General features: G+C 32.3%; 9 protein-coding genes and 1 pseudogene across 11 annotated transcripts; 4 read left to right on the plus strand and 6 right to left on the minus strand.

Moving 5' to 3' along the window:
• Positions 1 to 4,139: 4,139 nt before the first annotated feature.
• LOC137826755 (uncharacterized) lies at positions 4,140 to 10,106 on the minus strand. Its single transcript, XM_068632895.1, has 8 exons — positions 9,555 to 10,106; positions 7,888 to 8,022; positions 7,501 to 7,692; positions 7,034 to 7,098; positions 6,722 to 6,891; positions 5,600 to 5,748; positions 5,376 to 5,519; positions 4,140 to 4,788 (listed from the first exon to the last, which is right to left on the minus strand). The coding sequence occupies exons 1-8, from the start codon at positions 9,903 to 9,905 to the stop codon at positions 4,606 to 4,608; spliced, it is 1,389 nt and encodes a 462-aa protein (XP_068488996.1). The 5' UTR covers positions 9,906 to 10,106; the 3' UTR covers positions 4,140 to 4,605.
• A 3,292-nt stretch (positions 10,107 to 13,398) lies between these two features.
• On the plus strand, positions 13,399 to 13,926 carry LOC137808720 (uncharacterized). Its single transcript, XM_068609986.1, has one exon. It carries the CDS (start codon positions 13,399 to 13,401, stop codon positions 13,924 to 13,926), a length of 528 nt encoding a protein of 175 aa, XP_068466087.1.
• Positions 13,927 to 21,737: 7,811 nt separating this feature from the next.
• LOC137827547 (polynucleotide 3'-phosphatase ZDP) lies at positions 21,738 to 28,754 on the minus strand. Its single transcript, XM_068633736.1, has 11 exons — positions 28,269 to 28,754; positions 26,851 to 26,910; positions 26,615 to 26,686; positions 25,374 to 25,445; positions 25,170 to 25,226; positions 24,999 to 25,075; positions 24,725 to 24,806; positions 24,493 to 24,609; positions 22,525 to 22,661; positions 22,328 to 22,397; positions 21,738 to 21,978 (listed from the first exon to the last, which is right to left on the minus strand). The coding sequence occupies exons 1-11, from the start codon at positions 28,611 to 28,613 to the stop codon at positions 21,934 to 21,936; spliced, it is 1,134 nt and encodes a 377-aa protein (XP_068489837.1). The 5' UTR covers positions 28,614 to 28,754; the 3' UTR covers positions 21,738 to 21,933.
• Positions 28,755 to 42,879: 14,125 nt separating this feature from the next.
• Positions 42,880 to 54,445, minus strand: LOC137821332 (uncharacterized). The gene is made up of 5 exons (XM_068625882.1): positions 54,013 to 54,445; positions 43,939 to 44,055; positions 43,725 to 43,853; positions 43,536 to 43,639; positions 42,880 to 43,281 (listed from the first exon to the last, which is right to left on the minus strand). Exons 2-5 carry the CDS (start codon positions 44,035 to 44,037, stop codon positions 43,251 to 43,253), a joined length of 363 nt encoding a protein of 120 aa, XP_068481983.1. The 5' UTR covers positions 44,038 to 44,055; positions 54,013 to 54,445; the 3' UTR covers positions 42,880 to 43,250.
• Positions 54,406 to 56,763, plus strand: LOC137821318 (uncharacterized). Its single transcript, XM_068625842.1, has 3 exons — positions 54,406 to 55,335; positions 55,918 to 56,067; positions 56,374 to 56,763. Exons 1-3 carry the CDS (start codon positions 54,496 to 54,498, stop codon positions 56,446 to 56,448), a joined length of 1,065 nt encoding a protein of 354 aa, XP_068481943.1. The 5' UTR covers positions 54,406 to 54,495; the 3' UTR covers positions 56,449 to 56,763.
• A 927-nt stretch (positions 56,764 to 57,690) lies between these two features.
• On the minus strand, positions 57,691 to 66,699 carry LOC137821321 (GEM-like protein 1). Of its 3 annotated transcripts, XR_011082783.1 has the most exons (5): positions 66,390 to 66,574; positions 66,202 to 66,309; positions 65,154 to 65,431; positions 64,313 to 64,565; positions 57,691 to 60,617 (listed from the first exon to the last, which is right to left on the minus strand). XR_011082783.1 is itself a non-coding variant. In XM_068625858.1 (4 exons), exons 1-4 carry the CDS (start codon positions 66,454 to 66,456, stop codon positions 64,371 to 64,373), a joined length of 648 nt encoding a protein of 215 aa, XP_068481959.1. In that variant the 5' UTR covers positions 66,457 to 66,699; the 3' UTR covers positions 64,241 to 64,370. The 3 variants fall into 3 exon arrangements, 2 of the variants coding, with proteins under 2 accessions (XP_068481959.1, XP_068481972.1); XM_068625858.1 differs by lacking the exon at positions 57,691 to 60,617 and having other exon boundaries at positions 64,241 to 64,565; positions 66,390 to 66,699; XM_068625871.1 differs by lacking the exon at positions 57,691 to 60,617 and having other exon boundaries at positions 64,241 to 64,565; positions 66,202 to 66,317; positions 66,390 to 66,577.
• A 4,076-nt stretch (positions 66,700 to 70,775) lies between these two features.
• Positions 70,776 to 71,954, minus strand: LOC137808731 (putative DNA (cytosine-5)-methyltransferase CMT1; annotated as a pseudogene).
• A 12,720-nt stretch (positions 71,955 to 84,674) lies between these two features.
• Positions 84,675 to 87,276, minus strand: LOC137830268 (protein LIGHT-DEPENDENT SHORT HYPOCOTYLS 7-like). The gene is made up of 2 exons (XM_068637477.1): positions 86,467 to 87,276; positions 84,675 to 85,010 (listed from the first exon to the last, which is right to left on the minus strand). Exon 1 carries the CDS (start codon positions 87,083 to 87,085, stop codon positions 86,522 to 86,524), a length of 564 nt encoding a protein of 187 aa, XP_068493578.1. The 5' UTR covers positions 87,086 to 87,276; the 3' UTR covers positions 84,675 to 85,010; positions 86,467 to 86,521.
• Positions 87,277 to 101,371: 14,095 nt separating this feature from the next.
• On the plus strand, positions 101,372 to 104,326 carry LOC137813944 (small ribosomal subunit protein bS20c). The gene is made up of 3 exons (XM_068616471.1): positions 101,372 to 101,633; positions 101,765 to 101,928; positions 103,844 to 104,326. The coding sequence occupies exons 1-3, from the start codon at positions 101,378 to 101,380 to the stop codon at positions 104,072 to 104,074; spliced, it is 651 nt and encodes a 216-aa protein (XP_068472572.1). The 5' UTR covers positions 101,372 to 101,377; the 3' UTR covers positions 104,075 to 104,326.
• A 23,213-nt stretch (positions 104,327 to 127,539) lies between these two features.
• Positions 127,540 to 128,575, plus strand: LOC137828961 (ethylene-responsive transcription factor 4). The gene has a single exon (XM_068635747.1). It carries the CDS (start codon positions 127,760 to 127,762, stop codon positions 128,333 to 128,335), a length of 576 nt encoding a protein of 191 aa, XP_068491848.1. The 5' UTR covers positions 127,540 to 127,759; the 3' UTR covers positions 128,336 to 128,575.
• Positions 128,576 to 141,893: the final 13,318 nt, after the last annotated feature.

Here is a 141,893-nt window from a genome sequence, read left to right on the forward strand (position 1 = left end):
TTTTCAAAAAAACAGAGCACGCATATTCATTGAATTAAAAGGTTTTTTGAAAAATATTGTAAGGAATTAAATCCAAGTTAAAACCTAAGTATTCTTCAACGTTTAAATCTTGTGTTAACTTAGAAATATTTGAATTTGAAAGTGCATTTACTATTAAAATCATGAAATAGAAGGATTAGATAATTCAAAAAAATATATAAGATATTTTTTCAGTGATTTTCATGTGTTTAAATGATGATTGACTTTAACATTCAATGGATTTTGAAAATATGCTTTGATATATTTAATGCTATTTAAGTTTGATTACTATCAATGATTAAAACTTATATATATTTAGAAAGTTTTTGAAAATGCATTCAAAATAGAAATTATGAAATAAGAAGGTCTAGATAATAAAGAAATATCATGTGCTTTAAATGCTTGAAGGAAAAAATACCTTAATAATTATAATTTAGTTTTGAATACGGTTATGCTTTATTGATCTTATTCCGTATCTGTATAGAAAAAATTTCAAAAAGTAGAGTATATGATTGATAATGTATTAACCATATATAAATCAAACTAAATATGTCTACACATAAATGTTTAATTTAAGTTAATCTAGAAAGTCTTGATAATTCAGAGATATTAGAAGATATTACTTTCAGCGATGCCCATGCTTTAATTTAACGATTATATTAATTTATGATATTCACAAAGAGTTTCTAAATGTACTTTAGGAACATAAAGACACATAGAAGTCAATATCCAGAATTTCCATACTCAACGCCTAATTAAGGAATCCATACAGCTGATGAACGAAATTGGTGCAATCAAGCATTAAAGTGTCATTTAGTCTTTCCTTAGAAGAAGCACACACAATGTATTTATTCCAAAAGCAATCATGCGTCAATGACGTATTCAGAGCTTATATCAGAACATTCCTAATTCAATGTCTAATACAAGGATAGAATAAATTCAATATGAAGAAGTGAACAACATGATTCAAGCTTCTCATATATATATATATATATATATATATAAGAATCACAAGTATAAAAAGAACTCAAGAGTGCATTGACGCAAATATCAAATGAAGATGACACAAAGATTACTTCAAAGGAAACATTTCATGACTCAGCGTCTACTACATTAAAGGAGACAATGTGATAGATTGAATTGATAGTAACAAAGCTATAATGGTTTGATGTTCACATCAGAGATAGAAAGGAAAAAATTCAAATTGTTTCACATACTCAAAGACGCACAAAATCTAATCAAAGTAGAATTTGCCTTATTTAGCCTCTGATGAGAAGAAGACAATGATAAATACACAATTATGAAGGATAATATTAAAGATATTTGAGATCACAATATTGAAGTATTAATGCTCACATTCGGGACAAAAGAAGAAACAATTAAAACTACACTCAAAGTTCAAGACGTAGAAGAATCAATCAAAGCAAATATCAAACGATCATGTGAACAAAGAAAAAAAATCAAAGCTTCAATTGTCACATTCTGAAGACTATATATAGATCTTGAAGATGAACAAGACAACACACAATTGCAAGAGACAAGATACAAAGGTTACATAGTGCATTCTTATTCTTAGTATGTATAGTCTTTCTTAGAGAATTTCTATATTTGTTGTTTAGAGCACTTATTGTTTGGGAAGTGAGTCTTATATTGTAAATTATTCACTCTGTGGAAATAACCTTGTGAGCTTTCACTATTGCTCAAATGTTTCTCACTTATTTAGAGGTTTTGATCTCATGGGGAGATTAAGACTGGTTTCCTAAAAAGGTGTTTAATACTTATTACCTGGAGACATGTCTAATGCTCGTTACCTGGAGAGGTGTATAATACTTGCATTTGAAGAGGTGTATAATACTTGCATTTGAAGAGGTGTATAATACTTGCATTTGAAGATGTGTATAATACTTGCACCTGGAGATGCGCATAATACTTGCACCTAGAGAAGTTTATAATACTTGTGTTAATAAAGGCTCTTAAGTGAGTTACTTAAGGGGACTGGATGTAGCCCTAGTGTTTGAAGGTGAACCAGTATAAAACTTTGTGCATACTTCTTTCTATCACTTGCCTATTTTAATTTGTGATGAATTGGTGTTTTCGATTAACGAATTGAGTTCAGACTCCATTAAGGCCCCCTCTTCGGGAGTCAATTGTACCTAAAGATTTTATTTTTCTATTTATAATTATTATCTTGCATTGTACAAATATTCTGTTGATAGTGAAACCAATTTTTCAAGGGAGAAAACTATTAATTGGATGTAGGATTGATTGAATCTAAACTAGTATAAATCCTCATGTGTTCTTTATCTTTCTATATCTCTCTCCCTTTCATTGATTTTCAATCTCTTGTTTCAATAAGATTCTCAAACTGATTGCATTCTAATTTTCAGATTGAAAAAAGTTTAAAGAAAGGAATTTTTTAAGAAAAAGTTTTTAAAATCAATTCAACCCCTCTTTAATATCTCACAGTTTCATTGACTCTATGAGTTGAAAAATGTTATTCTCTCAAAAAAATACATCTTCTTATGAGTATTTTGATTGTTTTGGTAGAGTTTCTTTTGATTCTTAGACGTTTGATGTTTTCCGTTCCTATTAGGTAAGAGAAGGTATTCAAATTTAATTATTAATGATAGAGGGTTATTAATTGAATAGTTGAAAATTATGATGGGAAATGTTTGAGTTGAATTGGATGTGATGATGCTTTCATTGGTTTGGAATATGAATTTTGGTTTGGGATAGTAAAAATGAAATATGAATTTTGGTTTGGGATAGTGAAATTGAGTTATATAAGCAACAACATGCAACTTGTACATTAGATGAGTGTATCGAGATCTTCTAAATTTGTTTTGAGTTTATCAAACACCAAATTCTAGATTGCAATTTGTTCCTTAAATTTTGTAGATTTGTTGTTTCTACATATCTGGCCTCAACATAAAGTTTTTACTCAAATATTGTTCAAGTGAGGATCATTAGTGTGGATACATTGGACTATCACTTGAGAAACTAAAATAGATGTTGAAGTGATAACATTTTTCACTCAAACGTCTTGTATGGAATTCAAATAAAAAAAATGAAACAAATTAATTTTCTCTCCTATAGCGTGTAGTCAAATTAGTATGGAATTTACCAAAAATCTCATTAATAATGCACATGTTGATCTATATACTTACACTTCAAAATTTTAGAAACACAGTCTCGTAGATATTAAGTATCAACTTTTATGTTAAAGCAAATTACATCTATCTCCGAATTGCTTTTAAGATTGCATATATCTTTACCATTTTAATCCCTATACAGATATTACTTAATTCTTTGAAATACATTGCACTAATTTGTGTCACCTAAAAATATGTATTACATTGTATACCCTTGTAAAAATAGCTATTATAAGCATAAAAGACAAAATCACAACTCGTGAGGCTTACACTTGTTTGCACAATTAGCGTAACCAAAATACCGTTGCCACAGTTTGATATCAGTTGCTTTCTGAATTGTTTATTTCATTATTATTTTACTTTTCGATGGAAAAAGAAAATAATAATGGAAAATATATTTGGTTAGGTTTTAGAGCTCGTTTATACTTAACAATATTATTTTTTTAAATAAGTCCAAATAGAAGACAAGAAATAAAAAAAGGGCGTTTTCAATGAATTAAATGGTCTAATATGTTACTAGCAACGTCTCAATGTTTTATTTTCTTATCAGAAATCATAATTGAACGTCCCACATTTGCATTTTTTACACACCAATGGCACAAACATGAAAATTTTACACTCTGGTTCATGTCCACTGCACAACGCATCATAATGGGAAGCACGTGGTGAAGACGGAACAACGTTGGAAGAGTTAATTAAGGTAAACTAATCAGAAATTGAAGTTTGAAGTTTAATGTTTGGTTTGAAAAACAAATTTCACCTTATGGGATTATTTGGTCTTATAATTGCTTATGAGACAAAAATGATGGGAAAACGAATGAGGGGAAATAAGAATAAGAATGCATGCAACTTTCCTCATTTCGAAAGTTTTTTCCTCCAACCCCACAGATTTGTTGGACCATCTCCTCCCATAATATATGAAGCGCAGAAACTTAGACCCTTGTTTGAAATCATTCCAAACAAACAATCAAATCAAACAATCCAAAATATGTTTTTTTTTTTTACCTTAGATTATAATTCAAGAAATTTTTTGCCGGATCTCTACACCTCAATTTAGGTCTACACAGCTTTTAGTGTGTAATCATAATCTAGCTCACAAGATATTCTACATACATATATATATATACCGTAATTCTGCATCCCATATCATCCATTCTAAAATTAAAAATGTTTCATTCCTCCTTCTTGACCAATTGTCTTGCAAGACTTTCACCAGAGGAAGCTTCCGGAAATGCAGGCTCTCCAAGATAAAATAATCAATTTAAATGCAAGGTAAAGTTGCCTACTATAGACCCATACAGAGAGGATCAACCATTCCTAAGATAACACACATAACAGGGGCTTTATAACACCAGGCTGTCTTTCTTTGTTTTGTTTTTTACAAATGTAATTTTCGATTTGGCTGAGAAAGAAAAAAAAATTTAACATAAGCTTGTCAAGAATCCAAGGTTCGATTTAAGATTGATATCTGACCTGAGTCCCCATTGAACAAGAAAACTTCTAGAGGGACATAAGGCGAAGACATTGATGCTCCAAACCTGTAGCTAGGTTGTAACATTTTGCTACCTTTTGCGCATGAAATCGTTCTAAGACGTGGCCCAGTTCTCATTTGCCAGATCTGCACGATATTATCAATCAAGAAAACGAATTAAATTTCCATCAAGTAAATAACACTACAGGTAATGTTCAGTAGGAAAATGTTAAAATTTAAAAAGGTATGATGCTCTCTTTCCCTCACAGTGCTTCTCTTCACGGCAGAGAACACATACCCTAACTCACTCTACACTCTGAAATCACTTACAACCGAACACCACACCCACATTCACTCACAACTTCAAAAGAAGATTGTAGAGGATACAGAAAGCTAGAGAACCTTTTCATTATTCTCCAAGAACATACAACAAGACCTATATATAATTCTGGTTTTAACACAAAACCAGAATTAACTAAACAACAGAATTATTAAATTTGTTTAAAAAATTGTTATTACAATAGGTATTACAGAAAACTTGTTCAGTAATTTATGCACAACAACGGAATGAAGGGGGTCAGTGTTACACTGACAGTAAACAAGAGAAGAAACTGTTATGTTATAGCAATATGATTTTTAATGGCACAATTGCAGCAAACACTTACCCTTCCAATAGTTTTTATAAAAGAGATGAAAATATATAGTCCACTTATAATGCAAGGTAAAAAACTAACCTCAATTATTCCTTTTCTAGGTGCATGAATAGCTAAACACAAGGAATAATCACTCTTTGATGGTTCAGAGTAAGAAGAGCTTGATGATCCAATATCTTTGTTCACCAACATCTCCATGAATAGACAGCTGGCATCCCTATATCCCTGCAAAAATACTAATTTTCATTTCGGTATTTCTTTTGGGAACAGTGAGGTGGTAAGGGTAAAAAAGTTCAAGAGCAAACCTTCCATAAGCGCACCACCACAAGTGCTTGAGTATCAAGCAGCAATATGCGACCAAGTGAATCTGTTATAGCAGCTAATGTACCACTGGGTGATAAGGTAAGCTTCTCACCTTTCCTAGGGTGATCTATTAAACTTGTCAGAGATGAAGCTGCATTAAACCATGAAGGAAAAAGTCAGATAATAGGATTTGAATTTAGAAATGGTGCCACAATAATGGAGAATATTAGCTCTACATTTTCTCTTTGATAGGGTCCAGTAGGTTCAGCTATATCTGTTTCTAACAGAATGTGCAAAGGAATTTAGCTAAGTATTCATTAATTTTTTATGACACTTATAACGAGCTTCTCAATATTGCAATACATCAATTCCACACCAATGTTGATAATATACCGAAATGGAAAAGAGAGGTGTGCTGTAAATTGGTTATTCTGCAGAACTTTCTTGTAACAATCATATAAGTTTCTAACCATTTATTAATTTTTAAGACATTTATAACAAGCTTCTTAGCATTGCAGAACATCTACTCCACCAAAGCAGCAGCAATAAGATGCCAAAAGAGAAACGAGACGTGATCTAAAATAAAATGGTTATTTCTGCAGAAATTTACTTAACATTCATTTAAGTTTCTAATTGTAGAACACACTCCCCTGCCTACAACCCGCTCCCAAAAAAAGACAATAACTACAGAAGAACATGACATAAAAATGAAATATAAAAGGCTGAAAAGAGGTATGCAATATGAAGGCAATGAGATATGAACCCATTCCAGAAGCATTCCTTTCCATGTTAAGATAATAAAATGTAACCTATCCACTCATGAGGTTTTCAGCAGAAGAAGCCACTAGAGAGGGTGCATCCTTTTGCTTTTGTCTCAAACTCACTAGTAGTGTAACGTTCTTAAAGTCTAAATTTCCTAGTGGGAGTCCCTTTCTTCAAGTTATAGTTATAAAATCATTGCACCACTTTTCTACTGTCTGAAACAACCCATTTTAGCATGATAATACATAATTTTTTTTTCCTTTTACAAGGACTCACCATCCTCTCTATTATACAGATAATAATTTGCAGGAGCCTGTTTTTTAATCACAGAAGACAAGCACTAAAATGGGTGTTACTCCTACCTCGGGCAAAAGGCTGAGGCTTCTGATCTGATTTCCTTGGAGGATTCTTTGGAGAGGACGGTTCAGTCCGCCATATCAACTTCGAAAAAGAACTTAATGTGGAGAATGTCGCTGGTACAACTTTAGACAGGATTGCTCCCACTAAAGACCTGCCTTTGCTCTCAGAAAGTCTTCCCAAAGGATAAAAAAATAACAGGGTCAATATAATACTTATTACTATGACTACAAAAAGGATTTCATAGAGCAAATCAAATCAGAGTACATATTGTTATAGAAGTAGCATAAAATTATACCAAATAATCCACCAAGTACCTGTATGCTGAAATCACAGCATCCTCTCCTACAGCCACTGCACAATAATAACGTTGACTTGATGACTGCCCAACAATAAAAGCAGCTGAATTCAAATACAAGAAATAATTTCAGAAAGCTCCCATTATCTACGGTTCAAACAAAACCACAATCATGCTGTCACACGATAAAAAGAAATGAAAGATAATCACGATATTGCCAAAAGTGATACTATGAGTGAGAGATATTGCCAGAGGGAAAAAGAAATTTCTAAAACCCTACCAACACCTGAACATGTATACCACAAATAAAAGACACAAAAAATGCGGTTTCACTAATCTTACATGATGCTAAGAGATACTAAATGATTTGATGATAGTTTCCTCCAATCACTCTTGTGTACCTCTATTGTCTGGATTTCATGAAAATAAATTCAAATGATCACCATTACCATGGCAGACAAAAAGCAATCAGTTAAGAGAATTTACCTGTTGTTCCATAAGTGGAGGTGGCATTATGCCAGTAATTGCTGCATCAGAACAGGTACCATTCTTACCAATATTCCACAACTGATAAGGTATTTTTACATCAGTATTTCCAAAGTCCTCTGAATCTTGGCTCTTTGGTTTTTGGTCCCAAAATCGAGAGTGTGCTTCTTCAAACCATTGCTGCAGCATATTCTGCATTTCAAAATAGCAAAGCCTACAATTAGACCCATAATCAGCTACCACAATCCAAAAATTCAGACAGCAATATTGACATCCAAATAAAATGGACTATTCCAATACCCAGAAAGGAAGAAACAAAACTTTTCCAACAGACTATATTTCAGGGAAGTTGTAATAGGCAAGATACAGAAACCAACCAGTGTTTACCTGAACATCAGAACCATCAAAACGGGCAATTACACCTGGCATAATGAGACAAAACTCTTCTGAAGAGGTATCTTGAATCAAATCTTTCTTTGTTCCACGAACTCTTAACTTTAAAACTCGTCCAGGATAAATCATCTACAGGGAAGAAAATTGATATAAAACCTATGATTAACATAATGCCAAAAAGGGGACAAATATGCATGCAGACTTTCATATTACCTGTTTTTTATACCTTACCTATTTGCAAAATCTTAAATTTGTACCACAAATTTCTATTTTAAACAGTTTTTTTTGGTATTTTTCCCATACGTTATTGGTCAATGAAACTCTTATGTTTCAAGCGGTAAATATTTTGGAAAATGCTAGAAGGTAAAGAACAGAAATGGAAAATGATAGAAGGTAAAAAACAGAATTTCTGAAACACACAAAAGTATAAATTTTTTCTCTATCTTAGAGCAACTATTTCTCTCTTCACTCACTTGTGACTCACCAACTCCTGTCATAAATGGTTAACAAGTCATTCTTAAAATACCATTATTAAAATACTTTTTACTTCTATACAGAGGAGGATGGATGAAGGCAGACTGATCCGGCGTCCTAGTAAGGCAGAGTAACCAGCACATTAGTTATTGAAAAATTAACAGTCAAAATTGTAAATAACTTTAGAGTTTGTCATACATACACGTGTATGATTTTATCACACTTAAAGCACTAATTTTCTAATAAATGGTTGTCCTTACACTTTATCTCGTGAAATGCATCTCTTCACTTTAGAGAAGCCAAATTTGGTCCTCTGTCTGAACTAAGGATTTGACTCCGTTGAGGTTAGGAAATGTACTTTAGAGAATAAAGTACATTAATTAGAAAGTAGAAACGGTTGATATTGTAATTAACTACAAATTTATCATATATAAACTTGATTCCATCACAACTCACAACCACCGATTTTGTAATCAACCATTGTGAGTGCACTCCTCTAAAGTGAACCTCCTCACTTTAGAGGGAGGCTCTGAAGCATGGGAAACTTCAAAGAATAAAGGATATATAACTCTAGCTTAAGACCTAAATCAATCCCACAAAACTAATTTGTAAAAGCCAACTTATAAGGTGAGGATTATCCTCACTACATACTTCAATTCGACCACATGAGTAGTCAATGTGAATCTACAACACACTACTACTGCACATCTCAAACGTGAAATTTTCAAGACTTTGACATTTGTGGATGGTCCGATAAAGTGACCCACTAGACCCAGTACCAATAACTACGTTAAACTCTGATTTGATCCTAGTATTTGTGCTTAGGACATAACTCTATTACTTTAATTTGAGCATAGGACAGACACGGGGTGTGAGGTGGAAATTACCTCTACTTGTATGCTTTAATTTAGTGATATCATATTACTAATCAATATGGATCTCAAAAAATATCCATTGATAAGAAAATCAATTATTGAGATTCGTGCAAATTACAAACACATGCATAACAAACTACGACATAAATCTCAACGATTACAACTGCAATTCATCACGCCTCGTTGTATTCAAACAATCACATCGTTCCAACTGAACAACACACAGACGTCTTCCAGTTCTCAAATAGAAAAATTCTCCCTAAAAATCATCACACAGTGAACAAGACGCCGAAATGGCAGCAAAAACATTACCTGGCGATGAATCAAATCTCCCCGCAGGGAATAGAGCAGGAGGTAGCCGGAGGAGGTGCCGGCGACGATGACGCGGTGGTCTCGGAAGGCGAGCCACTCGAGGGCGGTGATTGACTCGGCGTCGATGGGGGAGAGGTCAGGTCGGATCTTGAGGGGAGGGGCGACGGCGGAGTTGGAGGACCAGGAGAGGAGGAGGATGGTGGAGCGGTTGGCGAGGAGGATGGAGTGGTTGTCGATGGCGCAGAGGACGTGAGGGGTTTCGACCAGCCAGTGAGGTTTTCCCGCTCCGAGCTCGCCCAGTTCATCGCATGCTATGCACCCCAACTCCGTCTTGTACGATCGCTTCGCCATCGCTTCTGAGATTCTTCTTCTCGCCCACGAATTGTTTCTTCTACACAAACCCAAACGAATAATGGATTTTAACAGACTCAGTTATACAAGGCACAACTTACGTAAAGCTCAAACAATTATTCGGGTCGGGTTCTCTAAGAAGGTGAGACTTCGTATATCTTTTGGTTTTATCGATTTTGGGAAAATTCACGCTCTCATATTATTTGGCAAATTCTACCTTCACCTCAATAATAAAATAATATGAATTTTTTTTTCTCTTTCTTAAAAATTTAAATATCTTAATTTTCTCCTAACCTCATACCACATCCTTTCATTTTTTTTATTCTTGTTGTTCTCGTTTGCTGGTCTTAGTCAGACTAGGAAGTGAGCTCCAGGTTCAAGCGACTTTACTTGGTTGTTGAACCGAGATGAAAACGTCTTGTGATGAAGGGGTTCCACCTATTGATCACACCCAACGATCAAGTCAGTGAGGGCATTTAAACTATAAATTGATATCAATGTAAGGTTCAGAAAGTTTACCTTTACTTGAGGTCTTAAACCCCTTTTACAGACATTCCTTCAACGATTTTCATCAACAAGAATATTATTTCAACAACAAAAATATAATTTCAACAGTAAAAACATTATGTTAATGTGTACCTTTATTTTTCAGGTACAATGTCACATCATTCCTAACGAATTTTATTTGTATTTAAAATATATATACACTTCAATTAATTCAGTTATTTCCGTATGATTTTACTTTTAATTATCTTTTCCATATGGATTACCAAATATCTAGGCCAACCTCGTGACACGTCATTGGGCACATACTTGCCCCAGGTCGAGTTGGATATTTATCACATGGCCTGTCTAACTGAGCTACTACACTCAAGTGCTTGAGCTGAGGATCCGAGCACTTTCGACCAGTACACTTGTAGTCGGCATACCCCCTTTATTTCTTCAAAGTGACAACACCTTCATTGGTTTCCAAAACTTTTGTCATTGCAATTGTTTGAGAAATGAGTGGTTGAAGCGGATAGAAGGACTTCCATTGTTGTAAAGGTAAGTTTAATTTTTTTTGTTTTGTGAATCATCACACCATTTTTGCATATTTTATTTTTCCTCTTTTGCATTTATTATACAGTCTAGTTTTCATTTTTTTAATAGCATGTCGGATTGGACAATCCGGTATGCATAACTTGATTTGGATATACATACTGAATTGTACAATCCGGTATGTATCATCGGATCCGGAGAATGCATACTGGATTGTACAATTCGACTCCATTAAACCCCTTTCTAGATTCAATTGAACCTTCGGAGTTCTCTTGGATACTTGGGGAAGTCACTTCTTATGCCTTTGAGTTTACTTATAGGGATAAGGTGGAGGAGTTTATATCCTCCTTTAGTGTATGTTATGACAAGAATGGTTGAGTTCATTGCGGCCAAACCTTTCACTAAGGGTGACCGAGTATTCATGAAGCTCCAGCCTGATGTTGGGGACTTCACCTATGTCAACAAGTACTTTCTCATAGAACTTAATATTATGTTTCCCTTCTCACCTTTTGAGTATCGTATGTTGATCGCCATGAATGTGGCACTGAGTTAGTTACATCCCAATAATAGGGCCTTCTTCAAGGCTTTCTAGGTACTTTGAACCTACCTTCAAATACGTCTCACTATAAATGCTTTTATGTATTTTTACCAACTAAAACATGGTGCAAAGGTTGGTTAGGTTTTTCTAAATCGAGTCCAATATAGTCCTCTTTTTACAGTTTACTATTCTTCTTTTAAGAACTTTAAAAATAAATTCTTCAAACTGAAATGTGTGTCATACGAAAAATAGAAACGCCTTTTCTTTTATCCAAATTTCACCCATAGATTTCCTTTAGATTGGCAAGGGGTGGATAATTTTAAGTCTAAGGTCGAGTATTTGCTCCCTCCCATTGAGAGAGTAGATATTGAGATCATAAAAAATCTTTCTTGTTCGATTAATAGTGTTGACCAAGAAGATCTTGCTTTGATGAATCCAATTTGTCATGAAGATTTGAAGTTGTATGTGTCTAGGTAGATTTTGATGTATCTCTTTGCAATACATTATGGTCCAAGTCATTTCAAAAGCTATCTCCTTGAAAAAAGTTTTATTTCTAAATCTGCTATATTTTTTAATCAGTTGATTCAAGATTTAAATTTGTTAAAATTAATTCTATTAAAGTCTTCTGACTATAGTAAGTATTTTTAACAAATTGATTTATTGTATCAACAGGTTGAAAATACTTAAATTTTTTAAAGATTTGAAAACTTCTTTATTTCTATTTTGTCTTTTCTGTTTAGTCAAATCAACAAGATATTTCGATAAAAGAACCGATTTAAATCTGTTGATTTCTTTTGTTAAAAGAAAACAATTAGTTATTTAAAAAATTCAATTAAATGTTTTTAACATATTTCTGTTACTTTAACTAAAAAGATTTCATTTGATACATTTATTCTCATTAAATGGTCAAACCGTATTTGCAAACATTAATATCATATATATGGAGATATATGATCATTTAAAACCTAAGAATTTCGTAAGAGAGAAAAACTTCATTTTTGAAATCACTCTTGGAGATTATTTTTTGCTTCTTCGATCATTCTTGTGTTGTAAAGAAGGTTTTATAGGTTTGCATTATTTTCTCTACTTCATCTGTAAAAATTCAGGTGTTCTCAAACCTTTATTCTTTCTTTGTATTCATTCTTGTATTGTAAAGAAGGTTTTATAGGTTTGCATTTTTTTCTCTGCTTCATCTGTAAAAATCCAAGTGTTCTCAAATCTTTATTCTTTCTTTGTATTCTGTCGTAGCAGATTCAGAAAGGGTTTCAGAATTTATGTTGAGTGGTTAAGAGTGTGCGTTCTTGTAGGGTTCAAGATCAATACTCTTGGTTGTATCTTTTGAAAACTTTGTGTTTGGTTTAGTGAATTCTCAATGATTTTGCTAAAAACTGGATGTAGTTCCTTATGTAAGAGTGGACCAGTATAAATCATTTGTGCAAATCTTTCTCTCTCATAATTGCTTTATCTGTTGTTTTCCAGTTTTCTACCTTTAGTTCAATGAGTTAAATAAACATAAAAATTGGTTTATAGTTTGTGTATATGCTTGTTGTTCTTTTATATGTGATTGAATGGAGAAATCAATCTGTTGATTTTATTAAGTTTTCAATTTGACTCCATCTTTTGCGAAAATCTTTTGAAAATAATTAACCCCTTCTTGTTTTGGCCAAAAATTCTAACAATTGGCATCAGAGTTAAGTTCTTATGTGTTATTCAAGATTCGATCCTAAACTGTATTTTTAAATGGCTGAAAAACTTCCTTTTGGTTGTGGGGTTTCCATAAAAAAACTGCCAATGCTTTATGGAGTAAACTACCAGTTCTAGAAAGTCATACTGAAATTTTTTGTTGCATCAATTGATAGAGGGATCTGGGATGTTATTATAAATGGGCCCTTTATACTGAAACATGAAATTGGTAAAATGTTTGTTGAAAAACCTTGGTCACAGTGGACTGAGACTGAAGGAAAGAAAGTTCAATATGACTGCATAGCTGGAAACATTATAACCTTTGCATTAAGTTCTGATGAGTTTTATAGAGTTTCTCAATGTTCTTCAACAAAGGAAATGTGGGACATCCTGGAGGTAACCCATGAAGGAACAATTGACGTAAAGAGAGCAAAGAAGCATGTCTTGATTCAAGAATACAAGTTGTTCAAAATGCTAAAAGGGGAAACAATAGCATATGTGCATAAAATATTTACTCACATAGTAAATCACCTCATAGGTCTTGGCAAAATCTTTGATAAAAAGGAGTTGAACACCAAGATTCTCAAATACTTGGACAGGTCATGGCAACCAAAGGTCATTGCCATCTCTCACTCAAAGGATCTAACCACCTTGACCACTACCTCCTTGTTTGGAAAACTCAGAGAACATGAGCAAGAAATGAACAGGGTGAATGAGGAAGAAACTGGAGAAAACAAGTCAAAGGGATTGCCTTCAAATTAGTTGTCCAACAAACAAATCTGGAATCTAGTGACTGCAGTGATACTGAGACACTCAACCCGCTCACAAGAAATTTTGGTAAGTTCTTGAAAAAGAATAACAAGGACAAATCACAATCATCAAACAAGTATAATCCAAAGAAATCAACTGATTTTAATTCTTCTAATTACACTTGTTTTGGCTATGGGAAGCAAGGACATATCAAAATTGAATGTCCAAATGTTGTAAACAAAGAAAAAGCTTTTGAAAGATAAAAGGAGAAAAAAAGGGAAAGCAAGAAGAAGATACATTGCATGGCTAAACAATGATGACTCTTCCTCTAACTCAACATCAAGGGATGAGGAAGAGGAAAATCTGCGTTTGATGGTGAAGGATGATTTTGACACAAGTAGTGTAAGCTCTAACTCCTATAAAAACTTTGAAAATTATAGTTAATTGCTTGATGCTTTTAAGGAAACACATGAGGAAGCTAACAAGTTGGCTTTGTTAAACAATCGGTTTAAAGGTTTAAACAACTGGTTAGAAAATAAAGTCAAGTCTTTAGAAGAAAAGTTAAACAACTTTAAAATTAATTTTGAAAATCTAAAAATCATTTATAAAAACTCTTCTTGTAAATGTGCTGACAGAAAAGGTTGCGAAAACTATGACTCCCTCTAAAAGAAGGTCTAATATCTTATAAAAACCATGGACAAGTTTTCAAGTGGGCAGTCAAATCTGGAAGCAGTTCTTGGATATCAGAACTGTTTTTTGGGAAAGTTGGTTTGGGCTATAATCCAAACACCATAAACAAATCTTTCATAAGCTTTTTTGGAAAAGAAGAACCATTGTCTAAACCTGTAGTAAACTATTTTTATTGTTTAAAAAGAGGATGTACTATTAGATCTTGTAGAGTTAGAAAATATGATTTACCAAAGGGTCTTGTAAAGTTAATGCTTAAAAGTTTAATTAATAGTACTGGACCCAAATTAATAAGGGACCAAAACTTGTTCCTTAAATTGTTTTGCAAGAATCTTTGATAGTCAGAAAACATCTCTGGTATTTTCACAATGGTTGCTCAAAGCACATTATTGGGGACAAGAATAAATTTGTGGATTTACACCTCAAGCATAAAGACTATGTTACATATGGTGACAATAACCGAGGGAGAATCCTTGGCAGAGGCACAATAAATCATTAGAACATGTTTTTTTCAAAGAAGTGTTGTATGTGGAAGGGCTAAAAGACAATCTTCTAAGCATAAGCCAATTGTGTGACAAGGATTATCACGTTACATTTAAATCAAATTGTTCTGTGATATGCATGCCAAATTCACATAATGTTAAGTAGGTTGGTAAAAGGTTTAACAGTGTTTATTTGCTTAATATATTTGATTTTGCATTTAATATTGGTTTTCTTTTAACCAAACATGAGGAATCTTGGTTATGGCATAGAAGGATAACTCATATTCACATGCATCATTTAAATAAGGTAATTTCAAAAATCTTGTTGATGGTCTACCACAAATCAAGTTTGAAAAGGATCATATATGTGAAGCATGCCAAAAGGGAAAACAAGTTAAAAATTCTTTCAACATCAAGACCTCTTGAGCTGCTTCACATGGATTTATTTGGTCCTTCAAGAATTATGAACATTGGTGAAAATTATAAATAATTCAAATGGGTAGAGCAAAAAGAGTAATTCACCATAAAGAAAGTTCATCTTCGGTTAGGGAAGGTTTGGAGCCAACTTGAACCAAAAGAGCGAGGTTTGAGATTCGCTTAGGCTTGGCTTAAAGCCAATCTTAAGCCCAAGAAGACTTCAAGGAAGAAAGGATTGCACTGGACTCAACTTGAAGTGAATCCCTACCTAATCTCTGGACATCTAAGTCTAAGGAAGCCCAAAAAAGAGCTTGAAGCCAAAAAAAAAATCTTCAACATGAAGAAAGCCAATATACTGAGATCGGCTTGCACAAAACAGAAGTGGAATCTACTAAAACCCTTCACTAAAATATATAAATAGAGGGCCTTTGTGCCTCATTCTAAAGCATCAAGGGTTAAAGAGAATAAAAGGCTCAAAGCTCATATCAAGGGTTCAAAGTACCTAGGCTTAGAAGAGGTTGAATCATAGAGTCAATTAAGGTCATAAGACCAAGCCTCAAGGCTGAAACAAATATAAACTCTGAAGGAGAGGATAAAAATCCTAAGTTGACCAACAACATCCAGGAATCCATGTTTGTTGTTCTTAAATTCTCATTCTTGTGCCTCATTGTAAGTTATGAGTTGCTAAACTTATCCTGTTGGGATTGAAAAGCAATGTGATATTTCTAAAGTTATTTTTGTTTATGGATGATGTTTTTATTTGAGTTTCAAGTTCTATTAGTTTGATAGTATGCTTAATGCTTAATGGTGAGGAACGATTGTTGATTCCTTTGGACCATGAATGAGACCGAAAGGCAATTTAATGTATCTAAATCCTATCAAATCAACCATATATGTCAATTGTCAGGAATGGAGTTGAGCATATGGCTTGAACTATTCCATCTTAATGCAACAATAAGTTATTATGATGCAAGAAATTTATTATGATAGTTTATGGTTCTAGATAACCCCGTGCAAGGAATTGAATTAGTTTGGCCATATGAAACAATGAACTTGAACAAACATACCATTTCTAAGTAACAATAATAAAAAAAGATTCACAAAGTTCTTTTAGTCCTAACACTTGTGTCATATTGCCATCCTTCTACTTCATTCATTTGTCAAAGTTTCGCTTTCACTAAATATTATATTAAGATTGGTGTATTTATTTACAAAAATATGAAACCAACTTTTATCTTTATTTTGAAAGTTATTACTGCTTTGGTAAACTTTAATTCCTTATGGATACGACAACTCTAATATATACTATAGTTGACTTAGTTCATTTGCCGAGAAAATAATTTTAAATTTGTCCCCATTAGCAAGATGTGTTCTTTGGAGAAAAAAATGGAAAGATGGTAGAGATGTCAACAAGGGCAATTACTAATGGTTGTCTACTAAAAATGAATAAATTTCGCAAGTTCTTAGGATGATAACTTGTTCTTGTACAAGTTTATGTAAATGACATAATGTTCAGTGCAACCAATGGTTGCTTGTGTGAAGAATTTGTATCAAATATGTAGGGAGAATTTGAGATGCTCGTGATGGACGAGTTGACTTAATTTTTATGAATTCAACTCAAGCATATGAATTTGTGCTAAGTACTACACAAACTTGTTGAAAAAGTTTAAAATGGATATTGCAAAGAAGTTGCTACAACTATGTCTAGAAACTGCTATTTAGACTTTGATGAAAGAAGGATAGTTGTTGACACAACTAAATTCAAAGGGTTGATTGGGTCAATGCTATACCTGACAACCAATAGACCTCATATCATGTTTAGTGTTTTCATGTGTGTAAGATATCAATCCAACTTCAAGAGTCACACAACAGTGCTGCAAAAAGAATTACAGAATTCCTAAAAGGAAATATCAATGTTGGATTGTGGTATCTAGGTGATGTTCCTTTAACTTTAGTTGGTTTGACTTTGTAAGTTGTAAGCTTGACAAGAAAAGTAAAGTGGTACTTGTGACAATCTTGAAGGTATTTTGGTCTTTTAGCACAATAAGAAGCAATTATGTGTTGCTTTTTCAATAGTTGAAACTAAATATATTATTGTTGGGAGTTATTGTGCGCAAATTCTCTGACTGAAACAAGGTACCTCTAATGTGTGATAATATTGGTGTTATAAATTTGACAAAAAAATCAAATTGAACACTAACAAACCAAACATATTTATTTTTCAGTTTCATTAAAGATTATCTAAATATGGTAGATTTTACATATGCTAATTGATTAGACGATGTGATCGTTTGTGTAGTACTAATATTTCTATTGAGTCTCTACAAGTGAGACTATCATTTAATAGTCGTCCGACGCACTTATTGTGTCATTTGTGTCAAACCTAAGAGAGTCGCATCTATGCACTACTTTGGTGGAAAAGTAGAACAAGTGATCCTCTGTTGGACTAAGGTAATTTTAAAGAAGTTGGAGGAATGAAGAATGAGGATAAAAGGAAGATAAAGCTTAAGGGGATAAAGCTTAAAAGTAGTTATATGGGAAAGAAAAATATAAGGAGATAAAACTAAAAAGGAAATGAAAGAAGTATCAAGCTAAGGGGGAGCTTAGATAGAGAAGTTAGAGCTCAAAAGACGATGTTTGTTAAAGAGTGAGTCGAGCTTTGAAGATGAAGATGAAGAAATAAGATTTTTTCTTTTTATTTTGTTTCCTATTCATTCTTTTCACTCCAATAAAGTGTAACAAACTAAATTATAAAGTCGAATTTTATTCATTCTTTGATTCTTTATTCAATCTAATTTGTAATCATACAAAAGACTTTTAATTCCCATCAAACTTGTGCTAACATGTTTATTATTGTGAAACTTTATTCTTTTTCAAAATATGCATGTTTAAATTGTATTATTTTAAGCACCATGAAAAAAGGGAGGAGATTGTTAGAGTAAAGTGAAACAAATCTCATTTGATTTTGATTAAGTGCTTTGTAACAAAGTATAAAACAAGACTTTATAGAACATCATCAGATCTTGACATATGCAAGTGTTTCAAATAGATATAGCGCACCTTGCACACATATCTTCGTTTAATAAACCAATGTTTGGGAAGATGATTAAGATACATAGTCTGAAACATTTCATGATAGATGTCAATATTATAAACATTTATTCTATGTATGCAAAGAATGTTTGTTTCTTCTTTCTTACAAGAGGATCTCACAAAGATATGTCTACATTAAAGACCTCTTGAAAAACACGCTAAAGTTTCTCCACATCAACAACATTTTAGAAAAGGTGAAATGTTAGCTTTGTGAAGACCATCAACCTTGTAAGGTCCTATACTTTACTCCAGTTTGGGGAAAAAGATATATCACCTAGGTTTGATAAGTTATGTCACTTATCAGAATGTTGTTTGAAGAATAGATATGTAAGTAATGCTTCATGAAGAACACTTAATGCATCTCTATGTTTGTACATGAACAAACACAACTTGGAGAGGAAGAACTTCTCTATCTCTCACAATGGCTAGAAAAGGATTCTCAAGCACTTTCTCTAAAAATTCTAAATATAAAAAAATCTCTTGTAGAAGAAAGGTTAACAACCATAATGTTTTAATATGCTTGAAATCCTTAAAATTCTTGTTCCCTAACAATAAAAAGATCAATGTTGTGTTCACTAGCAACCTAAATGAGTATTCTTGATTTTGTATTCGTGACGTTACCCCTCTTTTAGAGAGTGAACTTGTGATCTTTTATATCATTTTCTTTATAACCTATGGTCTTAGCCGAGAGTGGTTGTATTATAAACAAAACTCAATCTTGCATTCCAAGCAATACTCGATCTTAGTCAAAAGTGACTACATTCTAAATAATACTTCGTCTTAGACAGGAATGACTACAGTCTAAATAATACTCATTTATTATCCAAAAGTGACCAAGCCCAAATAATACTTGTCTTGTACATTGTAGTTATAGTTTGGTAGTAGAACTTGACTGTGTTGATCAAGAATTAGACATAGTTTGAATTTTAAAAAATCTAGTATAAAGACAACAAATGTAAATCTCTCTTTACCTTAATCTCTTTCTATTAGATATTATTGATTTGTAACTAAGAGAATTTTTTTCTAAATCATGTTATACAACTTTTTTATAATGCGTATGTTAGCTTAAAATTGCATATGCATCTTCATCAAACGATTTTCTTATAAAACTCCTTGACAACATGTCTTTCAAATTAAAACTTCGTCTAACCACTTTTACCATACACAAGTTTTTCAAAAAATTCAAAATGTTATTGTATTCCTGTCTTTCCACACCAGTGTACATAAATTTTTATTTTCTAAAACACTTTATCACTCAACTCTTGTCAAGCTTAAGAGTTAGTGATGCACAATCACCTAAGATGATTTCACTCACTTACATATAACAACTTTTATGTTAAGTGCACATTTAGATAAGTAATCAAGCAATGAAACACTAATTAAGGTCATATTTTAAACAGTCACACAAATAAACAAATCTCATCAAAGTAGTATAAATATCTTCATACATACATTATTCATTAATTATACATTTATTACCTCATTTATATATCATCTAACTTCAGCATAAAGTATATTTCAAGATACCTTCACTCATTGGTCAAGTTCCCATAAAAGAACTTCAACATAATAGGAAAGAGATATTCCAACATATAAAGAGTACATTGATACATGCTTATCAAAATCTAGGGTTAACCCGTAAATCTGCATGCGTTCAAGAATCTATTGATGGGTCACAAGTTAACTTGTGTATATTCGTTTTTTAGCAAAATCAAACAAATTCAATAGAATCGGTAAAACTCGAGAGTCACCTCACCTTGTTGTCACCTAGCCTCGCCCTGCCTTGCCGTCACGTTCTACTCTACTTTCATTTTTAGGTAGGTTTTGCAATTGGAATGGGTTGAATCTAAAATTTTAAAAAATATATATTTAGGATTAGCTCGAATTTGTAATTAAAAAAGCCATTGAGATTTTAAGATTATGTTAATTTTATTTGGTGTTTTCTTTTTTTTTATTTGGAGTCTGGTGTAGTTGAAATATTTTTTTTTTATTGTTTGCATGTGTTCAACAAATTAAGATGTGAAGGCAGTGTTGGTACTCTACATCACTATAACATTTGTGTTATTTTAATTATTTAATTATAATAACTAATTTATTTTAATATTTTGGAATTGGTATATATATTTTTTTGAATTTTTATATAAAATAGACTTACAAGTCTACTAGTTGAATTTAGATTCGAGTTTACACACCTCTCACGAATCTACATAGACTGCCCTTGCAATCCGAAACTTGTAGAGTTACAAGAACAAAAGAGAACTAGGAAAAAATACATATTATACTGCAGTAAGCCATTTGCTTACAATGATAAAATGCTATATTTTATTTACCAAAGACCAATAAAGAGTACCTGAGTACCGCTGAGTCACAAAAAACTGTAGAATGGAGAAGCATTGGTTCGTTTGCAACATGCACGATGGGTGGAAGAAAGGTTATGAAGTGGGAAGAAAGTCAAAAATTAAACATACACTTTAGGTATTTGAACCATGGTAGTAGAATCGAGATACAAGTAGTATATTGGAGAGCTGATATTATGAATCGTAAATCGTTTCGTATCGTGAATCATAAGATTCATAAACATTAAAACATTTAATATATACTTAAATATATAAGATATGTATATATATATATATATCACACAATTTCACCAAAACAACCTCTATAGTGCATACATGTTATTAAACAAATTATGTCTATCTTTTTTTATTTACTCATTTTTTAAAATCTACACTGATTCACACAATACGGAATCGTTTCGTTTCGGGATTCAGCGATTCTTTGTGCGAATCGCATGATACAACTAAGATTCAGGGACGAAAAAGATTCTTCACACGATTCGTATCGTTGGAGAGTGAAACCGTATCGTTTCGTAAGATACATATCGTGAATCGTAAGATACTAACTACTATGATTTGAACATGTTTACTTTTGAATATCATTCCAATAAAAAAAAAACTTTGATTTTGACGAATTAAGATTCACATTCATATTAAAACATAAAAGGATTACAATACACGGATTGAATCACAATAATTTACCCTATCCTTGTTTACTTTAATTCTTCTTATACTTCTTTTTATCCCCCAAAATAAAGTTATATCTATTTTAAAATGAATAAAGGTACTCAATCATAAAATAGTGAAATTGAAGCAACAAAAAGATGCGATTGCCCACAAATTAGTCCATGATCCTTAAAGCTTCAGGGTCTAGGATTGGCAAAAATCCATTTACATCCTTTCTATTGCACACACTTCCAGTTGGTAATGTAACTTTCATACAAAAAGGACCTTAAGTCTACAATACCTTAACCTTCAGATGAACCAATGACAAAATTAGATACTCAAGCGAAGTACTCTTCGGGGAGATAAAATTTTAAACCAATGGCCTGAAATCAGTGAAAATGAATAAATAGATTAGACAAAGAACATGCAAAGTTTGAAAAGCAATTTCTAAATCAAACAGTAAAATAAGGAGTAAGTACAAACTCAGACGTAAAATACTATTCAGAGTGGACATGATGCTTAAGGTAATAAATAATATTCACAATTGGATGCAGTAACCACCCATAAATTTTAAAACTATTCATTGAGAGAAATGCGCTCACATAAGATTTACTCATAAAAACCGATCATTTTCTAAATGGTGCATGAATCAGTCAAGAAAAAGGGTGCTTAAGCGTCGGGCAAATAAAAAAGTGAGATAGTTGACTTTGTTGGCTAAGATAGTTGGACTACCTCTGCAAATTTAATATCTGCATCACTGTGATCTGATCGTCTCCCGGCTGCATCACCAACATAAAAGGATCTACAACATTGAAAATCCATCTTTAAGATTTTCATCACTTCATGGATAAAATATGGTAATATTCGAAACAAAAGGAATAAAAAAAAGCATAGCATCAATTGAACTATTGAATGGAAGAAAAACTAACTGATCCATATCAATGACAATGCCAGAGTTGAAGTGTTGCTCCATAAGATGCCACATCCCTGGTTTGGGTTTGCGAAAAGCATCATCATTCGTTTTGACTGCTCCTGATTTAAGACCAACCCCACAAGCTATAAAAACCTGTACAGATAAAATACAAATACTGAATCGGCTTGTTGTGCATTGCCTAAATATTATTGAAAACGAATGGGCTACAAAGTCTTTATTTTACCCCTTGATTATGTGTTACATAGAAGAACTCCAAAATACATCATGCACCTTACATGATCTGGACTATAAATGATGTGTATCTATTTGTTCTGATCCAATGATAACTTGTACAAGGTTTATGGATACACCTAGCTTAAAAGAGTTACATGCCATAATTACTCCTGTTAAATAAGAAATGAAACCTGCAATTTGCAACCGCCCAACCACGACCACCCAATGACAGTGAGACCTTTGACTTAAATTTTCATAGGTCAAAAAAGTCATTGTGCAGTAGTAATGCAAAGATGCAAAAGGTTCAAATTTCAATTTTAATATCTCTGACTATGAATAGAACTAGTACTGAATATGTTTGTTCCCGAATCGGGACAAAAGGAAATGCAAATTACTAACAGAAAGACTGCATTCAGCATGAACATGATTGGGACTTATTTAAAATGATTGATAAAGAAATCTCTTGAATGGCAAACAGTAAAAGGCAGTAAAAATGTCAAAGATACCAGTTTAACTTCTTTATGGATAACCACTTTAATTTAAAAGTATATCACCTTAAAAGTGGAAGTAGAATTTTCTTTACTTGACTGTTGGAGGAAGAAACGAAAAACAAGGTCACTAGGAAGATATTGGTACTGACAGAAAGTATGATTTACATAGTACAAATGTTTCACTTTAAATAACACGAAACCAACTAAGTTAGAATAAAATTTCCCAAAAGAGGATCGTAATACTGGTGTAAGAGTTGATAAAATCATCAAATCTGATTACTATTTAACCTGAAAAATTAAAATATGATGATAGAATACTCAAAAAATAATTTTCAAATTCCACTAAACAATACAATTTAAGAGAAATTTCTCTGTTTCCAATGATAAAGATATTTTACTGTTTAAAGATAAGAAAAGATGTCACAAGACAGATTGAATATTTCAAAGTTTGAAGAACTGTAAACTTTAAGGATGCTTTTGATGTATAGTGAGGGAGACAAAACACAAAAGTAGCACAATCAAGTATGAATAATTGTTGTGTCATTATTTGTTTAATACCCATGCACACAGGACTACACAACTGTATATATGCCATTATGTTTAGATAAGTAGAAGTAAAGATAAAACAACGCACAATTTATTGTAATACCCCTTATGCTGTGCATTGTTGCAAATGCACTAGCGCAGGGGAAATGAAGTGACGGAGGTTATTGGTCTTTTTCTCTTTTGCTTTGCTGACATAATTTTCTCACCAGGATTAGTGCATGAAAATATTCACCGGTTTATTCCCTTGACCTGTGTTTTGTCCTCTACTTTAGAGTATTTTTAAAACTAAAAGGTTACATTTTTTTGTGCTCAGTGTGCTGCTTCTTATTTTTCAGAAAAATACATTCATACTATAATAAACCTGATTGCCTATTCCTACCAGGTGGAAAAAGAAAAACAATATTTACCTATTATGCAAAAGATAGCATCTCTAATTTTAAAATCACCTCGCTTCTATTTCACTGGTAAAATCAATCTCAATCACGCAATCCTAAGTCCTCATATGGAAAACACTGTAATTTTAACATCAACTCGCTTTTGTTTCACTAGTAAGAACATTCTCAATCAAGTAATCCTAAGTCTAGAAAAGAAAACACTGTAAATGAAGAAGAGTATGGCAGTTGCATTGTGAGGCATCAAGCAGAACAAATAATTCATAATTGAATTGTTGATACCAGCAGATACATGATACATCTGTCGTGCCAAAAACTCACCTGAACTGGAACCTTCACTTTCTCAATAAAATTATTCAGACGTCCAACTTTTGAGTCCACAGCCACTTGCCTCTTATTCTTCCAACGTTCAATATTGGATTCATTGGTGAAAATTACCTACAGTAAACAAAAACAAAAGAGCATGCAACATGTAAGGTTTCATAGAGAAGCTCTAAAGTCCGCAGATATTGACAGTAAATATCAACTGTCTTCACCAAAATAGGGGACACACCAATTTGTAGCCATCATTGTATAGGCTTTGAAGTTTATCAGGAATTGACGGATGCATGAGGGTCCATTCATTTGCACCCACTCTAAAAGAAAAGGATAAATTTCTTAATAATCAGAAACACATTATGTATGTCAAGTGACAACATCAACAACCACAACAACAACAATAATATCATTTTGAAAGAATAGTTCTGGTAAAATATATCAAATCCATAGAACCACAAAAGCCAACAGCATTATTAATCACGACGTCATGACTTCATATGAAAAAATACCTCTTCACGTCAGTTTTTGCAAGACATCCATCAAAATCAAATGCAGCAATTTTACTTGAATCACGCAGACCATCATCCTGTAAATTATCATACATTGAACATAGGAAACATGTAAACTAAGCATATCAGAATGGATTTGTGTGTATGTTCTGAATGAATTTCTAATCCCACCCGTTCCAGAAATATGACTGTTTGGAATGCCTTCCATTTTGGTAAAAGGGTAGCATCCTGAATCAGAAAATAATTTGATCAATCACAAGATGAGAAAAAGACATTAAAATAGATATAAATAGTAAAGAAAACTGTAAGCATAACACTGATAATCCAATATTAGAGCCATCACGAAAAAAAAGACAGAAAAGGGTACAATCTAACCTTGTATTTGCTGTTGACATCGGAAACTGAAAATTTAATGCTCACAACAGCTTTAACATCAGGTGTCCACAACTGCAAGCAATAAACATTAAGAACAAAGAGAATTAACAATACGATCTTAGCAGAGATAAGGCATTTGAAGGAGAAAATAGAAATTGGAAAACAGGATCATAAGGCAGTGATCCCAGTGAATTTATGATCACAGGTGAGATACTTGTATTAACCAGATGTAGCAGGTAACATTATTATTTTAATATTTAAATATTTATTAAGAATGCTTTAACGTTACAAATTAGTCCTTGATTAGTTATTCTACAGAATCTAGAAGAAACCCTATAAGCTTCTCTTGCACCATGAGTTTGTGCTCTTTCCTAAATGACAGTAGTGAAGACAATCACATCAAACATGCCAGCAACAATTCCAAAAACTTGTAAACCCCAGATCTTTTTCAGCACTTATAAAATCCCAATTAATTGCTTTTAAGATAGACTAGACACAGAAAAGTGTTTTAGGAGAATTCTTACTTCTTTTTATTCATAATACTACTACTACTACTGTAGACAAGTTAAAACACATGGAAAAAGTTCTTAAGAGAGATTATTTCATCTCTTAACTACTTCATTCATTTATAGGAACTCTTACATCAAAGTTAAGCAGAAAAGTAACGATCAACCTACACATAGGTCAAATAGGTAATACAATGCATAAGTAACCTATTCTAACAAGTTAACCTATTCAACTAAGTTAAACAATTCTGACAATATATCAGTAAATTAAGCCATTCTTTCAAGCTACAAGTTCCACATCCCAGCTATCCATTAAACTAATTAAACTAATAATATACATCTAACAACTTGGGTCACCGGTTCATTTTTCCTTCATGGAGAACCATAAATAAATCCCGTAAAATAACCTAAATATACACTGAATGCTTTTAAGTTCAACTGCATACATTCTTGACAGGCACAATTAAGAATATCAAGAAACACTCATTTTTGTATAATTACAAAAAAGAAATCTGCAACATATTTCTTCATCAAATCCTCAATTCTAATATTTGTTATAGTATGTTTATCCAAGATCAAGAGATCGAGAATGGCACAAAAAAGACACAAAGATACATATGTTAGGCTAAATTTTGAAATCCTTCTTAACAGGAAGTATGAAAACCACCCTCCACTATTTTTATCTAACATTTAGCATTTTATACTCCACAATTTTTTCATGATGTGTGTGCTTACCTTTGTTCTCTTTGAATCATGTTCCTCAGTCTCTTGAAGTTCATTTTCTATATCTTCTGTTGCTTTATGAACCTATTAAAAAAGCAAAAACACAACCAGAGAGTGTAATTAAATTAGGTCAAATTCAGAAGATTTTTTTTATTCATAAAACTACTACTACTACAGACTAGTTAAAACAATACAGAACCAAAATTCAAAATTAAAAGAGAAACACTTCAATCAAATTGAGTTATCACCTTCTCTTCAGACTTTCCATTTTCAGAAAATAATTTTTTCAGAGCTTCTTGGTCACTACTCTGCATAGATAAAATAAGAGAAACAAATAAGCATAACTTTTAAAAAAGGAAGTCATGAAAAACTCCGCCAAAGCTACAACATGCAGTGAAAACATTAAACAGATTACAAGTCCACTGGTTATACTACCATCTATTTCCCTAATCTAAAATGTCAAAATTTCTTCAAAAGATAAAAATCATCAACCCCAACAAAGGGTGTCTTTTAATAGCCTTTAACAAAGGATGTCTTTTAATAGCCAATAACAAAGGGTGTCTTTTAATAACCAATAACAAAGGGTGTCTTTTAATAGCCAATAACAAAGGGTGTCTCTTCAGTAGAGCCTTTCTCATTTTTCTTACAAAAACAATACATATTTGAAAATGTATAATTAACATTTTTTATGAGATCACCCACATCTCTCGTAGTAATAATCATGCTAGGACCCAATACAACTACTATTAAAAAGGAAACTTATCCCTCCAATATGTGGAATTAACATTTATCATAACAATCTTCATTCTTTTCTTATTATTTAAAGAAAAAGAGTAAACTACAATAACGTCACTAAAGTTTCACAGGATTACACAAACTCGGCATCTTCTCTTACAAGAGAAATGGGGTAATAGTTTTCAAAAATTAAGGAAATTAGTATAGTGTAACATTTTCAAACAATCAAGACTATGTTTGGTTTTCAGTTCGGGATAATACGAACTCATTTTGAAAAGTAACCTCAATCTCAAGACATGTTTGGTTTATTCCCAAAAGTGTGTTTGGTTATTCTCAAAAGTACATTTGCACCCTAAGTTTTGGACATGCAAGAATTGAATTGCATTTGCTTTAACAAACTTAAATTTGCAAATTCTAATAAAAAAGAGTTAGGTTAGGATTAAAAAATACAAGAAGTTTGTTCATTGTCATGAAATGTGAGGGGTGTTGTTACGATTTAACTACAGAAAAGAGTATAACCCAAAAGATTAGTATATTACTTGGGAGAGTACTACATCAAGTAGTACATTATACTCAATGTAGGACTCCTAACATTGTTACTCCCTTTTAAAGAAGGAACTCCACACTCACCCAGTTATAGTCTTTGTTTCTTTGACGGCTTCACTTACCTATGTGTATACTGTTTCCCCCTTAATCAGTTTTGTTGTCAACAAAATCTCAATGAAAACAACAATTATTAGGCCTTATATACAAGAGGAGAGTGCAACCCAAAAATCCAAATCCATTAAGTGGAAGAGTATCTCGTGAAGTAGTTCATTGTACTCATCATGGGACTCCTAAAAGGTGTTTATGTAACTTAATTACTAAACAAAGAAAAGGAAAGTAGAGGGCAGTGTTTGAAAGTGGAAAAGCGAGAGAAGAGATGGGAAACCTCCAAGGAGGAAAAGCCTTTTATTGCCTGAGGAGAGGGAGGAGAATGAGAGGAGAGAGGGAAGCAATTGAGGTGGTGCCATTTGACGGCGTCGAATGGACCACTGCCCTTGGAGACCAAAGCCAACCTCAGGGTCTTGGCTTCAATGGCTTTGGAGCACGCCCTGCACGACGACCGGTTCGATTTGGCGTACTCCGCCATCATCCAATCGCGCGGCGCCATCTGGAGCGGCGGCGGGTTTCTGTTCCTCAACGGAGACGCGACGGCTGAAACGGTTAGAAGAAGTGGAGGGAGGTTAGGGCGACCGACGTTGACGGCGAAGAAGAAATTAGGGAATCGCAGCATGGAATGGTTCCATTGCAGTTACGACGCTGACGGAGCAGAGTTTGAGTGAGAAATTGGGAGAAAACATGAACAGCAAAGGGTAACAAGTTTCGCGCCACATTAGGTTCACGTTATTGTTTGCAATTAGGGTAATTAATACCCAATTAAAAAAAAATCCTCTTAATTTATACTAAAACAATCCTCTTAAATGACGTGATAGTGATGATACTCATATGGGATACTACACTCGTATGACACGGATAAGTATTTATTGAATTTCTGATAATTCTAGTACGGTTCTAATTGAAAAAGAAAAAATACATTAATTTTATAAAATCTCAAACTTATTGTATAACACAATCTCAAAAAGAAAAAATACATTAATTCTCTAAAATCTCAAACTTATTGTATAAATTTTTATTATAATTATAAAAACAATAAAGAAATCATTTTGAACCAGTCATGAAAAACACTTTTCTCCTCCAAAAAAATAATTTGAATCATATTTGTGAACATAAATATTTATTGTCAATTTATATAATTTATAATTATATAATATATAGATTTGTGTCCCATGTCCTACATTTTAGAGATTATAGACCTTTCTGTATCAGTGTTTGTATCAGTGTTTGTGTTAAGTAGCTTAATTTTCATTTTTATTTTCTCAAAAGCTTAATAATTGAAGAATGTCGCAAAGAGGAACGGAAATAATTCTTTTCCGAATTAGAAGTAACATCTAAATTAGGATAAACATATTCGAAATATCATTTCTATTATAAACTAGCATAGCTTCACCTCTATATTGCGTGCGTCTACCTTATTACGAACAAACAAAAATTTATAGTAATTATTAAAATAAATAATTTATTAAATTTATTTAAAGAATATGTTCATAAAAATTGTTCTGACCTTAAGTCGGAGAGATAACATCGCTAAGATCAATCATTGCATTTGAGGTATTGACTAGTTTGGAGATAAGTGTTCCGTCACAGATTTGTTCTTAAAAGACACTTCGGTGGGTTGGAGGGGAGGGAGTATATAAACTGTCATTAACCTCCACTCCTGAACAATGTGAAACTATATTAACGTACCAGAACAAAAATAATTATAAAATAAATAATTTTAATAATTTTATGATAGGTAACATTTTATTTGTAAATAATTAATAGAATTAAAAAAACAATTATAAAATGTAAAGGATAAAATAATAAAATAAATTATACTAATCAGACTATAATTCGAAACAAAATGTATACATAAAAAAAGAGAGCAATTATAAAAAAATCTTCTCTATAATTATAAAATATATTTTATTTTAATAAGTTAAAAACTTAATATTTATATTAATTTATAAATTTATTTAAATATAATATTTATAATTGTACTACCAATTTGAGATAATAGGTATATATCTATATACATGAACAACTCGAACAACATTAAAAATTAATTTTAGATACCATATGACAATTGATTATTTAATTGTTACCTAATTGAATATTTCATTATATCCAAAAATATATGAATATAACTTCATTTTTCATGGAATACTTACTTATTACTTTCTTATTTACTAAATTACTATCATATTTCTAAGTTATGAATGGCGGAGAATTTTTTTTCAGGTGGATCACTACTCGATCTTTATTATCAAAACTCAACAATTCCTCAACGAAGAGATCATTCAGCTTGAACATCCACCTTGGACTCCAAATCATCTTTGTTAAGAACATTTGTCACCCATTGTGGGAGTTCCGCTAAAACCAAAAATCTTATGATACTCACCAGAAGTCAAATAGTTACGTCAACATACTCTAAGATGGATTCCTCTACCCTAGAAGCACTTAAGGCACACATAGACATTGTCCTCCAAAGCAATGGAATAGTCTACAACATGTAATCACTAGAATGCAACACAAATTTGATCAGGACATGGAGTAATTACGAAACAACATCAAGATGAGATGTAAACCTTACAAAAACAACATCACAATGAGATATTAACCCTCCATCAACAAATAGCCATACTCTAGCAGGATTAGGCGACCCACCAATCCGAGCAACATATATAGCAACATACAAAATAAGAAGTTGAATCTCACCCTCCAATTCCTCCCAAACCAATTGATGATGTCTGCAAAGCGTTGCACACTATGTGAGAAAGATCAGATGCGAACATTCAACAAATGTCAAATTATAGCTAGTCTTGAAGACCTAACAAGGATGGTTGAGGCAGTTCATCCGACAAGTTGGTCACAAACCCTATAAGCTCAACCATGCCCATAACAATTACCCTTTAAAGCACTATCGCCTCCCCCTGAGGATAAGGAAATGAAATCGTTAGCCTCATTCCATTCTTTCATCTCTAAGTTCGTGCAAGCCTAATTACAAGAAACATTGAGGTGGTCGAACTTTGAGAAGTATAATTGTTCCTCAGGGTCACACATGTCAAGGCTTACCTCACCCAGGCTAATCTATTTTCAAGAGATATTTGGATACATTGTCAATTGTTCTAACCACCTTGAAAGGACTAACTCTCGACTGGTATTATTCGTTACCTCGACACTTAATTGGTTCCTTTGAAACCTTATGGGTCAGGTTAACTACTCGGTTTGCAGACGACATACCCATTGTCATAGACTCAACTTCTCTTAAAAGTGTTATTCAGGGAGATGTCAAGCCACACGAATATATATGACTTGATTTGCCAAGGAATCCATGAGTATCTACGAGTTGCATCTTGTCATGTCCATGCATTCAATGAAGTTAGGACTCTGACCAGGTTCTTTCCTAACTCTTTATATGTCCTCCGGTCAATATGGACATTCTCTGAGCATGGACAACTAGATACATTAGTGTTGAATAAAGCTCAGAGGCGAAAAAGTGAGTTAAAGCTCCAACTAGTGCTCCACCCTCTCATACTCAAACCTTTAAGAAAAGGTGTATCAACAAGTTTAAAACATACACGCCTCTTAATGCTAAACGAGATACAATGTTACAGGAAGCCTTCAATCTTGAGCTAGTCCGAGTTCCCTAATTGATGACATCTTATACCTTTGCTAATCCAACCAAAAGGTGCAACTACCATTAGAATCAATGGTACACTACAAAAGAATGCCACAAAGTGCGCGACCTAATCGATGAGCTTATATGGTTTGGGAATTGGGGCATTTTGTTCAAAATGGTCAACCCGGTTGTGATCGAGGACGTAGGGGATGGCGAGGTAGATCAACTTCAGAGGAAGATATCAAGATCGAGGTCGAGGACATTCTCAAGTAGAGGTAGCTACCCCTCCTCAACTTGAATAAGAGCAGAGGGAATAACCTCAATAGAATCCCAATGAAGTTTAAGGGACCATTAACACCATTGCAGAGGGATTCGCTAGGGAGAAAGCTTGAAATCGTCACAAAAAAAAGCATGTTCGGAGTATTAACTCAGTTAGCTCCTTACCTCCCCGATCACTGCCTACAATTACATTTACAAACTACAAGTTTTGCATCAACGACCCCGATCATGATGACCTAGTAACTGTCATTGTCGCTTATTGCCAATTGCCAAGTATGAAAACTCCTAATCGAGCAAGGAAGCTCAATCGATATCCTGTACTGGTTGACTTTCCTGAAACTCGACATTATCGTATCATTAGTTAAGTCCTATCCATCTCCATTAATCAAATCCCAAGTAATCTCATTACAATGTTGCAAAAATAATTCTTAAATAGTTGGAGGGAACAATCAATGTTGGATTTGGTATCCTAGTTGTGTTATTTTAAGTTTAGTAGGTTTTTTTTAATATAATTTTGCAGGATGCAAGTTAGATAGGAAAAGTACAAGTGGTACTTTTCATCTTCTTGGATCGAGCTTGGTACCTTGGCATACCAAAAAGCAGGCTTGTGTAGCACTTTCAATAATTGAAGTAAAGTAGTAAAGTACATTGTTGTAGGGAACTGTTGTGCTCAAGTTCTGTGGTTAAAACAACAATTGCAAAACTATGGTCTTCTACGAGGCAAGGTACCTTTTATGTGTGATAATACTAGTGTTATAAATCTTACTAAAAATTCCATCCTTAAATCATGAGCTAAACAATTGAAATAAGACATCATTTCGTTAGGGATCATATCACTAAGGTAGATTTTGAAATTAATTTCATAAAAACAGTGAATCAATTAGCTTATCTGTTTACAAAACCTTTAGCAAGAGATAGATTTAATTTCTTAAGAACTGGATAGGGAATTTTGGACTATTCAAGTATCATATTACACTCTCAGATTTAGTAAAGTTTCTATTTAGTTGGTTAATGTGTTAAACAATCAATTTAAATTGGTTTCTTTTCAAAACATTTTTTAATTGATTAATTTATCGAATCAATTGATTAAACACTATTGCATGACTTTACCAATATACATGATCAATTGTTTTATTTATTAATCAATTTTTAATCTATTGATTAGTCAATTTAATCACTACAAGAAAATTATTAAATAGAAATCAATTTTAGAAACAAAAAATAATTAGTCACTATATTGATTAGATTAGATACTATTTTAGAGATTTAAAAAATTATTAGTATCTAAAGTAGTTTCTATTATTAATAAAAATTTCTTTGAGTGTGTGAACAATTTGATCTTTTTAACTTTTGATGTGAATGTAATCCTTTAATCCTTCGATTATATCGCCATCATGTTGTGTTTCCTTAAATGCAGTTTGATAAAGGAACTTTAGCTTTGTGGATATTTTCACGTCTTTACCCTTTGGATTTCTTTTTATACTTGTGGTTGTGCGAATGTTGAAGATATATCTGACGAGGCTTGAATCACGTTCTCCACCTCTTCATCAGGTACTTGTTCTTTTGAAAGGTTTCCTTAACCAACTGAATAAGAACGTGGTACTAAATCTTCATTGTATCATATGCTAAATTAGGAGTGTCCTAATAGGAGTTATGAATACTTCTTTGTCATATGGTTACTCTTGGAATTAATTTGTTGCACATGCTTTCTCTAAGCAATGAATGGATGACTCTTTAATACCTAATTTGCACAATTCTCGTTCATCAGTCTTCTTGATTTCTTTAGTCAGATGCTGAGTATGGAAACTTTCGATATTGATTTGTGTGTGTCTTGATGTTTCTAAAGCACATATAGAAACCTTTTGCTAAACTCAACAATCTATAATCTCAATATTAAAGCATGGTGTTGCTAGAAATAATATCTTACAATATTTTTTAATTATCAAGTCTTTCTATTTTCATATATTAAAAAGTTAGATCATAATTGGATTTAATCTGGTTTTATATTCTTGTGGAATATATTTCAAAAAAAATCTTTATTAATCTCATACTTTGTTTTTCGAAATCTTTCTCATCAAGACTTCAAATTAATCAATAGGTGTACCCGAAATCAATTTGTAATCACTTGGGAAAATATATATTTCTTTCTGAAACATTTAAGCACAATATATTCATGAAAATAGTTGTCTGGGTATCATTTTTGTAAACACATTCTATTCTCAGTTTCAGCTATTCATTTTGATTTAATTTTTTTTCAATAATATCAAAAAGAGTATGGAAAACATATAAAAATCATTTGAATACATATAAAATATAAATATCAAGTTTGGAAACTTTCTTGTCAAATCGTGCATCATCGTTTCTCATATGTATGCTTGATCATTATTTGTCATATGTATGACTTGATCATCGTCTGACTTATTAATGATGTTTTCATCATCTATCAGATGTAACACTTATTATCTTGGTCCATTGAATTCTTTTGTAGACAACGTCTAACGTTAGTATTGATGGCCAAGAGTAGGAGCCATTGTTTGGTGTTTCCAGCTAGTACTTGTTCATCTTGTTAACGCTTGTTACAGTAGTGTTTGACATTGTCTGATACTTTGTGTAACATTATCTTTCACTTTTTGTTGAGTTAATTGTCTAGTATATGTATTGATTACATCGTTTAACGTGTGTCAGTAACTTCTACATTGTATCATTATAGATTTATGTTATCATCAAAACATGCTTGGAGTCTTTTATCATGAGATCTTCTAAGACTCATTGAATCATTTTGAGTCTTAACAAAATGTTTTTATATGAAGTCCTTAAAGACTGTAGTGGATATTTTAATCAATTACATTATTGATTTAATCAATTAATATTACTTAAATCTATAAGTAGTTATGGAATGATATTTAATGTGTTAAAACAAGTTTTTAATAGATTGAAATTTCCCCAAGTCTTTAGAAGGGTCTTTATCAATCTATTTTAACCTATTGAAATAATGATTTAATTCATTATTTTTACTAGAAAGTGAAATCAACAAATTAAAACTAAAGTTTCAATACATTAAAACTAACAAGATAAATTCTATATCTTTCTTTTATAGATCTTTATAAACACGTTTTTTTTGAAGTCTACGAATTAAAAACACATTGCATTTGAGAGAGTTATTCTTCTAAGTCAAAATAGTGTTTTCTTGGAGCATTTTTTATGTGTTTTTTATATCAATATTTTTCGGTTAAGAGGATTTTCACTTGAGTTTTTTAGATTCAGTATGATCTTTCTATAATCATGTGATATTGTTCTTTTGTTTAGTTTTACTTTGTGGTGTTTGATCTTGACTATATAGGTTTGTTGTGGTTCTGTAAGAGAGTGTTACAGGGATTAAAGAACACTCTTGTAGGGTTCAAGAAATGTGTTCTTGGTATATCTTGCTCTTGTAAACAATTGTTACAGTGTTAAGCTTGACTTGTTTAGCTGAGTGTCTGGATGTAATTCTTGTTTAATAGTGAACCAGTATAAAAATTATTGTGTAATCTTCTTTTCCTATTTCTTTATTTCTAAGTTTGAATGTAAATTGTTCTTGTTGCAACTGAGTTTTTTAATCTATTAAATTTTGTATCAAATTCACTTTAATCAATTAATTCTATAACTGATTCAATCTCATTCTTCTTAAGTTCTAAAAAATGTTTTAAAAGTTCAATTCACCCCCTCTTAAACTCAATATGTTTTTCTAAACGAACAAACATTTCCCACAATATAAAAAAACATACAAATATGCACGTAGTACCACATTAAATTAAGATTATGCGTGTATCGTTTGATCATATCAATTTTTATCATATGTAAAAACAAAAGTACACAATACTATATTGTTTAACAAACGAAACACTTGTACCTTACATGATTTGTTGTTAAACAAAGACTACCATCTTACCAACAAAACATGATCATATTTTTCCTAACAAGAACATCTCAAGAGTCACAACGAGTAATTTGCAATGACACTATCTTCCAAGATCTCAATAAATAAAAGTAACATTTGGAAGAAGAAATAACCTTTGCTAAAAATTAATCTAACAACAATACAGAAATAAAAAAGTTCTTTAAGTAAAAAAGATTGCAATCTAACCTAATTGATAACACACTTCAAAGTTTATCAACAATGTAAAAGAGTGAATCTAAACATCATATTTATCTATGCTAACTTTCTTGTAGTTATATTTTGATCACTTTCTCTTATAATTAAGTGTTTTTAACTTGATTTAAAATTTTATTTTAAAGCATTACTTCTATGGATTATTTTGAAAAAAATTAATACATAATTTAACTCTTTTTATAATATTTGACTTTTTTTTTCTTCATAAATGATATTGTAGATGCAGAAAATAAAGAAAATTTTAAGTGGTTTACATGAAAATAATAGAAATAGTAGATTTGAATATATGTAACAACAAATTGACTAAAACATAAATAATTAATTTACCCAATAGAAAAAATATTTAAAAACTAACGTGAAAAAATAAAATTAGGAACCCATAAGTCAAAGTCCCTTAGGTAGTTCAATTAAATAAAACGGAAAAATTTAAGTTAATGAACATTTTGAATTTTCCGATAAAAAATAAGAGTTATTAAGAAACAATTTTGTAACATTGCCACGTAATAGGAAGTGACATCATCATCATGTCTAGAAGAACTGAAACACTGTGGCATCATAAACACCATCATCATCACCAAGTTTCTCAAGAAAAAAAAATTCAAAAAGAGTCCCGATTTTTGGACAACCCTAAATTTGTTGCTCCACCATACAACTGCCAACGTGGCACAAGAAAATATTATTTTATTTGAATTGTGGGGTTCAGGCAAAATCTGAAATTGAGTGTTTAGGGTGCAGTAGAATGTGAAATTAGGTTTTTAGAAAGGGGTTGAATTAGGTTTCTTCTCCACGAACTCGTCTTCTCCACCACATCGTCTTCTCCACCAACATCGCCTTCTTTGCAAGGTATTTGTTTGGAGTTCTCTGCAACCTTTATGTGCAACGACGTTCATGGTCATCGTAGGTGCATCTATTTTCAGGGTGGTTTGGCGGTGGTGTCGTCTTCGACATCCTCCTTTGACGGTGGTTGGGTGGCGGTGTCGTCTTGGACATCCTATTTTCATGGTGGTTGGGTGGCGTTCTCCTCTTGGACATCCTGTTTTCAAAGGTAATACATTTATTTTTTTCATTTGTTTATTAAGTGAAACCTTGATGTTGTGTGATTTTTGTTGTTGGGCCATTCTTGTTATTTGTCCTGTGGTGATGCTTGTATGAGCCAAAGCTGATTTTTCACACAGACTGTTAAGATAAATGTATATTTGCATTTGATGTTGGGTTTACTTTGTGGGTCTTTGTGGGTCTGTATTTCACTATTATTGTAGTTTGATTTCATAGTAGCATGTTAGGGTACACAAAGAAAAGGGATTGGTGGAGCAACTCATTTAGAGTTGTCCAAAAATCGAGACCCATTTTTGTGGAGTATGACTTGATGTTTTGTGGAAAATATTGTTGTTGGAAATATGTGTGTTGGTATATAATTAGTGCAGAGTGTTTGTTTAGAATGTTAGGTTGATGATGTACCAAAATTTTTAAGGAAATTTTGTAATGTTGACGTGGATAAGAAAGTTAAAAAGAGAGTGTTAGTGTTTGTGGTAGTGTTAGTGTTGATGTTGGTTGGGGAGGGACACTAGGTGGGGAGAAAGTGGGTTAAATCAGTTTTTTATATAGGCCATCAAAGTATGATAGTGTCAAGTAACCACAATGTTCACTGAATTTAGAGGGTTGTAGTGTGTGGTGACCCTAGTAGGAGTATGTGGTGACCCACATGAGACTTCCTGCACAGACTTAACAAGGGAAGTTTTTCTTGAAATGTGAATTGTGTTCGTGTTGGTTAGGGAGTGACAGGAGGTGGGGAGAAAGTGGATTAAATGAGTTATTTAGAGGCTCTGAGAGTAGGACCCTGTGAATTAATCCCAAAATTTAGTAAAGTTAGAGACTGATAGTATGTGGTGACCCTTTAGGGAATATGTGGTGACCCACTTCTTACTTCCTGCACAAACCCAGTGAAACTTGTTATGGAAATATGAAGTGAATGTTCATGTTTGTTGGGATGGGCATGATGTGGGGAGAAAGTGTGTTAGATCAAGACTTTAGAGGGCATGAGTGTAAGGCAGTGGCAAGTGAGCAGAAATCAAGTCAACTTAGACGGTTGCAGTATGTGGTGATCCACATTACAGTTCCTGCACAAACCTAACAGGGGAACTTTTTCTTGAAATCTCAATTGTGTTCGTGTTGGTTAGGGAGGGACACGAGGTGGGGAGAAAGTGGATTAAATGAGTTATTTAGAGGGTTTAAGGTTTAGGGTTTAGGGTTTAGAGGGTGTGAGAGTAGGACCCTGTGAATTAACCCCAAAATTTAGTAAAGTTAGAGACTGACAGTATGTGGTGACCCTTCAGGGAATATGTGGTGACCCACCTCTTACTTCCTGCACAAACCCAGTGAAACTTGTTATGGAAATATGAAGTGAGTGTTCATGTTTGTTGGGATGAGCATGATGTGGGGAAACTTTTTCTGAAAATGGGAAGTGAGTGTTCATGTTGGTTATAGTGGGGCATGAGCTGGGGACAAAGTAGTTTAATTGAAGTGTTTAGAGGCCATGAGTGTAGAGTAGTGTGAAGTGGGCACAAAATTCACTTAACTAAGAGAATATAATGAAATGGTGACCCTATAGGGAATATGTGGTGATCCACACTTTAGTTCCTGCACATACCCAGGGAAACTTTTTCTGGAAATGGGAAGTGAGTGTTCGTGTTGGTTGTAATGGGGTATGAGCTGGGGACAAAGCGGTTTAATTGAGGTATTTAGAGGCCATGAGTTTAGAGCACTATGAAGTGGGCACAAAATTCACTCAACTAAGAATATCATCAAATGGTGACCCTATAGGGAATATGTGGTGACCCACATTACACTTTGTGCACAACCCCAGTGAAAATTTTTCCTAGATATGGGAAGTGAGTGTCCGTGTTGGTGAAGGGTGGGCCATGAGGTGGAGAGAAAGTGGGTTAAATGGGTTCTTTAGAACCCATGAGTGTAGGAAAGTGCAAACTAACCACAAAATTCACTCAACTTAGACAGTTGTAGAATGTGGTGACCCTAGAGGGAATATGTGGTGACCCACATTATAGTTCTATGACAGAGGCAGGGTAATTTCATCTTAAAATGTTAGGTTTTTTGTGTTATTAGTTAGTGTGGGGTGGGGAATAATGTAAGGTTTTTGCCCTTCATATGTTCCTTGTGTTGACCCAAAGTCAGTTTATTGCAAAAGCACATTTACAGAATACATTAACTATGGATTATTTGATTTTTTAAAAATTGATGTTCTTTGATTATTGTTTGGTTTTGAATAACGTATTCAATGTTGCTTTTTTTTTATGTTTTGTAGGATATAATGACAAGTGAAGAAAGTAGTCATGCAAAATCTTTTGTGGATGATAAAGTTTGATTTCAAATATGCTTAATTTTGTTGGGCATATGATGACTTCACATTCTTAGTAAAGTGTACACACTTTTATAAATGCAGGTCTTTAGGCATTATTGCAGGCCTAAATTTTTGGGAAGTTTGAACAAAACCTTAAGTGATAAAGAAAAGTTTATTATTCAGTCAACCCCCTTTGGTTGGCTAATTGTGTTGGATGGGAACCTGAAATTGAGTCGCTGCCTTTTAAGGGAGTTATGTACTAGGTGGGTGGAGAGAAGTCATGGTTTTGTAGTCAGCTCTAGAGCTGTCTCATTTACTTTGTTAGATGTTTGTTTAGGTATAGGTCTTAGAGTTGTGGGAGACAAATTTGACTTACAAAAAACAATTGTAAGAGTATGAGTTTTTTTCAAAAGTAGTCATGTATCTATCAAAATGATTTATGATGAAATTGTTAAACGTCGCAACGAATGTTCCATACATGACTTTTGCAGGCTGTATATCTTGTTACGAATGTCAGAGTTTTTATTTCCAAGTAGAATGGGTTTAGTTTCTGGTGGGTTGTTTAGGGTTGTGGATGATCTAGGCGAATTGGGTAGGTTTAATTGGGGAGGTTTAGTTTATGACTTTTTGGTTCAGAGTTTGTGTTCAACTTCAATGTGTATAAGGAGGAAAACTAATGCTACATATATCCATGTTCGTGGTTGTGTGTACTTGATGCAGGTAATTTAAAATATTTACTTCGTATGTGTTTTGACTTCCCATACAAATTGTGGTTACTGGCATTAATTTGACATTAATTGTGTAGATATGGGCTCTTGAACATTTGTTCTTTTATAAGCGACAAATGCCGAGGATTGGAAATAGATATCCTTGTATCACACATTGGATGGATGTTAGGCTGGGTGACATTGAAATTGCATCTGGACTGCAACAGAATGTGGTGTGTAGAGTACATTAAATTTTTTTATTTAATGTACAATACTTAGTTTTATTTATTTATTTATTTATTTATGTTGGTATTTGTTGTCTGCCTGAACAGGTTATTGTGGACTTATCTGCGTCCAATGAAGAGTTGCAAAAAGAATTCTTTGTACAAGCATTTGAGATAGTTCGACGTGGATTTACAAGTGACATGTAAAAAAAAAAAGGACTATGGTAAAATGAAGGTGAAAGTAGTTGATATGCTTCGCCAAGCAAAGGAACAACAAGTTGTCATCAGCAATTTGGAGAAGGAGTTGAAAGAGTTACAAGAATTTGTAAGTGCACGTGCAAAATCTTTTGTGCGTGATAGTCCTTCTGTAGATGATGACGAACATCTGCAGATGTCTTGCATTGATGATAAAGACGAACTCGATGAGCAAGGCATACTTGAACGGCAAGGCTTACCAGAAGAGCAAGGTCTGCCCGATGAGCAAGGCTTACCCGAAGAGCAACATGTACCTGAACAACAAGACGTACTCGAAGACCAAGATGTACCCCAAGAGCAAGACGTACCCGAAGACCAAGATGGGGGAGAAGAAAAAAGTAACATATTCACCCGAGTGAAGCATAGAGCAAGGAAACGTGTGAAGTCGGTTGTGATGAAATCACCATTGACTAGGTATGGAAGGGGAAAAAATGATTTTGTTAGTCATAATTGAAAGGGATCGTACATGACGAGTTTAGTACTTAAGTATGTTTATTACGAAGTAGTTGTTAGAAATGATACATGTTTATTTCATTGGGTGTAATGTGGTTAGAGAATTTAAGACATGTATTTAGCAACTGCGTTGTAATTTTAGTAACTCTAATTTGGTTGGACTTTTTGAAGTTTTATTTAATTTTAATTGTCTTCCATTTATGTGATTGAAGTGAACATATTTTTTAAATTTGAATGTATGGCAGTGTTAACACACATAAACTAAGTTCATAGAAGCTAAGAAGGACGAGTAACCAAAAAATTCACTTAACACATGTAATAAGCATTGTTCAAACATGTGCTTATAAATTATAAATACAATTTTGTATCCTCAACTATACAATAATAGTCTTCATTGTGCATGTAGCCATGTTTGTAAGATGTGGAAGTTTAAACCATCCTTGAACGTCGGATTCTATCTTCCTTCATCTTATTCAATAACTCCAATTGCTTTGCATCTGAATATATTTTGGATATTGAAATGTGAATTAGAATATTGGATATAGGACATTTTTTTTAAGTATAGACAATTTTTGAAACTGTACCTAGAGTCGGTGGATCGCGTATTACTGGATGAGAACAACGAACTTCCTCATCAGATGGTGGACATATGTCAAATTTGAAAGCCTATAGGCATGAATCAGATGGTGTACATGTGTTAAATTTTAAAACCTATAGGCATGAATATTGTAACAAAAGGCACAATTGTTTGTACTATAGTTATAATGAAAGCCACATACCTTAACAATGTTGTTTATGGTTATATTAAGGTAGAAAGCCATTTTAGCTTGTACGAAAATTTTTGGATTGAGCGAAAACGGGGCAGTGCTGAAGGGGTCCATTTTAGCTTGCACGAAAATAATTTGGATTGATCGAAAATAGGGCAGTGCTGAAGGGGTTCATTTTAGTTTGCACGAAATTTTTTTGGATTGAGCCAAAACGGGGCAGTGCTAAAGGGGTCCATTTTAGCTTGCGCGAAAATAATCTGGATTGAGCGAAAATAGGGCAGTGCTGAAGGGGACCATTTTAGCTTACACAATTTTTTTTGGATTGAGTGAAAATAGTCCAGTGCTGAAGGGGTCCATTTTAGCTTACACGAAATATTTTGGATTGAGCGAAAATAGGTCAGTGCTGAAGGGGCCCATTTTAGCTTGCACGAAAATTTTTGGATTGAGCGAAAACGGGGCAGTGCTGAAGGGGTCCATTTTAGCTTGCACGAAATTTTTTGGTTTAAGCGAAAATAGTCCAATGCTGAAGGAGTCCATTTTAGCTTGCACGAAAATTTTTGGATTGAGCGAAAACGAGCAGTGGTTAAGGGGTCCATTTTAGCTTGCGCAAAAATAATTTGGATTGAGCGAAAATAGGACAGTGCTAAAGGGGTCCATTTTAGCTTGCACGAAATTTTTTGGATTGAGCGAAAATAGTTCAGTGATGAAGGGGTCCATTTTAGCTTACACGAAATTTTTTTGGATTGAGCGAAAATAGGCCAGTGCTGAAGGGGGGTCCATTTGAGCTTGCACGAAAATTTTTGGATGGAATGTTGCTTAAGCATAGTATCATGAAATTTTGTCTTCCTCGCTTTGATCGTAGTTGTTTATGATTTACCCAAAGACTTGGTAAAAAGGTTGCCAAATTTTGAACTTTAACTTAATATTGTTAACTTTAAACTTATTTTAGTGTAGCAAAATGGACAAATGTAAATATTTATAACTTTTTTTTGATTGAGTCCAACGAACTAAGAACGAAGTCATACTTAACCACGAACGACCGTTAAATTAACCTTGCACAGTATGTGACACCTGCTAATGGATCCTTTGGGTTTGAATACAAATAAAATCATTTCTGGAAAAACTTGTCATCATAATTACAAATGATGGAAACTAATTTTAAGTGTAATTAGAAGGTTTGTTGCATCATATGGTACAACAATATTCGTCTTCAATTCTTAGCATTAAAAAGTTCACACATTGTTCAACTCAATGGAAGTGTATGTAATCCATTATGTTTCTACAGTTATGAATGCTCCTAGGATACACTAAAACATGTAATGAATAACTACACAATTGCAGAACATGCAGATTCACATGCAACGCACTCTCAACCACCATCATTCTGAAGTTCCACGAAAGTTGAACTCCCTCAACAAATTTTCTCGTTTTGCATTACGTGCATCAAGGACCCAATTACAAATCATTTCCTGACGGAATGCTTGAAGCTCGTCCTGAAATTAATTTTGAAAATCAATTTTCAGTGCAGAATAAAACTTATAACTTGTACTCTACTAGTGAAGGGAACAAATACATATGTTGTTGTATTCATGCATCGTCTTCCCGTCATAGTCAATCATACCATTCCACGGCTCAATATATTTCAAAACCAATACTCCACAATCATAACTACATACAAGAAAGCACATAAAAATATTTACATATGAATATGCATAAAAATAACAAAAGTTTTCATTTCAATACTAACCCGTTTGGCTGTATAGGAAATTTTTTATTGACTACTTTGATGGGGGGACTATTCACTCCACTGAACTTGTCAAGAATTTTGTACACATGGTCAACTTGCACAGCCTGCACCGTACAATACAAGAAATCAGAAATCAAATACCAAATTCATCGCTTCATTCTTTACTAAACATCATCTTTTACTCTTTACCATGGCTTTATCAATTTTGTTGCATTTTCCCCTTCTATGGCCGAGGGGGTCCAAGACATGCAATTCCCTACTATGAAAATTAAACGCGTAGACCCACCAATGATCATTGTGCACCGTTGGGATGAATACCTAAAAGTGAATAATGTAACTTAATTAAACACATAAAAAATTATGCTCCAAAATCATTATAGAAAATTATATAATACAAACTTACAAAATTGCAATATGATAGTGATTCAAATGGAATCAAATCTTTTGCAAACGAACAGTAATCCTTCGTGTCCCACTCTTTCTTTTCCAAAGTTGTTTTCATTTCTTCAATAACACGATCCTTTATGCAACAAAAAATGTAGTGTTATTAATAGAAAGTATACATATGAAAACAAAAACTTAAATTCCACAATCCACTCACAGCAAAAAAAGGGTTAAATGAAAAACGTTAGACCCTTCCATTCTTTTGAAGTTGATCAACCATGAACAACCCCGTTGCAAAGAACATCACCTAAAAACAGATTCCCACGAATTAAGTTTTCACTGGGTGTGTACAAGAAGTCTAATGCGGGTCACCACATGTTCGTACTGGGGTCACCACATACTGCAATCCTCTAAGTTGAGTGAATTTATGATCACTGGACACTGCCCTACACTCATGGACTCTCAAAACCTGATATAACACACTTTCTGCCCACATCATGCCCAACTCAACCAACACTAACATGCTCTTCACATTTACATAATAAGTTTGCGCAGGGACTGTGCATGAACTATAATGTGGTCACCACATATTCTTACTAAGGTCATCACATACAACAATGCCCTAAGTTGAGTGAATTTGTGATCATTCGACACTGCCTTACACTCATGGACTCTAAAATAAGATCTAACGCATTTTCTGCCAACATCATGCCCACCCAAACCAACACCAACATGCACTTCACATTTCCAGAATAAGTTTGCAAAGGGACTGTGCAGGAAGTCTAATGTGGTCACCACATATTCCTACTAGGGTCACCACATACAACAAACCTCTAAATTGAGTGAATTTGTGATCACTGGACACTGCCCTACACTCATGCTGGATACTGTGATTTCGGTATATAGATGAATAACAACAGCTCAATAGAAAGGATATGGTGCAAACTATGTTTCTTCATATTTATTAGGTTTATTGAATGGATATCCAACTATATATAACCAGGGCCAAAATCACAGGAAAAAAAGTATTGTTGGAAATCATTAACCGTAAAATTGGAAACAAAAAGATCTTATTGTAATATGACATTTTACCCCATAGTCATGTTTGGTTGCATTCTGCTGTCCTGCTTCACAGAAATAACATGTTTTATACATATAGATATGCAAAGTCACACATTCATATTTTTACAATCATGCTATACAAAATTAAGATCATCTCATGGTAATTTCTTAAATATAGATTACAAATTCAGATTCTCATTCCCTTTTGTCAACCACACTTTGTTTTTGAGCATTTTATAACAGTGATTGGTTAAAAAGTATTTGTTGCTTAGAACAGTCTATGTCACATCTAGGTAACAAACAATTACAATGACACTGGACTCAAGCTTCAAAGCTTAATGTAATGTTTATTTTGCATCAGGGTATTGACAGCATGGCGCTAGCTTCCACAGATTTTGGAGTTGCAATCGCTTAATGACTTGGGTTTTTCTGAAACATATGTGAGATGTTTGCAGGTATGGTATTAAATTCTACCTGAAAGTGTATGTCAAATGTTGAGTACTATAAAGAAAACCTTTGATTTGCTATGCTTTGTATTTTCTCAACCAATATATTACATGCTACAATGCTTGACAAATTTCGGAGGTTGTCAACAGCATGAAAGACCTAATACATATTTGTGCACAACACAGAGTTGGGGTAATAAGTAATTTGCGTGTAGTTTTTATGATGAGGTTACCCTATCGTGTTCTATTTTCAATTAATGTAGTTGTACGAAGCTGTTTTAATTTGGGCTTTTGGAATTATATTCTTACATTGGACATTGGCCGTGCCTGCAAAGTGTTTCAAACAATTATCCTATACTAACAACAGCCTCAAAGCTTAACAGGCAATAGATGCAGGAAATAGAGCACATGCCAAATGTTCATGGTCTTCCAACTTATACAATCACACTCAATAAGCTTATGGACTCTAAAAATCTTATCTAACGCACTTTCTGCCCACTTCATGCCCACCCCAACCACATATTCCTACTAAACCCTAAACCAACAATTACCAAACATGTTTGTTCAACGATTATACCATACAATTTATATGCTCTAACTTCGTCACTGATGGAGATCAAGCAAAAGAGGACATGGAGGTCAATCAACAAGATCAAGAAGAGGTAGAGGCACAAATGGAGGACACCCATGGAGGTCAAAGCCCACCTCAAAGGCTTACAAGAAGCATGTTCAAAGCTTTAGGAGCTAGGGGACATTTATTTTCTCTTTTTGTAATTTCTTTGGTTGAAGGTGCTTAGAGGGAAACATTAGAAACCTCTTTTGTTATAGCATCTTTTAGGCTTTAGTTAGGAGCTTTAGGAAGGGGGGTGTATTAGTAGATAGGTGTAGGAGTAGAATAGGAGGTGCCAAAGTGAAGGAAGAGGTCACACCTTCCTCATGCCTTGTAAATAGGCGCCGATTCTAGATTGTTTTAGGGGGGAAATTTGAAATTGTTTAGCTTGCATTTTCAGCACCTTAGGCTATAAATAGAGGTGCTTCCTTTGTAAATTTCAGATTTGAATTTTAGAGAAAAGAAACTATACTCAAATTTTGAGTGATCATTGGAGAGCTTTTGAGCCTTCTTCTCTAGTCTCATATTGAAGGATCCATGGTGTCCTCAAGTGGTGGCAGCACACTCATCTAGGAGCAACCATCCTTCTAGTGGCGTGATCATCCAACCATTCTTCCATCTTCATGAGCACTCTCTTCTCCTTCCTTTCTTCTTTTGTTATTTCCTTGTCTTAGCTTGTTTCCTTGTTGATTTTTGGTTCGGCAGTTTCAGCTTATTTTGTGTTGCTTCGGTTCTTTCATTATGCTTTGCTGTTCTTCATCTTTCTTCTTCATTTTCCAGCTTTTTGTTCGGTTCAATTTAATTTCCAGCATTCAAATTCAGTTTGCTTAGCTTTTGTGCCTTTTTGTTCGGTTCAATTTGACAATAATTGGATCTTCTATATGAGTTTGTGTTTTGGCACTAGTTTTGGTGAGTTCTTGTTCATAGAACCTTGATCCATTTCTATGAAAAAGTGCCTAGCTCTTAACCAACTCAAGATGATTCCTAAGAATGTCAAGAATCATTCTAATTGTGCTAGTGGAATCACATCATGTGGTATCATGAGTTTAGGTGTGTTCTTGTTTAATTGTTGAGTTGTGTAGCACTTTATTTTCAAGAGCTCTTTTAATTTCTTGCAATTTAAGTTTCTGTTTTAGGCTTATTTTGAGTTTACTTGCTGTTTTAATTCTTTTGCCTATCATATGTTTGAGTATTTTCCTTTTTGAATCATGTCAAGTTTTGTCTTAGTCATGTTATTCCATAATTGTCATTACTTCTAGTAGTACTTTTATTGTTTTTTATTGTTTCTTGCTTTATTGTCATATATTTTTCTGAATTGATATTGATCCTTTGTGCATTTTTCTTTTTAGAATTGAGTTCATACTTGTATTCTAGACCTATACAAGTTCCAATACATCATTTTCCATTATGTCTTTGCTAGTTCATAATTCTGTTTTTTATTCCTATTAGGATTCCTCTGTTTCTGAAAAAAAGTGCTTACTGTTTTTCCTTATTGCAATTGATTTACTCACTGGAAAATTCTGAAATTCTGGATTTGTGATATTCAAAGTGTTAGAAAATAGTAGAAAAAAGAATCATTCAAAAATTAAAAGTACACAAAAAATGATAAATAAAATAAAAAAAGTGTACAATTCTGCCGAAAAGAATACCGTAATCTGGCAGCGATTTTAAAAAATTTATCTCAATTAATTGGCTTACTTTTTTTAATTGATTCCAGTGCCATTATTGAGTTAACATCTTGAAGTTTCTGTGGTTTAAATTTCATAATCCAGTTCGCTCTACATCATTCCAGTTAAATCAGTGAATATCAAGCACAGTTTGCATTAAAAAAAATAAAATAAAATTTCCAGTAGCTAAATTTTTGTTTTCTTCATCTACTCTAGTGCTTTTCCTTAAGTTTTCTCTTGTGTGCCTACTTTCTCATTGAGTTCTTTATTTTCTTGATTGTCTTTCATTCTTTACTCTTTGAGTTTGTCTTACATATAGTTTTCCTTTTGCAATTACCTTTCCTTGCTTATACCTTTTCTTGTTTGTCTTTATTGTTTCATTGGTTTTGTGGTGGTTGCCTTTGAGATTGGTGTGCTTGCTTTGACATCTTTCATTTGAGGATCCTAAGGCCTAAGATCAGATTGGTGCAAGGACATTATTTCTTTGAGAGTGACCTATTTTTCTGCCTCAATTCACTTCGGCATTTTTGCTTCAAACACTCACTGTTTTTGCTAATTTTTGTTTCTTAACTTGTTTGCTGTTTTTGTGTGTTTGCTGTTTTTTATTTCCAAAATGGCTGGATTTTCAAGTGATGCATCATACAAGCAGAATTCTCCTTCCAAAGCTTCAATCCTTGGTGAATTACATGAAGCTCAAAGAACCATTAGACGCTTGGAGGAGAAATTGCAAAAGATGGAGGTGCAACAAGCTAGACCATCTCCTTCAATTCATGATGAGCATCATAGACCTTCAACAAGAGCTTCTTCCAATGATTTTGGCCGTGAAGATGAGCATAGGAGAAGGAGAACTCCACCCCAAGTCCATGGACAAAGACATCATCACCAAGGGGAAAGAACTCACTACGGCAATGGCTTCTATCATGATGCAAAGTCTAGGCTTCCTTCGGTCAAGCTTCCTTGTTTTAATGGCTCTAGTGGTCCTAATGTATATTTAGATTGGGAGGCTAAGTGTGAACAAATATTTGAAATCCATGAGATCCAAGATGAGCATAAGCTTAAGCTAGCCACCCTAGAGTTTAGTGATTATGCCATGAAATGGTGGCATGGAATTGTAAAGGGCATTATCTATCACAAGGGTCCTCCCGTGGACTCTTGGAACTCTTTAAAGGATCATATGCGCGCTAGGTTTGTGCCCCCACATTTTAGGAAAGACCTCATGTTGAGACTCCAACGGTTTCAACAAGGCACGCTAAATGTGGATGAATATTATAAGGAGCTTGAGACGCTTGTGCTTAAAATTGAATTAGAAGAAAGTGAGGAAGCTATGATTGCTAGGTTTGTGAGTGGTCTTAGGAAGGATATTCAAGACATTGTTGAGTTACAAGAGTATTCATCATTGGGCTCTTTAGTTCATCTTGCAATGAAGGTGGAAGCCCAACTTGCTAAGAAAAACTCTTTCAAAAATGCTTCCAATGATGGATACTACTCCAAGTCTTGGAGAAACAAAAATTCCTTTTCTAAACATCCTTCCAAAGATTCTTCTTTCAAACCCAAGGAAACTAAGCCATCTACTTCTAGACCTAAGTCTCCCACTAGAACATCCAATACTAAATGCTTTAAATGTATGGGTTATGGTCATATAGCTGCAAATTGTCCTTCCAAACGAAGTATGTACATGCATGAGGGCATTGTAGTTAGTGAGCATGATTCGGATTCTCCTAAGCATTCATTGCATTCTCATGCATCTAGTGAGGAAGAGAGCGAATGTCCACTTGAAGGGGACTTGTTAGTTGTGAGAAGACTTCTTGGACAAGTTTCACAACCTTTTGATGAAAGTCAAAGGGAAAATATTTTCCATACAAGATGTCTTATTCAAAACAACATTTGTTCCTTGATAATGGATGGGGGTAATTATGCAAATGTGGCTATTACAAGAGTAGTAGATAAGCTTGGATTGCCTACTATCTCTCATACAAAGCCCTACAAATTACAATGGCTTAGTGAAGTAGGAGAAATAATTGTCAATAAACAAGTCCTCATCCATTTCTCCATTGGAAAATACAAAGATGAGGTATTATGTGATGTTGTGCCCATGGAAGCCACTTATGTTCTTTTGGGAAGGCCTTGACAATTTGATAGAAAAGTTTTACATGATGGCTTTACCAACAAACTATCTTTTGAATTCCATGGTCTCAAGGTTACTTTAAAATCTCTCTCTCCAAGAGAAGTCCATGAGGACCAAGTTATCATGAAGAAAAAGAGGGAGAGTGAAAAAGATAAAAAAGATAAAAAAAGATAAGAGTTCTAAGCCTACACTCCTTGTGTCTAGGCGTGACATTGAAAGGGAAATAGTGGCTCATCATCCTCTTTTCTTAGCCATCCCTAGAACTCTTAGAGTAGAATCACTTGTTGATAGTCCTCATTGCGTGGAAAATTTGGTAGAAGAGTTCCAAGATGTGTTTCAAGATCCTCCAAATGGACTTCCACCTTTGAGAGGGATTGAGCACCAAATTGATTTGATACCGGGCTCTTCTTTACCAAACCGTCCAGCATATACGACCAATCCAAGTGAAACCAAGGAAATTCGCCAACAAGTTGAGGCTTTGATTGAGAAAGGGTGGGTGCAAGATAGCATGAGTCCTTGTGCTATGCCTATCATCTTAGTGCCAAAAAAGGATGGCACATGGCGAATGTGTTCGGATTGTAGGGCCATCAATAACATTACCATTAAGTATAGGCATCCCATCCCTGGACTAGATGATTTGTTGGATGAATTACATGGTTCAAAAATCTTTTCAAAGATTGATCTTAAAAGCGGCTACAATCAAATCCGTATCAAACCGGGTGATGAATGGAAGACGGCTTTTAAGACCAACTTTGGTTTATATGAGTGGTTAGTTATGCCTTTTGGTCTAACTAATGCACCAAGTACTTTCATGCGCCTCATGCATCATGTTCTTAGACCTTTCATTGGTAAGTTTGTTGTTGTTTACTTTGATGACATTCTCATTTATAGCTTATCTTTGAATGACCATAGATTGCATGTTAGGCAAGTTTTAGAAACCCTTAGGAAGGAACATTTGTATGCTAACCTTGCTAAATGTATGTTTGCTCTTGATCATATAGAATTCCTAGGGTTTGTTGTGAGTTGTAAAGGGGTCCATGTGGACAAAACAAAGGTGGTGGCCATTCAAAATTGGCCTACACCGAAATCTTTAAATGAGGTCCGAAGTTTTCATGGACTTGCTTCTTTCTATAGAAGATTTGTCCCAAACTTTGGTACCATTGCCGCACCACTCAATGACATAGTGAAAAAGGATGTGGTCTTTCATTGGGGAGAAGCACAACAAAATGCTTTTGACACTTTGAAAGAAAAATTGACTAATGCTCCCATCTTGGCCCTTCCTAATTTCACTAAGACATTTGAGATTGAGTGTGATGCTTCAAGCATAGGTATTGGGGCTGTTCTCCTTCAAGAGGGCCACCCCATAGCCTATTTTAGTGAGAAATTGAAGGGAAGTCATCTCAATTATTCCACCTATGATAAGGAATTATATGCACTTGTTAGGGCTTTGTTTACTTGGCAACACTATCTTTTTCCCAAAGAGTTTGTGATACATAGTGATCATGAATCTCTTAAATATTTGAAAAGCCAAAACAAACTTAACAAGAGGCATGCTAAGTGGGTGGAATTCATTGAGCAATTTCCTTATGTGATCAAACACAAGCAAGGCAAAGAAAATATTGTGGCGGATGCTCTTTCTAGAAGATACACTTTGCTAAATCTTTTAACCTCTCAATATCTTGGTTTTGATCACATTAAGGAACTTTATCATGATGACCTTGATTTTTCTCTCATCTATCAAGAGTGTCTTAAGGGAGGACACAAAGACTTTTTTATTCAAGATGGCTTTCTTTTTAAAGGAAAACGTCTTTGTGTTCCTCAATGCTCTATTAGATTATCTTTTGTTAGAGAAGCTCATGAGGGGGGTTTAATGGGACATTTTGGGGTTGCTAAAACTTTGGATGTGTTGCATGAACATTTCTTTTGGCCTCATATGCATAAACATGTTCATAGTTTGTGTGATAAATGCATAGCTTGCCGCAAAGCTAAGTCTAAAATGCATCCCCATGGTCTATATACTCCTCTTCCTATCCCTTCAATGCCTTGGGTAGATATATCTATGGATTTCATCTTAGGCTTACCCAAGACATCAAAGGGAAAGGACTCCATTTTTGTGGTAGTGGATCGTTTTTCAAAGATGGCTCACTTTATTCCTTGCCACAAAGTGGATGATGCATGCCACATTGCAAACCTCTTCTTCCAAGAAGTGGTTCGCCTACATGGGATTCCTAGGTCTATAGTGTCCGATAGAGATCCCAAGTTCTTGAGTCACTTTTGGAAGACCTTGTGGGGCAAGCTTGGGACTAAGCTTTTATTTTCTACCACTTGCCACCCACAAACTGATGGTCAAACCGAGGTGGTGAATAGAACTTTGGGACAACTATTGAGATGTTTTATTTCGGGGAATCCTAGAGTGTGGGAGAATTTACTACCCCATGTTGAGTTTGCATATAATCGTGTAGTAAATTCTACCACCTCACATTCTCCTTTTGAGGTGGTCTATGGGTTTAATCCCCTAACACCTCTTTATCTTCTTCCTATTCCCCTTCTTGAAGATGTCTTGTGCAAAGATGGGGATGAAAAGGCTAAACTTTGCATAAAGACATCAAGAAGAGAATTGAGAAGAAGGTTGGCAAGTATGCTGAACTTGCCAATAAGAGGAGAAAAGCATTGTTGTTTGATGAGGGCGATTGGGTTTGGCTTCACTTGAGGAAGGATCGCTTTCCTACTCAAAGGAAGTCCAAACTAATGCCTCGAGGGGATGGACCTTTCCAAATCCTCAAGAGGATTAATGACAATGCTTATGAGTTAGATATGCCTGATACATTCTTAGGTAGTCATACTTTTAATGTCAGCGATCTAACTCCTTTTTCTGTAGGTCTCCAGAATTCGTGGTCGAATTCTCTCCAACTCGGGGAGTATGATGGAGATCAAGCTCAAGAGGACATGGAGGCCAATCAACAAGATCAAGAAGAGGTAGAGGCACAAATGGAGGACGCCCATGGAGGTCAAAGCCCACCTCAAAGGCTTACAAGAAGCATGTTCAAAGCTTTAGGAGCTAGGGGACATTTATTTTCTCTTTTTGTAATTTCTTTGGTTGAAGGTGCTTAGAGGGAAACATTAGAAACCTCTTTTGTTATAGCATCTTTTAGGCTTTAGTTAGGAGCTTTAGGAAGGGGGGTGTATTAGTAGATAGGTGTAGGAGTAGAATAGGAGGTGCCAAAGTGAAGGAAGAGGTCACACCTTCCTCATGCCTTGTAAATAGGCGCCGGTTCTAGATTGTTTTAGGGGGGAAATTTGAAATTGTTTAGCTTGCATTTTCAGCACCTTAGGCTATAAATAGAGGTGCTTCCTTTGTAAATTTCAGATTTGAATTTTAGAGAAAAGAAACTATACTCAAATTTTGAGTGATCATTGGAGAGCTTTTGAGCCTTCTTCTCTAGTCTCATCTTGAAGGATCCATGGTGCCCTCAAGTGGTGGCAGCACACTCATCTAGGAGCAACCATCCTTCTAGTGGCGTGATCATCCAACCATTCTTCCATCTTCATGAGCACTCTCTTCTCCTTCCTTTCTTCTTTTGTTATTTCCTTGTATTAGCTTGTTTCCTTGTTGATTTTTGGTTCGACAGTTTCAGCTTATTTTGTGTTGCTTCGGTTCTTTCATTATGCTTTGCTGTTCTTCATCTTTCTTCTTCATTTTCCAGCTTTTTGTTCGGTTCAATTTAATTTCCAGCATTCAAATTCAGTTTGCTTAGCTTTTGTGCCTTTTTGTTCGGTTCAATTTGACAATAATTGGATCTTCTATATGAGTTTGTGTTTTGGCACTAGTTTTGGTGAGTTCTTGTTCATAGAACCTTGATCCATTTTTATGATAAAGTGCTTATCTCTTAACCAACTCAAGATGATTCCTAAGAATGTCAAGAATCATTCTAATTGTGCTAGTGGAATCACATCAATCACTGTGAAAAAAATTATCAATTTTATATCAATGTGTCTAGTAATAACAACAATACCAACAGTTCAACATTCAAGGAAGAAAAGCTTCAAACTTCCTTCAACACGAAACTCAAACTAAAATTGAATCAAAATAGGCTCTACAACAACATCAAAATCACACAACATCATCAAAATCACACAACAACAATGTTTCACTTCATAATCCATTGAATAAAAAATATATTACCTTTATCACCTAACCACCGTGAAAAGAGATGGAGGGCGTCAACCGAGCAAACACTGGCCGACGACGACGATGAAGAACAAGACCATGGAACCACGACACAGGAAACCAATACAACAACAAACTGCAAGAGGGAACGGTGCACTGGAGAACCACGAGACCTTTGCGAAGAAGAAATTCAAAGAGGGAACGGTGCACTGGTGAACCACGAGACCAAATGAAGAAGAAATTGAAAGAGGGAGAGTTCAGCCACCAAAAGAAAAAGAAATTGAAAGAGGGAGAGTTTCGTAACCCTAATGAAAATTTAAACCAAATATTAAACCTTTTCAAAAAAAATTGTGGGTCCCGCAACAACAATAATTTAATATTTGTTTTCTTCCACCTGGACACACTGGAGCTTGTAGCAATGAGATAAGCGATTGTTCAACCAACATTTTTCTTTCAAAAATTCTGAATCCGCAAATAGTTCCAAACCAAAAGAACACGATGAATCCTTATTACGACGTAGAGAGGCTAAGAGACGAAGTGATCTACCTCCACTCTCTCTGGCACCAAGGTCCTCCACAAACCACCACCACCGCCACCACCACCACCACTCACCTTCCCCAACCCCAACACACGTGCCACGTTCTCCGTCGTCACTATCTTGCACCTGGCCGCACCATATCATCCCTCCGGGTCCCATCCACCTCCTTCAAGAAGAAGAAGAAGAAGAAGCAAAAGCGTCGTGATAGGGAGAACTCCGCACGACCCGACCTGGAATGGCCGTGTCCTGTTCAACACGACCCGGTTCCATCCGTCGGTTGGGCCAAGCAAAAGATCGATCCTGCCCCTCCCTCTGCTGTGTCTCGGCAAGAAAAGGAGAGGCTTGCGGCAGTGCAAATGCAGAAGAAAGCGTGCAAAGCTCTGAAGGAGTTTCTTTCTAACCGTGGTGATGGTGATGATGGTGATGGTGATGGTGACGGTGATGATGATGGTGATGACGATGACGATGGGGAATGGGAAGAGATTCAGGAGTTCTTTGTGGGATTGTTCTTGGAGGACGATGAACTCAGAGGCTACTACCAGAGGTGTTTCGAAAGTGGAGAGTTTTGCTGCTTGGTGTGTGGGGCAATTGGGAAGAAGAATCAAGGGAAGAGGTTTAAGGAATGTCTTGCGCTTCTTCAGCATTCCATGTCGATTTTGAGGACGTTGAAGAGAAGGGTGCACAGGGGCTTTGGTATGGCCCTGTGTAAGGTTTTGGGTTGGGATGCTGATCGGCTTCCTACAATTGTGATGAAAGGGAAGCCTCTTGGGCTGGAGATGATGACGCCTGCTGAGGCAGAGGTAATAGTTTGGTCAAGATTTTGTTTAGGGCAAAACATAGAAGCAGTTTTGAAGGTGTTTTCTTCATTGATGTTGTGTTCTCCCAAGACCTATCAGTGTTTTAGTCAAGATTTTGTAGTGAATTTGGGGTGTTTTATTTAGGACTAAACGTATAGAGTTTTAATCAAGATTTGAGATGAATTTGGGGTGTTTTTGATGATGTTCTATGAATAGAGTTTTTGTGAAGTTTGAGGTGAATTTGGAGTGTTTTTTTTGACAAAGCTTAGATGTACTTATTAAGGTGTTTTACTGTTGATTTGATAACTTATGTTGAGATTTAATGCAGACCTTTGTTATAAGGATAACTAAAGTGAAACAATTATATGATTTTGTTGAATTAGGATCCCTTTTTGTTTGTTTTGTCCTAATGAGAGAGAGCAACAAAACAATTATATCATGACATGGCATTATTTGTGGGTTTAATTAATTTTCCTTTTTGTATCTTCTCTGTTAACTTCACACTGTCATGTTATTTACCAACATGAGAGAATTCTCAAATTCATGACTTTTTAATTGGGTTGGTGTGGAGTTGCAACATTGCAGGGTGAGCCTAATTTGAATAATGCTGTTAATGATGGTGATGGAAAAGATGGTTCACAGGGCTACGAATCAGATGATAAAGCTGTGACTTTGGAGCATGGTGATGTTCGAGTTGAGGAGCCAACACAAGGGGTTGATCAGAGTACTGATAATGTTAGTTAATTTTAAGTATGAGCTTTTGTCTTTTCAAGGGAAAAAAGAAAAGGGATCAACACATTGTTTGTAAACTCTCTTTTGACTGTTCTGTTTTATGTGCAATGTTCTTCCAAGGAAAAGGGATCAGGATGAACATAAATTGGATAGTGGAGTGCATGCTGTCATTTGAGTATGCATGTTAAGAATTTAAATCTGCATCATATGAGAGTTCATGAAAAAACTACTGTCTACCATCAAGTCTACAAATTGTCAATAAACTAGTGAATAGAAATGGTTGAAGCTCGAAAGTGTTACATGATGCAGGTGGAACCTAAGGATAAAGTTGAAGATAATGGAAAGGATGGTGTCAGTAAATCAAGTGATAAAGCTGTATCCTAGAGGCTCTGTGATGAACAAGTTGAGGCTCATGTGCAAGGAGTTTGATCAGACTGTTTGTGAATAGTGAGGTTAAGGGTGTATAATCGGTTTTTACCTTTTGAGGAAACAAAAATGACAATTGAAAAGGTTTATCTCGGCAAGAAGACCAAATCAATTGTAATATAGTTGATAAAAGGTTTGTCGTATATATATGGACCAGAGATAATCAAGGTAGAAATATCGTTTAAAGTGAAGTAAGAATATGATGATTTTTTTGGTCCATGTAAGATATATAATAGATATAAGAAATATAAATCTCTTTTGTCTTTAGTTAAAGATGGTTTGTTCTTTTAAGTTTATTTTTTTTTATGGCAAAACCAAGTTAATATCTTATGGTTCTCTAGAACATCAAACTATCATAATCAATTTCTTGACTTACAATTAGTCCATTTTTACATTAAGATAGAACAATTCAAGTCAAATACTCAATTCCGTTCTAGACATTGACATACATTGTTGATTTGAAAAAGTTTTGAAAAGGAATGTGTTTCCCAACATCATTCAAATTCTAAATGCATGAATGGTGATTTCTCACATATCAAGTATTAAACATTCAATCAAATCATATGAATTGAATTCAAACAAGCGTTCATAAATAACAACTTAAGACATATTACATTTTTCTCAAATCTCAACAAGATAAATTTAGCTACTCATGATAAAACTTACACAAAAACTCATGTATGAGCAACTTGCAACAAAGTACATGGAGTCTTGAGTGTTGCTTGCCAACTCAGGTTATTCTCTTCTGCCTTGAATCCACCTACATTTGAACATGTTAATTATGAACTAGGACTTTTCTCTTTATATATTTTAGTAAGGAATTCCTTCATAGTTTTCATTCGCTCAAAGTCAATCTGTTAGTGAATTGGTTTTCTTCACCTTAAAGAAACCTATTTGGCTCAAAGACCATGCTAGACTTAGTGAAATCTTAGGTTTCTTAACCTTGAAGTATTCTTCTTGGCTTTCCTTCAAGCCTGACTCAAACGAAATCATCTTTCTTAAGCATTAATAATTTTTTTGGCTTTTGAATCCATTCCAAGTGAAACTCAAGTGATTTGAACCTTTTCTACTTTTGAAGAAACCTTTTTCGCTTTGGATTAGATCTAAGCTATGACTAAGAAAGTTTAGACTTTCTTGTACTTGAATGACTCTCGCTTGGACTATCTAATAGAAAATTTAAAAGATTCTCTAGCAAGCATATTTTGTTCACTCCAAACACAATGCTATGTCCAGTTGTCCCTTAAGCAACTGCATAAGAGGTTATATTAATCAAATCACTTCACTAGAACAAGTTAACAAACCTCTATAGGTTACACGTTTTTAATCTCCCCTTAAGATTAAGAACTCTAAAAAAATAAAAAACAATCTCTAAGAGAACACATACAAAGCTCACAAGAATATAACTTCATAAAGTGAAAAATTACAAGGTTTAACACTCGACCCAAAACACATTAGATACTCAAAAGCTTGATAACATTTTAGCACTTGTATTTGCAACAAGCTTTCTTGTATTGCTTGTATTACTTGTCTTTCCTTGTATTTTTATCTTCAACTTCAGCCTTTCATATAGCTTCTTGAATATGACCTTTAAGGATCGAAAAAGGTAAGCTTGGATTTTTCATATTTCTAATAACATATCTTCATTTTTTATGATAGATATTTATAATAAAGATTTTGAATTTCAATCTTTCAAAGCATTCTTGGTTTGAATCTATTTAAGAAAACAATTCAAAAAACATTCATAATATATAACTGTTGAAACAATCATAACAATTACAATAAAATCAATAAATATTTTGTTTCCACACAACTTAAATAATTATAATAGAATAATATAAAATTATTTTGTTTTCATATATGTAAAACAATTATAATATAAAAATAAAATTATTTTTTTTATATAATGATATCTAGATTAATTATAAAAGAATCAAATAAAATTATTTTATTTTCATGTAATGATAACAAAATTACACACAGACACACACCTTTATTGTCTTGTGATTTAGCAATGAATTTTGAGGTTTTGTTTCAATACAATTTTGTTCTTAAATTCTCTATAAGAGTTTGTGTTAGAAGGTCTAATCTTTTTAAGTTTTGGTTTTTGTTGAGGAATTTTTTTTGAACACTTGTCGAGAATTCAGTTCTTTTCTTTAATTGGAGTTCTTGGTTAGTTCACTTAGTTCTAATCAATCTCTTATTCATTTAGTTCAAGAGTTAAAAGATAATCATTTCACGAGTAGACCACTTGGAGACGAGTGAGATACTGAATATGAAAGCAAAGACAATGATTTGAACTAGGAGAGAAAACTTAAACCTTGAACCCGTCGAAAGACACAATCTTCCTTAGTAGTCAGCCCTAATGTTGCGTTTATCATTAAAAGCCTCAACCTTCCTACCTTAGCCAGAAGTGGCTAATTGGAAAACAATATCCATTAAGGTACGATTGACTTGGTAAAGAATACTTAAGAGAGTAGCCAAGAGTGGCTAGGTGCCTAAAGAATAATTGGTTAAGCTAGAAGTGACTTGGTAAAGAATACTCGTTGAGTGAGGAGTGACTTGGGAAGGAATACTTCTTGACGGGGTCATCATGAATGGTTGCAATCCAAAAGAATACTCGTTGAGTCAAGAGTGGCTTGGAAAAGAATACTTAATATAAATTATTGTGTGCATTTCTTTCTTTCTTATTCTCTTTACATTATATGTTATTATCGTCCACACTTACAAAGAAAGGATAATTTATTATGAATACATTTATTTTAAAATTACCTTTATTTGAGGGTTTTTTACTAAGGTTTTATACTTCATCTTTTATAGATGCAAGAAATGTTGTTTAATGATTTGATAAAACAAACTTTAAAATAAGTCAAGTGATTTAGTTAAGTTGGTGAGTTTCGTTTGATAAGATCTATCATACAAAAGAGTAGCAATCTAATTACTTGATGAACTAAACCATTGTTTGAGTATTTTCAATAAGACGATATTTGCAAATTTTTTTTGATTAAAAACACAATTCAACCATCTCTTCTTGTGTTTTTTTCTCTATTTTCACAATAACATACCAATTTCTAATTAGGTCTCTAAAACAAATTTGGGTCCTCTATAGTTAGTGTCAAACCTTCTACCTTTGGGAATTAATGTATATTTTCCCTTATCTACTTCAACTTTTATGAAATGACATTTCTATTCCATATGATGACTTTTCATACAATACAAACAACTTACTTAAGATGTGTTTGATGGTTTTCTAAATTTTTTGAAATCTTTATTTTCTCTAGTTGGAAATAAAGCCATGACCAAATTGTTGCAAGATTCACAGTCAGAAAATTTCTCTTTCAAACACGTTTCACAATTAAGGGAGGATTTACAAATCATTTTTAAACCTTCTAAATCAGTTTTAAAATATGTATTCTCCTTTTCTAATTGTTTGACTCTATTTTACATCCATCTATTCTCTCCATTAATTTTATTGTTTGAAAAAGACAGTCTCTTGACTTCTTCATGCATTTCATTGAAAGCATCAAGAAGTTGATCTCTACTTATATTTTCATAAAGGTTAGAACCACTTACACTATTTTCCTTAGAAATTCGACCAGACGGCAAACATAAGTTTGCTTCTTCAATTCTTTTCCATTACTACTAGATTCACTTAAAGAAAATTCATTATCTTCAAATGCAATTTATGCCTTTTTCTTAAAACCCTTTATACTTCTTTCTTCTTCTTCTTTTTTCCAAATGCCTATATCAACTAATTTAAAGAATATTTGCATTTTTATCTTCCAAAGGGGATAGTTTTCACCACACAAAAAAGTGAAGGTTTATTGGTAGCAACACCTTATGTAAATGTTTGATTTTTCAAGAGGGATAGGTTTCACAAAACAATTAAGAAGATAAGAAAAGAAAGATTGCACAAGATAGTTTATATTGGTAAAAATAAACAAAATCCTACATTTAGTCTCAAATATTAAACCTTAGAATAGTTGGTTCCACTATCTTCAAAGAGTTTGTACAAAGCTCTCACAAGTTATTACAAACCTTAAGATAACTAGCAAACAAACTAATCAACTTTTGAACACACTCAAAAGGATATAATCCTAATTGACTCTTGACAATCAAGAGGATGTACACTGGTACACAAAAAAAAACACAAAAATAATTTATTAACTTGTAATAGTAGAAGCAATCAACAAGGTTTAAATCTCAACATAAGACAATCTTGTATTTGAAATCTTGTATAGTTAAGAGAATGAAAGTTGCTTAGAAAATATTGATTTAAGTTTCTTTTGATTGTAGTCATAATTGATTGAAAAGATTAAGTCATAAGCTTTATTTATAGAATTCAGAAAATGTTGATTTAAAATTGATACTGACACATTTAATCGGTTATTTAAGGTGTTAATCAATTATTCTTAGTTAGATTTTGAAAAATAGTTACAACGCTTTTTGTTTTAGTGGATTATGGAATGTGTTAATCGATTATTTTCTCTTTGAAATAAATGCAGAAAAGATACTTAATCGATTATGAAATATGTTAATCAATTAAAATCTTGAGACTTGGTTTTCGAACTTTCTAGTTTACTCGATTAAAAAAGATATTTTATTATTCTATTATGAACCTCATTAAAGAACAATTTAATCAATTATTTAAAAATGTAATTGATTAACATGGTCATAAAACCTTTTAAAACAATTTTTCACTTTTGAAAACTTAGTTTTTTTAACTCATTTTAATATGGTTGTGTGCTGACTATAACCTTGTGAATATATTGTGTGAAATACTCAATAACATATAATGAAATCTAAAATTTTCTAAACATCTTCAATCATTATCATCATCAAAACACCTTTACGTGAGGCTTGGTGTACTCTTCAAGTCCAACAGATTGGTCTCTAAATTTGTCATAAATTTTTCATTTGGTAATGTTCACTAATTGTCTTTATTTTCTTTTCTTAAGTGATTTTGATTAGAATTTTTACCATTTCTTAGTTGAGTAATCTTCTTAATTCTTTGGTACTTTTCCTTTTGTCTCACTTCTTAGTATTTGTCTTACATTTTGTTACTCTTCTGCTATAATTATTCTTATTTTACCATTTTTAGTTTGTCCTTCTTAAGTTCTCTTACTTTTTCCTTGAAGTTGTCACAATATTCTTAGACGTGCATTTAGGAAAACATTTTGTCTTTCACTTGAATTAATTACTTAGATTACTGATTCTTTGACATGTTGAATTAGCTTTAAAAAATTGAATGATCCCTACAAATTTTAATCACTTTGGCTAAGAGGATTTATGAGAGATAGTAATTAGTTTGTTTCTATAAGCCAAGACCATTTGTTTTTTTTTTTTTTAATTTTCTACTAACCTTTCTCTTATAAAGTGTTTGTGTTGTGCTAACATCTTGTGTAAGAACATGTTTAGCCAAGATAATTCTCCTCTTATTTATTCTAGACAAGATAAACTGTATACGAAGGTGAAAGAGCTCTTAAAACAACTAAACCTAACACAAACCACCTTACAAAGATATGAAGGGAGACAACATAAAAGAAGAACTCCTTATAAAGATAGCGATGAATCTTATTAAATGCATAAACCAATGAGTGGAGGGCATGACTTGTATTAAGAGACAAACTGTAAAAGTCATGTAATTCTCAACGTTTTTAGGAGAGTGATCTTGGACTATATTTTGAGTGGGAACCAAAGTAGAGCAAATTTTGAATGCATATATTTTAAGAACATTACTAAAGTTAAACTCGTTACTCTTGAATTTGAAAATTATGCTTTGGTGTGGTGGAATAAATAAAAAAGAAAAAGTGCTTAATGGCACAAGGCTAGTCATTACTACATGTCACGAACTTCAAATGTGTATAGAGATAAATTTATGCCTTCTTTTTATAGAAAAAAAAATTGTACTTAAATCTTCAAAGACTTGTCAAAGGGGAAATGAGCGTAGAGAACTATTTGGAAACCACCAAGATCAAGGTAGAAATAGTAGAGAGCATGGAGGCCACCATGGCTAGATTCATAAATGGTTTTCATGGAGAAATTTAAGATGTAGAGCTACAAGACTACTACTCCTTGAAACAATTGGTGTATGAAACTACCAAAGTAGAAAGACAACTTAAAAGAAGGTAAAATACGAGAAGCTTCTTCCAAGATAACTCAACTCTTATAAGCTTTTGGATATGGAGATATTACCACTTATTTTGTTAATATCAATGAACAAAGTGGTGTATGAAACCACCTAAGTAGGAAGACAAAATAAAAGGAGAAATACGAGAAGGTTCTCCCAAGGTAACTCAACTTCTATAAGTTCTTGGAAATGGAGATATTACTAGTAAGTTTGTTAATATCAATGATCAAATGACATATATTTTTATTTAATTATTATAAAGTCTTATAAAAATTATATTTATAACAAACTTGATACATATTATTTATATGTGCCAATTTGAGAGGAATATTAAATGTATTTTCAACATATGAGCCTACTTACATCTTTACGTAATATATTACACAATCTATATATAACATGTTCCTTACAAGTGCTCAAACACACCAGGATTCATCTATATGAATATCCATCTTATACTGCTACACAAATTACTATTGAATATTCTTCAATTGATTCTATCTTTTTTATTTGACAAAATCATTGGACTTATCAAGCTAGAGTTGTCTTGGTTGTCTTGGTTGAAACTATTTTACTTACTACCTTAGAAATATGGTATACTCATAATTTGGTATGTTTTGAGAAAACTTGAAAAATCTTATGATAGAATTAAAAATATCGTTTATACTTGTGGTAATATAATTGGTAACCGTTGTACTAGTCGTATGAATTTTTCAATTAGGAAATTTAGCATTATCAAAGCTTTTTCAATTGATTATCATCTGAAGAAGGCAAATATCGTAGCACAAGTTATTTGGGAAACTCTTGAGTGTGGATAGGATAAAGATGGAACAACAATGAATGATGATTCCTAGAGAGCACCTTTTGGCGATTTTTTTTGTGATTATAAAGTTGTTATGATAGCTTGTTTCTCTATTTCTCTTGGTAGATACACAACTTTTGAAGTTGAGTTTTGTTAACTGAATGCTATTGAAATGGCTAATTGAAAAAGTGGTTAAATTTGTGGATCGAGAGACTTGAGTAGATGGTTGAATTGTATGACTTTCTTAAAAGAAACGAGGTTTCTTAAAAGATGGTGATCTCCTATGAAGCCCAGACACGGATACGGGTACGGATACGATACGGACACGGAAATACGACTAAATTGAAAATTATAGGACAAGGGACACGGCTATTTATAAACTATTTCATTTTTTATTTCTGGATTTTCTTAAGATTTTTATATATATATTTTTATTTAAATTATTTGTTTAAAATTTTATGATTTTATTTGAGATTTTAGTTAAGATTTTATGTGAAATAAGAGTTTTATTTGAGATTTTAATTAAGATCTTGTGTGAAATAAGAGTTTTATTTGAGATTTTAGTTAAGATTTTATGTGAAATAAGGGTTTGTACAGAGTGAACCGTGTCCCTCCTACGTGTCCAAGGAGTGGACCGCGTCTCCTCCGACGTGTCCTGGAAGAAGGCCGTATCTGGCCCATATAGCTACGTCCGACACCGTGTCGTGCATGCACCACAGATAATCTTTTCATCCTTTCTTAGTATTGATTTCCTTATAGACAAATATCATTTACTTTTTTTTAGTTTGTTTTGTTGATGGGTTTTGTTTGATTCCATAATGTCTAAAAATGTTACATATAATTGCAGGTAGCATAGTGATATTGGTACATAGTTGTTTTATAAATGTTCTAACCTCAATTCTAAGGTGTCTCTATCACATATGTGGAAAATATTTCACGCTTCTTGATCATTCAAGCTTCTCTGGAATGGTTGTGATATTGCTGTAAAACCTCTCTTATAGTCTTGAGAGCTTTGTCATATGCTATAAACCCCATCAAGTAAAATTCATAACCATCCACTGTCACAAGCTCGATGTATTTTTCTGCAGGGTTAAATCTGTTTGAGGAAGGACTAACTGTGCTTAACTGATCCACTTGCACCACAACCTATTCATAAGACCCTTCTAAAATATCAGTATTTGATTATAACAAGAAACTTACCTAATGTTGCAGTTCAGAAATTCAAAAGGGTTTTCAATTTTCATCCTTGATCAAGGGATCTGAAATAGTTGAGTATATCTCCCAAAAAGCAGGGGAGGGGTTAACTTTTTAGTGTATTTGGAAGATGATATGAAAAATGTGTGAATGAGAGTACTATGGTTACACATTTTTAAAACTTAACAGACTTTATACACCACCAGAACATAAAAATCAACAAGGTTTCAGCAAAGTGTATTGATTTATCAGAATGCATTGTTGAAATTTACGTATGTGCTTGCTTGTGAATCTGTGATGTCATTGATGCACTCATATTACTACTGCTAAGACTTTATTTAACAAAAACTACTATTAATAAGTAAATTCATGTTGAAAGTAGTAAGAGAATTGAGAGTGAGTCTTGAGACAACACTAAAATTTAACTCATCAGTTTGTCCTGAGTTTCTTGTGTTAGAAGATTTTACTAGCAACCAATTAGGCCAGCATATATAGTAAATTTCAAACAACTACTTGTTGCAAGGAAACTAGTCAAAGTACCTTGTAATGCAGAGTCTGGTTTTGTTGCTGGGAGAATGGATAATGACACAGTGGATAGTCACTGCAAAAGGCTAATCTTAAATTTGATATATGAAGAGTCCCAATTACAGGTCCAGTGGATGTTGATAAGTAGCATGCAAAGGACTTTATTAGCTTCTCTCCTGGGAAAACTCCAAATGATTGTTGAAATAATGCATCAGACCCTCCTAGTGTAAGCACCTTTGTTCCCTGAACAATTCTAGCCACTGCTGCATCAGCAAGACTAGAACCAATTCTGACTGCAGTATATATATATAATATATAATACATTAGAATTTATGTCTATAGATTTGTAAGAAACTTGAGTATAAAATACTTTAGAAATTAAGTCTATAGATGTACAAGTTATAGATAGATAGAAATGCAAGAACTTTAATTCTTGCATGATTGGCAAGGAAGTTTGAGAATTTGGCTTCCAATGCAAGAAAATTTGTCTATTTATTACTTGACATTAATTTTCGTTTCAGTCTCACCTTAAAAAAATCAGGTGTTGTTCTTTATATGAAAAGATGATTGCAAATTAGTTCCTTTCATTTGTCAAAGTTATAACAGTATTACATTTGGGGTTAAGATGGTCAAAGTTTGTCCTACATGGAATCTGTATCATCTCAGCAGAGAGAATGGAACAACCTAATAATTAACATTGTTCCAAATCAAAATCAACAATTTTTCAATTACAATGTTTGACAGAGTGTAATACTTTTTTACAACCTCTAAAATTATTGACTCTCATAATTCATAAAATTGTTGAAAAAGAGTCTTTATTAAGATAACTTATTGTCTTCAAAATCTTTAGAACCTAGTTTTGTTGAGAGCATCAAGGTTTCAATTTGAGATGTTTAAAATTACTTTTAATCTTAACTATAAAAGAGAAAGAACAATGTGTTGGACTATTAGATATACCAGAATTGTATCTATCTTAAACAAATTTAGTGTCTGTCCTCAAATAATCAGATTATCAATGGAGAAAAGAAAAAAACAATAAAAGTGACAGTTGAAGTAAGCTCACTATGATTCCAGAGATTATCTGCCAAAATCTCAGCTCTTTTAGTTGCATCTCCAACCTTCCTGCTGCAGTGGTTTAGTGCATCACATACTGTATCCATTGGGTTTGGACCTGAAAACCTAAACTGTCATTAATCAAACAGAAAGGGACTTACTGACAGAACACAATATCTTGGAACATTAACCACTCACGGTTGGTCTGAATAGGAGACATATGAACATAAGGGTTGTTGTTGCTGCCATTATCATTATTGGACATGCTAGTTCAGAGTTACTTCAGAAGAGGTTCTTCTGTGATCTTTTAGTTTATAGAGAAACCTTGATCATCAATAATGGATGCACACAAGAAGATAGAGATGAGAGAGTGACAAAATGGAATAGAATAAATAGAAAATGATGTGGGCATGATGAAATATATGTGGGTCCAATCTGTTTGAGAAACAAATAAAGGAGAAAAAATTAGATAACACTAAGGTCATGAGAGTTGAATTATGAGTGTGAATGCATAAAGAACATTGATGAAAAGAAAAAAGCTAAGTATATTTAAAAAATAAAATGGTTATGAATTAAGATTGTAAGCAAAGTAAATGGAAATTATGATTGATGGATTAGGTTGAGGATAGAGGAACATAACACCGAAAGACAGATGCTGACAAGGATTAGAATCTGATGCTAAAAAGAACAAGTTGGTGACAAATGATGTTTTCACTTGTACAGAGAATTTGTTTTGTTTTTTGTTTTTATCTTTTTTGAATAATTCAGAAGATCTTCTTTTGGGAAAGACTTTTTTTTATAAAAAAGTAGACATTATGTACTATTATATATTTAGTGAATTGATTATAAGTAAATATTATATTATATTATAATATTATCTTGTCACTCGTTTTATCTTCTTATGATAATATATTTCTTGTTTAAAGAAGAAAATTGTTTACATTTGATACAAAGAACAAAGTCTCTTCCCCTCGTTGTTAATTTTCAATAATGATAAAGGTATAATATTAATAATAGTTACTTATTTAGGAGGTAGGAATAAAAAACATGAAGAGGCTTGTGTAATTGCAAAATCTAGCTAGTATAAATTATTTTTCAAGTTTTGTTGTATCAAGAGTTTTAGATTCTTGAAATTTGTAGTTATTTGTTTTTTTATCTATATCCATAGTTTCATAAATATGTGATATAATAAGTTTTGGGTCTCCATCTACAAGTCTTAATACTTTTTTAAGTGGAATTACACACCTGAAACAATATTAAATGGATTTCCATAATCTATCATCACATAAAACAATTTTCACCACTTGTTTACCTTCATTTTTACTAGCATGATTACTGTTGGTCAATTTTTGTGAAACAAATATATTTCAAATAATATTTTTCTATTATGCTATGCATGGTAGGATAATAAAAGCAGTTACAAATCTTGTGACTGCTGGTAGAGCTAATTATTTTCTTTTTTGGAATACTTTCTATACAAGTTTAGGACTCATGTGTGCTTATAAATGAAAGTTGTGACCTTTTTGACATTTGTAATGATATTATAAAATACTGGGAGTTGACAAATTATAACATTTGAACAAATAAGAAGCTTTAAATTCTTTCCATATTCAACAATAAATTATAACATTTGAACAAATAAGAAACTTCTTACTAAATTAAATGGTAAAACATTACTATATATGCGTTAAAATGTCTAGAATCACCAGTTATATGTTTTTAAACATTTCATTCATGATTTTTAGGGGTGGACAAAAATCCAATTGAGACAACTCTTTCATTTTTGGACTAATCCAATCCATTAAACATCCATTTATTTAAATATAATTTTGTTAACAAGCAAGATGATTTCATGAATATCATACACTAACTCTTACAACTTCTCACTTCTTTTCACCTTCATATATTTCTCCATTCTTCTTCCTTTTTCTTTTTTTACTTTATTATCCTCTTTTTTAATTCTTAGAATAATTTATTTCTATTATTTTTATTTTCTTTTGTTAAAACTAAAACTCGTTCTATAAAAAAAACTTAACTGTCACAAAATCATATATTAAAATTTAAAAATTTTGTTTGGATTTTTTTACTTTTTTTTATTTGTACTATTTCTTTTTTTTCACAAACAAATTTTTTATTTCCTTCACTAAAATACTGTACAGATTTTTAGTTGTCTTCAATTATATATACGTGGGAAGGACATGTCATGCAAACAATAATATCACCAAGAAATTTTATGAAAAAATATATTTATATTTAGAGAATATTCTATACAGTAAGATATAAATTCAATGATTGATTTTTTACACTCATTACTTTAGTAAGAATATTAAAAAAATCACAAATTTTATGTATAGTTTGTAATGGTATACAATTACTTTTTCTTTGAATAATGATTATTTGTAATGTTAATGTTTAGTATTATTAAATTATAATATTATTATATTTTCTTAATATTTATATAATATTAAACTTTTTTATATATTATTATGTTAATTTTTTTAAATAGATTTAATTTTAAAATCCAATTCAATTTCTTTTTTTATTAAAATATGGTTTTGTATTTAAAATTCAATCCAAATATTTGGATTTGGATTTACAAAAATTCAAATTGTTTTTATAAAAAAATATGGATTTGGATTTTAAATTTGATCCAAATATTTGGATTTGGATTCGATTTGGATTAAATTTTACAAAATTCAATCCATGACCACTCTTAATGATTTTTTACTTTATAATTCTTTGTTTATTACTATATTGGATCTCCACTTCTTCAAAACAATCATGAGGATTTGCTTCTTTAATTTGTTTTTATCTTCTAATAACTTCATAAACAAGTTTTTGATATTGTCAAGAACATATGTACATGCAAATGGAATTTTCATTGTTCCAACCAGATGATGTTTCATTCTTACAACACGACTCCAACAAGTAACATACTTATAATTGACTAGAAATTTATAAAAAGGAATGCTTTCACAATAATTTCATGTAATATCTATTTCTTTCTTTCGCTGGTCTGACTCATTGTTTCTACCAACAAAGTCAAACAAACAACAATTGATTTTTTTTCTCCTAAAATAACAAAATAAACAAAATCCTTAAAAAAATCACTTTTGTAGAAAAAAAAAAGAAAAAAAAATATAATAACAAATACAAGAACAATTCTATATAAAAAAATAAAAAAAAATTATATAAACATATACTTAAATAATCTTATACAATAAAGTAAAACAACTACTTAAATAATTTTATATTAAAAATAACATAAACATAAACTTAAATAATTTTATATAAAAAAAATAAAAAATACAAAAATATATTTTAAAATGATTTAAATAAAAAACAAAAGAATCACTAAAAAATGGTTAATGTTGCATAAAAAACGTACAAGATAATGCATCTACTTATTTTAAAAGTGAAAAATACAATCTAAAATTATCTATAAAGTGTGAAAACACTACAAGAAAAATTGCTTTTAGAAACTAAAATTTTGCTCTAAAATGATAAAATTAGTTACTAACTTAATTATAAACTAATTTAGAATCTAATAGTAATAAATGACTAAAATCATGGTCACTAATTTTAGATACCAATTTAGATTCTAATTTAGGAATCAATTTAGTTACCATTAAATAAAAATCAATTTAGTGACCAAATATATAGAAACTAATTTAGTGACCAATTATATATAAACCAATTTAACAACCAATTTCATTGAAACCAATTTAGTGACCAAAATATGTAAAAACTCATTTAGTGACCAAATATATAAATACCAAAAAATGATCACTATATTGGTAACTAAATAATATAATTTATTATAAAATATTATTTTATTTACCTACTTAATCTTTCATATTTTATATTTATTTGTAGACTTAAGTTCACTAATTTTAAAATAAATTTATAGAATTTGTCAACTCAAAGCAATTATATATGTTCAGAATCCAAATATGGTTAGAAGTGAGCCTTTTTTTCAAATTTTACAATTTTTTTTATGAAATATGAATGTAAACTAAGATTGTGGTAGAAACTAGAAGATAATCACATAAACCCAAGTTGAAATTATTTTATTGTTGCAGTTGTTTGAAATCTACTTTCAACTTCTATTAATGTCCATGAGTTATATGTACTAGAAAGTTTAGTCTATTTATATCTTGTTTGAATTTATATTTTTTGTGCCTACTTGCAACTCCCAGGGCTGTTGAAAAAAGTAAGAGAAAGACCTAGGAAGCGCGAGTGTTCCTCTCTATCCATTAAACTGTCTACAAGCTTTTGGGCTATATGGGGAACAAATCAATGACTATCTTGGAAGCTAGAATGGAAGGATTGTTACAAATCATTAGGTAACAAAACACACAACAATGGATAAAGGAATGAAAGAATGAAAAAAGATTTATGCAAAAGGTGCTCACTGGAAGTAAGGTAGATAATAACAATGTTGATTAAATGATGTCAAGTTTCATTAATTTAAAAACATTTTGATTTTGAATATATAATTATAAGTGTACATACAAAGTGATACAACTTTCCTCTGGATCTTCTAGTGTACACTCGCACTTACATTGGAGAAAAGAAACAATCTCAATTTGATTTGTCTTCATCATCCTCAGTTTTGACAAAAGATGAACGGGCAAGATAACTTGGATACATAAAGGGAAGGGTTGCCAAAGGTTTATCATCAGACAATCCCTGACAGGACAAACCAAACGTGTATCCCATTGCAAGAGCTACAAGAACAACAATAACATTTCCAACTTGTGTGTACCTGTAGAACCATAATAATATTGCAACCAAGTTAGTTATAACTTATGGTAATGAAAGAGAAAGAATACTCAATGGACTAATATATGGCTAAATCAGGAATATATCAAAGGGGTTTTTGAACTTTGCTAAATCCTACCTCTCTTTAATAGATCCACAAAGTTTATAACAATCGGGAAATCCTTGTAATCTTGCATTCTTTCTGATAGTTAGTACTCAATTTTGTGTTGGGTGAAGAATGACCTGACAATAAAGTAACATTCAAATTCAACAATGCATACAAAAGAATTGAAAAAACTACTATTCACATAACCATTCCAAATAGCTAAGATGGAACCATGATTTTGATTATTACTTCAAATGAAATATAATTAATCAAAAGAATTTTTTCTGCATTTGTTTACCAAATCAAGTCAAATAATGTACAGAATGAAAGTAATAACCTGATTGTGAGGCTCAACCCTTGGAACCACTGTTAACACAATATCGTCCCACCACAAACAACCAAATGGGATGTGTGTTTGCCAGCAAGTTATATTAGGAATTCTGATACAAACAACTAAAAGCGTAATAGAATCAATCACCTTATTTGCATATACTTACTTAGAAGAGGTCCCACGGACGAATGTCATTGCATAATCCGGAACCTATGCATGAACATAAAATAAATATGAATTAGAGATAGGTATTCAACAAAGAAACAATGTAAAAGTTCCTACAAAAAAGAAGACAATAGCCTAGTACCAAAGGCTTCCGAGAGTCTAGCTTCATTCTTTCAACCGATGGATCCCATTAAACTTTATTGATCTTAACAAGTACTCCAAGTAGATCTCTGAAGTTTGTACCTATAAAAGTTACCAAGGACCAACAAAATTAGAATAAACCAAAATAAATTTTCTAACAAAACATAATGTCAAGTTATGGAACCTTCTTTTGGGGAATCCGACAAACTCTGTCATAATCATCTTTGTTCAATTCCAGAGGACGATGATTTTGCATTCTTTCAAATTTTACAACAAAAACTTCAATAAAAAAATTTAAGAAACCCCTAATTGAGCAGAACAAAAAACAAATTATGACTAAGCTAAAAATATATATTACAAGTGCGTACTTACAACTAATTTTTTTCTAAACATGAAAAAACTTCAACGAAACTTACAAACAAACAAAAAATGGAGTATACATATCGAAATTAGAAATCACAGAGACATTTGAAAAAGGTTTAAAGTTCTCGTAGATTCCTAAAAATTGTAAATGAGGCAATACAACATGAGAACATAATCTAAAGTTTTAAGATGGGGAAGATACATAGTGAATACAGTTGCACGGAGCTTAAATGAGCAAACACAAAAATAAAAGGTAAAGGGAGAGAATCGAGCACAAATCAAAACTTACGATGATAAGCTTAAAGAGGTTGGTCTCCTTCGGAGCAGAGAAACGTCATTGTTACGGAGTGCGTTGTCGTCGCAGAGTGCATTGGCCGTTGCCAAGATAGATAAGTAGAAAAGGTTAAAGAGAGATAAACTTAGAAATTCAACTCCTAGAGACTATTTGCTCAGATTTAAGAAAATTAAATAAGTTTTTGAAAAGTATGTTAGGAAAGTATTTGTGCATATCTATTTAAATTAATTAATAAAACTTTTAATTTAAATAATATTTTGAATTTAATTTTATGTTTAAATCAAATAAAAAGATTTAAATACTATTTTAAATGTAATTTTTAATTTGATATTAATTATTTTAATATTGTACTAAAATTAATAAATTAGTAAATTTGTTGATATTAATTTAAAATATTTTATAAATTATAAATTAAAAATTAATTTTATAAAATTTAATTACTTCAAAATTAATATATAAATTCAAATAACAAATTTAAGTATCTAATTATATGATGATTAGAAACTAAAAAATTAGTTTCTAATTTTATTATTTTTATAGACCAAAAGTTAGTCTCTAAATAAATTAAAAGTGATTTAAAAAAATGTTTCGAATTACGTCTTAACAAGAGATAAAAAAAAAAATCTCTAATTTTTTATTTTATTTTTATTATTAACTACTAAAAATACGGTATCTAATTATATTATAATTTTTTTTATCAATAATAGATATTTTTTTTGTGTGTAACCATTTTTAGTTTATAAAATAGCATATAAATTAGTTACAATAGAAATTATTTTTTTTTAAATTAATTATTATTAAATCATTTTCTTGTTAGTGTAAATATTATAATAGTATCACACATTCGAATTTAAAAAAAAAATAATAATCTAGAAGTATCTATTAAGTGAAATAAAAAATAAAATAGTATTAAAAAATATAGTCAAAAATAAGAAAACACAATCTAGAAGTATCTGAAAAGTAAGATTAATATTAAAATAATATTAAAACATACTGGACTACATATAAATTATATAATGCTATTTTATAGCACAAATGACAACCTATTTTTCTTTTATTTTAGTTTATGAGAATTAAAAAATATTTTATTAACTTATTATTTAAAAAAAAAATATTGTGAAATTGTTTTTTATTATTTTGAAAAAAATGTGTGTATGTGGCCTTTTAAGGGTTGGGATGGATTATTTAGGCCTGAAAATACACTGGGCACTGGTGGGTTAGGTGTCCCCAAATTGATTGCACTTAACATACATGATATATATAAAAAATTGAGATAAATGTTAAAATAACATTAAAACATAGAGTAAGTACTAAATCTATTAAAACGTAAGAAAACACAATCTAAAGTGCGAAAGTTGGTATTTACCTTAAAAGTAGATGTTTAATTTAACTCTGCAAACATGTTCTTCCTCTCCACTGTAGCTTCCTATGTGCTCTGGTAAGTTTATGTTGTTCTTTTTTTTCTATTGGTTTTATTTCTTCTTCTGGTATGAGTTTACAAGGGATAAAGTATAACACGAAGAATAATGTAGTGAACATACCTATGAAAAGCATAAGAAAGCACATGAGTTTGTTGAAATAACTAATGCAAAAAAACATAACCAAACTAGACTAGTAAATTAGTAAGCCTTTTCTCCTTATTCCCTCCTCGTAGTAAACAAAAGAAACCTTGAGAACACGAGTTTCATCTAGAAGGTTGACTATGATGTCTATAACAAGTGGAAGAATTGCAAAATCATGCATGAGAAAGAAATAGCATTGAAATTAAATATATCCAACTTGAAATAGCTGTCAAAGAAATAATCATGTTATTAATAATTTAATAAAATAACACACATTTATTCTCTTCCATAGCAAATAAAATGAAGAACTTATACTTATATAAATTTCATAATAAAATACTAAATAAATTTATCATGTTATAATAATTTAAAACGAGGATATGTATGAAAACTAGACTCTTCTCTTTGATTAAGGAGTGTTTAGGTTAAAGAGAATGAGTTGAGAACTATCTTTGGAGTAAACCTTTTCCTATATGTTTTCTTAAAATTTTCTGAAGTTTTAATAAATTTAGGAAACATGTTTTTAATTAAGAGATTTCACTTCTAGTTTCTTTTAATATTTTTTAATCAATAATTAATTATTGTTGATTAAAATTGAAATATTTTTCACAAAAGGATTTAAATCAACAAGAGTGATAAAGGGTTTTGTACTAGACAAAGTGCTCGGATGCTCGGACATCGATGCACGGACGTGAGTATGTCAGCTCGATTGTTGGAATCAAATGGTGGGTCATGAGTTTGGTCCAGTTATATTGGTAAACCCGCTAGATACTAATTAAAATAATATTTTTGTTATATATTAAAATAAGGTTATTAGCAAAATATGTTTTTAACCTAACAGATAAGTGTGCGTGGTTGTTAAGATACATAAATATATGCATACAATTGTTGGTTGAAAAACTAAAGTTGTTAAATAAGAGAAGCACCGTGAGTAAGGGTGTCCACGTAAACAAAATATTTTCCTACTGTTAGCACCTGAAGTGGTGCCCCGTTAGCAGGTAATTTTTCTATTATTATTTTATGCTTTCAGTAGAGATAAGATTCTCATGAGAGAAAGTTGTTATAAGAGTAGTTATAAAAGGGGCTTGAGTCCTCTGGTAAATGTACTTGTTTTTTACACTGAGACTGAATACTTATTTGATTTTAGTAAACTCTCACTGACTTGATTGTCGGAGTGTGATAAATAGGTAGAGCCCCCTCTGTTTCAACAGAGCTACGTTCCAGTGCAACAAGAGGACGTAGAACAAATTCCAAAGGAGACAGATCAGAAGTGGAGCTTCTCACTAGAGTCAATCGGCAAGAAAGTCAATCGGCAAGAACATTTGGCACCCACCGTGGGGCTCGATAAAACCTGATCCCACCCACATTTGTGTTTGAAGCTTTGCAACGTGATGAGGAACACTTGACAAGGACCATTGGGATCTGAAGGAGGAGATGCCCCCACTTTACAGCAACTCATGGAGACCATGAGGGCTTTCCAGGAAGCCAATGAGCAGTAGGAGCAGGAACGAATTTAGCAAGAAGCTAAAGCCAAGCAGGAGAAGCTGCGAGCAGAGGCCCGAGCTGAGCAAGTGCTTCTGCAGGATCAACTGATGGTAGACATAGAGGCTTCTCGAGCAGCAAATGAGGAATTGCATAAGACCATTGAGGACTTACGCAAGAGTCTACAACAATGTGACCGACGAGGGTCGAGTTTGCCCTTGAGGAGTCGTTCAAAGCCATTTTTGCAAGCGATAATGGATGAGCTTGTGCCACAGAACTACATCAAGCCCAAGATTATTTTCACAGGCGTGGAAGATCCTGAAAACCATTTCATGGCATTCAATGCCCATATGGTTGTTTTCGAAGGAACGAATGTTGTTCAGTGCAAGATGCTTATGAGCACATTCGCAGGTACAACCCTATAATGGTTCAGTGGGCTTCCCATGGCCACATCACTTCATTTGATCAATTCACCAAACTTTTTACAGAACAGTTCTGCATCAACCAGGTGAAGCCTTTAGTATTGTATGACCTTTTCAACGTGAGGCAGAGGGAAGGGTGTCTTTGAAGAACTACTTGAACAGATTCTGGGCGCTTACGGTAAGGCTCCAGACCCATGAAGAGGTTGTGATGGTTACCACTTTCGAGCAAGGGATTGTGGCAGGACCATTTAGTGATTCGCTAATCAGAATCTGACGAAGACGTTCTCCGAGGTGTGACAGCGGGTTGTTTCTCACATCAATGCGAAGGAGGTCATGGCCACGAAGCACGACAACTCGTTCTCAAGGCAGCCAAAACCTAAGGAGAGCAGCCAAGCCTAACCTCTGAGGGTTAACGAGATCTTGACTGGGAAGAGAATGAATTCAAGGTACTTACCATATGCGGCCAGGAGGAACGTGCCCAAGGTGAAGGCCAAAGAGGAGTTTTGGATTCGACCCAAGTTCCAAGTATCCTACAAGAAATTGTTGGGCATGCCAGGAATCGTGGAAATTCTGAGGTTCTCTCAGAAGACTGATAGGAATCTAGGGCCACAAAAAAAGGTCTGGTGCGAATTCCACAAGGGATTTGAGCACGACATTGAGCGATATATAGCTCTAGGTCACCAACTTGCGAGCTTGGTGAAGGATGGATTCTTGAAAGAATAACTTGAGGCGCACCAGGAAGAACGACAGGGAGAGGTTGCTCCTAGGGACCAAGCACATGAGATACCAGTCCATGGAAAGCTGAACACCATCCCAGGAGGATTTTATGGAGGAGGGAGCTCTACTTCCAAGCGTAAGTGATACACGAGAGCAGTGATGACCGTGGAGGTGAGGAGACCCGACCATCCACCAGAGCCCGCTCTCTGTTTTACAAGCTCTGACCTGGAGAACATGGTTCCTCATAAGGATGATCCAGTGGTGATATTTGATGTCACCGTGGGAAGGAAGGTACACCGAGTTCTCATTAACCAGGGGAGCTCAACTAATGTGATGTTTTGGTCAACATTCAACAGTTTGTAGTTATCTCCCGACTAGCTAAGGTCGTACGACGAAAGATCAGGTGGAAGTGCGATGATACATCGAGCTGAGGATGAATTTTTCTGATGGCACCTCAGCTCGGACGATGAACGTCAGGTACATTGTAGTTAATGCCTCTTCATCTTATAATTTGCTTTTGAGGAGACCTTCTTTGAACAAGTTGGGTGCGGTGGTCTCAACGAGGCACATGAAGATGAAGTTTCCTTCTCTTGATGGAGGAGTGATCACCATCAAGCCTGATCAGAAGAAGGCGAGGAAATGCTACGAAAGTAGCTTGAAGAGCAAAAGGGGAACATACTCAATCACTGTTCAGGCGGGAGAGCCAAAAGAGATTGTGGAAGTTGGAATTGCCAGTGAGAGACGACCTAGATCTAATGGTGAGGTTCATGAAAAAGAAATAGGAGGGAAGAAGTTCAAGCTTGGCACATCAATATGTCAAGAGTTGCAGGAGAAGATAGCTGAGGTGATATCAAAGCACATGGATGCTTTCGCTTGGTCATCCGCAGACATGGCCGGGATAGACCCAGATTTTTTATGTCATAGGCTTACCATGGATGAGAAGGTTAGGTCGGTAGTCCAGAAGCGGAGGAAGTTCAATGAAGAAAGATGCCTAATCACCAGAGAAGAAACTTAGAAGCTTTTGAATGCTGGCCACATAAAGGAAATCCAATACCCTGAGTGGTTGGCAAATGTGGTGTTGGTGCAGAAGGCTAACGGGAAGTGGAGGATGTGCGTTGACTTTACCAACCTGAACAAGGCCTGTCCCAAGGATTCTTACCCGCTTCCAAGTATAGATTCCTTGGTGGACAGTGCCTCGGGTTGTCGAATTGAGCTTCCTGAAGGCGTTCTCGGGGTACAACCAAATCCGTATGCACCCTAGAGACGAGAGCAAGACTGCCTTCATGGCCGAGTTTGCCAGCTACTGTTATAAGGTCATGCCCTTTGGCCTCAAGAATGCTGACACCACTTACCAGAGGTTGATGGATAGGATTCTTGCCCCAATGATTGGGAAAAACGTGCAGGCATATTTAGACGACATGGTCATCACATCAGAAGAGAAAAATCAGCACATTGCTAATTTAGACGAGCTATTCACGACAATAGCTAAGTACAATTTGAAGTTGGACCTAGAGAAGTGTGTGTTTGGGGTAGAAGTAGGGAAGTTCCTTGGGTTTTTGCTCACTGAAAGGGGTATAGTGGCGAACCCTGACAAATGTGTTGCAATCATAGGGATGAGGAGTGTAACATCCCTATTTTTTTCCCCATATTTGTTAATATATTATGCATGCAATATCTAATTAACATGTAAACATATATTAGGTTATCATATTTGTATCTTAAAAAGATATCCCTCTTCATAGGGAGTTAATATATACATCAAAAGTTTAAAAAAAAAACAAAAGGAACAAAGCATTCAAAGGTAAATCTATCCATTACTCCAGTTGCTCACTGAGGAGCTCTATTACCTGCAATCTCATCTGCTCCCGTGTAAAACACGATCATCACAGATAAACAAACAAACACAAACAAATAACAGGGTAAGCTAGCTATGTAAAAATTTCTATATAATTTCATGTCAAATTAATCAACATAATTCATTAAGTCCCATACAATTTCTCAAATCATCAAGTGTCTATTAAAATTTCATAATTCATCTTTTCACATGTTAGACTTCTACTGACTCATAACACATAGACACTTGACTCTACTTCCGGAAGACTCGTGTGTTGACTTAGACTCAGAGATCTGCACCTGTCATACTACATCACTGTGAAATCCACACAACTATGCGCATAATTAATCTCAATATCATCTCTCTCCTAGTATGACAAGGTTAATTCATATAACAGGTCAAGTTAATTATCTTTCAAACAACTTACCCATTCATATCAACCTCCTTCGACTCTCACCACCTGAATAACTTCATCTATATGATTCCATTATCTCAGGAGAGTCAGGATATCTCCTTCTAGACGAATCCCTAGTCAATGCACATCCTAAACAATCTTAACACGGTATTTTCTTTCCTGAAAATACTATGTCTCGATTAGAATTCATGTTTTGAACCTCATAATATCCACCATCAAACAATCAAATCATACCAATGTTTAGAATTTCCAAAATACACAACAATTCATTGACTAATCATATATATGTCTAATTAAAGAGATTTTCAATTAACTATACATGAAATATAAGTTTACATACTTTATAAGAAAAACTATATAGAAATAAATAAATAAATCTTTTAAAAGCAAATAAAAATTTGTTTAATATTTTTATTTATTTTATTTTTTATTTTTATTTTTATTTTACTTTAGCTTGAGCTAGAATTCGCTAACTTGAGCTAAAATCCACCAGAGAGCACCCAAAATTTTAGCTTGAGCTAAAATCCTCCAAAGAGCACCCAGAATTTTAGCTTGAGCTAAAATCCTCCAGAGAGCACCCAGAATTTTTAGCTTGGGCTAAAATCCTCCAGAGAGCACCCAGAATTTTTTAGCTTGGGCTAAAATCCTCCAGAGAGCACCCAGAATTTTTAGCTTGAGCTAGCACTTGCTAGCTTGAGCGAAATATGCAGAAAAATTCTGCATAACTTAATATACCTATTAGATTATAAATCAATATCTCATTCAATTCATAAATTATAAATCTACACATTACATTGACAGTTCCTGTTCAGCATGATACAATCACTCTCATTGAATCATTGAGTTATTATGTCCATTTATACATATATATGATTTCTAATTCTGAAACCATTTAAATCAAACAACCAATTCTCAATCACAACACTTTCAATTTCAATCAAACTACAATCTACTCAGAACAAGAAATCTTGCAACAAAATCTGGAATTGGTGACCCCGTCACACTCATATTCAAATCTTCTAACCTAGGGTTCTATTGAAGATTTTAAACTAGCTTCCCTTACCTTTACTTGAGCATATGCTCACGAAGAGTTCCAAACCTACCAAAATCTTCAAAAGTAGCTTAACCTGCACCACAGAGTCCTGATAAAAAATCTAACTATATCTCTAAGACTCTGATCTACTAAAGACTAATCCTAAAACTAAAAGAGGCACATGCATTCACTTAGATTAAGATAGACCTACAAGTTCGAAATTTGACTCGGAGAAGGGTAAAAATTGAACTTACTCTATCAGAGATTCTGATTGGGCAATCTTATAGGATTCACTGCCAAGAGTCCAATGGCAAACTCCGATCGCCAAACTGATAAGCAAGGAGATCGGAATCTTAGAGAGAAGGGAGAGAAAAGGAAAAAGAGGAACAAAATTGAACTTACTCTTTAAGAGATTCTGATCGGGCAGTCTTGTAGTCTTCGTTGCCAGGAGTCCAATGGCAGACTCCGATCGCCAAACTGATAAGCGAGGAGATCAGAATCATAGAGAGAAGGGAGAGAAAGGAAAAGGGAAACTTTTAGAGAGATGGTGGTTCTTTTAAAATGAAACCTGAATAACTGAATTTTCTATTTATATGTCATTTTCATTTTTAATAATAAAATATTCAGGTATCATTTAAAATATATCACTTCTACTCTAAGGTTATTTTCTAGATCCTTACAAGGAGCCATGTCAGCGTAAAGGAGGTTCAATGGTTAATGGGACGTATGGCTGCCCTGTCTCGATTCTTGTTAGCTAGTGGAGATAAGGGGTATCCATATTTTCAGTGCTTGAAGAAGAATAACCAGTTTGTTTGGACTCGTGAGTGTAAAGAAGCCTTCATCAGGTTGAAGAAGTACTTGGCCAGTCCTCCTGTCCTTTGTAAGTCGCTTCCAGGTACCCCCATTCGTCTTTATTTTGTGATCACAGATCGGGCAATCAGCTCGGTCATTGTGCAAGATCAAGATAAGGTCCAGAAGCCGGTTTACTTTGTGAGCAAGGTTATTGTAGGGACTAGAAACGCGGTACCAAGCCATTGAGAAGGCCGCTTTAGTGGTGGTATTCATAGCTCGGCGGCTCCGCCACTACTTTTAGAGCTTTACTATGATTGTGATGAATGATCTGCCCATCCACAAGGTCCTTCAGAAGCTTGACATAGCAAGTTGGATGGTTCGTTGGGCAGTTGAGTTGTCTGAGTTCGATGTGCTGTACGAACCCCGAAGACTGATAAGGGCCTGGTGTATGCTGATTTCATGGTAGAGCTGTCATATGAAGGTTCCCAATCTGATCCTAATGACTTATAGTGGGTCCTTTCGATGGATGGGTCCTCTAACCAACAGGGGAGTGAAGCTGAGATAATTCTAGAAGGGTCAAGTGGGTTGTTAATTGAGCAAGTCTTGTTGTTCGCTTTTAAAACTAACAATAACTAGGCTGAGTACAAACCGTGGGGAAAGAAGAGGTTTTAAATCTTCGATTGTTTTAAATATAAAAAAAATTCGTAAAGGTAATATGCTATTCTTGTAAGGATTAATTTATTTTTAATGAAAATGTTATTTTATATATTATATTAACATAAATTCAGCCATTAAAAAAAAGACTAATAACATAAACTTAGAAATATAACAAAAATATGTGTTGACTCTATATTTATGATAATAATAAAGTAAAAAAATAAATATAAACTATAAAACGAATTTATTTTTTTAATGATAATATACAATAATATTAACTACAAAAATTAATAAATTAATAATGTGGTAGATGTTTCAAAATATTTTCATACAAAATACAAACTACGATTATACTAAAATTATAAGAGACAAATTTAAATGTTTATATCAACAAATTGTACTCATTATTATATAACAAAATTAAACAAATTAACTTAACAAATTCTATAAATTTCCAACAACATGACAAATTTAAATATCACTTTATACTTTCAGTTTTAAATTTGAATTTAATTACACCTTTCATATTAAAAATTATTACAAAGAAGGTTTTACCTTTGCCTCTTTCTTTTCCAACATTTATTTTAAATATTTCCACAATAATACATTCCTTATTTAAGTTTTAAAATTAATTGTTGACATTAAACAATTAATGTCAAATTAAGAACTCTAAAATGGGTATAGTACTTTATATATCATTCGCAAAGTTATAATTATTTATTTTAATTATATACTTATCATCGCATGTTTATTTCATTTCAATGATATTTCAAAATTTGTCAAATTTTCGTAAACTCCAAAACTTTAAAAAGTTATTATTTTTTGCATCCCACAAATCGAAATCGATGCATTTTTTTTAAATTTTGGAATGTGAGTTTGACCGATGATATTTGTATTCCTTTTCTTGTTGTTACTTATTTTTGGACATTATTAAATTTCCAACTTTCCAAAAAATTAGAATGATTTAATCATCAAAAATTAGTTATCGTAATTAATCATCTTCTTGCATTAGTAAACCTACAAAAACATGTGTAAGTATTTCCTACGTGTCTAAATCAAAATACTTCTCATGAAAAAGGTTTTAATTTTTATACAAGACTTAAATTTAGTGATTTCACTACATATTGTAATAATAATATTGTTATGTTTATAGAACCACAAATAAATTTGTAGCAATTACATTACCACAATCTCACAGTTCCCATATATAGGTTAACAATTAATGGAATGTATAACGCACTTTAACTTACTAACAAATTTCACCTACAAAATCTAATTACTATAAAATAAAAAGGAAAAAGAAAATCTAACTTAACCACAAAATGGTATAATGAAACAAAAAATTATTTTAAAATTAAATAAGTCGTATCCATGTACGATTTTAATTTTTATATTAAATTAAATTTATATTTGACCAGTACGATATCAGTTATATCAAAATTGTACTTAAGTCGTACTCTACCTGCAATACTTGTCAATTCTAAATTTTATTTTATCGATTTTAAAAAATATCAAATATAATTACACCATTTAGAAAAAAAAAATCATAAAGTTATCTATAATTGATTTTGGCTCTTATTGCCTGAGAAATCACACAAATGCCAATAAATAACCAATAAACTTATCACAAACCATACAGTGCAACCTCTGATTTCAATGCAATAATTCAACATGCCAATCAGTTTTATATAAGAACTAATTCATTCAATCAGACACCTGCCCTATATAGAATTATTTTCTTTATTCTAATCCAAAATTTTGGAACCACTGAAAAATAATTAAACTGTAGACACATTTATATTTATTTTTCTCAAAGAATACCCATGTAATGGTGATCTATATATTGGTTTTCAATACAATAAATAATTCAATGTTTTTATAAGAAAATTGTATATAAGAATATGGTAAGAAAAAATAAGATTTATTTATTCTCTATGTGTACTTAAATATATAAGATATAAATATTTTTTCTTTTTAAATTATAAACTAATTAGATAGATCAACGGATCATGAAATTCTATCATTATTAAATTAATTACATATAATTATGTACAATATCATATAATAGTTATATATAATTTGATAATTATTTTTTTTTAATAGTTTTTGTGCTGTTATCATTCACAAACACCTTGTAAGTTCCTATTCTTAAACCACAGTGACTGACCCAGAAATTTCAAGCAGTAGGAATAAGAATGAGAAAAATATATATGTTTATTTCATTTTGAAGTGAACTTGAGAGATAGAAGGAGAAAGGAAGGGTAGTAATTTTTGGACAATCCTAAATAGACACTCCATCTACACCTATTTCATTTTTTTCTTGTCTTTTTTTTACTTATATCACATCATTTCTTCATGAAATGTTAAGAGACAAATTCAGAAACGTAATAAGTAATGCTATAGTGAAGCTAAGTAGAGAGAAAAGAAGAAAAAAGACTAATATGAAAAAAGCTTCATAAGATAACAACTTCTTAATTCACATCAGAAAAAAGCTTTGGATATAAAGACAATGAAACTTGAATATCAACACTATGATAATCATAAAAGAATTTGAAATTAAGTGGAGACATGTGTCCCCATATTGCTTAATAATATCAGTCCATCCTTAAGAGCTCAGAATGATCCTCAGTGGACATATTTTCTCCTAAAAGTCAAAGGCTTCATCCTATAACTTCTCCTAAAAGCATGTAATTGATTGATTGTTTCCTTCTATGGCAAAAATTGTGATGAATTTGTTTGGAGACATGAGGTGAAACTAGAGGAGTCACAGGTTTTAGACAGAAGTGACAGCTTCTGATCAAATGATCCAAAACACCCTCCCCACAAAAGAAAAAAAGTAGCCAATATAGCTCAATTCTTGAAAGGACGAGGTTTAGTATCAAATCCTTGTCCCTTTTGTCAGTATTTGAAAGATGGGTCTGTTGATTTAATCATGAACAATAGGAATCAGGTGCAATATATTGGTTTAAATTTTATTGAAGAGACAGCAGAGGTATCCGATGATTTTTGTGTTAACTCACTTGCATTATGCACTTATGTGGGTCATCATCTTTCTTATTTGTGGGGTTAATCTTGCACTGATTATGGAAAAGTTTTCAGTCCAACATCAGATTTTCTTCTTTAGCCCAATTCAGTCACTTGGAAGTTCTAACTTATCTGAGATCTATCTCACTAATTCATCAATGAATGCACATATATATATACAGAAACTTATACACACTCTTTGCATAAATATGTATGTACTATGATCTGCATGATGAAATTATGTATTATGCATGTGCTATGGTACTAGCAAGGCGTAATGTATATATATAGTTGTCACGTATATATGATCAAGAAAAGTAATTATTGATCAAAACCATTCATACCATGAGTGTAAAGCATAATAATCATACACTGGAATATCAGAAGCAAAGCAAAAGTATTTCAATGAAAGCTGAACATACCATCCATCATACACACTGCTTGGAAGATAATTCGAAGCTATTTTCACCCCACTATGCTTGATGTATCACTGAGGCATAAGGGTGAATACAATAGGACTTACCCAATATTAACTCTTCATGAACTTCAGTCTAAATTCTCATTCAAATAACAAAACACACAGAGAAAGGTTTAACTTTGACCCAAGGACAATGATATTGTGAATTATATATCTCCAATTGAAGGACTTCAGCTAAGGTTTTAACACATATACAAGGCTCAGTAACAGACTCAGGACTTTGAAATCATTGGCAGACCTGAAACAATCCAAGAAGAACATAAAAAATCAAATGCATTTAAAGCTTGTAATGCCAACAATTCAAGTAAATATATACTAATAATATGTATAATATATGCCTTCAAACCCTCTATAAGATCAAACATCCAAGGCACTGTTAAATTGTAGTTACAATTGGTCCTAGTTATATTAAGCTAGGATTTATAAACAAAAAAAAAGACAAGAATTCAAGATATTGTATGGTCATGATGATGCCTTTTCATGCACAGTGTTTGGTAGTGGGGAAGAGTACAGTGTAATTCATGTACGGAGGTCAGATATACATATTGCAGCACCAAATTACAATGATTGTTATGTCTGGTACACAGTTATGAGTTATGAATCTTGTGTATCTAGTTTTGAGTATTTGTTTCTTTCAATCCTATTGAATTTTAGATAGAAATTTTGTGAAGTACTTCATGTAGCTTTATATGAGTTTAATACGAGGGTTTTTATAAAAAAATATTTCTATTTATTAATTTTTTATTTGTTGATAAAAAAAATATTGCAACCACCAAAGAAAAAGGACTTCCATATAGATGTTTAATACGAATAAGAAGAGAAAAATCAAAACTATTAGCATAAGACAAAGCTTTATATACACTAGAGATCCGCAGTTCTGGTACACTAATGTATAATGTATAAAAAAGCACAATACCAGCAGTTGCAGACAAGAATCCAAACAACATCTATTTCAATCTCATAAGATTTTTGAATTGAATCCTCTTTTTTTCAAAAAATAAATACTGTTAACAAGAATCCCTATCTCTTAGCCATAAATATTGCTTAACTCTTATGTTATATTATCAAAGGAGTTATCCCATTTGTGGAAGATAGTGGGAATCCAAAAGAAGTAAGATTGTGTGGAAAAGCAAAACATGTACATTTATATAATAAGCAGCATAGAAATGTTATGAAATTCAAAATCCACAATAACATCGTCATCTTGCATGTGAGAAAGGACAAATTGAGAATGGATGGGAGAGTACTCCATACTCCCTATTAAATGCTCATTAAATCAATACAGTGTGAAAACAAAATAAAAATGAAGGTAAAGTCATTGAGCACTGTTATTATGTCATTTATCAAAATTATATATGGTATTTAGGGTTTAGAAAAGCCAGTGAACTAGGGTTTGCTATATGAATGAAACATAAGGTGAGATAAAAATTGACCCTATAACACCTTCAATGGACCCCTTATGTGTTTGATGCGATTGCCTTTTGTAGCAATCTTGGTTTAGAAAATTCAACCAACTGTGAACACTGACCCAAAGAAGTTATTGTAGAAATTAATGATCTTGTTAATTGTTGAATTATATGCTTTTATTATGCACATAATAATGTCAATGATTCAAACAGCAGCAAGTCTTTTCCGTGTCAACTTCTGAAAATAGCAGCAAATCTATAACAGTAAGTGAGGAAAAAATAATTTACCATTCTTATTATTACGCTGAAGAAGAAGCCAAACCAAAAAGAGAGACTCAAAATTTTACTGGTGCAAAGGTAAGTTTGAGCTGTCCCCGTTGGCCTTGATGAGATTCCTCTTCTTCTTTTTCTTCTTATAAGGGATCCCTCTTGCCTTAGCTTGAGAGTCTCGAACCTCACGAAGATAAACTCTTATGGCACCACTAGCAAATGGATTAGTCTCAGGCAAGCCTCCATTTTCTTCATATGCAGCTCTCAGCCTTCCAATGAGAGCATCAAGGCTCCCCCAAGCTTGTTTAAGAGGGCAAGTGCAAGGACCAGGTGGCTCCACTTGACCAAAGAAGAGACAACCTTGAGCATGCACCTTAGTTTTCCCAAACTGGTCCAAGTACCTTAGGAAATCCAGCACTTGGTTTGAATTGCACTGTGAAAGTGCCACAGGAGGCCTCTGGTTCCTCAAGTACTGCCCAAAAGTGTTCCAATCCCTCCTCTTCTGAGATTCATATCTACTCAGAGGGTGCTGCTGCTGTTGCTGTTGTTGTTGATGCTGATGCTGATGCTGATCAGAAGCAGCAGAAGCAGAAGATCTTGATGATCCTTCTGCTATGTCTTTTCCTTTGGTTGACATATCTGAGTCAGTGGTGATTGCAATTCATTTAGTATTTGTTTTTCTGAAGCAAGGATGAAGGAAGAAGGAAGAAAGGGAAGGTTTTGTTTTTTGAATGGAGAAGACAATAGAATAGAAGTGGAAGAAAATGACAAATTTTGTTTTGGAGGATCACATCACAGGGGGCTAGTGAGGAGACATGGAATGGGACCAATGAAAGTGCTTTATCCTTCTTTTTCTTCCTTCCCTACATTATCTTGCTTTAATGGTACTATTAGCATTAACCATACTTTATAATTTTGTTTCCTCTTATTTTTTTTATAATTATTATGCTCCCATCATCAAAGGTGTCATTATTGGGTAACTTAGCGTAATTAGCACTGTGGTTATACCCAATGACTATTAAATAACAGTCTAGGTCCTCTAGCATTAAGGGCTTGTTTGGCACCTAATAGAAAATTTTGTGATTACAAGTTAAACTTAGTGACTTCCGTAACCTATTCTATAACTCATTGTCAAGCCACAAAAGTATGGTGTTACATCTCTTTCACATGCTCATTAACCACAAAACTTTTCAATTGTGTTTACCCTATACCTCTTACTAATAAAAGAAACTCCAGCCAAAAGTTTAATGCAAAAATCTAACCATGAATACATGACATCAAAGAATATCTTGTTAAATAATTTTTATTATTATTTTTTATCTTTGTCTTTTTCATATTTCTGATCCCTTCAAAGTTAAACAAATCATGTTTTAAATATATGTGAATTTCAATAGAATAAATTTCTCTTTCTTTGTGGAGGGAAAAAAAAAGTAAAGAATAATTTTGAGTGGAGGAAGGGTTGTTACTTGCTTGATTGATGAAGTATCTAATCTGAAAATCTTATGTAAAAATATTTTATGTCATTGCTTGAGGATCCGTACTACACCATTTCAACGCCTAGTTTGTGGCATAATCATAATATCTACAATTCATCTCCATATTGACATAAGAACCCACATGTGTCCAACAAATTTTATTCCAACAAATTGAAATATGTTGCACAAACAACTTTACCTTTTAACTTTTAACTTTTCTTTACAAAACTAATCAAGATGAGTTTTGTTTTCAATGCTACACTTAATTTTCTTTTGCCCTACTATATAATTTAACTTGATGTTATATATTACTTTTTAAGAATTTTCATTTTTTTTTAATCTAACAATTAAAAGTAAGTTACTCTTTAGATTATGAAAAAAAAAAACAAAGATGGAAAATAATTATCATTAAGAGTTGCTCCTAAAATAACTTAATCTCTCTTATATAAACTGGATTCAAACTAGAAGTTTGAACTATTAATATTAATATGATTCACAAGATTATTTTTAAGAAAGTAACATATAAGATTATATGGTTATTCTCTCTTACAAGATTCAAACTAGAAGTGTGAACTAGTGATATAATTCACAATATTATTTTTAAGAAAGTAATGTATAAGATTATAGGATCATTCTTCTGAAATTTTGTTTAATCAGCAAAAGGAATATATAAATAAAAAGATACATGGGTATTTCAACCCATATACATAAACTTCTACATAAAGAGGGAATGTATTGTAATATGCAAAAGACCAACCAACCTCTACAAAAGGATAACTTCACAAAAAACTTAACCACATGTCACCATAGATCGGCTATATTGTTCTCCCAAAGAGGGTTTTTTGACCATCATGGGGTTATTTTTTTTTGTTTTTTACCAAAATATGATCCGTTTTAAAAAAAATTACAAATTTGGACAAGTCGTGCCAATTTGATACGACTTCATATGCACAACTCGTCCCAATTTGACACGACTCTGCCATGTCATATTCTGCCACCTCATTATTTTTTATTTTTTTTAATTTTATTGTTTATATATTGGGTAGTAAGTTATGTAATGTTAAAAATTAATTTGATGCATAATTTTCTAAAAGTGTTAGTTTTAAGGAACAAAAAATTGGATAATCGTGTATGGATCATGTTTGACGGTAATGTAATACAATAACTTGATTATTTGATTAATTAAAAAATGAAGAAAATTGTTATTGAATTTGGAAATAAATAGATAAATGAAAATTTATTGTATTTGAAAAATAAATAGAGAATTATTGTTTTGAATTTGCAAAATAAATAGCTAGAGAAGGAATGATTTTACATAACACTAAATGATGAGAAAAGATTAATTAGAACTAAACAAATTAGTAAGATTCATTACAAGATATAAAATAAAAATATAAAGTTGAACTAGAAGTAAATTATTTATGGGAAGACGTGCCACAATGTGGTCTTCATATTTGTCGTTGAGGTCTTCGTGGAGGGTGATGATCAAGATATTAAATTAATTTTTAGCATTACATAACTTACTACCCAATATATAAACAATAAAATTTAAAAAAATAAAATAAAAATATGACGTGGCAGAAGTCATGCCAAGTTGGCACGATTTCAGTTTGACATGGCAGAAGTCGTGCCAAGTTGGCACGACTTTAGTATGACATGGCAGAATCGTGTCAAATTGGGACAAGTTATGCATATGAATTCGTGCCAAATTGGCACGACTTGCCCCAAATTTGTAATTTTTTTAAAACGGACCCCATTTTGGTAAAAAGCAAAAAAAATAGTTCCATGATGGTCAAAAATCCTCCAAAGAGACTCAACTAAAATATAACATTCTACACTCAATATGAGCATAATTACATAATGATAGATGACAGGGAATAAAATATTGGATAACTTTATCTTCAAACATGAGCACTGCCCCATGTTGTATTGTTGCTAAGCCCAAAAAAGACTTTCAACCCAGAGTGCATTGCTAAGAACCATTATGCCTGTTTTTCTCATCCCATCAACCTACACCCTCGTATTTATCTTAGATAATTTCAGTTGACATGGATCCCTTTGTACTTGTTGAACTTTTATGATTAACACAATCTTGTAGTTGATTTTCTGTCCAAGAGAAAAAAAATGGCTAGTAGAGTATATGTTTTACTGTAAGGAATATTCATCATCTTCATTTACTTTAATATATGTCACTGCCTATAGTGAAAACCTACCTCTATATCAACTTCACGTTTATGATATAAAACATATTTTGTACTTGCTTGCAATTCTAATTACATATGAAAAAATACCAGATGAATTTTGAGTCCTCGACAGGGAGCACGTTTAAGGTCATTTGTAAATATGATATTGGACTTAAGCACCATATTGGATAACTAAAATTAGTTTTTCTTTTTTATTCAGATTTGTGATTCATACTCACCCTTTCATTTGTGATTCTTCTCCATCACATTGTATTTTTAAACACGACTCTATTTTTGTTTTCCCAAATTTCGGACATCACAGTTGTCCATATAGTCTTCCAAACTAAATTATGCTTATTACTTAAACTTTGACAATTAAATTGATAAAAAAATCCCAAAAATATTTATGCATCATATTTGAAATTCCAATCCACCTGAAACATAAATTTCAAACTGAAAAGTAATTTTGCATTCAAAAAACAAGTGTTGGGTAGTCTCTACCTATTGCTAGCAAAGGGGGGAAATATTTGTACCCATAACCATTTCCTTATTTTGTAGATTCAACTTAGTATGAATTCTATTCAGGCCTATCTTCCACACTAGAGTTTTAGCATTTGGAACAACATATGTTTTCATATTCCACTTAAGAAATTCTCCTAATAACCTACATTACTGTTATGCAAGAGGTCATACGCAAACCTAACTAAATAAGTTTATGAATTTCCCCATTTCCACTGCAAATATCTAGCCTATTTTTATTTGTTATAAATTTTCTTAAGTCTAAATTGAAAGCTTCTACCATGGACTTTTTTTATTCAAACCAATATTTCCTTCACTTGAACTCCCATACCCAATTATTGTTATTCCATCTTCCAAATGAGCTACATGACATTCAGAACCTGATTTTCTCACCATTTCCTAAGATCCAACTTATATTATTTTTAAACCAGTTTTGTCTATAGCCAGTCCCACACACTTTCTTTATATCTAACCACCAATTTTATTCTTCTCTTGGCCTATGTGGTGTATTTATTTTTCTCCAATCACCATATTTAGATATTAGGATTTGTCTCCATGTATCATGTGTAATAAAATGTTATTTTCATTTTCCAATTAGAGCCTCATTGAAGTGTTTTATATCTTTAATACATAATCCCCTTCTTTATTTATATTGACACTCTTTAGACCACTCAACCCTAGCTATCTTACTTCCTTCTGCCCCCACCCCCACATGGCCTTTATACATATACATATACATAAATACACATATATATATATATATAATCTTTGAATCTACATGATCAAATTCAAATAAATTATATTTGTGAGTTTAGTTGAAATGAGTTTGTTTTATGTTGTGTTTGCTTTCATAAATGTACTATTGAAATGAATTAAAAGATGAAGATTGTTTTCATTTGTTTTCGGTGATGGGAGACGATTTATGAAGAAAGAAAAGTGAATAAATGAACTTTGAGGGCCCTTGATAATGTGAATTGAAAGAAGAATCTTCATTTAATGTTTTGCATCTTTATACTCATCTTCATTTAATGTTTTGCATCTTCATTCCATTTAATGTTTTGCATCTTTATACTCATATAGCTTCAATTTCTTCTTCCTCATTTTGTTTCTTACTTTGAAATCATTGTATTTTGGTTAATTGTTTATTTTGACATTTCTTTCATAAATTCCAATCTTCATTGTTCCAATATCATACATGTTTCTCAAGTAAAATCAACATCATCTAAAACATGTTTGAAATTGCATTTTACTAAAAAAACACACACACACATATATATATATATATATAAAGATATTTGATTATATTATATATTTAGATTATGTAAGGACCTCGAAAATAGCTTTAGAATAGAAGTGGTTCTAAAATGTCACCTAAATATTTTATTATTAAAGTGGAAAGGGTATATAAATAGAAAAATTAGTTATTTAGGTTTCATTTTAATAGAATCACCATCTCTTTAAACTTTCTTTTTTTCCTTCCTCTACCCTCTCTCTAACTTTTTGAACCCATTTGTTATCAGATTGACGATTGCAGTCCGCCATTAGACTCTTGGCAGCAAATTGCTTTATCATAATTTTAGTTAGAGTAAGTTCAATTTTGCTCATTTTCCTTTGATTTAGTTTTACACTTTTTAGGTTTTTTTTAGGCATATGTTTTGCATGTAGTGTTTCTAGCTTCAAGATTAGTCCTTGATAGTTCAGAGTCCTAGTTGTTTAGTTAGATCATTGATTAGGACTCTGTGATGCAGGTTAAGCTATCATTGGATTTTGTAGGATTTGAGCTCTTTGTGAGCACATCTATTCAAAGTCAAGTAAGGAAAGCTAGTTTAATTTTCAATAGAACCCTATGTTAGAATATTTGGATGTGGGGTGATGTCACCAATTTCAATTTTCTTGTCGGATGTATTGTTCATTAATTCCTCCACATCTTGGACATTGAATGTGATTTGATTTGTTTCCCTTCTTGTCCATTTATGAACGTTACAATTAATGATGTGATCCAAGGGTATCTTTTAATTTCGCGACTTGTCCATCATCTTTGTCTCATCAAACGCTATATATGGCAACTTCTGCTTTGATAATATTCTTCGCGTCTTTCATTTGAAACAATTTGAATTGTTTCCTTTATGATCTTCTGATGTGATTTGTTGACCCTTTAAAGGTTATGACTTGAATCTTATCTTTGTCGCATATGATTTCACCGTAATTGCATTGGATGTTGAGTATGAAATTTTCCGTGTCACATGTTTTCTCAATTTCTTTCTCTTATGGGAACGTTGATATGATTTATCTGATGTTTCTTTAATCTTGTTCTCCATAATGTAAATTATGTTTTTCACTTAGTGACGTACTAGTTCTTTATGCATCTTCTTAAATTAACTCTTCCTCGAATTCCACGAATCTCACTTTGCAATAACTTTGTTGTAATCATTTGACGCTTTAAACAGAGTTTTCGAATACTTTTCAGCCTTGAATGAAATTACTTCAAGAAAACCTTGATTAAGAAATCAGTTTTTCAAAACATAAAGCAAAAGACACAACACTAGTAAAAACAATCGATTGTTTTACCGAAACAATCGGTTGTTTATACCAGTTAACAAATATCAAAACTGAATTTAAAGAGTTAGGGATAGAGAGAATGCACACAGAAGTTTATACTGGTTCACTCCAAATCCAGAGTTACATCCAATCTTCTCAGAAACCCTGAGGAAATCCACTAAGCAATCACACCTTGATCACTTACACCACAACCAAGAAAGTGACCTTGAACACCTCAAGACACACACTCTTCTTGGCCAACACACCAACACTAAGATTGTTGATCTTGATCCCCTCAAGAACACACAACCAATCAGAGCAAACACAGAAACGAAACTTGTTTCACAGAGTACAAGGATTTTACTTGTTACAGAAGATAATCTAAAATCAATACAAGCAGAATCTTATTCCACACACTTTGATCAATCACAAACTATTAGCAATCTCAGCTCTTTGAAAAACTCAAAAACTCTATTCAAAAATCTTGTAAAAGATTGTTACTCAAATCTGTTTTTCTGAATTTATTCAAAGATGTTGTTTGTTATCAAATCTTAACAAACTCTTAAATTGCATTTAATGATTGGTCAAAACATTTAATGACTGGAGCGTAAGCAGTTAAATCATTTAAAGCTCAATCAAAGATAAAATAGTTTTTCTGTTATGGTCCCAAAACAAACAATCGGTTGTTTCCTCGAATCAATCGGTTGTTTTGGTTTTAACAGCTCAACCATTTGAAAAATAGTTTTCAATCTTTTCTCAAAACATCTAAGTATAAACAATCGGTTGTTTCGACAAAACAATCGGTTGTTTTAACTTAGTTTGAAAAACATTTTACTTTCACAAAGATTGAGAATGCCTATGCTTTAGATTCGATCAAGAGGTGGATTACAACACTCAAACTACCCCAGATTTAAACTAAACCAGCACAGCAACAGCAAGCACAGTCAAGGCTTCAACATCCTTCAAAGGGTTTGGATTCTTCAAAGCTTGAACACCACTTGGTTCAACAATCTCCCCCTATTTGATGAAGATAAATCCCTGGTGCTTGTGTTTGATCTGATTGAATCGGAAGCAGTACCTGCAAAAATAGCATTTATACTATCCAATGCTTCTTACAGCAGCAAGTTAGATTTTTATATATTCAAAGCATAAAACATGATAAACAAACGGTTGTTTACACGAAACAATCGGTTGTTTTTATCAGCAGCAGCAGAAAACACTTATATCAGAGATTTTAACAGATTATACAATATCAGATAAATATATACAAGAACCAATTAATTCTCCCCCTATTTGTCTGCACAAATAGACTTTAGCATGTATCAAAACATATTTAGGAGAGATTATTAAGATCAAGGATACCTAACTCATTTCTTAAGAAGAAAAACCTCTCTTTTGGTAAAGGTTTTATGAAGATGTCAGCTAACTGCAGTTTGGTCTCCACAAACTTCACTTCACAATTCCCATTGTTTACATGATCCCTGATGAAATGATGCCTTATCTCAATATGTTTGGTCCTTGAGTGCTGAATCTGATTTTTGGTAAGATTGATGGCACTTGTGTTATCACACATCAAAGGAACCTTGCTGATTTGAAATCCAAAGTCTGCAAGTTGTTGTTTGAGCCACATAATTTGTGCACAACAGCTTCCAGCAGCAATGTATTCAGCCTCAGCAGTAGAGAGAGCAACACATGCTTGCTTCTTGCTATGCCATGAGATTAGGCTTCAGCCAAGAAGGTGGCAAGTGCCACTTGTGCTCTTTCTATCTAGCTTGCAACTTGCAAAGTCAGAATCTGAATAACCAATTAAATGAATTGGAGAGTGAGAAGGATACCATAATCCAACAAATGATGTTCCTTTAAGATATTTCAGAATTCTTTTTGCAACTTTGAAGTGTGACTCTTTAGGATTTGTTTGATATCTTGCACATAGACACACCGCAAACATGATGTCCGGCCTACTAGCTGTTAGATAAAGCAAAGATCCAATCAATCCTCTGTGTTTTGTTTGATCTACACCCTTTCCAGCAGCATCCGCATCCATGTAACAGCTTGATGGCATTGGAGTGTTTGCTTCTTTGCAACTCTCCATTTTAAATTTCTTGAGAATCTCCTTGCAATACTTTGATTGACTTAAGAAGATCCCATCCTTTGTTTGCTTAACCTACAATCCAAGAAAGAAAGACAGTTCTCCCATCATAGACATTTCAAACTCACCTTTCATTGCAGCCACAAATTCTTCACACAAACTATCTTGTGTAGCACCAAAGATGATATCATCAACATAGATTTGCACAAGAATTATTTCTGCATTTGACTTCTTGATGAAGAGAGTCTTGTCTACCATTCCCCTTTCATATCCATGAGATAGCAGGAAGTTGCTAAGCCTCTCATACCACTGTCTTGGAGCTTGCTTCAGTCCATACAAAGCTTTCTTCAACTTGAAGACATGGTTGGGATACTTATGATCTTCAAAGCCCGGTGGTTGATCTACATAGACTTCCTCATTGATGTAGCCATTCAAGAAGGCACTCTTGACATCCATTTGGAAGATTTTGAAACCACTCATACACGCAAAAGCCAGCAGCAGCCTCACAGCCTCCAATCTAGCAACAGGAGCAAAGGTTTCACCATAATCTATGCCCTCTTCTTGATTGTAGCCTTTGGCAACTAGCCTTGCTTTGTTCCTTGTGATCACACCATCCTCATCTAGCTTGTTTCTGAAAACCCATTTCGAACCAATAATATTCATTTCATTAGTTTTAGGAACAAGAAACCATACCTCATTCCTTGCAAACTGATTCAACTCTTCATGCATAGCTTCAACCCACTTCTCATCCTTGAGAGCTTCCTCAATTGACTTAGGTTCAATTTGAGAGACAAAAGTTGTGTGCCTGCAGAAGTTTGAGATGGAGCTACGTGTGGAGACACCTTCCTTTACCTGCCCTATGATGTTATCCACTGACAGATCTCTAAGAATCCTTCACTCCTTGGGCAGCTCACTCTGTTACAGAATTTCAATCGGTTGTTTCTGCGAATCAATCGGTTGTTTTTCTGCACAGATTTCCAGCTTCTCCAAACTGATGCTCTGTTCATCTTCTTCAGCACTGGTCTTTGGGATTTGATTGATTCTACAATCTACCTCATCAAAGACAACGTGAACTGATTCTTCTACAGTCATCAACCTCTTATTGTAGACTTTATATGCATGACTTGTGAGTGAATACCCTATGAAGATACCAAGGTCCGCTTTCTCGTCAAACTTTCCCAAGTTTTCCTTTCCATTGTTGAGAACAAAACAGCTGCAGCCAAAGACTTTGAGATGACTGATGTTAGGCTTCCTTCCATTGAAGAGTTCATATGGAGTTTTCTTCAAAATAGGCCTTATAAGCACCCTATTCATCACATAACATGAGGTGCTCACTGCATCTGCCCAAAAGTACTTAGGAAGTGATGATTCACTAAGCATTGTCCTTGCTAGCTCTTCAAGAGACCTGTTCTTCCTCTTTACCACTCCATTCTGTTGTGGTGTTCTTGGAGCAAAGAAGTTGTGCAGAATTCCCATCTTCTCATAGAATTTGCTGAACTTCTCATTCTGAAATTCTCCTCCATGATCACTTCTAATAGAACCTATGTTGTTGTTCTTTGTATTTTGCAACCTTCTTGCTAGCTTTTTGAATGCAGAAAAGGCATCACTCTTTGATTCCAAGAAAAGAGTCCAAGTGTACCTAGAATAGTCATCAACAATAACAAGAGCATAATAATTTCCACCAAGACTCATAGTTCTTGAGGGTCCAAAGAGATCCATGTGAAGAAGTTCAAGAGGTTTCAAAGATGAAACAACATTTTTAATTTTGAAAGAACTTTTCACTTGTTTCCCTTTTTGACATGCTTTACAAATGTGATCCCTCTCAAACTTGAGTTTTGGCAGCCCAATCACAAGATCCTTTGAAATTAGCTTGTTCAAATGATTCATGTGAAATATGAGCAATTCTTCTATGTCAAAGCCAAGATTCATCTTGCTTGGATAGAAGACATCCAATTGAACATGGTGAAGAGATATCTAGAAGATACACATTATTAACTCTCTTACCTACCAACATTACCTTTTTGGTGATGGGTAGACAGATTTCACATGTGTTTGACTTGAACATCACTTGATATCCCTTGTCACATAGTTGGCTAATGCTCAACAGATTATGCTTTAGGCCTTCAACATAAAGCACATCATGGATTACCAAGATGTCTTTGTCTCCTATGGATCCTCTCCCAAGAATCCTTCCTTTGTTGTTGTCTCCATAGGTGACATGACCCTCTTGCTTAAAGGAGATACTCAGGAACTTTGATTTGTCCCCTGTCATGTGCTTGGAGCATCCACTATCCAAGTACCACAATTGCTTGCTCTCCTCCAAGATTTCCTACAAAAAGGATTTTCAAGTACAAAGATTTGGTCCCCTTATGAATGTGGGTCCATTTGGTTTACACTCATCAATTAAAGCTTTATTACCCTTAGGAATCCACTTCATAAGACCTTTAGGAACAACATATTTTCTGATTTTACAGAACCTCACAGAATGGCCTCTTTTCATGCAATAGAAGCATGTAACAATCGGTTGTTTCGATGGTCCAATCGATTGTTTTTCTGGCATTTTCGAAAATGATTTTGAAAATCTATCTTGTTTGTTTTGTGGATTAAAACCCAATCCAGTTTTTCCAAAAACACAGTTTTGAGATGCTAGAACACTCTCAAAGTTGGATTGGCCTTTAGAAAGTTTATCCACAGTTTTAACAAGATAGTGGACCTTCTTTTCAAGATTTTCGCAATTTTCACAAACTAGAGTATCACACTTGCACGAGGAGTTTTTGTAAATGATTTCAAGATTTCCAAAATCTATTTTTGAATTTTCTAATTCCTCTTCCAGTGTTTTTACTCTGTTTTCAAGCCAACTGTTCTTTTCTTTTAACTGATTGTTCAAGAAAGCCAATCGGTTGGCTTCTTCATGTGTTTCTTGAAAGGCTTGAAGCAATTGACCATAATTTTCAGAGTTTGAGGAGTTTGATGAACTTACACTACTTGAGTCATCCTCCTTTCTGGCCATGAAGCAAAGGTTGAGGCTTTTCTTATTTTGCCTTCTTTTCCTTCTTGCTTGACTTTTTGTCATTGCCTCCTTTGGTTCATTGTGTCCATGAGCAGCCTTGAGTGTATCCCACATATCCTTAGCAGTTTTGCATTTTGATATCCTGAAAAACTCATTAGTATCTAGTGCAGAAGCTATTATGTTTTGAGCAGTACAATCAAGCTTGGCCATCTTACATTCATCATTGGTCCATTGAGACCAAGGTTTTGCAAAGAAAGAACCATTCTTATTAAATTTTGGAATGTAAGGACCATTCTCAATTGAATCCCAAATTCCTTGATCAATAGATTCCATAAAGATTTTCATTCTTGCTTCCCAATATTTGTAATTCAAACCACAGAATAAAGGTGGTTTGTAGATTGAAGCACCTTACTCAAAAGATAGTTTTCCAGCCATAGAAAAAAGATTTTTGGATCAACTTGAATAACTTTCAAGAACCAAGCTCTTGATGCCAATTGTTAGAATATATGGCTTTAAACTAGAGGGGGTGAATTGTTTAAAGAGAGTTTTCGAATACTTTTCAGCCTTGAATGAAATTACTTCAAGAAAACCTTGATTAAGAAATTAGTTTTTCAAAACATAAAGCAAAAGACACAACACTAGTAAAAACAATCAGTTGTTTTACCGAAACAATCGGTTGTTTATACCAGTTAACAAATATCAAAACTGAATTTAAAGAGTTAGGGATAGAGAGAATGCACACAGATGTTTATACTGGTTCACTCCAAATCCAGAGTTACATCCAGTCTTCTCAGAAACCCTGAGGAAATCCACTAAGCAATCACACCTTGATCACTTACACCACAACCAAGAAAGTGACATTGAACACCTCAAGACACACACTCTTCTTGGCCAACACATAAACACTAAGATTGTTGATCTTGATCCCCTCAAGAACACACAGCCAATCTCAACAAACACAGAAACGAAACTTGTTTCACAGAGTACAAGGATTACACTTGTTACAGAAGATAATCTGAAATCAATACAAGCAGAATCCTATTCCACACACTTTGATCAATCACAAACTCTTAGCAATCTCAGCTCTTTGAAAAACTCAAAAACTCTATTCAAAAATCTTGTAAAAGATTGTTACTCAAATCTGTTTTTCTGAATTTATTCAAAGATGTTGTTTGTTATCAAATCTTAACAAACTCTTAAATTGCATTTAATGATTGGTCAAAGCATTTAATGACTGGAGCGTAAGCAGTTAAATCATTTAAAGCTCAATCAAAGATAAAACAGTTTTTCTGTTATGGTCCCAAAACAAACAATTGGTTGTTTCCTCGAATCAATCGGTTGTTTTGGTTTTAACAGCTCAACCATTTGAAAAACAGTTTTCAATCTTTTCTCAAAACATCTAAGTATAAATAATCGGTTGTTTCGACAAAACAATCGGTTGTTTTAACTTAGTTTGAAAAACATTTTACTTTCACAAATATTGAGAATGTCTATGTTTTATATTCGATCAAGAGGTGGATTACAACACTCAAACTACCCTAGAACTAAACTAAACCAGCATAGCAACAACAAGCACAAACAAGGCTTCAACATCCTTCAAAGGGTTTGGATTCTTCAAAGCTTGAACACCACTTGGTTCAACACTATTAAGGTCATAATGTTTTCAATATATTAGATAAAGTAGTCAGAAGATGTATTCGTTGAAACTTATTTGAAAATATTCTAAGGTTTTAATTAAAGCATTGTGTTTTGATAAATATGATTTGTATAACTCGTCATAATCAAACAAATGTTTAGAACACTTGAATAGCACATGTAAAAGTGAAAGAATTAAGTATGGAAACTTCCCTATCACTTGTTCGTCCAGTACATGATCTTTGTCTGCTACGTTCATTCGATCATTGTCTGGTATGTGTAAGGCTCATGCTTTCTTGCGTGCAACATAACACATTTTAACAAACATCTGGTGTATTTTCCTTTTGAGAATTTTGTGTTTAGACTTTGTCTAACACTTGAGTATGATGATTGATCCATTGAGTTCTTTGTAGACTTCATCTACTAGTCTCTGTAGAGTCCATGAGTGATTCATTCATTTAACTCTTTGTTTGTCACTCATTTTTTTTTATCTTGCTAACCATGAGTAATTCTCTTTCTTTGCTCATATAGTACACTTTTGTACTATCTTTATCTTGTGCTCTCAGTTTTATCTTGGGATCTCACAAGCACATTGTTCGTTTGATAACTTTATCTTGACGCTTCCAATTGATGTTGTAGTTATTCTTGTTATTGTGTGGTAAGGCCTTTTTCATCATTTTTTCCATATCAATGTCTACTGTGAGCTTTTGAAGTGTTCTTTTAACACTCATTTCTTTGACATTTGTGTTTATAGCTTCATAAATCTAATGTGTATTTTGTTTAATATTTTATTTTATTGTATGTATAATTTTACAAGACAATTTGGCTTATTTATAGACATATAATTTCATTCAAGGCCTTAAGAGACGTGTTTCAAGCAATGTGAACAAAAGAAAAGGAATTGTTAGAAAAAAAGTTTCACACTCATGATTTTGATTAAGTGTCGAAAAGAACAAAGCATAAAGACATGCTTTGTATGTAAAACACAAGTATTTGTTTAATATCAGATCATGTAAAACGCAAATGTTTCGTATGTCAAACGATATAACACTATGTAGTCTTTTTTTGATGTTTGATAAGCATTTACATGCTTAAACGATGCACACCGTCTTAAGCTAACATTTCACAAATATTTATATGTTTATTCTATGTTGTAGAGAATCTTCGTTCCTTACATCCAATCGAGAAGATCCACTTAAATTTTTTATCACATCAACAATCTCTTAAAAATTGAGCTACAATTCTTGTGCTTCACCCACTCCTTGTCTGATTTATATGAATTTGTATTTCACATAATTTCAAACAAAGACACTTTGATCAAGATGTTATAATCTGATTTATATGAATTTGTATTTCACATAATTTTAAACAAAGACACTTTGATCAAGATGTTATAAGTTCAATCAACTATTTGAATGTTATTTGAAGAAGAAAAATAAATTTTATATATAAGGTTAATAAAGAACACAGTAAGGGTAGTATGGGTAGTACGAAAATATATCGCATAGAAACTTCAACAAATAACAATCATCGTCATCTCTTCTCAACGGATAAAGAGAGAGGATTGCCTCTTTTCTCACACACAGAGAGAGATATGGCAACAGCAGTTTCATGCTCATGGCTTACCCTTCCCTCCCAAATGAGGAACCTTTCCCTCACTTCCTCCTCCATTTCCGTTTCCAATTCCACTTCTCTCAGTTTCTCCAAAAGCCTCTCTCACCCTCTCCTCTCACAAGGTACCTTTCACCAACCACCCCATTTCATGGGGCTTCTCTTTTTTTCCCTTATTTTCATCACAAGACACGAAAGATTCGGTTTTGCTGGAGTTTTCAATTGTGGGCCCGTGTCGGGTTTGGTTTGGTTTCAGGTAACTGCTTGCCGCTGAGCACAGTGCAAAGACGCGCCTCTGTGGTTTGCGAGGCTGCCCCCAAGAAGAAGGTGGATTCCGCCGTGAAGAGAACTCGCCAAGCCGAGGACCGCCGCATTTACAACAAAGCTCGCAAATCTGAAATAAAAACGCGCACTAAGAAGGTGGAACCTCTCTGTTATGTTATTGGAGTTGTTTTGGTTTGGGTTATGTTCCAATTGAATGGTTTGACTGGAGAACTTGCATTTTTTGTTTAGCATGGAATTGATCTTATCCAAGGATGGTGAAGTCAGTTTCATGTTGTTTTGTTTAAAAAATGTCCAAACTACAAACATTTTGTGTACAGTCAATTTATTAGAAACAGTCCCAGATATGACTTTTGAAGTAGTTATGAGAAAAGTCACCAATCTCACTGAGATTGTATAATGCTGTTTTGTATTATGCTGTTTCTTTTTTGCATTTCACTTCATTCAATTACACTCATTCTCAGACATTCAGAAGACAGTTTTAGGTCTTGGTTAGATAAATTTCTCAATAATAGGAAAGATAAAATAAATTAAGTTTTTTTCACAAGTTAAAATTCACTTATGCACAAGTTAAAATTAGTTTTTGGAAAAGTTGAATGAGAGAAATTTTATAAATTAGCCTATGTATAAGTTAATTCTATAAATTATGTCAACAATACTATAGGCGTTTGTTGAATAGTTTATTCAAACAAGACTTTAGAATGGAACCTATTTTTTTATTATTATTATGTGTTGTGGATGACCAATTCTATACCTTGTTTCACCCGAAGAAGGTGAGTTAAAAAAATAATGTTTTATGCCCCAAACCCCGGAGTTTATAGTCTCTTTTTTTAATTAAATTTTATCATGTTTCACTCAATTGTTAGTTTTATGAATGAGTTGTATTGTATTTGTTTTTTTGCTATGGAGTAATGTCAGTTGTCTATAATGTGCAACTCACTTGACTCATTGGGAAATATGGGCTTACAGTATGTTAGAAATGGGAGAGATAGAGAAAGAAGAAAAAAATACATGTTGATGATATGGAGTATGAGAGCTATGAAGGAGAAGATGATATGGTGAACTTAGGAGTAACATTGACTGCAGGATGCTGTGTTCAGGGTTGGTTTAAATAGTTTGTATCTTATTGTTTTCAAGAGGCATGGATTTTCTTTTCAACCAAGTTTTGGTAGGTTGCTAGAATAGACTGAAAAAGAATAAGTGTCATTCATGTTTTTCTTCTATTAATTTTTGTTGATGTTCACACTAATTTAATGTTTTGCTTTCATGGGAAAAGGTTGTGATAAATCTTTACTTACAGTGTCTAAAATGAAGTGGTTACATCCTTACAGGTCTTTGCAACAGATAGTATTCAATATCCCTTTTTCATTCCTACTTTTAGTTGTACCAAACTATGCTTGAGAAACACTTGGGTTTTCTGTTGGCATCACACTCTAGAGTGGAAGACATGATTGTTCTTATTTGTCCGTTTAGACCAACTTTTTTAAACAAAGTATGGCATGTCTTCCTACAACCCATTGGTGATTCCACCTCTTGTGTGTGAGACTCAGCATTCTTCTAGTTTCTCTGGAAAATTCTTCTTGATGTTGGAATTGTCGGGAAAAGATGAAAAATGGTGAGAAAAATAGGACTCATGTTAGCATGACAACATGACATGCATGATGTAAAACACTTTACTAATGTTCCTTGTTTCTATTAGTATAACAGCATTGAGTATTCTAGTACAATTACTTGTGCAAGCTCAGTCCACTCTAACCTAATATTGGAGACTCCAAAAAAAGTTATGAATCTTTACATGATGACAGATGTAATAACTGCAGTACTTATGTTAAGCTCTTGCAAACAGTAAAGGTTTATGTTTTACTTAACATAGTGACTTGTAGTTGTGGGTAGATTAAACTGCAGCAAACGCTTCTGATCTTGTTCAGAATATAAAATACTCTCAGAATACCGCTCCTAATTCTTGTCAGAAGAACTTGGTGTTAATACCTCTTCTCTTATCTTCTGTGCTACCATCTCAACTTCTAGCTTTTACATAATATTTGGTCTACAGGTTTTGGAAGCTCTGGAAGTTCTGAAGAAGAAACAAGATGCGGCATCCGAAGAAATTCTCCCTATTGAGAAGTTGATTGGAGAGGCATACTCAACAATTGACAAAGCTGTTAGATCAGGAACACTGCACAGGAACACCGCAGCAAATCGCAAGGCTCGGCTTGCCCGAAGAAAGAAGGCTGTGGAGATCCATCATGGCTGGTATACCCCAGTTCCTGAAGCAGTTGCATGAAACAATCCTCTTGCTATGTAGTAAAATGAGATGCCAGTGAAGACTTTCTGGAGATTTTTTCCACTCTGTTCAAACATTGTATTTAGTCTTCCATGGTGTTGTTCAAATTGGTTTACAGTTCCATACTTCATGATCGTTATGTAGAGCCATTGATTTAAACAGCCTCTTCGTAATTAGCCTTTGTTGTACTTTTTCCATGTTGTATAATGGAATGCTTCCTTAAACATAAGGGTACTTCCACTGAGCTGAAAATTGATTGTTGTTATAATCCTGCACATGATATTGCTGGTGCATCACTTAATCTTTGCTCCTCTGCAGTATCATGGTGAATTATTTAGTCACATATAAAAGCTAGAGAGGCATGTAACTCATACACTATTAACCATAGTGTATATACCAGAGACCACCAAATGGCAATTAATACTCTAGTTAAGATTTCAGGTTCAAATCGGAGATAAAATATCATAATTTGGTCAAGGAATTGAACTACCAAGTAATGAACAAAGCTAATAAGTCTAAGGTAAATTCTACCTGCACATGAATTTAAAAAATCTAGAATTTAAAAAATACATTCTGAAAAGTCAAATGTGGTAAGGAAATGCGAATTGGAAAATCAAAATTTCATTATGAAAAAGCAATTCTGAAATAAAAAAATTCGTGAAAAAGCAATTCTAGAATAAAAAAAAATACAGTCTGAAAAAGAAAGTTTAGAAAACAAAATTCAGAAATGTATTTTGGAAAAGAGATTTCTAAAATCATACAAGTGTTTGGGAAGCGTGTTTTGGAAAAGGAAATTTGAAATGTATTTTGATTGTACTCCTCCTTCTATATAAGATATTTTTGTCACTTCATATAAAGTTCGGTGCAATTTAAATTTAATGGGTTGCAGGAAGTAATTGTCAAAGTCTAATAAGATTTTTTTTGACTTCCCAAACGTAGTTGTGGGAATGTCAAAAGTTTGCCCACTGAGGAAATATTATTTCATTGTACATATCTTCATATTCTAAGTCAGGTGGAGTCGTGATAGTTATTTTGGAGAGACTCTTTCTTTCTATACTTCCATATATTCTTCTTCCACCTCCATAAATTTTCATATTTCCAAATATATCTTTCTATAATATTCTAGATTACGTAATCTGGAAGTCTTTTCTCAAAATCGTAATTAGCTTCCGGATTACATAATCCAGAAGCCTTTTTTCATATGCATGATTAGTTTCCGAATTACATAATCCGAAAGTCTTTTTTAGTTTCTAGATTATGTAATCCGAAAGTCTTTTTTCAAATGCATATCCAAAAGTTACTCTACGGAGTGGCATAAAAAGGATAAAAAAAATGTTTTCACATTTTACATGGAAGTGACAAAAAAAAAAGTATTTTCACATTTTGTATGAAGGTGGCACAAGAACATATGGAGGTGTAGGAAGAATTAGTCTTGTGCACAACTCATTGACAACTTTATGATGTGGACAATCAAACATAATATTGGCATTGATTAGCCACATCATATTCAAATGTGAAAATGCAAGATCATCGTCATACCCCTCTTTTATGGTTTTTCTATAACTCGAATTCCTTGCATGTGGAAATTGATTTGATTTTAGAGGACAAGACTAAATTAGTGTAGTTTAATTTTTTCAATTAGAGATTTAAAAAAAATAATATCAATATAAATGGTGTATAGCAACATAGTACGAGTCACCATGTTGAACAACATGACATTGATGAAGATATTCAAAAACTGTAACAATAGGTATTGAGGGATTCTAACTTGGCTTAAATACCATTTTCTTGGAACATGTTCATCAAAGGGTTCATGCAATTCAAAACAACATTCAAGAACTTACAACAATAGGAAATAACGTTATGTTTTATTTATGTTTGTTGTAACTTTTGTTTTGTAATTCAATGTATTTTTTTTCTTCTTTGAATCAACATTATTTATTTTCATGTGTTAATGATATTTAATTGCTACTATATTAATTGTGCTCGAATTTTACAACTTCATTTCTAATCAAATTACAAATATTACACTTTCACATTTTTATTTTCACATGAACAAATAAATGTCAACCTCGTTTCCAATTATATTATTTATATCATAATTTCTTTCAATATTTTTTCAGTCAGATTAATCTCATCTAGTAAAACTTTTCTAATTATCTTCTATTTATCTTCTATAAATTTAATATTCATCTCCATTTACACTTTTTCTAAATCTAGAACAATCTTAATTTTTACTATTTCTTTCTTTCTTTCTCCTTTTTTTTATCCCACTCTCATCCGGGAGAAATCTGCCACATACTTTTTCAGTTTGGCTCAGAATTTTTGTGGACAACCTTAAGAGAGAAGGACCAAAGTAATCAATCATACTTTCATCATTTTTAAGCTTAATTAAGATTTTTGTCCTTATAATTTAGTGCTTTTATTCTTTTGTAGGAAAAAAAATTAGAATCATCTCTGTAAATTACAATTTTTTTATTCATTTTCATTTAATTCCATTAAAAAATGTTTAAAATATGAATGTCATTAGTGAAAATGACAGGATCTGCCACCAAAAAAATTACAAAGACTGCAAAAAAAACTATATTTGACTACAAATAAAAAAAGAGTTTGTAGGAAAAAAATATATGGATGAAAAGGAAAATACTAACAAAAAAATATTGATATATAATTGGAAGCACAAAAAATAATTAAGTCTTAATATATAAATAATATTTAATTAACATATTAATATATATAACTATCTCAAAAATATATTCTTTTTTATAGAGATTTAATATATACAAAAGTTTAAAAAAACAAAACATCCAGATTAAAAACATCTCATCCCTTGACACTGGTTCTATTACCTGCAATCTCATTTGCTCTGGTGTAATTACACGATCATCACAGATTAAAGAAAACAACACAAACAAATAACAAGGTAAGCCAGCTATATAAAAATTTCTATATAATTTCAATTTCAAATTAATAAGCAAAATTCATAAGTCTCATACAATTTCTCAAACCATCAAGTGTCTATTAAAATTCATAATTCATCTTTCACATGTCAAACTTCTACTGACTCACAACACATAGACATACTTGACTCTATTTCTGGAAGACTTGTGTTGACTTAGACTCAGATATTTGCACATGTCATACTATCTCATTGTGAAATCCATATAGCTTTGCGCATAAATAATCTTAATATCATCTCTCTTAGTATGACAGGGTTAATTTATATAACAGTTCAAGTTAATTGTCTTTCAAACAACTTAGCTATTCATATGGACCTCCTCAGACTCTCACCACCTGAATAACTTCATTTATATGATTTCATTATCTCAGGAGAGTCAAGATATCTTCTTTTAGACGAATTCCTAGTCAATGCACATCTTAAAAAAAATATTAACATAGTATTTTCTTTCCTGAAAATAGTATGTTTTGATTAAAATTTATATTCTCAATCTCACAATATCCAAACTCACACAATCAAATCATACCAAAGTTTAGAAATCCCAAAACACACAAAAATTCATTCACTAATCATATAAATATTTAATTAAAGGAATTTTCAATTAAATATACATAAAATAAAAAATTTACATAATTTATAAGTAAACCTATACAGAAATAAAAAAAACCAACCTTCTAAAAGCAAATATAAAATATAATTTTTGTTTACACTGGCTTGAGCGAAAAATTTTAGTGCGAGGGAAAATAGACCAGCATGCAACCATAATTTTTTTTGGCTTGTAAGAAAAATTTTAGTGTGAGTGAAAATGAACCAGTGTGCACACAGGATTTTTGGTTTGAGCGAAAAAAATTTGGTTTAAACAAAAAGGGACCAGCAACACTTCCGACTTTCCCCATTTTCGCTTGAACAAAATTTCATTTAGTTTGAGCGAAAATGGACCACAAAGTACCTTGGAATTTAACCCATTTTCACTTGAATAAAATCTCATCTGGATTGAGCAAGTGAAAATGGATCTAAGAGCACTTAATTTTTCATTCTATTCTCGCTCGAGGGAGAATTATCTTGCATGTGCGAGGTATGCAGAAAATTTGCATAGACTTGTTATATTTCTGAAACAACCTTTCATTTAATCCATAATTTTACAAATCTACATAGTACATTGATAGTTCCTGCTCATAATTATACAACCACTCTCATTGAGTCATTGAGCTATTATGTCAATCTATACATATATATGATTTCTAAATCAAAATCATTTAAAATCAAACAATCAATTCTCATCAAACATTCTACAACATCTATTATATCTACAATTTCACATATCAATTTCAATCAAATTCCAATCTACCCTAAACAAGAAAACCTGCAAATTAAATTTGGAATCGGTGACTACGTCACCTCCACATTCAGATCTTCTAGCCTAGGGTTCTATTGAAAATTTAAACTAACTTCCCTTACCTGAGTTTGAGCAGGTGCTCACTAAGAGCTCCAAACATACCAAATGCTTCAAGAGTAGCTTAATCTGCATCATAAAGTCCTGATAAAAAATCTAACTATATCACTAAGACTCTGAGCTAACAAAGACTAATCCTAAAGCTAAAAAAGTCACATGCATAAACTTAGATCGAGACAGACCTACAAGTTCAAAACTTGACTCAAAGAGGAGAGCAAAATTAAACTTACTCTATTAGAGATTCTAATTGAACAATCCTATAGTATTCACTTTCAAGAGTCTAATGGTGAACTCCGATCGTCAAACTGATGAGCGAGAAAGTTAAAATCTTAAAGAGAAGGAAGAGAAAAAAAAATGAAACTTTTAGAAAGATGATTGTTCTTTTATAATGAAACCTGAATAACTGAATTTTCCATTTATATACTCTTTTCATTTTAATAATAAAATATTCAGGTATCATTTAAAATATATCACTTTTACTTAAGATTATTTTCTATATCCTTACCATATCAATCTTAAATAATAAAAAATTATATCACAATAATAATTTTTCTTTGCTTTTTCTTCTTCTTGTTCAACACTATAATGTGATATTTGGGCTTTTTAAAAATATTTTAGAAGTAAAAAAATAAGTCCAGTGTAGGTTATTGTATCTAAACTTATTTTTAAGAAAAAGTATATATATATATATATATCAAATAAAAATACACAATTTTGACTAACTTGAACACAAGGTACTCTCGAATAGAAGAAGACAGTACATTTATTTTTACTTAAAAATGGTTTTTTAAAAGCCAAAATATGTGTTTTTGTCATAAACTTGTTAGATAGGAGGCCTTCCACAAACTAACCTATTTTCACTTTTATCTATTTGAGAAAAATGATAAAAATTTGAGAAAGGAAATGAAAAAAGAAAAAGGATAAATGTGTAAGAGTATAAAGTGAGAAAATGAAGAATAAGTTACGATTTTAATATTCATGCATTCCATTAAGAACACATAGGACCAAAATAAATCATATTTTCTCTTTAATATGAATTTTATCTGCAAGTCATACACGTAGTGTAGTATAGAGAAACACCAATTTATATTTCAATATGTTAAATAGTTCTACATTCTTCAGGAATTGAGGTGAATTTATTTTTATTTTTATATATTATTTAAATTTTTTTAACTTTTACTATCTTGAGTGTTAACTTTTATAGGTAAATTTCTTTCTGAACTTTATTAACAATTTAGTGATAAGAACAACTGTGCATTGCAAATCACATATGTTTATGAAATGTGTGAGTGGTTTATGTAAAAAAAAATCATTTTTATCCTAATAATTTATTTTATTTTTTTAGTTTTAGTCCTTGTTAATTCTGTTATATTTACTTTCTCTATTTGTAATGATGCGACATTGGCAACTTGGTACTGCGTTCACGTGACATTAGCTGATTTTAGCATGACATAATTTCTTAACTTTTTTTAACAGGATTACATAAAAGGAACTAAAAGAAAATTTTGGAACATTGATGTTTTCGGAAAAATAAAATAGAGATAAAATATGGAAACTTTTTGAATAACTGAGGGAAAAAATAATTATAATTTTAGGTATAACTATTTTTTAATCCTTATATTAAGAGTCAATAATTAATTTTTTCTAATGATTTTCTATCTTCGACTACCTCCCATTCGAACTCGACACGATACAGTCCTATTCATATAAAGAATACAAAGTAATTGACAAACTTCATCATATAGAACATATAAAAATATTGTTGATTATTTAAAAAATAAAAATAATAATTTAATCATAAGATAATATTATCCATATCCGACTATCTCCCATCAAAACACGAGACACAGTAGTTCCATTCATATAAAGAACATTGTTAATTATTATTTAGAAAAAAAAATAATCGTTAGATATAATAAGAAAACTAAAAATCAGCCTTTAAATATTATAATTTAATAATAATATAATTCCTAATTTAATATTAAATTAATTTTTAAATTTATATTTTAATTAGAAAATTGTCTTATTTATTAAAGAATTAGTTTATTAGGCATGTATTGTTTTTGTAATTAATTGACATTTTGCATTATGAACACTTCATGAGAGTGACTCTTTAATCATTTGTCTTTTATTTTATTATAGTTTTGTTTTTGTAATAATAAGAAGAAATATTTAAAACAGAATAAGAAAATAATTTTTATTAATAAACAAAAACAAAATGATATCGATATTTATACTTTTTATATAAAATAATTTAAAAAATATATTTATTACTTTTTCGATATTTTCAAAACAAGATTAATAGCTTCAACCAGAATTAGGAGTGAAAACTCAAAAAGAAAGTGTGTGAGAAAACGGCATATCAATTATAGCTTGCTTTCATCTTGTCTCCACGTTGCATGAGGACCTTTATTGTTTGTTTGGGTAAGTTTATTCTCCTCCTTACTCTTTTTTTCTTCCAAATTTAATTTTACGTCTTAAATTTTCGGTTTTTTTTATCATAATGGGTTATTTTTTTTTATTTTTACAAAAATGGGATCTGTTTAAAAAAAATTACAAATTTAGATAAGTCGTGTCAATTCGGTACGACTTCATATGCAGAAGTCGTCCCAATTAGGCAAGACCCCTGCCATGTCATACTAAAGTCGTGCCAATCTGGCACAACTTCTGCCCCGTCATACTGAAGTCGTGTCAACTTGGCACGACTTCTGCCTCGTCATATTGAAGTCGTGCCAACTTGGCACGACTTCTGCCACGTCATAATTTTTTTTAAAATTTTATTGTTTATATATTGGGTAGTAAGTTATGTAATGTTAAAAATTAATTTGATACATAATTTTCTAAAAGTGTTAGTTTTAAGGAACAAAAAAATTGGATAATCGTGTATGGATCATGTTTAACGGTAATGTAATACAATAACTTGATTATTTGATTAATTAAAAAATGAAGAAAATTGTTATTGAATTTAGAAATAAATATATAAATGAAAATTTATTGTATTTGGAAAATAAATAGAGAATTATTGTTGTGAATTTGATACACTCTTTTAGAAAATTATATATCAAATTAATTTTTAACATTACATAACTTACTACCCAATATATAAACAATAAAATTAAAAAATAAAATAAAAATTATGACGTGGCAGAAGTCGTGCCAAGTTGACATGACTTCTGTATGACGGGACAGAAGTCGTGCCAAGTTGACACGACTTCAGTATGACGGGGCAGAAGTCGTGCCAGATTGGCACGACTTTAGTATGACATGGCAGGAGTCGTGCCTAATTGGGACGACTTCTGCGTATGAAGTCGTACCGAATTGGCACGACTTGCCTAAATTTATAATATTTTTTAAACGAAGCTCATTTTAATAAAAAAAATAAATAAATAACCCCATCAGGATGAAAAAACCGAAATTTTCTCTCAATTTCCAATGTTCCTAATCACTTTATGCATTCCTTTTACTTCTTTATTTATTCGTTCAACTACTTCTTTATCTATTCATTCTTTATTATCCTATAAATGTCCGTTTTTGTAATGATATAATTAATGAAAAGAGGATTGAACTTGATCCAAACAACGGTTTCTAAAAAAATTACCTGATATTCTGCATGTTACATCATTACTATTTAATACCGTTCATATTAATTTATTACAAGGATCAAATTACATATTTTTTTTAAAATTAAAATCACTGGATGAAATTGACTGTTGACTTTTAATATAGAGACCACAAAATAATTACACCTAATTTTATAATATTAAAATCAAAGAATAAGTATTGTAAATAGTTTAATATATTAATAAATAGTATAATATAAAAATATTAAGAATAATAATAAAAATTTATCATTTATCATTATCAGTATCAGTATCTTATGTAATACTAGATATATATACTCAAGAAAATAGTATATTAAAAAATCAACCTTATTTTCATAAAAAAGAATTAAAATGTGATAACAAAAATAAATACCCTAGTTAAGTATCATCAATATTTTATATAATAAAAGAGAAAAAAATTAATAAAACCTTGCCTAATATAAACAATGGTAAAATTATTAAAATAATACCTTTTTTTTTTGTGTAGAACATATATATCTCAACAAGAAATCGTTTGAGTTAGGTAGATTATTAAGAGATACAAAGTTCTTACAAGAAGTACTTAGTTTCGACTTTTTTTTTCATTTATATATAAAGAATAAGTAATTGAAAAATTAAGATCATTATTTCAATTTAGAATAAGATAATATTATTTTATTATTATTTATTTGATTAAATTTCTTATAAAATATTTTTTATAATTTTTATTGTAAAGATAAGTTTTCTTTATTTTTTAGATAAATATTTTATTTCTCTTTCATAGTTTTTATTATACAAATTTAATGTGTTATGTGATAATCTATAATTTATTATAATAAGTTTTTTTAAGGTGCATTTCAATGAAGTTATAACCCAATCAATTTATATATTTTTCATGTATCCCAAGAAAGCCACAACTCTCATTATAGAACAACAATATAATACAAAATGCATGCTAAGTGTTTAATTTTAGTAATATTTCATATTAAAATATAGGCACTTATGAGAATTTATTGTTAATTTACATATAAAATAATCTTTAATTTATGAATGTATACATTTTTACATTTTTGTATGAACTTTATTTGAATAAGAGCATTTTATTCCCAAATGTGGTGTTAATTTATAGGGAGGATTGAAGATTTGGAGTAAAGGACAATAATTTGAGCTAAAAAGAGAAAGTTGGAAGGTCCTAGAATGGAAAAAGATGCAAATAAAGATTGAGCTTTTTTTATGTTTTATCATTTAGCCCATTAACGTGACACAGGAAACAACTTAACCCTAGAAAAACTAGGATAAATAGAGGGTTAGAGGTTCAACCCTAGGGTGCCAGATTGAGAGCAAAACACCATAGAGTGAATTGTAACCTAATTGGAAGAATGGAAGGTGCTAGAAGTATGTGTGGCTAATCTACCCTTTGGGATTGGGAGTAATCTGCTCAAACTCTTATGTATTGAGGTGATATCTTATATATTAATATTCAGTTCTTGATTGATTATTGGTATTGTTGTTTTACTTTTAATTTTCCGTGACAAATTGAGAATCTTAAATCTGACCGAGAGGTATTTTTAGGGTTTGGATCTAAACAACAATACTTAACATATTTGAGTGTTAGGGATAAACTTGAAATGTTAATTACCATTAACGTCTGAGCTTTGTTCTAAGTTGTTCTTATAATTATGCGAGGGATCGATAGTTAGGGAACATTCTTAAGGATTCTATATGCGAGGAATCGATATAAATTATTTTTATACGGGCGTCAATTTCAATCAAAGAACTTAATATTGACATGCTAATCAAAATACATAAGAGTGAGAAAGATGAAACCTAATCCCTATTTTTTCAACTTGAAGCAACCAATTCTTTGTTTGTTTTCTTATTGATCAGTGCCAACACAATTAATTCAAAAACTCTTTTTATTGTTGTGTTTTTATATTTAGTGATTATTGTACTAGATAATTCACTGTTCCTTATGGGATTGATATTCGTCCTTAAGGACAATTATTACTTCTGACAAACGCGGTGCACTTGCCGTAAAAAGTCATTAGTGCACAATCATATTCAAATAAGGGACAATGACAAAAAAATGGTGCAACTCTAGCAGTCTCGCAGGTGGAATTAGTAAGTGGTGAAGAGGAAAAGTAACTTTACAAAGAAGTACCACAAATTTTAAGAAGAATCACAACCTCAAATAAAAATAATATATATGAGAAGAAAGTAAGCCAAGAATAATAACGGGTGAACTTTATTCGTGCTTCATAAGTATTAGGGTTTGTTTAGATTAAAAGTGACCATCTGTATTTTAATTAAGCTTTGATAAATAATAAAATATAAAATATTATTATACTTTGTCTATAAGATAAATTATTTTTTTTACAATAGATAATGTAAGACAAAGTGTTTTGTCTGACAGAGATATAACGTGTTGCAGTCTTTTATTTGTTTGATAAAATGATTTGCTCAAGTGATAAGCACATAGTCTTAAGTTAACGTTGTACTTCATGAAAATCTCTTTATACTTATTCTATGTTGTGGAGAATGTTTGTTTCTTTCATATGCCAACATAATTCGAAAAAGCATATGTCAACATCTAAGATCTTTTGAAAAATGAGCTAAAGTTGTTATGCTTCAACAACTCCCTAGGACTTGTCTTGTCTACTTTTGGAAAGACTATATATGGCTTGTACGATTCTATGCTTTATAAAATTTTAAATAAAAGACACTTTGATCAAAGACATATAAGTACTACTAGTTATTTGGATGTTGTTCCAAGAGGAGAAGAACATTTAATGCATCCTCTACATTCAAAATGATCGGACGCAAGGAAGATGTTCAAATGAGCTAAAGTTGCTCAAGGGCCAGAAAATGATTTGCAATAACTCTTTTATTCAATGTTTATATAAATAAATCCAGGAAGAAAATAAGAAGAGCAATTATGTTTGCAAAGTGCTAAAATACAAAAGCTTTGTAAGAAAATTGTTGTGTTTATTAGCAAACTAGTAGACTACCTAAACCTTGTATACATCAAAAGATGCTACCTTCTATAGTGAGCAAACTCTTATGCTCCTTTTGATAACATTTTAGAATAATCTTTGTCTTAGCCAGGAGTCGCTATGCTTAAAAGAATACTCAACGAGTTAGCTAAAAGTAACTCTGTTCCAAAAGAATACTCGAATTTCGAGCCAAGAGTGACTACGTTCCAAAAGAATACTCAGTTGTAACTTGCAGCAATAGTCTACATATAGAAACTCAATCAGTTGATTGAGAATTGGACGTAGTCTGCACTATCACAAAAACCAATATAAAAATCTGAGAGTAAATTCTCCTTTCCTTTATCTTATTAAGATTGCATGTTATTAAACCTATACTAACTTAAGAAATTTTTTCAAACTATGATTTTGAAGGTCTTTGACAAATTGTTTGTCAACTTTAAAAGTATTGAAAAATTTTAATACACAATTCAACGCTCCCTTCTTGTGTATTTGGTCTATTTTAACAAAAATTGGATTTAGGGAGTGGAAAATGAAGGAAATAAAGGGAAATAGAGTGGAAAGTAGGATTGTTTGGATTAAGAGAAAGAGAGTGGAAAGTGAAGAGAAAAAGGAAAAATATTGTGAGTGATTTGATTGATGTGTGTTAATGAAAATTCCAACACTTATGATTTTGATTAAGTGTTTAAATACAATAAATCATAAAATAGGGTCATACATCATCTGTAAGAGAAATGTTTTGTTCAACAAAATATCATGTAAAATACAAGTGTTTTATTTATTAGATGATACAACTATATGCAGTCATCCTTTACGTTTATATGCTCAAACGATACGCACATAGTCTAAGCTTACCTCGTACTTGTTAGAATAAATTACGTGAAACAAGAGGAGGGTGAATTGTTTTCAAGATTTTCACAAATACTATAATTAGATTGAAAACTTAATGAAATCAATTAATTGATTTATCTTTTTAACTGATTATAAAAAGCACAACAAGCATTTTATCAGAATATAAACCAGTTGTTTTGAGAATTCAACCAATTTATTTAATGCAGAACACTGTAAAGCAATTTATATAACAAATATCAGAGTGAAAAAGAGAGATATTGCATTGGATATTTATACTGGTTCACTTTTAACAAAGAGCTACATCCAGTTTCCAGCATACCACTAAAAATTCACTAAAACAACCACACAAGATTACATAAGAACAACCAAGAGTGTTGACCTTGAACTCTACAATAACACACAACACTTTTAACCACACACAGAATTCAAAAACTCAATCTGAATCTTTTTACAACACAATACAGTGAAAAGAATAGAGTTAAATATACTTGGATTTATTACAAATGAAGCACAACAGAATTGTAAACATATAAACCTTCTTCACATAACCAAAATGATCCAAGATCCAAATTCAATCTCCAAGAATGATTTTAAAATAGTTTGTTTTCTCTCTATTAAAATGTGTTATGTTTAAATGATCAGAAAACATCTTTATATAAGGAAAGAAAGATTGTTAAAATAGTTTCATCATTTATTGAAATCAGTTGTATCATTGAAAAAATAGTTTGATTAACATAACTGAATTCTGTTAAAAACATTTAATTGATTTATGAAAACAACTAACTATTTTCTTTAACAAAAGAAATCACCATATTTTAAATCGGTTTATTTACCAAAATAACTTATTGATTTCACTAAATAGAAAAGACAAAGTAGAAAACAAATCATTTTTAAATCCTTTAAAAATCCTAAGTGTTTTCAACCGGTTGATACAATAAATCAATCTCTTAAGATACTTACTATAGTAAGCAAACTTAAATAGAAGTAATTTCAATTCATTAATATATGAATCAACTAATTAAAATAAACACATATTTTGAAAACAAAACATTTCAAGCAGATTACTAATCAAGTTACTTGGATCATAATGATATGCAAATGTACATAACAAAATCTACCCAACTAAACACACACACACAATAATAAGTCTTCAAGACAAATTTGAATTCATCAAAGTTTCTTATTCAACAATACTTCCCAAATATTTGTACGTTTATTTTATGTTGTAGGAAATTATTGTTGTATTATTCAAACACAAGTCATATAAGGTGATCTCTTGGAGATGTGAGTTGATTTTAGAATTACACATTTTTATTGGTTGCTCTTGTTTATGATTTTTGATTTAGCAATTATGGTGAGAACCCTAAGAAGATTCTCATTGGACACGAACTTAACCAAGTGTTAAGTAAGTGTGAAGGTTCACTTCAAAAGGGCAAAGAGAAAAAATAATTATAAGGTGAGAAATGATGCATCGAAATTATAGACAGGGAACAATAAAGAAGAATAACAAAGTAAAGAATAAATTAAATAGTGGAAAAGGATGTATATGGAATGGAGGGGAGGCGTGAATAAAATGATAAAAGAGAAAGAGATGAAAAGAGCTTATGGTGAAGAAAATGAAGTCACGCCACTTGGAGCAGAGGGACTCCAAGATGAGTGATGCAAGAGTCACTATTTGAGATATTACCCACCCAAGATAAGACCCGGAGCTGCCACTCAAGATATTACCCACCCAAGATAAGTCCCAATATGAGCTCACAAGTCTCACAAAATCACTCCTGCAGAGTTTCTTTACTATTCAAAATCAAGTTGAAAATACATGAGGCAAGACACCCTATTTATAGGAAGGGGTGCCTTGGTGGACAAGATGGGTGAAGGATAGAAATGGCAAGGGAGAGGGGTTGCCTAGGGTGTTGACCATGGTCAAAATCGCACCGTTAGGCGTAACTTCTAGAAGGTAGGTTAAAAACCTAATTTTAGGTGCCCTGTCTTTAAAAAGTGGGCTTGGTACAAGACCATTTCGCTAAGTACACTCCCTTTTATGCTATGTGAACTTACTCTAGCCTATTTTGTTATTTGGACCCTAAAAGTGAGTCCAAATTATTTACAAACACATTTTTTGTCTTTTAAGAAGACTAGAAGAAAGAATCGTTGATGTTCTGGTCTATGTCAAGTTCTTCTAGTGAGGCCCGAGTCTGATATTTGGTGGGGTCTTGACTTGATTGCTGAAATGACTGCTCATAGTGTGAATTGCCTCTTGAGTCCTTGGCCATCTTCTTGGCTACTTGGATTGTATCACTTGGATAAAAAGCTAGAATTGCATTATTCAACATTAACCTAACACAAGCGCTTTTCAACTTTGACCTAGCTATCTGCTCAATACGGCATGTACTTTTACCATAATTTAGTGAAAAAGTTATACTTCCTAGGAAGATAAGTGTTGTTGCTATACGGTATGACTTTTACCATAATTTAGTGCAAAAAGTTATGTTGCCTAGGAAGATAAGTGTTGTTAGCTATCCAGGATGCTTTGTAAAGAAGAAAGATCATTTAAAGCTACATGGAATGCATTTAATGCATAATCCACTATCAAGCTAGTCAGACATAGAAAGTACATTCAAGTGAATTGAACCTGCTCAACAACCAGAAATGAATTTGCAACATTTACCTTCTTGCAGCGTTATATAAAGTTATCCTTCAAGCATAAGAGCATACAAGAGGATGTTGCACTATGCTAAAATGTTGTCTAGACTTTTTGTGCCTCAAGCTTCTTAGAGAACACTATGAGTGTTCATCTAGCAAATTAGGAGAGAGCATTTAAACCTTGTAATTTTCGAAAGACACAATCCCTTTATAGTAGGCAAAACCAATTATCTATTGGTCATACCCTCACATGACCTTCTCATCTTGGCCAAGATTTTTTGTTTAGCAACAAATATTTGTTGAGTCAGGAGTGGCCTCTGAAAATAAAAGAAAACACAACAAACAATAGGGTAAGCTACCTATAAAAAAAATTCTATATAATTGCAACTTCAATTAACAAACATAAAGTCATAAATTCTCATACATTTTCACAAAATCATCAAGTATCTTTCCTAATTCATCATTCACATTTCTCATGTTAGACTTCTACTCACCCACATACTCAAACACTTGACTCAACTTCAGGAAGACCTGTGCATTGACTTAGACTCATAGATTTGCACATGTCATACTACCTCACCGTGAATCCACACAGCTATGCACATAAAATAATCTTAATATCATATAAGCTAGCATGACAAGGTTAATTCATATGATCTGAAAAGACCAAATTGTATTTCAAACCGTAGATAAAATCATATGAACCTCATTTGACTCTCGACACCTAATAGTTTTCATCAATGTGATTCCATTATATCAGAAGAGTCAGGCAGGATACCTTCTTCTAGATGAATCCCTAGTTAATGCACATCCTAAACAATCTCAACACGGTATTTTCTTTCCTAAAAATCCTATGTCTTGATTAAGATTCATAATCCACATTTCACAATATCCAAAATCACACCATTAAATCATACCAAAGCTTATAATTTCAAAACACACAAAAATTCATCCAAGAATCACATAAATATCTAATTAAAGGATTTTTCAATTAAATATATAAAATAAAATTGTACATAAATTATAATTAAAAACCATAAAACAAAAATAAACCAACCTTTTAAAAGAAAAAATAAAAATTTCAGTTGATAGTTTGTTTTTAGGCTAGCTTGAGCAAAAATCATGTAGCTTATACGAGAATGAGCTTGCTTGAGCAAAAATCTCTTCGTTTGAGTGAAAATAAACCTGAAAACAACCCAAAATTCACCCCTTTCGCCTGAGCGAATCTCGCTTGAGCGAAAATAGACCCGAGAGCACTCTATTTTTCACCTCACTTTGGCTTGAGCGAGAATTTTCTCACTTGAGCGAAAATGAGTCTGAAACTCATTGTCTCAGGCTATATAGCTTGAGTTAGAATATTTTGCCCAAGCGAAAATACCTCGTTTGAGCGAGATATGCAGATTAAAATTGCATAAACTATTAAAATTTTAAGTTTTCAACAAATTTTTGTCATACTCAAACATATTAAACCAAAAACAATGACAATTTCTTGCTCACAGTTAGATAGTAATTCTAATAAAGCTAATATGTCAATTTGTAATACCATCTATATATATTCAACATCTCTAAATCAAAGTCATTCAGAATCAAACAATCAATATTTGCAAATTCTTACATGTCAATTATATTATAATACAATTCAACTCATTCATACTATCATTCAAACATTTCCAATATCAATCAAAACACGTTCCATAACTTATCTAGATCAAATTCATATACTATACAAAATTATCAAATTCAACCATTTTACATTTAATTTCACTCAATACACTACTCTACTCAAAAGCAAACAATCATGCAAGGAGATTTTGAAACTAGTGACCATGTCACCCCACATCTAGATCTTCTAATAAGGTTCTATTGAAAATTAAAATTAGCTTCTCTTACCTGAGTTTGAGCAGGTACTCACTAAAAGTTACAAATCTACCAAAAGTTCAAGGGTAGCTTAACCTACACCACAGAGTCCTGATAAAAAAATCTAACTATATCAGTAGAACTCTGAGCTAACACATATTAATCCTAAAGCTAAAAGAGTCACATGCAAAGCTTAGACTAAGATAAACCTAACAAGTTCAAAATTTGACTCAAAGAAAAAGAGCAAAAATGAACTTACTTTATATGAGATTCTGATCGGGAGTCTCTGCTGCCAAAGAGTCCAATAAAGGACTTCGATCATTGATCTAATGAGCGAGAAAGTTAACATCTTAGAGAAAAGGAAGAGAAAGAAAGAAGAGAAAGTTTAGAGAGTTGATGATTCTTTTAAAATGAAACCTGAATAACTGGATTTTCTATTTATATACTCTTTTTTATTTTAATAATAAAATTTTAAAATATCATTTAAAATATATCACTTTTATTATATTTCTAAATCCGTACAACACTAACATTTTAAAAATAATATCTAAAAAATAATATAAATAATTTGAAAACTTATTTATGAAATACTAACAGTAAAAATAATTTAAATACTAAAAATACCAATATATGTTATTAAAAAACTACAAATTATTAAACACTTGTTAATCAATAAAATAAAAGCCAAAGTTAAAAGCTAACTGAAAAACTTAAGAACACATGATTATATGTATAATTGCAAATTTTAAAATGAATAGAGTAATATATATAGATAATCATAAAAATAAAAATAATTGAAAATTGAATATATGTATAAGCGAAGTGAAATAAAATTTTATTAGATCCCATTATATAAGTATTTAAAAGAGTTGTAACCCTGGATGAAACAAGTAGAGCAGTAGACGCGCTTCTCTGTTTGAGTTAAAAATAGCGAAACCTTCAAACCAAACACGGCCTATATCTTACAGACAAAAGCAACTGTTTTTCTTATTTTTAATTAATTAATTTGAAACATGAGCATGAATTGGTGTTACAGTAATTGTTGTGTCCGTATTATAAAGTATTACAATAATATTTGTTCTCTGCAAGGACGGCGTTACATTGATGCAGGGGCGGCTATGCTTGTTTCCTGATAGGGATCACTTCACTTGTCTATATCCAATTCTTCACTGTGCAATCGGCACTTCGCAAAACCAAACCAAAAGCCTATTAATTATCTCATTAATTATAATTAGGTTTAGATATATTTTTACCATCACTTTCCATCGTTTTAAAAGTAATTTAAAGAAATTAATTTTTAAAAATATATATTGTTTCTTTCTAGTATGCCAAGTAGTTTTATATTATTTCAAAATTAAAGTAAAAATAATTTAAATATGTATTTCTTTTTTAATTCTATTTTAAAAATAAAATTAAGCAAAACTCTAAATTCCAAAACAAATAATAAGGCTCAATAACTCTTTTTAGTTACTATATTAATTTCATCTTTAGATTTTAAAAAATTAAATATCGTTTTAATTTCTTTTAAAAATTCAATTTGATCTAACTTTATTTAAAATGTTTGTGATTCAATTTTTTAAAAAAATATTTTAATTTAATAGTTTAAACTTTTTTCAAAACCATGTGTTAAAAACATATATAATTTAATATATAGTGAGATAATCGCTAAAGTAATTTATTTTAATGAAAATAATCTATTATAAGAAATATATTAAATAGTAAAATTAGAACCATATTAATTTGTTTTTTAAATCTTAATATCATTAATATAAGGACAAAAAAATAATTAAACTTAATAATAACAATGTTATCTAGTGATATAGTTTTACTTTTAAAAATAATTTCTTAATTTTTTTATTGAACTAATTTTAGGTTTTAGAAAAAAAAATCAAACTCGTGTATCACTTTTACAAATTTCATTTATAAAAAATTAAATATACAAGTCATTTTCTTGTTAATATTAAGAATTTAATAAATTTTTATACAAATAAATCGAAATTTAAATATATGATATACAAATGCATTAATTGCATGCTTGAAGAGATATACTTAGTCTATTAAGTAAAATGAAATAGAAGAAAGAAATCATCGTCTTTTATGATTAGCTTTACATATTTTCTAAAGAACTAGAAAAAATTACAATTTTTAGATGCTACTTTTAATGAATTTTAAAAAAAATAATATTTACGTTTTCAAAGTTAAATATTGTATAAAAAAAAAGTCTTATATTAAATAATTAAAAAATGAATTTGTTTATCCAATTCTATCTTAATTGGATTGGATCACAGGGCAATCCGTTCCACGCGGCGATTGTTAAAGCGTACCGACAAATGTGTGGAGAAGCATCTTCAAACTGCCGTCATGTTCTGTTTGTGGCAGCAAAACAGAGACACATGAAGATGTTTTAACTGCCGTTAGGGTTTTCGCCGCCTCCGTAGGTCATGTTGTGTCCATCGAGGGAGCACGTGGTGATGTTTCTCCTTTCGTTGAGGGCGGCGCGGAGCAACTCATGGTACACCGTACAGTCAAAGTTTAAAAAATCTCGTTGACCGTGCCGAATATTACATTACAGAGAATAAGATATAACCTTAAAAGACTGGGTGGTGTTTGGTGAACGTGCATCTGCACGCGCGTGTGCCCCTCTTAAGAGTACTTGTGGCAGGTTAGAAAAGTTACGTTGGAGATGGCTACTCTATTCCTATTAAAACTACCTTTAATTGAATTTTTTATAAATAAATAATATTTTTATTGATAAAAAAATCTTGAGATACTATTGAGTTTTTAATGTGAATCTTGATTTATTTTAGGTCTAAATCAAATAAATAAATAAGTTAAAAAGAAAAAAATTATTTATCTATTTTAGAAAATAGAAATAAAAAATTGTTTTAAAAATTGTATAGTTTGATTAATTCAATAGTGTGTAGACTGCTTACAACATTGTGTATTATGTGTAATAGGAAACTGGAATTTGTCAATCATTTATTTTTTGAATACCAAAATCCATGTTAAACACTTTAGCACTTTGAGCTTAAATAAAATTGAAAATTCTGTGTGAAGTTGTATGTGGGTAAACCTAATAATTTGAAGACACAAAAGTAACATTGTGTTTAAAGATGCCTCACTTGATAAAAGATAATGTTTCTTATTTGTAAAATCTTCATCTCATTCTTTTTAGTAAGGAACTTCAATAACTTATATTTTCTATATTGACAAAGTTCTCCTTGTATTGAAACAAACAACTCTTTTATTATAACTAAAAGTAACAACTAAAGAATCTTGAATAAAGAATCTTGAACAAGATCATAAAATAGTTAAAAGTAAGAAAAATAATACTTATAAGTGATTAATTGAAGTAATTAGGTCAACTAATATAAAAAAAAAACTTTAAATATTACACCTTCTTACCTATTATACTTGTATCGATCTTTAGTTATTTTTTAAAACGGCTTGCAAAATATTTTTGAAATATTTTACAACTATGAAACGATTAGAATCTTACAAAATATTTATCATTGTCTTAATAAATGTTCAAACAAAACATCTTTTAAACTTTATTCAGTCATGCTTTTAGAATTGAACTTAAACCGGGCTAATCTGTTTTTAAAAATAATAACTATTATTTTAAAAGAGTTTAGAATAATATTATTTTGATATAATTACCTTTTTTTCTCTACATTTAGAGTAAATATTCAATTTACTAAAATAGTTTTTTAAAAAATCATCAATTTAGTCTAAAGGTTTTTTAAAAAATATGCATTATAATCCTTTTTGTTAAATTTTTACTAACAACATTAACTTTTGATGATGTGGCATACACACTATCACTAGTATGCACAAGTGGACTTTGCACTTAGGGACATCTAAGACAAATTTTTAATATCTCATTATTTGACATTGAAATTATGTGTTTAATGTGAAATTGGGAAAAGGAGATGAACGACCTCCCACGCCATCGTATCTCCGTCGCAAATTTCGTCACCATCATTGCTTCTCTCACTCACTCTTCGTATCTAAACATCTTCTCTTAATCTCAACAACGATTCTTTCAGTATGCACCGAGCTATCACGTTGTTTCGCCGCCATAGCATCCGTGAAACTTAATTCCAGCAAGTTCAACGCCACTGTCGTAACAAGCCTCGTTGTACACAGTCCAATCGGTCATGACGGCGCCGTTTTGTCAGTTTCTCGGTCGAGGAAGATCAGTAGAATAGTGGCGGAAGCTACTCAATGTCTTACTTATAGGGACGCCAGCATGGACATCGATGTCGGTTTTGAGCTCATGCGCAGGATAACGAATATGGCACTCATTCATCTCCTTTTGTGGGATTACTGGCCTGCAATTCAAAAACTCACTGGTTGCAATTAAAAAATCCTAACCCCAATTGCAATTCAAAAAACCCTAACTCCCAATTGATTTTTCACTAAACTAATCTCTCAATCCACGTCACTTGACACCTCACACCTCACAGAACACTCAATCCCACTTCTCTCTGTCACATAAGTAGCACTTGACGCCGTAAGTTGCGACTTAACAAAAATGACCAATTTAGATACATTTTAAAAAACATAGGATCAAATTGATTTTTTTAAAAGCCACTATACTAAATTGAATATTGACCCTAAATGTATGGACGAATAAAGTAATTATACCTGTTATTTTATTAAAATATATACCTATGCTAAAATCTATATATAAAATCACAATATCTAAAAAGTATACATTACATTTATATAACTTAAATTTTAAGAACTAAGTATTATTTTTTAATTTCTTTTAAATTAGGTCAAAATACTTCTTGGCTGGGTATATGTTGGAAATCTCACATCGACTAGAGATTATGACATTTCATAGTATATAACTGAATGCAAAACTCACCTTACAAGCCGATTTTATAAGATTGAGTTAAACTTAAAGTTCACTTCTTTACATCGTATTAGAGCCATTCTGAGTCTATCCTAGCGATTGTTTGTTGGACTTATTAGGTCACCTTTCGAATCATTATCGGACCACCCATAATATATAATCTCACACACAAGTTGGTATAGCCTCAACGTGAAGGGAGGTGTATTCAAGATCTCACATCGAATAGAGTCTAGGACATTTCATAACATATAAGTGAACCTTATTTTACAAACCAATTTTATAATTGAGTTAAGTTTAAAGTTCACTTTGTATATTAGAATTTTTTTTTCAAACTATTTAAAATGTGAATTAAATTGCATCAACATATTTTTCACTTTGATCCGGTGGGATTATACTAAAATGCTCACTTTTTTTCACCTTTGAATATTACTTACCTGCCCCTTATCATGGGAACAAAAAATAAACTTTATTGAGAATTGAACACACTCGAGAATATATTTTTTTAACCTTCTAACAACAATAATATATATTCTCACTTAGTATTTTTGATAAAGCAAAAAAGATTTTGTGAAACAAACTTCTCCTTAATTCTCGTCTTTATCCTTCTTCCTCCTCCATCACGGGATGAAGACTCGTTTTGACTCTAAAAAGAAAAAAAGAAAAGAAAATGAAAATAGAGGATATATAAGTTAACAAAGTTTAAAAACTAAAATTAGAAATTTTTATTATGATAAAGTAGAAATCAATTAAAAATTGAGATAAAATATTTTTGAAAGTTGTATAATTTAATAAAAGATAAAAAACAAAAGAGATAGGTAAAAATAAATAAAAAAGTTTATAATGGATTTTACCAACTTTTTTGTTTCTTACTCTCTACCATGCAAACTATGTTAATTCTCAACTTCATCATCATTCTCCTTTCCCTCTATAAATCAAGGGTAAGATAAGAAAAATATAGACAGTTAGTTATACTAGTTCTGCACATTTGTCTTTCAAAAGTAATGCATCAACACTTTGAAACATCTTTTCTATTTTTTTTTCTATGTTTTGTTAACCAAAAAAATTTAAAATAGACCAATGTCTTGGTTATGACTTGTATTAGTTTTAGCAGCAGCAACAGAAAGATATTTTGATAAGGTAATATTTAGAATGTATATCCCTCACCAGAAACAAATTTGAATTTGATTTAGTTAAATAAAATTATTATAAAATAATTTTTTTAAATATTTATTCTTACATATGACTTGAATTTAAAATTATCAAACTAAAATATTTCCATAATAAGTGATTAATACTTTAAAAATAACAAGATATAAAATTTAATATTTTATTATATCAATGCGTATGTCATTTTTAATTTTATTTTATCCTTTTTACTAAATATGTATACTTTCGTAATTTTAAGTATGCGCATAATATTAATAGCATTTTAAAAATATTCCAAAAGTATAGGAAAAATAATAATATATTTTATTGATCGAGTGAGTGATACGTAACGTAAGTCAATGAAATAATGGTCGTTAATTAAAAATGGTATTTGAGATTGCAATTAGTGATAGATTTTGCTAAACATCTATTTAATTTTCTGAAAATTTTCAGTCATTGATATTCTAATAATCAATGAGTAGTACAAGACAAACTTATATAACCAACACAAAAGAGATTGAAGGAAAAGTATTGAAACTGAGTATAAAAGAAATCAGTGATTTACAAAGTTGATTAAAAGATAGAAAAAAAATTTGATTAAGTAAATATTTTTTTCTAATAATTTCTTTTTAATCAAACAACTATTCTCCGTAATTATTATTTATTTATTTATTTATTTCACTCTATCAAACAAATAAATGAGGTAAATGACGAGGAATGTTCCTTATAAACCCTATCCTTTCTCGACAACCACCGAGAGAATTTCGCAACATGTTATTTCTTTTTATGCCCAATGTAATATCTAATCAAGAGATATTATAGAAAAGTGTATAAGGAAAAGAAAAGATGATAAGTGAAAATAGATTAGTCACTTCTTCATAGAAAACTAATTAATTAATTAATTACTAACTAGACTTAATATATTCAAAATTACACAAGATAGAAACTTTCATGATACTAATTTCCTCAGTAAATAAAATTTAAGAAATAAAATTTGGAGGTATGATTTATATAAATTACTTATTCTAAAAGTTGAAAAGATTTGTGGCAGTGTTAGCCACATGAAAAGAATAAATTGGAATGAAATTAGGAGCAGGAGACTAGTGAGCACATTATTTATGCAAGTGAAAATCTACGTTGAGTACGCAACAAGCGCCCAAAAGGAGCGTAGCTTTTTTAACGCGCACGCACACACTCTTCTCTCTCTCACCCAACATTTCGGTATAAAAACCCTTGCAACACCACAACTATTGTCTCCCTCTTTCAAGCCTGCAACACTACTCTCACTTTTTCTCTGTCTCTCTCTTTCTTTCAATCTCAAACTCCCCAAAACAGCAACAATGGCTCCCAGTGACAACAGATCCAGCCACGTATCCGGGTCTAATTCGACCCGTTTGGACAAGGAGATCCGATACCGCGGGGTCAGGAAGAGACCGTGGGGCCGCTACGCCGCCGAGATCCGCGACCCCGGGAAGAAAACACGCGTCTGGCTCGGTACCTTCGACACCGCGGAGGAGGCCGCGCGTGCGTACGATGCGGCGGCGCGTGATTTCCGCGGCGCGAAGGCCAAGACGAATTTTCCCACACACGCGGAACTTACCCACCTGGGGCGTAGCCCCAGCCAGAGCAGCACGCTCGAGTCCCCGTCTCCGCCGCCGCTTGACCTCACTCTCACCCCACTCGCTTCCTCCGGCGCGTTCGTCTTCCCCGTCGCCCGCCCCGTGGTTTTCTTCGACGCGTTCGCGCGTGCGGAGGTGCGCGCTTTCGATCTTCCCGTGAGCGCCTTCCGCCGCACCGCCGCCGCCGCCAGCCAGAGTGAATCCGAGTCGTCCTCCGTGGTGGACTACGAGCGGGTCCCACATGGGAGAGTGTTGGATCTCGACCTGAATGTTCCTCCTCCGCCCGAGGTTGCATGAAGAGGGAAAAGATCCGGATTTTTCGCGGCTCGGTTTTTGACAAATCAGTAGCTGGCATGATGGTCGATTTTTTTTAATGTAAATAGATTATAATTAACCAAACAAAAGAAAAAAAAAGCAGGTTTAAGTTTTTTTGTTTCTATTCTGCTTTTTTACAACCCAAGAAGAAATTTCTCTTCTCCTCACTGTTGTTGCCGTTGCTGTTAACTTTTTACATATATAAAGTAATATTTTTCTCTCTTTCCTGGTTTGGCATTTCCAATAGTTTAACTTGTATGAATCTTCTTGCATTGTTTTATTTGTAAAATGCTGTTCTTATTTTTTTTAATATACATTTTAACAGTTTCTATTTTTATAATTTAAGTCTTACTCAAAATTTTAAGGTTCTAAAATTTCTTATTAAAAACCTCTCAATTTTAAGTTTATGAACATGGTTATGATTCTGTGTTAAACATGTTTAATTGTGCATATTTTTGTTTTGAGCATTTGGTAGTGTGAATTGAAGTTAGAATTTGACTACCTGACATGACGGAAAATGATACTCTACATACATTATTTATAATATTCTAATATTATAATATTATAAACATTATGATACCATTATTTATTTCATATATATATATTCTCATTTTAATCGAAAAAAAGTATCAAAGTTTAGTGTCACCCTAGTGGGATTCAAATTTTTTGTTTTGATAAACCAGATGAAACATTAATTAGAGGGAAGGGGAATTAATGATTGTAGTGAGATTTTGTATATTGATTTATTTTTTATTTTGAATAACCCATGTTGTTTTTGGTTTTCCTAATGAGTAAATGCAGATTGTAGAGCGGGGCCCACTTTTTCTTACAGCATCTGAAGTTAAAAAAAAAAAAAATAGAGGAAAAGGAAGGTGTCTGAAGGTTCATGATGGGAGCGCGGGTTTGTTTTTGAAGGTTCTGACGAACATGATTGGTTTCGTCAACCTCGTGATTTGAGGACTTTCTTGTCTCATTTTGGCGCGCATCTCAATGCTAGGTCAATTCTATAATTACATTACAATTCATACAAAACTTAAGAAAAGAGTTAAAATAATCTCCATCTATAATTTATCAAATGCTAACTTTGATTCTATTATGTAAAATAATCATCTTATAAGACTATTAACTTACCTTTTATTGATCTTAATTTTAGAATAAAAAAAAAATCACTTAGTGAAATGACTATATTTTATTGCAGTAAATCTTCTTAAATTAGAAGTTGATAAATGAATTTTTTATTAAGAAAAATTTTCTGTATTAAGGAGATGTAAATAGTCTTCATGTCTTTCTTACCAATCTTTAGATGAACTCTTCATGCTTCTTATATCATGTTTGGACATTTCGTGACTCACCTAGCCATTCCATGCTTTTCATTTTTATTAGACATTTATTTGTGATCTAAACGGTCTAGGATTCCAATTATAACCTAGCTAAACTCTTTTCTTCTTTTTACACCCTATTATAATAAGTTCAATACAGTCCATAAAAAAAGCCAAAACAAGCTCAAGTAAATCCATACTACCTTGTACAAATTTACAAGATTAGAGAAAATTAAAAGATTAATTGATATTTTATTCTTTATAAAAGAATAATCTTTGAGCTTTCTCTTTTTCTTCCATCCTTCTAGTTATGACCCCTTGTTAATTGTTTAATATGTGTCTTTTCAGATGGTCCTCCATCAACACATTGTAATATTGTATTATAATTTTCTAATTTTTCTTTTGAAAATAATATATATATATATATAATTACTCTGTTTGATCCTTAAACTAAGTCAAAGATTGCTAACAAAATCTTAAATTATACTAGTATTAAATCTTTAAAAAGAAACAAAATTATACAACATTTAAGTAAATTGGAGAATGATAAGGAGATAATATGATAACATGTAGGTATTTTTAGCCTGTGTCTAAGGATAGAAGGTTTGATGAAGAACCATTTTATTATTTTTATGACCCGTGCTTTATAAAACTTGGATTATGTTTCCTTTTGGCAACCTTTGAGAAAGAAATCCTTTTAATGATAAATGTAGTGAATACATAAATACATAACTACACCCCAATAATTGAACTTTTTTTATGAGTGTTTCATATATTGTGCTTGACTTATGATCATTATTGCTAATATATTTTCTATTTTCTAGCATAAACTTAATAAGAGAATCGTCCGTATCGATTAAAGGACCTTCTAACCTTGTATTAATCATCATACAAATATTTTAAGATATTTTATAGAAGTCTGACTTCTAAGAACCTTCTTATCTTGCTCGAAGGGTATCCCTTGTATTGGACACAAAGTTATTGGAACATCTTACTCTAAAAGAAAGGAGGGGGTTGAATAATGCCTAAAATCTTCTTGTAGAAAACTAGACTAGACCTTATAGCAAACAAACAAAATAAGAAACATAAAAGATTTTATACTAGTTTATCCAAATTCATGGGTTGTGTCTAGTTCTCCCTTAAGCAACTAACTTAAAGAGGTTCTACTAAGCAATCAATTGGTTACAAACAAGTACACCAACCACTTTTAGTTACAACCCTTTTGGTTCTCACTAGTACATAAATCACTCTTGGTTATTTCGTCTTAAACTTTCCTTATGATTAAAACCTCTCTAAAGAAAAAAAACACCACTACTACAAAAATATGGAATAATGACAACTTATTTATAGTCCATCAACAAAAAAAAATGGTGTGGTAACATTTTTGTAATAAACATCAAACTTATTATGTTAATTGAAATATAAAAAAATGACATAATAAGTACTTACTATGTCGGTTCAATTTAGAACCATCAGTATAAGTTACTTACTATGTCAATTTTTTTTTATAATAAGTCTTTTTAACTTTTTGCACACACTTTCCCAAAATTTAGACACTCTTCTCTCTTCTTCAACAACACTCCCCTCTTTGAACCCTAACATTTTATGTTTGTTTGTATTCGCTTGATTCTTTTCAGCACCTCATTCTTCATAGACTTCCATTATTTATTCATGTTTGTGGTTATGGTTTCTGTTTTCTTTGCTCAACCAAGTTTTGTGTGTTTCTCTCAACCATCATTGGAGAGATCATTCTCCTTCTGTTTATGAGACTACCTTGCGGAGAGCACCAAATGTGTGTTAATAGTCAAGTCAAAGCATTTTGAGGTTTTCGATAATACTTGAAATTTTTCCAAAATTCCCATTTTTGGTCTTCACTAGCAAGGATTTGATTTTTGTCTATCTTGCTTGTGTTTTGGGTTGTTGGTTGTTACTTGATAGATTCTTTATATGTTAGAATAGGATATTGGATCATATAGTTATTTCTTAATATTTTTAACATAGATATCAACTTAGACTGATTTAATTCACTTCTAGTACATCTTATTTTTGTACCACTAAAGTTAATTTGTAACACTATTTCATATTAGATTCTTTAACTCATATCTAAGATAATTTATCATCCCTTCTTATTATTCCTCTCCTAGAATTGCTTATCAATAAGTTTTCTTCAAACATATATGTATTGTTTTGTTGGTCATGTTGTGCCATTTATGTTAATTTATTCATTAATTGGATATGGAATAGTAAAATGGTCAAAATCTAATGAACACGGATTACATTGGATTTAAAGATTTCTCTATGAGGAATATGTCTTAAAATGATTAGATTTGGATTTCTTTTAAAGCAATTGACTGAGTCAGTCTAAAGAAAAAAGAAAAAATAATGTTGTTGGGCCCATGAATTAATGTTTGATTGTTCTCTAATATGAATGTTCGACAGAGGTGAAGTGTTGTCTGATACCCAACAAAGAACATTACTCTTGGACATTGTGCTTGACAAATCGGGTTCCGTTATCAGTGATCAATGTTTGAGGGACACCAAAATGACAAACAATGATGAACTACTTGACTCATTTAGATAACGAACAATAGTTTTTCCTCAATCCATTTAGTGATATAGTCAACCCTCACAATAAAAAAAAACTTGAGTTTTCAAACTATAATTGGGAAAGGATCTAGAATATTGATTCTTAACATGTGAAACACCAAGGTAAGTTGATTGAATGCAACGATTTTGTTAGGTCGAGGGAGAGATCAACATGATGTTCACATCTATCACAAGTTTGTACATACCAAGTATAAAACTCTCGCATTGAAAGCCAATAATACTTGATGATGTACAATAGGACCATGTTTGCAAAAGGATTTTAGAAATTAATTAAATCACAATTCAATTTCCCTTTTTGTACTTTTCCTATTTTTCACAAACTTTTTCCTTAACACATTGGTAGGTGCCACTTACATTCTTCAATCCGAAGGGTATGACCTTGGAGTAAGAACTATAAATTTTTGTTATGAATGTTGTTTTCTCCTTATCTTGTGGGTGCATGGAGATGTTTTTTTTCTTCAAAATAATCATCCATGAAACTAAGCATCTCACACCTTGATGCTCCATCAACCAAACAATCAATGTTGTTCAATGAATAAGAATCTTTAGGGCATGACTTTTTAAGATCTAAAAATTTAGTGTACATGTGCCAATTACTTGATGCTTTCTTTATCATGACATGTTGGCCAACCATGTTAGACATTAGATTTCCCAAATATTTTTTGTTGACAAAAGCTTGTTTTCAGCCTCGAACTTGTGTTGTTTTTGCATAAGACTTAGCCTTGGGTCCAAGCTAGCCTATGGCAGAAAAAACCAAGATCAATTCCTAAAATGTCGGCCATTAACCATGTAAATTCCTCATGATTATTTTGTAAGACGTGTGTTAATTATCTCTCAAACTTGGACCTAACTTTTTCCTCAATTTCAATGTTTATCGTTCAATAATTTGGATTTCTTTTAAATCTTTGATTGGTTGTGGATGTCGATCCTTGAACACTATTATCCGATCCAAATTTAGGATGATAACATGTTGGGCCATAAAAGCTTCTTTTGTGTTGTAGATTTTGTAGCACTTACGAGCTACTTTTTGATTTATGCAAATAACTGCAATATTGCTTGCGATCATTGGGTATATGATCTTCAAATGTAAAATTGTCACAACAACTCCGAATTTGTTTAGGGAGTGTCTACAAGTAGCACGTTATACGAAGAAGGTAATTTGACTACCAAATATTTACTTTTGGTGTCTTATCTAGCACAAAAGTCATCCTTAGCTCAGTATGTCCCCAAACTTGTATGTCTCTTGTAAACCCTACTAGGACTCCATTGAAAGGTGTTAAGCCCTCTTGTGGGTTATGAAAGCCTACAAAGATTTCTCAATACATGACATTAACAAAATTACCTTTATTAACAAGTACATGATGTACATTGAGACTCATCATGACAATTGATATGACCATGGGTCATCCTCATGTCGAAGAACATCCTCTAAATCCTTCTCTAAGAATGTTATTTTGGGGGAATGTGGTGTATCATGTGTAGTGTAGATTTTCATAACAACTCAAACATATAATTTTAAACCGAACTAGTACTTCCTCCCCTATAAACTTCCTTGACAACGTTGAAATCACCTAACATTGGGACATTGGGGCTTCAGGCTCATCGACTTGCTTACGACATAACTCGTATTGGTCATTTTTCTCCCTATTTTCATCATTTGATTTTTTTTCTTATACAACGTGAAACTCCATTATTTGATCAATTTTCTAATATGACATATCTATGTACAACATTTCTCCTAACAGGTGAAATTCACACCACACATCTTGATGTGGCCTCACTTGCATTTTGATTTTCTTGGGAAAGAAAAACATTTTTATGACATGTACTTCCTTTTAAAAGGTATCATTAAGATATGTTTAATGGTGTAGGTTAAAAACCAAGGCCACCTTAGCTACCATCGTGAGAGTAATAGTGCTCATTGCTTGATCCTGCCCAAGCATCATGCCATCTCTAACTACTCAACTCTTTGTGTTGTGTTTGTTTGTTCAACCCAAAACTATTGTTTTCTCTATCAACTTGTTTCACATACATGACCTCCTATTAGTCAATGTGTGACATTGCTTGTGGAAAGACCTTGCCCATATTCTCTATTGGTTTTGTATAAAATATTCTCCAAAAGGACTAGCTGAGAGACCTCTGATAAAGGTGTCCACAAACATTGTTTAGTTTGGTTGTGGAATCTTGAGTGTGATGTCGCAAAAAACTCCTTCAACATTCTTCCAAGGACTTAGAACTTTGTTGATTCACATATAAAAACATCACTTAACTTGGGTTGTTTTATTTAGTTTGTAGCGAATTAAGTGTTGGAGACCCCAAATCGACTAGATATTAGGATATTTCATAGTATATAAGTGGGTGCAAACCTCACCTATAAGTCAATTTTATAAGGTTGAGTTAGGCTTAAAGTCCACTTCTTAATATGATATCAAAGTCATTTTGAGTCTATCCTAACGAAAGCTTGTTGGGCTTATCAGGTCATCCAATATCGGGCCGCTATCGAACCACCCATAAATATATAGTTCCACGCCCGAGTTGGCAGTCTCAGTGTGAGAGGGGTGTGTTGGAGATTCCACATCGATTAAAGATTAGGACATTTCATAGTATTTAAGTGGGTGGAAACCTCACCTTATAAGCCAATTTTATAAGGTTGAGTTAAGCTTAAAGTCCATTTTTTTAATATTGAGTTGTAAAAGATTTGGAGAAACTTTCAAATGTTTGAATTGAACCATCGAGAATGCTACAATCCAATCCAAAGTCGTATCAGCCAATGTGCTTGCAAACATCTTGCAAAGGACTCTGTTGCTTCCTCTGATTAACATTTGAACTCTGAATGTAACAAAGGATATGGATATAGGACTTCTAAAAGGAAGCTAAAATTAATTTTGTCTTTTCTAATTCTTAGTTGTTTCACTTTGTACATATGTCTAGCCTTTATTTTGTCTTTTCTTATTCTTGTATTTATTGACTCTTTGTTTTACATTTTGTCTTTTTAACTAGACCTAAAATGTGTGTACTTCTTGTATATATTCATACTCTCTACTTTGATTTAAGTAAGGAAAATAAAATAGAAGAAATATTCTTTGTCGTATCCTTTTCCTTCCTTTTTCTCTTTCGTTCATCTCAATTCTTTTTTTTTTTTTTATATTATAGTGTTTTCAAGTGAGCCATATGATCCTACATTTTATCGAAAACCTATACATTGGGAAGCATGTGATGAACCTAGAATGAGTGTCTTGTTTCTATATATTTAGAATTTCTGCTTTGATTCAAGTAAGGAAAATAAAATAGAAGAATTTTTCTCATATATTTTGCCTTCCTTTTTCTCTTTTATTCATCTCAGTTCTTTACATTATGGTATGAAAGATCTGATCAGAGGTTTGGTTGCTACATTTACCCATGGATGAAGTTGTTGATCCCTAAAAAAAAAATTTGTTATCCTTACAATGTTAGTTCATATGATAATCCTTCCTTTGTCATTGTCCCTATTATTCTTGAGGGACCAAACTATGATCATTGGTCTTGGACAATGCCTTTGACATATGAAATTATTTAAATGAGAGGTTCTCAACGAGACATAATTCATATTTCTGATTGTCAGGAGATGATTTCTTCTTTCAAGCAATATTCTAATATGATGAGCAAAATCATGAAGGTTCAAACATTATTAGCTTTTTTACAACACTCCAAATCCAGTGACAATGTTTCTAATCAAGTCTATGTTATTCCTTCCAACATGACTGTTGGAGAAAAGCTATACAATGTGAGATATTTGCTTTAGAGTCAAATCAAACATGAGAGATTGTTGTTCTGCCTAAGGAAAAAACAATCATAGGTTGCAAATGAATATTCAAAATAAAATATAAGGCTAATGGGACAGTTGAAAGGTATAAAGCAAAGCTAGTAGCAAGGGGATATACACAAATAGAAGACATTCACTACCTTGATATTTTCTCTCCATTAACAAAGATGATCACCATAAGGTTGCTTCTTTCTCTAGCTTCTATATATAATTGGGAATTGAAATAATTAAACATAAACAATGCCTTTTTACATGGAGAGTTGAAAGAAGATCTATACATGGTTCCTCCTTCTAGATTGACTTCAATTAAACCAGGACAAGTTTGTAAATAAAAAAAGGCTTTATATGGCTTTAAGCAAGCCAGCAGAGAGTGGCTTGCCAAACTGTCATCCTTTTTGCTTTCTGTGGGATATACTCAATCTATGAATGATCATTCCTTATTCATTAATTCTTCTAAATGATCTTTTACAACATTATTGGAGTATGTGGATGATATAACATTGGCAGGAAATGATAAAGAGGACATTGAGCGAATCAAACAAGCCTTGAATCAAACATTCAAGATTAAAGATCTTGGGGATTTAAGATGTTTTTTTGGTCTTGAAATAGCAAGAAGTAAGAAAGGGATAATGATGAATCAATGGAAACATGCATTGAAATTGTTAACTGATGTAGGTCTTTTAGCCTGCAAACTTGCACTTACTCCAATTGATAATCATACAAAATTATCTTTTACTGGAAGTGTTCCTTTCATAGATGTTCAAGCCTAAGAAGATTGATTGGAAGACTTATGTGTCTGACTAATACTAGACCCGACATAACATATTTTGTACAACAAATTTCTCAATTTCGTGTTAAGCGTGTAATTGCTCACTATAATGCAACAATTAGAATTCTCATATATATTAAAGTAGCTCCAAGTCGATAGTTTATTTTTTTCTTCCAACACTTCTGCTAATTTAAAAGCCTTTTGTGATAGTGTTGGGGCACCAGTAGTGATTCAAGACAATCAATGATTGGTTTTACTGTGTATCTTGGGAAATCCCTCATATCTCAAAAATCGAAGAAGCAAGGAAATATCAAAGAGTTCTTGTGAAGGTGAATGCATGACAATGACCACTGTTACATGTGAAATTCAATGATTAACTTATCTTCTTCAAGATTTTAAAGTTCCTTTTGAGCAACCATCTCTTTTATATTGTGACAATGACTCGATAAGATACATTGCAGTAAATCCAGTGTTTCACGAGCGTACGAAACACATAAGAAATATATTGTCACATTGTTAGGGAAAAATTGAAGAAGGGTCTCATACATTTGCTTCTCATTTCTACCACAGAGCAACTAACTGATATTTATACCAAAGTCTTAAGTCCTTAATCTTTTAAGAGTTTTTGTTCCAAGCTGGGTCTCGTCAATATTATTTGCTCCCCAACTTGCAGGGGACAACAAAGGATATGGATACAAGGTTTTTAGAAGGTAGCTAATATTTAATTTTGTATTTTCTAATTCTTAATTGTTTCTCTTTGTACATGTGTTGTCTTTATTTTATCTTTTCTTATTCTAGCATTTACTTGCTCTTTATTTTACATTCTGTCTCTTTAACTTGACCTAGAATGTGTGTATTGTTTGTATATATTCAGACTCTCTGCTTTGATTTAAGTAAGAAAAAAATATAGAAGAATCATTCATTCTCAAATCCTTTGTCTTCCTTTTATTCTTTTACTCATCTCGGTTTTTTTTTTTATATATATTAGAATGTTGTCAAGTGAGCCATATGATCCTATGTTTTGTTTTGAAAACCTATACTTTGGGAAGCATGTGATGAACTAGGATTGGTTTATTCTAGCCATACGAAGGTTCCACCCACGTTCTTTCTCCATCAAGCAAACTGTAAGTCAAAACATGAATAAACGTAAATTGAACACATACAATTTATGTTCACAAATAGATCTTATCATATCATGATTCTCACACAAAACATACAATGAAGAAGGAATAGGCACTTACCTTGATCCATGAGTGATCCTAATTGAGCAGTTACTTTATCTCCTTTATCCCAATCTATCTCTTGCAATTCCGTTCTTGTCACACACTTTCGTGATGGTTAACAGTGAGACAACTATTATTTGCAGAGACAGAACCCTATAGCCTTTAGTACCCAATCTCCATCAGATGTAGGTTTTCATTAGGTATATCATCAGATATATATTTCTCACATTAACCAATGGGCCTTTAATTCTATTATTATTATTAAATCATATTTGGGCCCAAAGCCCAAACTCTAAGTCATGTGAGTCACTTTATAGAAATTAAGTTACATAATTTCTTACATTCTCCCGCTTGACTCATATGAGTTATAATACTTTCATGATTTAATAATGACATAAATGCGCATTTAAAAGGCCTTACATAAATTGGTTCTATCATTATTCATAATCAAGAATACAGAAATAATAAGAGTCATGGCGGTTACATGTCATTTGAATCAACACATTTCCTTCCATGTACTACTATATCATTTTTTCTCCTTAATATGACTTTATAGTGAGAAATTCATAATAGGTTCAAACATAATGTCATTGTCATCAATAACAACATAATTTGTTTTCCACACCATAATAACATAATTTGCATGCATATACATAAAGTAGAAAACAACATAAATTTCAGAAACTTTATTTATCAATGAGCTCAGAGTGTCAAATAAGCATTAACAACATTCATAATTCACTAGTAGACATAATGCCCATATTTAAAACATGACCAGTAAATGTTTTGGGCGGTAACCCTTTTGTTAAAGGGTCAACAATCATAAGATCAGTGCTAATATGTTCTATTGACACTTTATGTTTCTGAACTTCTTCTTTAACGGCAAAGTATTTCAATTCCATATGTTTAGCACCTTTGGAATACTTGTCGTTTTTAGAAAAGAAGACTGCTGCGGAGTTATCACAATAAATTTTCAGCGGCTTGGCAATACTGTCAACAATTCCAAGTCCTGAAATAAAATTCCGCAACCAATTAGCCTGAACTGTCGCCTCAAAGCATGCCACAAATTCAGCCTCCATCGTGGACGCAGCGATGACTGACTGCTTCGCACTTTTCCATGAAATCGCTCCTCCGGCTAAAAGATACACATAACCAAATGTAGACTTTCGTGTATCCACACAGCCAGCAAAATCTGAATCTGTATATCCAATCACCTCAAGGTGATCATATCTTTTATAAGTAAGCATGTGATCCTTCGTTCCTTGCAAGTATCTTAAAACTTTCTTTGCAGCTTTCCAATGATCCAATCCTGGATTACTCTGGTATCTACCAAGCATACCAACTGCAAAACTAATATCTGGTCTTGTACAAGTTTGAGCATACATTAAACTCCCAACAATAGATGCATAAGGTATATTCTCCATCTGTTTTCGTTCCAAGTCATTCTTTGGACATTGCATGAGACTAAATTTGTCTCCTTTCTGTATTGGAACAGGAGATGTCGAACATTTATCCATTCTGAATCTCTCTAAAACTTTATTAATATATACTTTCTGAGACAAACCTAACAGTCCTTGTGATCTGTCACGGAATATTTCAATTCCTATCACATAGTATGCCTCACCCATATCTTTCATCTCAAAGTTATTAGAGAGAAACTTCTTAGTCTCACTTAATAGACCAAGATCATTAGTTGCAAGCAAGATATCATCAACATAAAGAATCAAGAATATAAACTTGCTCCCACTGACCTTCAGATATATACACCGATCAACGATGTTTTCCTTAAACCCAAAGGACACAATATTATCATTGAACTTAAGATACCATTGCCTAGAAGCCTGTTTAAGCCCGTATATTGATTTCTTAAGTTTACACACCATGTGTTCCTTTCCTTCTTCAATGAACCCCACTGGTTGGTCCATATAAACATCCTCTTCTAAATCCCCATTCAGAAAGGCAGTTTTGACATCCATCTGATGCAACTCAAGATCATAATGAGCTACTAATGCCATGATAATTCTAAAGGAATCTTTCTTAGAAACAGGTGAAAATGTCTCCTTATAATCAATGCCATCCTTTTGAGTAAAACCTTTGGCAACAAGTCGGGCCTTGTAACGTTCGATATTGCCATGAGAGTCACGTTTAGTCTTAAAGACCCATTTACACCCGACTCTCTTGCATCCTTCTGGCAATTCTATAAAGTCCCATACATCATTCTGTGCCATTGATTTAAGCTCATCTTTCATGGCATCTAACAACTTATCAGAATTATCATCATTGACGGCGTCTGAAAATGAAACTGGATCATTATCAATACTTAAGTCATTTTCTGACTCTTGTAGATAAACCACATAATCATTCGAAACAACAGACTTTCTTTCTCTTTGAGATCTTCTTAATATTATTTCTTGTGGTTGTTCTACTACAGGTTCATTGTTTTCTTCATGATCATTAATTTGTTGTTCTTCTTCATCGTTGAGTGACTCAACTACATTAGGAACAACAATACTTGAAGTAAAGGTACTAGTTAAAGGAACTTGTACTCTAACTTCCTTAATCTCCACATTTTGTGAAATATTACTCCCACTGGTTTAACCATTTTCAATGAACCGTGCATTTCCAGATTTAACAATTCTTGTGTTATGGGTAGGACAGTAAAACATATACCCTTTTGACTTTGCTGGATAACCAATGAAATATCCACTGATTGTTCTTGCATCCAATTTCTTCTCTTGCGGATTGTATATTCTGACTTCTGCCTGACATCCCCAAACATGCAGGTGTCTCAAACTGGGTTTCCTTCCTGTCCACAATTCAAAAGGTGTCTTTTGAATTGCCTTACTAGGAACCATGTTCAACAGATACATGGCAGTTTTTAAAGCATACATTCACAATGAAACAGGTACAGTTGACTTACTTAACATGCTCCTAACCATATCCATTAAGGTTCGATTACGCCTTTCTGAAACACCATTTTGTTGTGGTGTACCTGGCATTGTGTATTGAGCACAAATACCACGTCTCTCAAGGAACTTAGCAAACGGACCAGGGTGTTGTCCACTTTCATCATATTTTCCATAATATTCACCACCTCTATCTGACCTGAAAATTTCCACCTTTCTGTCTAATTGCCTTTCCAATTCATTTATATAAACTTCCAAGGCATTCACCGCTTGCAATTTTTCATGTAGTAAATAAACATAACCATAACGTGAAAAATCATCAATAAAGGTGATAAAATACCTTTCTTTATTGAAAGAACTTGCATCAAAAGGTTCACATATATCAGTGTGTATAATTTCAAGAAGCTGAGTACTTCTCGTGGCTCCCTTCTTTGTGTGTTTTGTTTGTTTGCCTTTAATACAATCCACACATACATTCAGATCAGTAAAATCCAAACTTGGAAGTATTTCATACTTTACCAATCTCTCCATTCTTTCCTTGGAAATATGTGGCACAAACGTCCCAAACGTTTGTGCCACAAGAAAGCAAAACATTCATTCACCAAACTTCGTTTAGTGTCAACATTATGATGCGAGGTCATAAGAGTTTCAGCATATAGTTTATCGAGATTCAATCTATATAATCCATCATAAAGAGTACCAGATCCAATAGACTTAAGTCTTGCTGCAATATTAGTCATTTCAATGACATGTTCGTGCATAGTACGAGAATCATCAAATTCCATGGTGGTTAATATACTCATTAATGTCCCAACAAGAGACTTATCAGTAGTTTGGGAGCGCTCTTCCACAAATTTCATAAATTCTTTTGCACCATCAGTTTTGGGAAGAGCAAACTTAATATTACTTGCTAT

The sequence above is a fragment of the Phaseolus vulgaris genome, chromosome 11 (assembly GCF_000499845.2).
Source record: "Phaseolus vulgaris cultivar G19833 chromosome 11, P. vulgaris v2.0, whole genome shotgun sequence".
Classification (NCBI taxonomy): Eukaryota; Viridiplantae; Streptophyta; class Magnoliopsida; order Fabales; family Fabaceae; genus Phaseolus; species Phaseolus vulgaris.

Coding starts and splice junctions, on each gene's coding strand:
- LOC137828961 (XM_068635747.1), top strand. CDS start 127,760: ATGGCTCCCAGTGACAACAGATCCAGCCACGTATCCGGGTCTAATTCG.
- LOC137821318 (XM_068625842.1), top strand. CDS start 54,496: ATGAATCCTTATTACGACGTAGAGAGGCTAAGAGACGAAGTGATCTAC. Junction 55,336..55,917: donor TGACGCCTGCTGAGGCAGAG/GTAATAGTTTGG, acceptor GCAACATTGCAG/GGTGAGCCTAATTTGAATAA. Junction 56,068..56,373: donor TTGATCAGAGTACTGATAAT/GTTAGTTAATTT, acceptor TACATGATGCAG/GTGGAACCTAAGGATAAAGT.
- LOC137808720 (XM_068609986.1), top strand. CDS start 13,399: ATGTTTGTTGAAAAACCTTGGTCACAGTGGACTGAGACTGAAGGAAAG.
- LOC137821332 (XM_068625882.1), bottom strand. CDS start 44,037: ATGAAAACAACTTTGGAAAAGAAAGAGTGGGACACGAAGGATTACTGT. Junction 43,640..43,724: donor ACAAAATTGATAAAGCCATG/GTAAAGAGTAAA, acceptor TGTACGGTGCAG/GCTGTGCAAGTTGACCATGT. Junction 43,282..43,535: donor TTTCCTATACAGCCAAACGG/GTTAGTATTGAA, acceptor AATTAATTTCAG/GACGAGCTTCAAGCATTCCG.
- LOC137826755 (XM_068632895.1), bottom strand. CDS start 9,905: ATGGCGAAGCGATCGTACAAGACGGAGTTGGGGTGCATAGCATGCGAT. Junction 7,693..7,887: donor TTGATGGTTCTGATGTTCAG/GTAAACACTGGT, acceptor TTTGAAATGCAG/AATATGCTGCAGCAATGGTT. Junction 5,520..5,599: donor TGGTGGTGCGCTTATGGAAG/GTTTGCTCTTGA, acceptor GTATTTTTGCAG/GGATATAGGGATGCCAGCTG.
- LOC137827547 (XM_068633736.1), bottom strand. CDS start 28,613: ATGCTGCGATTCCCTAATTTCTTCTTCGCCGTCAACGTCGGTCGCCCT. Junction 25,446..26,614: donor ATGATTCAAAGAGAACAAAG/GTAAGCACACAC, acceptor TATTGCTTGCAG/TTGTGGACACCTGATGTTAA. Junction 24,807..24,998: donor GCAAAAACTGACGTGAAGAG/GTATTTTTTCAT, acceptor CTTTTCTTTTAG/AGTGGGTGCAAATGAATGGA.
- LOC137813944 (XM_068616471.1), top strand. CDS start 101,378: ATGGGTAGTACGAAAATATATCGCATAGAAACTTCAACAAATAACAAT. Junction 101,634..101,764: donor TCACCCTCTCCTCTCACAAG/GTACCTTTCACC, acceptor GTTTGGTTTCAG/GTAACTGCTTGCCGCTGAGC. Junction 101,929..103,843: donor TAAAAACGCGCACTAAGAAG/GTGGAACCTCTC, acceptor TTTGGTCTACAG/GTTTTGGAAGCTCTGGAAGT.
- LOC137821321 (XM_068625858.1), bottom strand. CDS start 66,456: ATGTCCAATAATGATAATGGCAGCAACAACAACCCTTATGTTCATATG. Junction 65,432..66,201: donor AGATAATCTCTGGAATCATA/GTGAGCTTACTT, acceptor TATATACTGCAG/TCAGAATTGGTTCTAGTCTT. Junction 64,566..65,153: donor ACCAGACTCTGCATTACAAG/GTACTTTGACTA, acceptor TCTTATGAATAG/GTTGTGGTGCAAGTGGATCA.
- LOC137830268 (XM_068637477.1), bottom strand. CDS start 87,085: ATGTCAACCAAAGGAAAAGACATAGCAGAAGGATCATCAAGATCTTCT.